We start from the raw sequence: 144,179 nt of genomic DNA on the forward strand, positions 1-144,179 counted from the left end.
GGGAGGTTTCTTGGTTTGACGCAGTGGGAATTGCTGAGATTCAACAACATTTCTGGTTCCTAATGTGAAACGTTAGTGGGATGGGGTTCATGGCGAAGTGCTCTAATATTTATTCATACCTGTGGCGAAGGGACATTCATATTGCATTTTTGCAAGAAACCCACTTAAACAGCGAGGAAGCTGGAAGGCTAAAAAGACGGTGGAGGGGCCAGGTGTTTGCAACCACCTGTTCGGCCTTTGCTCGGGGGGGTGTTTATCTGGGTCCGGCCTGGGGTCCCCTTTGCAGTAAAGCCAACATGGGTAGATGAGGGTGGTCGATATGTCCTAGTGGCTGGGAGATTGGCAGGTCGCAAAGTTACACTTGGCACGGTCTATGCCCCTAATCAAGACCAGGTTGCCATTTTGGATCTCTTCTCTGCGGTACTGGTGAGCAGTGTACAGGGCAGTCTAATTCTTGGGGGATATTTTAACTGTGTTGTGAATGTTGATTTGGATCGGCCGCATCCGCCTCTGCTGGGGTCCCCGCACTGCCCTGGGGCTCCGAGCGTGGATGGCACATTGGGGGCTTGTGGATACGTGGCGGCTGCATCATGATGATCATAAGGAATTGTCTTTCTTTTCCTCACTGCACCATGTGCACAGGCGCCTTGATATAGTTTTATGCTTCCCTGCTTTTAAGAGTACTGTCACACACTCTGAGTATTTGGGCCGTACATTGTCGGATCACAGTCCACTATTGATTACACACCAGTTATTGGGACGATGTCCCCCGGTCCCCAACTGGAGACTTAACCCTTCAAACTCTTCTTGATACTTATTTCCCTATTAATGCTAATACTGCATCCTCCATCGGAGTAGAATGGGAGGTTCTTAAGGTGGTGGGGCGCGGCCACTGCTTGGGGCAGGCAACTAGGGTCTATTGGGTGCTCCAGCGGGAGGTACTCCAGCTGGAAGATGACCTCCGTGGGTTGGATAATCTTCAGGGCACCATAGAGGCACTTCTTCTGGATCTGCGCGAAGCTCACACACGCTATGATGTGGCCATGGGTCACCTATATTAATACAACTATAATGAGTACCTCGATAAGGTGCAGAGGGAGGTGGGGAAGGTGGGCCATCTCCTGGCTAGATTGATCCAGCTCAAGTTGGATGGTTTTCCTATTACCCAACTCGCAGCAGAAGATGGTGTGCTACAGTACTGTCCTGATGAGATTAATGATTCCTTCGCTACGTATTATGAACAACTTTATGCGGCCCCAGCAGCCGTCCCTTGTTCTGTAATGAGGGAGTTTCTGGATCCCCTGCCCCTTCGGGTGCTGGAAGATGAGGATATGGAGGAACTGGGGGACCCGATCACTCTGCCGGAAATTCAGGCTGCTATCCATGGGCTGGCATTGGGCAAGAAGCCGGGTCCGGATGGACTCCCAGTGGAGTTTTATCAGCGCTTCTCTGACACACTTGCACCGCAATTGGTGAAGGTGTATGCTGATGCCTATGAGACTGAGGTGCTGCACCCCTCCGCTCGGAGCGCTCTTGTAATCCCTCTTCCGAAAACCAAGTTGCCAAGGGCCGGGGTCAGGGACTATAGGACTTTATCCATGCTTTTCACAGATTTGAAGATTTGGAGCAAGGTACTAGCTGGTAGATTAGCCCCACATATGCAACAGTTGGTGCACGTGGACCAGAATGGATTTATCCCTGCCCGTAACACCTCCTACAATCTCCATAGGCTCTACTCTATTTGTTCCATGCTGATGCCCCATGCTACCTCCAGGCTGCAGTGCTTTCTGTCGATCTGGAGAAAGCTTTTGATACGGTGGGGTGGAGATATCTGTTCGAGGTGATGAGAAGGAGGGGGCTGGTGGAGGATTTGATTCACTGGATGCGGCTGTTATATGCAGCGCCCACTGCCAGGGTCTGCATGGGCAGGACAATATCCTGGGAGTATGGTGTGTATCGGGGGACTTGGCAGGGGTGCCCCTTCTTCCCCTCCTTTTCGCCTTGGCGATTGAACCCATATCCGAGCAGCTTCGACAGAGGGGTGACGGGATTGGGCTGGACTGATGGACGGACACATTATGTCTCCCTCTATGCCGATGATCTTCTGGTGTATTTGGGGGACGCAGTGGTGGGCACTCTGATGGTAATGCGGCTATTGGATGATTTTGCCAATCTATCGGGGCTGCGGGTTAATAATAAGAAGACATACTTATTCCCAGTCGCTGGTCCCCTCCCTCGGCAAGATGGCTTGATGCCCGATATTGTTTGGGCACAAACCACATTTAAGTATCTGGGCATACAAGTGTTCCACTCACTTGAGGATTTGAAGGAGAGTGATTTGGGAAAGACAGTGTGCTCTCTGCGTGTGTGCGTGGGTTCCCTTTTGGTGTACCCTGCAGGTGCCAGTGATGTCCCGGGTTTACTTCTTCAAGATGGTCATGCTCCCTCGCCTGCTGTACTTCTTTGTCAACCTTCCGGTCCTACTGCCTAGTGGCTGGTTCTATTCCCTGAACGCCCTGCTCTGTGACCTGGTGTGGGTGGATGGTCGTACCCAAGTGTCTTTGGCATCGCTACAGTGTCCCCTTGCTGAGGGGGGGGCTAGGAGTGCCTAATTTTGAGAATTATATGGTGACTGGTCAGTTGCAGTGGCTAGCACAATGGATAGAAGAGGTTAACGTAGAGGGGACCTTTTTATCTCTTCCCGAAGCCTGCCTAGATTAGTGACAGCAAAAGTGCTCAAACCACTGACTCCCACGCCGTACTGCTCCCTATTGGAACGTACTGGCTTTCAGGCCTGGTGGAGATGTGGAAATAGAGGAGGGCAGCATGCTAAATATACCCCTGCGTTGCCTCGGGTGGGCCTGCCACATGGGGACTCCGAATCTGTTTTTACAGCCGAGCAATTGCCCCCCTGGATGGCGGTGGGGCTCAATACTGTGGGAGATTGTTTCTTAGACAAATTGCCTAATCTCTGTTGATGGCCTTGTCGAGGATTGTGGTCTGCCCCCTGCCCAGTTTTTGCAGTATGAAGCCCTGGTCCGCACCTTTGCAGAGTTGTGGGGGGAGGGAAGAGGTGAACCAGACACACACCCGGTGCTCCATGCCTTGTTCAATATTGGAAATGCAAGGCACCAAGTGAAATGGTTCTATGTGGCTCTCCAGGAGGCCTTGGTGAGTCCCTTGACCAGACTACGTGCTAAATGGGATGCAATTGGAGGTAGGTTGTTAACAGAGGCGGAATGGCGACAAGTGTTGCACTACTCTAAGAAGATATCTCGGAACACCTGCCTCACGCGTATGGGTTACATGACCCGCACTGACTCAACGTGGCGTATGGGGGTGAGTTTTGCTCTTGCCCCAGATGTTTGCATCCGGATGCAGACTTTGGTCATATGATCTGGGAGTGTGGAGTTGTGCAGCCTTTCCCGGGAGGCAGTGCTAGGTAAGCTGGCAGCTGTATTAGGCAGGGAACTACTTCTCATGATCCAGACGTGTGTCTTAGGTCTTTTTCCCTGATGGCTGAAGCGCAAGATGGGGAACAGATTTATAGACTTGGCACTGGAGCTAGCAGAACATTGGGCTGCTTTGGGATGGAAAGCTTCCAGGGGACCACAGTTTGCGCATTGACATAGAGATGTTGTGGTGTGGGGTGGAGCGCAAGGCAGAGCGCTCAGTTGGTAAGAAAGTAAAGGCATGAGGAAGCTTCCCTAGGCAGATCAGTGGAGGATAGTGCTGGCAACCTCGGAGAGTCCGGAGGGATGGGTGGTGGGATTGATAGACTCGGGTCCTGAGCCGGCTGTAGGACCACATATCGCCCTTACCATCTCCATTGGTTTGGTGCCCGGATGGTGCACTGAGTCTACAGGTTTAGTGGAAGGAGCGTCTGCTGACCTATTGCACTTTTGGGGGCAGTACCCCTAGCTCCAGCTATTGGACCCTTCCTTGGCAGCCCACTTGCTGGTCCACTGCTGTAACTACTTTCTCTGTTGTGTCCTCACTACTAGCTGCAATCTGAACTATTTACGGTGCTTCCGCCTCTACCTCAGGTCTTTTAGTTGTTTGATGTTTTCTTTTCCTTCTTCTTTCCTTTGCCCCAGTTGGGTATCCTTCACTTGTTTGATGATGTCTTTGTGTTATTTGGGCATTTTGAAATGCTTGTGACTGATCCCATATCTACCATTGTATGGCACTAGTTGCTCTGGATTGTGCACTGAGGAAGTAGACGTTGCTATAATTCGTGGTTTCCCTGCTATTTTCTTTAGAGACTCTCTTGCCTCTGCATGTCTTTTTTTAAAAACATTTTTGTTATGGTACTGTGTATTTTGAAAAATGAAGAATGCCAATAAAATTATTTAAAAAAAAAACAGACATTGATTTCCACCTTTGTCAAAACCTGTCATATCAATAAGATATAGAAAACAAAGGTTAGAGGGGCATTTTAGTTTAGGAATTGTAATAATATCCTACGTTACATTAAAAGAAACCTTTGAAATTCACAAAAAACTGCAGGTTACATTGACATTTATAGCTTGGTGAATATTCAGTAAAAGCATACTATTATAATTACACACACCACTGAAATTCATCAGCTATAGATATTTGAATTAACTATAACTCGTGCCCTAAAGTAACTCTACCATGCACCCTCTCTGGGCACTAATTACCTCACATTTTACATCACTCATTACATGTTCTATGACATCTTTGAGTACATCACTGCAACATCTGAAATGATGTGGTTGATGACACTGTGCATGGCAGGGACAAAATCAAAGATGGGACCCCACAATAAAACCCCCTGCCCATTTAAGCGATAATTGAGATGGACACTCACAATAAAGGTCACTGCCCATGGGCAACAATAGAGGTAGACACCCTCAAGAAGACTAAACACCCTTGAACTGTAACTTAGATGGGCAAACACAATAGGAAACACCGTCTACAGGAAGCAGCTGAGATGGGCATCCAAAATAAGACTCACCGCCCACAAGCAAGGGCTCAGGTGGACACCCGCAGTAGCAATGAGTGGTCAAGCAGTTTGCAAATTGCTGATTTCTGGATTGCATGACATAGCATGAAACATGATTAAGAATGATTTGTGTTAAATAATGCGGATATTGCAGGTGTTATGAATTTGTTTTATATGGAGGGGAACTCCCTCTATTTAAACATCTTCCTGAACAACGCTCAAATTAAAGTAAGTACAGCCATCCCAAGTGCCCTCTATAGTGGTCTCATAGTCAAAGATGGTCAAAACTTTAGCAGTATAAGGGATCTTTATTTCAGCCTTCTGGGCCACAGCCTTTTGGCGCACAGCTTTCCCTGGTGCGACCTGGAATGTTTGAGACAGGCTGTACTGTGTCTGTTGAGAGACAGAGAAGAATACTGAAGTTAGTCGTTTAAACATAGTCGTTGTTTAGTCAAAGCTAACAGTAGGACAGCTGCACTTACATGTCATGCTGATCATTCAAAGAATTCAGACCTAAGAAAATTTCTTTCTTGATTCCAAATCCCTGCAACTTACACAACATTTCAATGTATGTAGTTGTAGTGCAGGTACAACATATAAAAGTAAAAATACATCATCATCTTCAGTGACATGTGGTCCCAAATTCATCATAAAATCAGTATGGACACAGCTCTATGGAAACACAACCATAAATAACAAAAACAATGATATCAAACTCCAAGGTACCCAGCTGGCGACGAGGAACCTCAAGCTGTAATGAAACACTTTGAGGCCAAACCCTTTGGTGCATCCTCCTACCATGGAAGTCCCACCTTTTTGGTAATGGCAGCATCATCTCACCATTTACGTACCATGTAGCCACAAATGACATTCTCCAGGTTATACACATTTTTCTAGCTCGTAGTTCGCACATAGTTTGACACTACAGATGAAGAGGAAAAAAGGTAGAATCGTCCTCCTCTCAACATAGAGATTCTACCGTTATTTTACTTGATATCTTAATGGTTTTAATCAAAAGGATGGTGTGTAAAAATCAAGCACCTTCTCATTGATGTTAGAAGAGCAATCCTAATGAAATTATAAAATACCGCTCACACACTGAAACCTGATTCAGTGTCATGCTTCATCTTTGGGGTCTTCACGTCCCTCTACAGGGCGGGGCGTGCTACAACCTACGTAGACGTGGGAGCACTTTTATTCATGATAGGGATTATGTGTAGTGCATGGGGAGGTAGGGTCGTAGAAAATAGTGAAACAAATAATTAAAAACTTCCCTGGCTAGTGGAAAAAAATAACTTTATTGCCTCCCCTAGCTGGAAATAGTAAAAGTGGGGAGGTGTTGATGGTGTATTGTAATGAGTCACTTTCTACAAGATCGACATGTTTCAGAAGCTATCCCCCTGGCTTACTTCCTCAGTACCAAGAACAAGCTCTACATCATTGTTTTCAATGAAATGATAATTTAATAGTACATATGCATGCTGGTCTCTAGTACTTATCCAATATGCCTAAATCTGGCATTCAAAATAATACCATTGGTATTCTTGTCAAGTCTATCTCGCCGCAACAAGCCACCAGAAGGTAATCCCTGGATGAAAGTGCAGCCTCCAGCATTGTCTAAACACAGGCACCGCTCACCTTTCGTGCCAGCCCATGGGGCAACAACGTGACTGAACTGATAGACGACTGCCAAACATGAACAGCTTTGGATGGCGATGAGGCTCTGACTTCACTCTCCTTTTATATGATCACGTTTCAAGATGGAGGCCAGACTTGAAATACCACTTCCTGCGAGATTTAAGTTAGTTTTGGTTTTGCTGCAGCATTCACTGCGCACACAACAACTTTCCTCTGATGCTGAATATCCCCATACTTAGCTCCTCAATTATGGCAAGCATGCAACAAACACCATTTAAACCTATTATTTCCTGTAATATGACAATTATTAACTTTGATAAATTGTGTAATAATGACAGCAGTTTGCATCCTTCACAATTAGATTTACTCTGTGGTTCCCCAGCAAGTATATTCTTTGTCAACACTGTAGGAAGGTAGAGTATTACTTTGTCGTTAGGCTTCGCCATGAAATACTATCACAAATCCCAAAGATGGTCATTGAATACACACTAATAAATCCTTAGCTCATTCCTGGTAGTGTGACAAAGAGCAGTCAGACTTTAATAGAGTAATATGTGTTAAGCAATTCAGAGTACGAACATGGACGCCAAGTATTTGACCCAACTCCAAAAACAGAAACAAAGCAGATTTTTATCTTAATTTAAACACCAAAATGGAATAGCATACATTTAACTCGAGTTATTGATTTGTGAAGCAATATCAAACCAGTGTAAAATAATACAGTGTAAATTTACTTTTGCAGTCAATAGTAAAAAGGACTAGTGACAATCGGTCACTCGCAGCTCGAGTTGTGTGGAACCCTTGCAGGGTAAAGGTGATGCGGGTCCCAGGACCAAGCCATGACACTCAGTTAAATTTTACTTGGCCCGTGGAGCACGGTTGCAGTGTTTTCCTTGCTGTACCTGGTGAGCAGTGAGAGAGCTGCTTTTACCTCCGAAACAGTGCTGCAGAGGTAAAAGATGCAAAATCCAACAACAAGCTGCTTCACATTAGATGGAGTTCCCTCTTGGGAAGGCAGGGGTGGTCACTGACTGGTGACCAACAAGCCTTGGCAGCGGTAAGTAGAGCAGATAGTAACTTTGACAGCTGGCGTGGTGCAAAGTCAAAATGGAGCAGTTTACACTGTACCTCCAGGCTGCAATGGCAGTCCTGCTGTCAGTAGTTAATCTGGGTCACTCGGGGGAGAAAACCAGTACGGAAAGTCCTGGAGACCCCCTTACCACTTATGCACTGGGTGCAACTGGTTTCATATTCTAGGGACTTATCAGGAGAGGGTCACGTCCTTATCAATTGAGGATTCAAATTTACAGATAACAGTTTTAAGGAGAGAGCACTGGCACTAGTGAGGTTCCGTGATTCTGAACCTGTTCAATAAAGTTCGTCATAGCTAGACGATTTTGGCATCAGCGGACAGCAAATGACGAGTGCGGTATGTATGAGTGTTTTCGTCATAATCGATTTATGGAAACACTACGTATTCAGGGATTTCGTTCGAACCTTCGGGTTCCATTTTTTGTACGGCAGCCATTTTGTGGTTGCCCTCACATAGGCCGATGACTGCGGACGAACGAGTTTTTGGGACACGTACACCTTTAGCTGACTTCTGTGTGACCTGAATGAACTGACTCCCTTGCCCGAAGCTGACCTTGTTGAGCCAGTTCCTTGTTAGGCAGCTGGTCAGATAGAGATCAAAGAGCAGGACATTGCTGAGTTTATGGTACATGCACACACCCTTCTATCTTGCTTCTCATCTGTTTCTGTTCCTTCATTTTTATGGCTTAATTATGGTTTGGGTTGTGGTCCTTTTTTTATGGGTTTGTCCGGCCTGTCCGGGCAAGAATGTTGGATTTTGCTTTGTCATTTCTGGTGGGCTGGACAACCAAAAGTGGGTTTTTCGTTATCCGGTACGTTTGAAATGTCACCGTGTGATTGGTCCATTTGTAAATAATTGATGCTAGTCAGGAATGTGATTTTTGGCATAAAAGACGATGTCTCGCAATACTAAATTGCGCAGTCTCTAGCGAACCACCTGTGTTGTGCTTCGTAGACCTCTGTTCCTGTTTGTAGCCAATAAACTTGGTCTTTGACATCACCGAGAAGTGTCCCATGTCTCTGTTTGCCAAGGCAGGGGAACTCAAAGACATCAGGCGTTTTCCCTGGTGCCGCTGGGTTCTAAAACCCGGTTCTTCACTAGGGGCCTGGGTAGCAGGCTCCAGAGCACTATCAGAGTCATACCCATCGGCATTGGGGCAAAAAGGGCAAGGTATCCCATAAGGGGACCTTTTCTACAAACACATAGAGAATATGCATTGTATCCAGGCTGGTACCCTTAATGTCTGCACCATGAAAGTTATGATGGGGATGGTAGTTAGTAGGGTAGTTTTTCTTATGTTGGTTGGTTAGAATGCGGGAGATGTAGGGTCGGCAGTGGCAGGTGACTGTGAAGGGTAGGTGACTGGCAAAGCCTGTTTTCAGGGATGCTGTACCATAGAAGGCACCATCTCTTCCCTACATGCAGTCCTTCTAAGATACTCCTGGGATCTGGAACAAAGGAGCCCGATTCAAAAAATATTTCTGTGTGACTTCTCTCCAAAAATTAATGTTTAGGTCAAACCCTAGCCAGATGCCAGTCACATCTACTTAGAAACCCAAATGTTTTGAGCATGCTGACTGAAAATACAGCTTTGGCACCGGGAGCCATATATCTAGTCTTATATTATCGAGGGAGGGTACCGCTGTACTTGCGCTTTGTTTACCTTGTTTTCTCTTGACCTACCATTGTTTCATTTTTCTCATACTTCTCCTTTGGAGTCCTTTGAGTTAGCCTGCCTATCTACTTTGTAAATTGAGATCCACCTGAGTGTTACCCATGTTACTCATTCACACCCATGCTCTACAAACCAAGGGAGTTTGCCTTTCTTTCCGAGCCCAAGCCATGACATCATGGGACATTTTAAGTTGTTGATAACTCAAGCCTGAGAGAAACTACTGTGTACTGACAAAAGGACAACATTCATCCACCTCTTATACATACTCATTTTAAAAACGGAATACATCTACTTAGAACCAAGAGCACCGTGTCCTACATGCAGTGGCTGCACTATGTGCTGCTCCCTGCCATCTGAGGGTAGCATGCCCCATAGTAGTGGTGTCTGATAGTGTGTTGATGGGTGCAAGTGTGAATCCGGTGTGTTGATGGGTGCAAGTGTGAATCCAATGCATATGTTTATAGCATGTTGTGGGTGAATGATCAAATTCTATGAGTGAGCACTGCATGTCGTCTTTGCTGGTGTGAGCTACTGAGGTGTCTGAGCTGTACCTTCTACCAATGTTCTTCTGTACACTTCCAGATGCCTCAAAACTATTTGGCATTCTGAAGGAGTTCGATCCTCTTCAGGTTGCTTTTTATGTCGTCTCAGGACTTCTGATCAAGAGGCAGTACATCAAAGTGCATAGTAACTACCCAATATAAATGAATGATGCCTTTTTGGGGGGGGGAGCAATGGTGTGTGCACAGCACAGGTTTCAGCTTTCAGTTTCATGCGTCGGTGCTTAAGGATTCTGAAAATTGGGTTCTTACCCTGAGAACTCCTGAAGCCCCCTGCAGGAAAAGACTGGAAATCGACAGGGGCAGGCAACTGTAGGTAAGTACAAACACGCAATGGTAAACCCGATAAGTCTGGTCTATTTTAGGTGTGTGCAGTTTGTTGTTGTAAACATTAAGGTTATTGGGCAATATTATCAAGAAAGGGTGATACATTATCGCCGCTATTATTGGCAGGAAACTGCCGCTAAAATGGCGATAATGGGCTTGATAATATGCCCTTGTGAATTCCCATAGAAGCCTAGGTCAACACCAGAATCTGGGCTTCTATGGGAATTCACAAGGGCCTATTATCAAGCCCATTATTGCCACTATAGCATCATTTTCCTGCAGATAAAAGTGGTGATAATGTATTGCCCTTTCTTGGTAATATGGCCCATTGTTATTAATTGTGGTAGGCATGGACTATGCTGTTTGTATGGCCTTGTGGACAGGTTACAGGGTTCTTTCAAACATTGATTTTGTTGCAGATTCGTGACATTGTCATTGAGATATGTCATATATCTTACACAGCTCCTATATGATGTTTTACACAACTCTAAAATGGAAGAAAAAAGTTGAACTATTGCTAGGCAGTTGGGCTCACGGTAGGGTGGTCACAAAAGAGGGAGTTACTGCAAATGACAGGGTCATAAGAAAGAGAAATTAACCGAAGGTGACAGGGTGCATAGGTCAACTCTTGTTTTGCTTCTTACCTCGAGGGAAAAGGGTTTTTGTTGAGAACATAAATCAGGACTTCCAGTTCTGTTGTTAGGAATACTGCTGTTAATTTCTATATAAAGTTAGAAAAGAGTTGCTGGTTCCATCTAGCTATTCCAGACAGAGATGGTCTGACCCCAGTCCCTCCTCCACCACTTAGGTCTTGCCATTCCTTTCACAAGGTAAAAAAAGACATATTTTCACATGAAAAGGAGAGTGTGTTGGCCATGCAGAATACCAATGCCTTCATCACTGAAAGTGATTGGAGTTACAACTTTACAAGTAAGACAGCCAAGGTGGCAGTTAAAAAAGAAAAGTGGGAAAGAATGTTAAACAAAGCTTGCTGTTGTTAAATCACAAGGGTAAATATGGAAAATGGTTAGTGTAATTCATGGCCCTTTTCCATAAAGCTGACATGTTGATGAAGTATGTGTTTCACTGATCAGACACTAACAGACTTAGCAGAAGCACACAGTATGGGTCCCTGTGTCTTTCTTTCATACAATGCATTTAAATGTCAATTGACAGAGTTGTGGGCCTTACATTGTGTCAAGCCTGAGGCCTCACAGCCACCACAGGTCCCCCTTACACATGGCTGGAATACAAAAGTGATCACATGCCTATATGGTGCTTATTATGCAAAATGGGTCACAAGATGGATGCTTTGAAAGGATGGTGGGAGTGATACCTGTGAAGGGAGCTAACCCTGAAGGAATGATCTCAGGTACTGATTCACAAAGCTAAACTGTGTAAAAAATAAGGGGGGCCCTTTATATAAATAACAGTGTCAAGGGCATGGAAAATACAACATTGCAAAGAAACAACACCTAGCACACCAATTCAAAAATGTTATCACAATTTCAAGATATAGACCAAAAGAACATGTTCTTTTGGCCTATATCTTTATATAGCAATCAGGTTTTTGAATTGGTTGCCTAGGGGTTGTTTCTATACATTCTAACAAAGTTAAACCTACATGTTTGTGGAGACTCTGCAGTAAGGAAAGAGAACTAACACCTAAAAAGATAGGCCTGTCCCATTCTTTTATGTGCAGAGTTCTCAAGCCTAGACTGTATAAGTTTACTTTTGTGAAACAGGCACCCAGTGCCTGGCCCACACTAACGGGGTATCCAGAAATGACCATTTTAAAGTATCCTAATTTAACTTCCTACATCATACCTAGCTGACCCTTGAGCTGATAGGGTGCATGTACCCAAGAGCGACCACCACCTTCCGCAGATGTATGGAAGGGGACCGGTGGTGGGAACTTTTGGGAAGAAAGGGTTTATGCACAGCCAAAGTGGTGGTGAAGAAGCTTCGAGACCTGGCCTTTGTTCTCAAACAAAGGTGGCTGTGGATTAGAAATCCCCTTTTGGACCACTGATAGAAGACTGGCTTTGGGATCTGGCTAAATGTGTTAATGCGAAAATAGATATGCTTGCAAATCCAGTGGGGGTGAAAGAGGAGGGATACAGGAGGAGGAGGGATACAAACACTGGGATGGTTATTATTTAGAAACCCTTGAAGCAAAATCTGATGAAAGGCTACCTTAAGGACTCATTTCACTACAGGTAACTCATCGGCATCACAGTGCCACAATGATTGATCCATCGTTTTTGGAAAGAAACTATATTGTATTCCTCACACCCTCTAATACCTCTTGTCTGATGTTAATCAATTGTCCCTGGCCATTACATGTTACCCTTATGGTCACAAGCAAACAGCAAGCGACATTATGTCTTCTCCACTTTTTATTCCATGATGACTAACAGCTATGTTCCTAAGATTGTTCTGTTGCATGGACTATGTTAAGATATTTCTAGCTACTATGTTAGTACTTTTTTTCCATGTACCAACAAGGAGTATTCTGATGTGGCAGTTAATCTGTACAATATGTACAAGTGTGCGTGGATAACATCACTGCTGTTTGTTTGTTCCATTGTTGCAAATCGGATATATACATATGAGTCAGTACATACGTATATTTAAAAAAAAGGAAGTGTGCCTCAAGTGTTATATTTGAATCCAGCAGACCTGTCAAACAGGATTTGACACTGTAGTATCAAAAGGATGCCCCGTACCCTCACTTGGCATATTCCGTGGAGCTCAGAGAGCCATCTCTGCCCATTCAGGTTACCGCTCGAGACTAACCTGGGACTTAGGAGTTTTCCACACAGCCTGTGGAGTCTTTGGAGAAGTGTGGCTCAATGGTTAGAGGCGGCAGACCCGGAAGCTGAGATCGGCCCGGGACCAGGGTTCGATTCCCAACGCCGCAGGGTCTTGGGTCAAAATGTCCGCGGGCCTGATAATTCTCGCCTCGGCGCCTACTCTAACCTTGGGCTCCACTCTGCAACTCTGGGCAATAGCTTGCTTAATCTTCACAACGGCCCCTTCAACGCAGGGGATGCCTGGTCTCACCTTGGAGGTGCCCAGAATGGACCATCTCACAGGGACAGCCAGGACGGGTTCCCCAGCGGTATACAGCGCCGGGACGCTCGCGGTGCGGGCAGCTGTGCGCTTTACAAGTATCCAACATTTACATTTACATTTGGAGGTCATGTCACTTTGGGACCTTGTTGGTGCTGTGAGAGTTTCTGCTGCGTGGCTGCAGAGGGGAGAGGAGTGGAGGCCGGGACTGCGAAGACCAGCATTCCATAGAAGATCCACAGCTGGTTCCTCTTCCCGGCCGTGCCGCGGCCCCTCGCAGTGCCGCGCCCCTTCTCACTGCCACAAAACTTCTCGCGGCCCCCGCTTCGCGGGAGCCGCTCGAGACTAACCTGGGACTTAGGAGTTTTCCACACAGCCTGAGGAGTCTTTGAAGGTCGTGCCACTTTGGGACCTTGTTGCTGCTGTGAGAGTTTCTGCTGCTTGGCTGCAGAGGGGAGAGGAGCGGAGGCCGGGACTGCGAGGACCAGCATTCCGTAGAAGATCCACAGCTGGTTCCTCTTCCCGGCCGTGCCGCACCCCCTCGCAGTGCCACGCCCCCTATTACCTTCAAGTGTGACTGGATATCGCGCATCGCGGTACGTGCGCGCGGGACTCAGCCCGGGCAAAGGGCGGGCCGTTGTGTGGCCGTTAGGTGGCTGGAGGAGGCTGGGCTGGGGTCTTTTCTCTTAGCTCTTCCTTCCATTATCCTGCTGCTTGTTGTGCCGTATTTGTACAGCCATCAACGTAAAAGCTCACATTGCATTTATATATTCCCTGTACCTTGCTGTCCCCGCCGCAAGACCTTCACCTGCATGTGGTATATGTGATCGGTTTACTTTTGTCCTGTTAATATCCACATTTTCCTGTCCCGTGTTGTGGCGATGTTAAGTGCGGACTGAAATTGCAACTAGTGTATAAACTTCCAGCGTCTTGTGGGTTTTGGTGGAAACTTATAGTTTTTTGATCCCTTTTAAGGCCATACATATTCTGACTGTAGGAAGGTTCTCAAAATCTTCTTGAGCATGGATTCACCTATCTTGAACACTGTGGGGGGAAATAACAGTAAAGGCACTTTAGATAATTATTTTACAAAACCCACTCCTGACTTAGACAGGGAAAAATTACTGGCCGAACGAAGGGTGGAGCGTCGTCGCTCCATTGAAGGTATTAAAGCTAGACTATATTCATCATCTGCACCCCAGACCCCAACCCCCGGCATAGGTGTGGCCTCAGCTAGTGAGGATCCTCTTGCCACCCAGGACATTCCTGTACTTTTACGAGACACTTCCCCTTCTCCTCACTCAGTAGCTGGTTCAAATAGTACAGCTATTAATATTACATCACCTTCATGTAGCACCAGTTCAGGGCCAGCAGAAGCTTCAATCGCTACCCCTCGCACCGCATAAGTGATTGCGAGAAACAAAACTAGAAATTTGGAGGTGCCCAAAGTTCATGGCCCACCCCCTAATAAAAGACGTAAGAGGGGGGTACACATCAAAAAGCTAGGATTAGCCATTCTGACTTCGGCAAGGGTAAAGAGGCGAATTCAGCTTCTGTTCCCAAATCAAAGGACATCCCATCATCTGAAGTAAATCAAACGGCCCCTCAAGAAATACCACCACCTACAATAACGACTGTCATAACAACTGGCTCTGAACCTACCAGTGGTAGACTGATGGATTCACAGTTGTCTGTCCCTTCCCTTGATATCTTTGAGTATCTACTTAAGATGTACACACTCCCAATCTTAGAAAGATTAGTGGGGATAGAGCACCGACTGGGGCAATTGGAAATGGCAATTTCTAACAATGTGGGACGGCAGAAAGACCCTGCTAATCTAATACCAACCCCTGCCGTTGTAGTTACATCTCTCATCACCACATCTGATAAGGAGTCAAATGTACCCAATAATATAGTGAGCCGAAATTCACAAGGGGCTAAATCGTCCACATCTGCTCCCCGACCTGTCATGCATGTTTCAGGCGCCATCCCGAAGGGGAGAAATAGTTTGGCTGCAAAAAGCGTGCGGGAGGTTAGAGGGAGGCCGTCCCCTAATAGAGCTGAACACCGTAGGGGCCGCAAGGTTGAACTTCCCCCAGAAGCGGTTCCCTACGTGGTGGTGCTCACGGGTGTCCCCACACTTGAGGCTGACAAGAGAGAAGGCCCCCTATAGCTCAAAAATAAAACCATGCATTGGTTGACCCAGAATAGACCGCTTCCTGGTAATATCAATGGGGAGATTGTGCATGTACGTCGACTCCCCTGGTTGGGGAGTCGAGAAAAAGACATCAAGGGTGATCTCATTGTGGTTAATTTTAGAGACTCTGAAGCAGTTAGGTACATCCTTAATTGGATAACAAGGAATATAGGCAAAACAATCGTGCCTTGTGACCTTACTTATTTTTATCCAAGAGCCCTAGTGGCTCCTTTGTCATGTCCTTGGCCACCCGCTGTCGTACTGAGTAATCCATGCACCAAATTTAACAATAAATAATTGTCTTCCATGCCAAATTCTATGGCCCCCAAAAATTTATTTGGGTGGGACACTGTTCCCTATAGGGGTTATGGTAACAATTCTGGGAGGCTGGTTCATACGCTAGAAACAAGGGGGGTGGAACATCTCCTCCCCTTTACCCCTCTAGAAGTCAACAACAGATTCGAAGCCTTTTCAGGCCTCGAAGACTGCAAATGACGGTTGGGTATCTCTACTAACTCATCGCTACCCCCGGGGAGTAATATTATTAAATCGAATCCAAATCATCGTAATCAGATTTGGTTATCAACTAGTGCACATGATGGCCAGGGGAATGTGGGAGGTAATACACTCAGGACCTCTGGGGAAACTGACATGATCTACCCAGATAATTCAACTCCTCATAGTATTTGGGTCCAAGATAATACCTTAGCTGATAGTCCGTATGCCTCTGCACAGATATCTCCTGACCAGCCTGATTTGATTCCAACATCCTGTGTCTTATTTAATCAGGATCCAGCACACTTACTTGGGTCCCCTGTTCCGCAAGTGGCCACTCATCATGCTAAAATTGGGGTACTGGGTTCTAAATCGAAGTCTCTACCTGAAATTTTGAAGGTTCTGTCATGGAATGTTGCGGGTATCGCCAATAAAATGCACTCTGATGATTGGGTTTCCCTAGTAGCTAACAGTGATATTTGTCTCTTTCAAGAGACTTGGGCTAGGGAACCCTTGTCTAGACTAGGATATGCAATCTTTGAAACCAAGGCCAGCTGGGGTGGTAAGGGGAGGCCCTCAGGTGGCTTGGAGGTTTGGGTAGCCAGTCGCATTGGATGCACTGCGGAGAGTGTAGATTCGTTCTCCCAGGACATACAGTGTGTCTTACTGAAGTGGCCCAAAGCCCCTAAGTTAGCAATTGTAAATGTGTACTCTCGCCCAGTTGGTCCAACTATGGAGTCACCCACACTTGAAGATCTCTCGTCCTTCCTGGGTCAGTTACCCGAAGATTACAAGATAGTGATGGGTGTAGACCTTAATTGTCACTTTGAACCACTGGATGGACTGAGGAAGGGCGCACTTACTGCAGAAGATGACTTCTGGGGCGTTCCGGTGTGCCAATCTCCCCACCCCAAATCTTGGTCTCCACTTGCGGTGCAAATAATGTCCCTGACACTCAATTTCTCGCTTAGGGCTTGCAATGGTCGAACAATTTCAGATACCCCCTGTCAATGTACCTTCAATAGGAAGAACCAGGAATCGCGCCTGGACTACATCCTTGTTGATATTAGCTTGTGGTCCAAGACCAAGGACTTTAAAGTAGTCGTACGTACAGATAGCGACCATAATGCACTTTTACTTCACTTGGTGCATTCTGCAGTCGCACCGGGACCACAGCCCGCTGAGACCAGGGAGGACCTATGTAACCTGGTACTCACATCCAACAGGCGCAGGGTAAAATGGGAGAAACTGGTAAACTCGCAAGAAAGCACCAGGAAATTGTATGAGCTAGCACTCCTCACGCTAGAGGACTTGGGCAACCTGATCAATCAACCCAGGCACCAAGATTTTAATAAGAGAGTGGCTTTAATCCATGAAGAATTAGTGGGTGCTTTGGGTGAGGTCCTCTACCCGGAGGTAGTGCAGCGAAAACAAAAGACTCGAACCTCTACCTGGTATAACTCAACCTGTAAAAAGGCCAAGACTGAGCTAATAACTGCATTTAAAGCAGGTGCAGATAGGGCTAGGGTGGCTGAGCTCAGGCGGGAGTACAAGTATATATTGGCACGGACTTGGTCGGAATGGGATTGGGACAGATGGCAGGATCGCTCATGCGCCCTGAAAACGAGGGACTCGAGGAGATTCTGGTCCTTGGTAAATTTCGGTACAGGCGAACCAAAAGTTGCAGTAGAGCCCAACATTGCAGCTTCTGTCTGGGAAGCCCACTTTGGCAAACTGTATGATGATACTTTCAAAGGGACTAATGACGCGACAGTTGCCGCTTTATCCCAATCTGGGGACGGATTGGAATTCAGTCTTGGGGAGGTGGCCAGTGCAATAGAGAGACTGGCGTTGGGTAAAGCTCCGGGTCTCGATAAATTGCCTGGTGACCTTTTTAGGTCCCATTCCGAAATCTGGACCCCGTACCTCCATATTTTTTTTAATTCTATTGCTGGAGGCATGGAGATCCCCTGTACTTGGTTGGGGGCGGAGATAGTACCCATTTTTAAGAAGGGCTGTCCACTTCTCCCAGCCAACTACAGGCGGATCAGTCTTATAGACGTGCCCCAAAAACTTTTCTCCCGCCTCATACTTGACCATCTCCGAGACTGGATGGAGGATAGAGATATTTTAAGCCCCCTCAAGGCTGGCTTTCAGGAAAAACACGTCCACCATGGACAGATCTTCCGCCTCTTACTCCTCTACTGGAAAACTGTGAGGATTGAGAGGGGGAGGCTGTATATGGTGTTCGTGGACCTGATGTCAGCATTCGACCTGGTCCCTCAAAAGAAACTGTGGGAGGTTTTAAATGAGATGGGGATTCCTACACATCTTTTACAGGCGATAATCCGACTCCATGAAGGCAATTTTGCTCAGGTCCGGTGTGGGAGGGGCGGAGCCTTGACAAAAAGATTCCCAGTTTTTAGGGGGGTAAGGCAGGGTTGCGCTTTGGCACCAACCCTGTTTTGCCTCTATGTGAACAACGTTATATTGCATCTTGATAAGGTTAGGGACAATGACGCCCCGGTTTTGGCGGGCAGGAGGGTGCCGGCCATCATTTTTGCTGACGACACCCTCCTGCTTTTCAAATCTCCAATGGGGATACAGCGGATTCTGGATGGATTTGGTCTTTTCTGTAGACAATATGGTCTAGAGATCAATACAGGAAAGACCAAATTCATGATCTTCAACCCCTCACCTAAGACAAGACCAAATCCTTTACTGATCTCTGTAAGTCTGGAGAGAGTAAAAACATTCCAGTACCTGGGGGTAACCTTGCATGAGAACTTATCCTGGGAACCACAAATAGAAAAATCCCGGATAGGGCTGTCTCAACTGTCTGGGGCAATTTTGAAGGTCACAAACACTTCTTCCTTCAAACCTATGGCCCCGGCAGTTGAAATGTACAAAACACAAGCTACGGCAGCTGCTTCATACGGTAGTGAGCTATGGGGGCACAAAGCAGGGAAAGCGATGGCGAGTGTAGAAAATAATTTTATAAGACCCCTCTTGGCCCTTCCTCGTGGCATGCCCTTGTTTCCTCTAAGATTAGATATGGGTCTTCCCCCCATAGGTGAGGACCTTGAATCAAAGCCATTAAGATTCTGGCACAGGCTCTGGACCACCGCTGAGCTTGTACATTACAGGCAAGATCTTATCCCCGTAATGAACCTGAACCATTGCGATAAAATATCGTGGTTGGCCTTTGTAAAGAAAGAACTGTACCGGCTGAGTCTCCATGAACTTTGGGAGGCCCCTGAGATATGTTGCCAAAAAGTTTCCCGGAAAAGACTTGTGGAGATTCATAAGGAGTGTGCTTGCACCCCACAATGGGATTTTAACTGAACGATTCCTGAACTCCAAAAATTCTTACTACTTTGAAAGTTTTATGGACATCATCTTCCCGATATTGGCAAGAAAACTTTTCATCCAATGGAGGCTTGGCACCTTGCCCATTAAATCCTTTACATGTAAATGGGCTAGGGGTGAAGACAAATTATGTCCTGGCTGTAGCATCCATGATGGAGAGGAAATCCATGTTCTGTTCTTCTGCCCAGCCTACAATAGACCTAGGAAACACTGGCTAGTGCCTCTATGTAGGAACTTGGGCGTAAGGAGCTACGTGATCTCATACAGAATTTTGAAAACAAGCACTTCCCCTCATATAGTATTTGCTGTTGCAAAATTTCTAATGGCCATGTGGCATATTAGGAGGAAATTACTAAAAGCTTGTTTACCAAAGGATGGATTTGCCATATAGCTGTATTGCCAATGTACCACATGATAATTAACTGGGAATGATTCTCGCTTTTTTCTACTCCTTCAAAGTACGTTTTATTATAGTGTTTTATTATAATGTTTTAATATAATACGTATCTTTTTGAAATGTATGTTTTATATGTATCTTTTATGGCCTAAATGGTCGAAATAAAGAATTTTTGGATTGTATTGGATTGGTTACCTATTGTTTGCTTCTGGGGATGTTTCACATCTGTACACACCTATCGAAGGCTCATTACTTTCTGAGAGCTGACAGAGGGTTGTATTAATTAGCTTTCAAAGAGTTTGCGCTCGAGCTCGCATGTCACAAAGTGGCGCAAAACCTCACACACATTTTTAGATGGGTGCAAGTAAGTATTTGCGCAATATTTTAAAGTTGGCATGACGCACAAATGGTTTAGCATTAGTCTGCGCCAAAGTGGATTTAAAATGTATGCAGAGTGGGTGTATCAGGGCATTTCCCAAGCAAAAACCTCCAAAACCCTGTAGGCACAGGTATTTACAAGAGTCACACAAAGTGATGCGAAGCAGCAGAAAAAAACAGAGCAAAAAAAATTGCGCGGGTACAAAACAGCCGCAAAAATACCTGGGCCCATTTTCTGGGAGATCTACCAGCAGAAGCACAACACATATCTACAGGCTGCGGCAACCATGGCGATTGTTATTGTCCATCACCATCAGCCAATAGTTGCCTTGGCGAAAAGAAAACACAGATATTACTCATCCACATGGAGATACTGGTTGCTGGATCCTCTTCTGACTCCTGCATTACAGGAATGGGCTCTGGGGCAAAGTTCTCTGCCATTTCTTGTGTTTGGACTTCCACCAAGTTACGTTGCATCTTTTGCTGTGTTTTGCGATTCTTCTTAAAGGACGTGCATGACGCACATGCTTTTTGAGCTGCAACGGAAGACTATTTTTGCGCATGAGCTAGTTTGCGATGTCTCACATTATAAATATGACACAATGCTATTTACTTATATAAGCAGTGCAGCGCTTAGGTGTTCTGGAGCAGCACAAGTCCTACTCGACCTTTGAAAATCCTCCCCTGTAAGTTCAGACTCGTAAAGGGTAATTTTGTAAAAGTTACATTTACTTATTATTTTTTTAAACTCCAACTTCACCATTGAATTGAATTTTTAATAACTATTAAAAATAGCTTTTTAAATATTTTTCTAGTTGTTCCTTTTCTCGAGATACACTATTACTATTTTATTCTGCACTATGATTTTCTACTTAGGATAGCTACTGCGAAAATAGCTTTTGGGTGCTGGTCACTGAAAGGGCATGTTAATATTGTATTTCTATGTGTCATTTAAATACCATATACCCTGCCTTCTGGGCTACAAAGCCTACACCGGGGTAACATATTAACTGTGAAACAGAAGGATTTTACCTATCAAAAATTATTTCTTTGACGGATCACAGTGAAGGCTTTCCGCTGTTACAGCCAAGCTACAGTGGTAGGTCTGAAGCCTTGTTTGCATTGTCACTATAGGGATGGCACCTGCAGTCCCCTTCTTGGCACGTCTGTACATTACTAGGGTCTCAGAGACAAGTTAAATAGACCAGGTAGGAGTATGCCAATTCCTTCATGTTTAGTGCAGGAGTGCAGGCACTTTACCACTGGCCACCAGGGTTAAGGTACACAGAGTTCTGAAGCCTGCACAAATATAGGGTCCAGCAAAAACTTACAAATTCAGGGTGACCAGAAAAGTGGTTTTGATACAAGCACTAATAACATAGCTGGACTTTTTAAAATAACAGAAGACATACTTGGGAAACCCTTACTGTGCAGTAGAGTCTCAATGCACCACAATATTTTGGTTCACCCAGGCATTGTTTACTAAAGGTCTCCTTACCTATATAAAGACAAAGATGATAAAGAAGTCCTTTTTGTTTAAGCGCTTGTCAGATGTGAAGGAATTAAAAATACCCATGAAGCAATTTAGCATTGAGTTGCACAATGGGCTCCCTCTTTTCAAAATGTTGTTTATGAAGGCATGGTTTTTTAATGTTGCAACAGCTCTTCCTGAGCACCGGGTGGGCTTTAGCACTGGTTGATATAATTTACTAAAGCAAGCACTACAGTAGATCTTGACCTGATCTGGCCTTCAAAATGTCTACGGTGGACGTTGCCCAGACCTGGCTGATTCAGGGATACAGGCAGTTGTACTTCAGATCAGATCTACAGCATATCCACGGCAGATGCAGCCAGGTTTGGGCGTATGCAGATAGTTGCCATCCGGATCAGATCAGAGCAATAATCTCGGGAGATTGAACCGAGACCAGGCCAGCGCAGGCCGCTGAAACCTGGATGGACCAATGCAGCAACCACAGCAGACAACTCCAACCATGCATATGTGGGCACCCAAAGCGTAGCAATAGATCAATTGGATCGTGCACAGCTTATGTTGACCTCAAGTTAATTGGTAATTCCGTGCTCCTGGGAATCACTCCCTGCCCGGGAGTGTAACTGTTTAATACCTTGGTAGCAATCCCCCTTCCATGGGGTGTCTCCCTGGGCACAGGTAAAAGTGCTGTAACTACAGCAAAATTCCAATGAACAGTTCTTTTCAAGTTTTTAATGTGTTTGTTTCACACATATATTCCATTATATTAACAGATGACACTTCATGTCCCATATTGCATTTTCTGTGTCAAAAAGTGTTGACAACATTCACTTCTCCCTATGCATTTCGGCATTCCGCCTTCATCAGGGGAATATCTATAATAAGTAAATTAAAAGAATGATATTCGTTTTAATCAATGGGTTTGCCACCTGAAAAATGTATCCACCACCTGATTAATCAAGGTTAGTTAAAAGTAGTGCTGCACACATGATAAACACGCACTACACATGCACATGCACTCAACATAAACACCCGCTTGTGATCTGTCCGGGGAACACTCTGGTCCATCTTTGAGCATCCCCCATGCCACTCTAGACAGAGTCCTGCCTTATGCAAGTCAGTACTGACTCTGCTCCTCTGGGGAACAGTTTATCCCAAAATGTCAGGTGAGACAAGCACCCTACTGAGGAGGCGCAAGTATGCCAAAACCGCCTCGGGCCGGTCCTTTAATTGCAGTTGAGAAGGGATCTGCCCTGGCAGCTCAGCATGTACTGTTCCAATTGGAGCCCAACCAAAGCTGATTTCCGAATGGGTAGGTACTGTCAGAGGTGGCATAGTGGGCAAATACATTATGTACTGGAATGCTGTAATAACCAGTGGCTGAGATCATTTCAAACATTTCATCCGTCACATTTTTGTATTCCTCAGAAAGATGCCCTAAGTGTAACAGGCTTGCCTAGATGTGGGCCCATTGCTCACTGTACCACTGGAACCAACTGCAGGCTTCTGAAGAGTCCAAAATAGACTGAAATTGATCTGAGGTTGCTTTTGTTATGGTTCAGAGAGGACCTGGCCCAGAAAGTATTGTAGCATAATCAGGACAGAATTGAATATGCACTATTTGAGGTGGTGGATAATAAATGATCGACTCGAATGAGTCTAAGTTAATAGCAGTGGTTGAGATTCGTCAAGCATTCCGCCCATCACTTTTTTGTATTCATCAGCTCAAGGTTCTGGGCACACACATGACAGCGGTACTTTCCCCAAGATTGGCCATAGGCCAGACTCCAAGAAACACAGATAAAAAGGTCTGGTCACAATATCAATCTCAAAAACACATATGCTGCCATCACTGTGGTTTATGTGCTGTGCCAGGGAGAGGCATAGAAAACGTCTGTCCACTAAGAGAAATTGCCTCTCGACCTAGTAGAACAGATCCAGGACATTGATTTATCATAGCCAGGCCCTGGTCGCTATGTACATGCTAGATTAATGTGCCACTAGGGCTAAAATATTGACAGTCTTCAAGAGATGACTACCAGTTGATTCTCTTCTCTACTGGCAATTAGATTCTTCTTAAAACAAAATACAGAGCCAGGATGTGTCCTTCCTCCCCTTGGTATATGAATAAGCTCAATAATGCTAAATGTAACTGTGAAATCGGAGATGCAACTACACCAAAGAAGACAAGCTGCTTTATAAAAAATAGCCATGAAAAACTACAGAAAAATAATCAGTGCTATCCATTCAGAATGGTATGCAACAACATGAAGTTGCCTTGTAGTTCAGTTAACAAGGTCTTTGCTACAGTTAATAATCTCTTATTGCCTTTGTGCAAGCAAGCCATCTTAGTGTGGATATCCAACCTACAACTCTGCTGACTTATGCTCTATGTTATCCCATTTTTTCTATCAATATCAACAAAATTGCTTATACTGTAAGGAGCTTGTTATTGACACATATGTTGAAACTACAAGCTCCATGGGTGGTGTTAGAGTTTTCATTATTTACTCCATCTGTTATTCAAGCTCTTATGCAATGGCACAAAATAGTTTACATCTCTGTCAGTGATCAATAATTTGGCCTCTATCACTAGCTCTATTTTACCTCTATATTATGTCTATGGTGTTCTGAATGAGTGGAGGGCAGCTTAAAGGGGCCCTCTTAAAGAAACTGATAGAACCTATGGTCTTTTCCAATTTCCTTGCATCTCTCGTTCCGTCACCCATCAAGATTCAGGCGAAACATCAATATTTCGATATTTTGCTGTCAGTGACTTTTTGATTCTTCTCCATCTAGTTTTCAATCATCATGCAATGGAGTCTGCTCTACGTACTGTGACAGATGACATTAGGAAGCTAGTGGATCAGGACAGCGGTATCATTACATCTTTTTGATACATCTCGAACCATGCAAAATATATGCAGAGCTACAGCTTGGTTTTCCTCTTTTTTCATTCGTGCACTCAAGCTGTCGACTGTCCTCCCTTGTGGTCTGACGTCTGGCATTTGTCATGTGCGTTCATCAAGTGTCCTTACTTAGGATCATTCTTTCTAGAATATATCACTTCTTTGGTCCACCAGATCCATTCTGATGGTTTCACCCTAAAGGCAAATGTGGTTAATTCCAAATAAATCTTACCTCTCAAATGGCAAAATCACATCCTCTCAGACTCACAGTTGTGACTGGGTATCCAATTTAGTCAATTGAGTAAGTAACAATTAGTTAAAGGTGACCTTTAAAAAGTAAGGTTTTGAGTGTGGGAGGATCTACATCATCATGGTCATCTGTTTGTAGCCCACCGACTTAGGAATCACGTCCACCATTTGTGACAATGTTAAGGGTTTTGGGTATCTTTCAACTCTGCACTTTTTTCAACAGAACTACTCAAGTTCATCTCCAAATGTTTTGGTTATATTCGTCTTCTATGTAAAATTCTCTCTATTGTCTACTTTGATTGTCAGATGGCTGTGATCCAGAGATTTGTTATGCCTCAGCTGAACTACGGGAACACCCTTTGTTTGGGACCCTCTTGCTGTTTGTCTTACTTCTTTCTGCAGAGTCATTCCCAAACGTTTTCCTTCAACCTTCTGTTTTCCGAACCCATTTTATTTGGCTAAAGTGCCTGTACTCTCGTGTCTAAAAATTGTAGAATTGGCTTATACCCAATTGGCACACTTCATTAACTTGTATGTCCCTGGTAAAGTGGCACTACGTGTACCGAGGACCTGTAAAATAAATGCTACTAGTGGGCCTGTAGCACGTGTTGTACCACCCACTTAAGTAGTCTTGTACATATGTTTCAGGCCTACTATTGCAGCCTGTTGTGCAGTTTTAATCTATCATTTAGACCTGGCAAAATAGACATGTTTCCAGGCCAAAATCTTCCTTTTTAATACATATATGTCACCCCTAGGGTGGAAACTGAACAGCCCAGAGGGCATGGTGCCATGTACTTTAAAAGTTGGACATGTACGTTTCATAGGCCCTTGTAATGAAAAACTCTTAAATCAGGTTTTCACTACTGCCAGCCCTACCTTTCCAATAGGATACCATTGCAGTTACTGCATTACATTTATTAAGCTGTAACGTTCAATAGGGAGCAGTTAACAGGTTGAGTTTGGTGTCTATAGAATTGTAATAACACGCTCCCTTTAATAGTAAAGTCTGATTTTGAATTAAAGTTCTAAAAATGCCACTTTTAGAAAGTTGCCATTTTCTTGTCCTACCCATTTGGTGTCTGCTGCATATATCCTGGTTCACATCAGTTGGTGTAGATGGTGGTTGGTCTGTGTGTATTGCTCCCAGACAGTGAGACAAAGAAAAGCTAGGTGTTGGTAGGATCTGCCACTTTGACTTAGTGAGTGACAGGAACTGTCACCTACCACACTTAAACATCACAAAGCTCTGCCTCAGCACTCTCACAAAGGGTTGTTCATGAGTCTTTGTGATCCCCGACAAGCTGAGGAAGGGGATGCCTGACAATCCAGTGGGGTGGAAACCTCTTGAAGCTTCCTCTACTAAAGTGGGCACCAGGTATACATATTTGACCTCAGAATCCAACTCTTCAGTACACATCTGGACCTGTGGGCTCTTCCAGGAAGAAGAACTGCTCTGAGGCTGAAAGGACTACAACTCTACTTGACTGCTGCTATGAAGGTCTGTTGCCCTGCTGTTCTGACCTGCTGCCCACTTGCCTGGGTGAGATGGACTAAGCCTGCCATTCTGAACCCAGGTCACAACATGACTCCAATGGCTATTTGGCCGGCCTCCTGATCAGAAAGCTGACAAGTGGTACCCCACCAGTCCTAGACCCTTTGAGGTGGGCTGGAAGTTGCAATGCCACCTCATGCTTAGACCCAGCAGAATCGATGCATCACCTCTGCTGCACTGATTCTCAGCACCAGAAATTTGCATTCACGTCACACCCCACAGCCTCATCGGAAACAACAATGAGTGACTCATCCTTAATGCAGGCCCTAGCATTGCAAGCCTCTTCTGTACGGTAGCCTGGTTCATGGGACAGGATGATGCTGCAAGCCCCGCAACTTCTTTGGAACCAGCTTGTGCAAGACTCATCCTTAATGCAGGACTCCTTCATCAACAGCTTCCTCGATAATGCAGGACCTAGCATTGCAAATTGACAGTTCCTCAGAACCGACGCTACACAACTCATCTGTGACCCAGATCCTGCATTACCTCAGCTGTGCAAACATACTTAATGCAGAATTCCACAACCCTTAGCAACCTGTAATAATGTACTGTGTTCAGCAGGTATAGGTGACTTCCTGTAATCGGTCACGCTCCATCACTGTCAGCTGAATTTATGACTTAGTCCCAAACCTGAATGGACAGATTTCCACAGTTGGTGCTTTCTGCTTTTTGACATTATTTTCATTGAAATATTTAAACCAGCGTATTTCCGGTTCTACTAGTTTTATTGTCATTTTGGTCCTGTTTTATTCATTAAAATTTACTCCATTTTTCTTCATGTGCTGTGTTTTCACTTTATTGAGGTACTGCATAAATACCTGTCTGAGTTATGCCTGACTGATCTGTGCCAAGCTACCAGAGGTTTGAGCACAAGTAAATTTGGATTTTGCTTGTGACTTCACCCTGACAATGATTGAGGGTACTACTTGAGTAGGGTTTCATCACAATCATTCAGTAACCCACTTTCTTACACTTGCTACCTTGCTATTCCACCCCAGAATGTGTAGAATGTAGCAGCACTACTGTTTTTCCCATGCATAATGCAGTGTGCCTACCTCTTTCCTAATGACTGAGCTCCAATGGCTACAAGCAGAAAGATGTATCATCTTTGAAGTACTCTGCTATTCTCATTGGTCCTTTTATAGCAATGGTTGGGAATATATTTGTCATAAATGAATGACCTACATGCCTGCATGGTGCCTCTCAAGAACCATTTTGAGTTTCCAAGATCCCTAATTCCACATTTTGGAGTTCACACCTCCCCCTATCTATGACCTACACTTTAGTATGACTTCCCTTCTACTCTATGGAATCAAACACATTTCTTGGTATTTATAAAGAAACTAACAACTCATCTGTCTCGCATAGCACGTGGAGCCCAGCCAGATAACTCACAACCTGAGCAAGTGTAAGTTTAAATCTGACTCCATTATATTTCTGAATTGATTTACAGTGGAATAACATGAATCTTTTGTTTTAACACATTTATGGATGCACCACAGGAGCTAAAAGGAGCACGGAGGGCCTGGATGGTAGTCAACACCATGGGGTAGTGGGTGGGCTGTAGAAAGCAAATGGGGGAGAGGAAGAGCAATGTAGACCACAGGGCTAAAAGTAAATGGACTGAGGGATATCCAAGTGGAACAGTGGGGAAAAGCATAAAGGCACAAGGACAATGTGACAAAGTAGACAAGGGGAAGTGTATTAAAGAGGAGAGCAGGGGAGCACCACAGGGTGAGAGAAGAGATAGAACAACACATTGTGCGGAGCTGGAAAGAAAGGAAAGTCCAGATTGAGACAGATGATAACACATGCACTCTTGTGGAACATTTAAGAAAAAAGAAAAAGTAGTTACTTAAAAGTGAGAAGTGAAAGGATAAGCATAAATGGGTGAGACTCCAGTTGAGGGACAGTAACAAGATGGACAAGCAAGCCATTGAATATGAAGCCAGCACATGAGATTGAGAGTAAAACAAGGCAATGGTCACCATTAGATCAGCATCTATGTTCTTGGTAAGCTCACAATATGTCTTTCACAATCTGCCACTTGGATTGTCTAGCAGACTTTACTTAAAAACAAACACTTACGAAGACAATGGGTCTGATCTTGACAGGCAGGCTGATGATGTTATGTGACTGGGTTAGGCCCATGTAACGACAGTGCACATTTTCTTACATTGTTATCTTTTCTGCACAATAAAATTATTGCTGTGTCCTTTTGCACATATTTGCATGCGTGACAATTTGCGATTAGTTTCTCTGAAACTGCTTTGCTTATACATCCAACTTTACACAGTATTATCACAATGCCTTTAACAAGTACAAGGCCTTTAAGCAAAATATACAAATGTCTGTCTTCATCCATGGGGCGACAGGGCTATATACATATCCATAGCAACAATATCCATAACAATGCTAATCTGCGTGTCCATCAAATGGATGCCTTTTGATATAAATAAAGAGGCATTTCTGGGGGTTAGCAGAGGAGACGCTTCTGCTGACATTGAAAGGTCCTGCATGTTGTGGCTTCACACAGCAGCTGCCTGACATCTCCTTGAGTGGTGTCCAATTTGTGACCAAGACATGGTCCTACATTCTTTCCCCCCTGGTAATGGGGTTGGATCCTCCCGTGGGGAGATTCTTGGCCCTACACCTACATACACTCTAGACATACAAAGCAAAAGGATTACATTGTAGGAGTACTCCTGATTACTACTGTGTTTTGTATAGCTACATATTTGCATTGTTTTAGCACCATGGTAGAACCATATCTACAATTACTCTTTTGGTGCTTGTAATCACTTTCATCTACTTCTGCCTACTGATTACCGCAGCACATGTATTCTATACAAGAATAATGTTGGTTCAATAAATATATTGAAAACGCCCCAATGTATATTCTCCGTATATTTCCTTGAGAACAAGAGCACATGATGACTGAGCAAAAAAGTTCTGACCTGTTACCATGATCCTTGATGGGTCAGGGTTATCATGTTCAGTGGTTGCCAGAAACCATTTGCTCCCTCTTTGGGTTAGGGTGGCTTATGTTGGCACTATGAGCTAGCTGGTCTCTAGGCCAACATATACTGCAAGGGTGCATGGAATTAGTCTCGGCATCTCACTCAACATTTGTTGTCCACAAATGTACAGTTCCTATGGTTTAGTGGGGACTACACAACATGGAGCTGCAAATGTTGTTTGGGTTCTTATTTTATGGACAAATCCAAGTAGTTCAATGGTACCTTCTGAGAGACTCCAACTCGCCTCCAACCTGGAGACGTCCTTAGTAGTAGGGAAATCCGCCTCAGTTGAGTAAGTATAACTATGTATTGGCTGTAGGTTATTCAAGCTTGTAGGATAAAAACTTTCCTCATTGTGTTAACCTATCTCAATAATTCATTCACTAATTTCCTTTTTCTTCCAACATTTTTAAAACAATGACTGATAAAGAAGCATAAAGGGAATTAAACATTGCAGAGAACTATAGACATACAGTAACTCCCAAATCATTAAACTTTGGTCTCCCGGCTGTGGGTAGAGATGTTACCTTCATGGTTGAGGCACACAAAGCATTGAAGTTAGAGGTATTCCATTCCTGAGTTAAATTCCTACCTGCAAATGCGCACACAGAAATGTTTCATACCTACTTTGAGAATAAAACACCAGAGGAACACACTCCATATGAAGAAATAGAAATTCCTCTCTCTATTATAATTGGTTTAAAGGCCTGCTACCACAGACTACAGAAAAAATAAGACTTGCTCCTAAAAAAGGTGCGCCGTGGCTGGTCTTAGCTGCATACACACCGCATCCTGACAGAGACAAAGAAACTGCAGCAGAAATGTGTACGCTATACAGAGATTTAGTGAAAATATATAAAAATCTCATACAGCTCATTATGCAAGCACTCACAGTTACATCTGCGTGGGCTGCTTAAGCCGCACAACCACAATTGAATACCACGGGTATCAGTCCACAAACTCTGAATGTCGTTATGGGGAGGATTCCCACCAGTCGGGGGCAAATTATGCTCTTGATATCCCAGACAACAGCTTGAGGCAGTTTTCCCCCATGTAGACCCATAAGAAAAACACAGAATTCTGACTATTTGCTTGTCAATGAGGATGACTTTCCCGGTTGAGGACTGTACAATTTGGGGTACAGTTTTCGCTGCTGTGTATATCAGAACTCATCGTACCCCTTCTCTGGCTATTTTACCTGATGTAATTTTTGCAACCTAAGAATGAGTAGGGGCAGGATCTGCACTGCAATTAGGGATGAAACTGATGGGCAATTTTGCAGCAGTATCCTCCCTTATGTTATTAAACATCAAAGGGGAGGCAGCTGCATTAGCTATACGACAGCAATTGAGGGATTTCACTCCTGCACAACAGGAACAGGAATTACCAAAATTGTCAAAGAAACCTATGCTACCTTAGGCAGAGATAATTTGGGAGCCAAACTTTGGAAACCACAATTTAGGAGTAATTCTGAAAAGAAAAACTCTAAGCAAGCACCCGACTCATAAATGAAAAAAGATGGATAATAAACAAACAAAAATAAAGAAAAACAAAAGACTGCTCTTTGGGTCTCCTCTCCAGGCAGCCGCTTAAAAAAGATCCAATCTTAGAAGCGGTGATAAAATTAGGAAGCCTGACAAGTATCAGGATACTGATACACGTTCCTCTCGTTCCATTCAGGAGTCATCCAATACACATTCAGATAGAGGTAGACGGTCAGAGCGCCATTCAGAAGAGCACGTTGAAGCCGAAGTAGGAATCACAACTTCCTTCTGACTACCTCATTAATAAAAAAGAAAAACAAAAGAACAAAAAACCTGAATTTAAAAAGAAGAAGGTAGCTGCAATACAAATTAGGCATGCCCAGGCTACTGAGGGCTCTGCTCCACCCCCTCCAGTACTATCTCTGATGATTGGGACATTGATACAGCACATAACATGCTAGAACATCTAGAACAGCCAACTATGTTTTCTTCTGAAGAATTGTATAATGGTACATCTAATTATGGTGATAGGTTCTGTTATGAAAATGTTGGTCACCACTATATGCATACAGCAAGTTCACACATGCTATTCATAATTACTTCCATTGAAAACACTGTCCAACACCACCAAAAGGCCAAAAATGTGTATAGAAGTTTGCCTATTTCTTTGGTTTTGAAACATTAGACACAGCCTCATACTTTTGCAGGCTTGCACCTACACATGCAGAGAGAAATATGCTAACAAACACCAAGCTGATATACTCTGCTTCTTTTCCTTCCCAGCTGTCCTTACAGGGTTTTGACTTTTGGAAGGACGCAATAGACACAAAATCAGTTTGGGGACAACAGATTGGCACGTTCAGGGAACTGAGGCTATGTTTAGAGCATGCCTAATAGCATATCAAATTATTTTCTTGAACAAAACCGTGCAACATACTTCCTTTTCTGGAATAGCCAAGGTGAAGGAATTGACACACCACTTATTCCCACATTTGCATGTTTTGAGAACTGGCAACATTTCTCGCAATGCAGTGAGGATACGCTGGATGCCATAATAAGCAATGGCTCTTACAATGAATCAAACCCCAATTAGTTGGGATGGCTGGTTTGGCCTTTAGACGCTACAGGGTGCCAGTGCAAATTCGTGGGTAATACCAAAGGGGTTAAAAGTCAATAAGCCTGATCAACGTTATGTACAATCGGAACACTCAGGGGTGGTTACATCATGTAGTATTGGAAAGTGGTGCCTTGATTGGCTAAAAACCTCAACACTATCTCAGGTGAAGTAACACTTGTCCTTTCTGTCTGATGAAATGGATCTCAGGGATTTCATATTAGGCCCTCAGAATCCATGCCAAAAGCACTACTTAAATGCTATATATAATGAGCTATAAAATGTCTCTCAACAGTAAGCTGCTGAAAGACCGCATACATTTGTTAGGATTAATCTAGAAAAGGCTTGAGCAGTGGTTAACAATGGCATGACCACACTATCCTCTGGAAATATATATATTAGGAATCATAGTAATGACTGCAATTGACATGATACAACAAGACATGTCTATTTTACAATACGGACAGCCACAACTTCAAGCAACTGTTTTGTTGTGCTGGACACTTCGGACCTCTTAATCAGGCTATGTGCTGTAGCGTTATAATGACACATCAAATCTGTTTTATGCATATAATCTCTCTGAAAGACAGATATTAATGGCATGAAGAGATGCAAATTATACCTTGTTCGGCATTGAAAAACTAGACCAATTACTTTCACTGTTGCCAAAATGCCTTCCACAGATTGGATAATCCATGGGTACATTACCCTACCAGTAACAACATTCCAATTTCAATATTGTCTAATACATCATCAGGTAAGCAGATATGAAGCGTTGGGAAAATGATTTGTGCATGAATGCTGGGAGCTGTAAGAATGCTTTAAGTTAAGCGGGTCTTTGATTTGCAAGGACATTTCCCTTCACGGGTTTGCAATGCATTGGTTGTGAACTTAACCTGTTTTCGGTAGGCTGCCTAGATTCGTCCGGTTTTGAAGATGCTCTCTACTGGGGGCTATTTAATGCTGAATGGTCAAGGCTGCTGTGGAATGAACCAGGAATTGCTAATCTTGTATGGTTAATTCCATAGTTACTTATTGCACAGAAGTATTGTTTCCACCAGCCCACAAAGTTAGGGAAGCAGCACTGTGGCCTTCGATAAATGTTTCCAACATACTCTTTGATTTTCTCTGCAAGCTAAAAGCCAAGCTTTTTCAAAAGATGTGGTCTTAACATCTGCCAGAGAGATGTTTGATCTCCAGGTTGCGAGGTCCTCGTCTGAGATACAGACACTACTTCATACTAACTTCCCACTGCATTTTGGAGAGCTGGTCCACCATGTATTTAACATGTCTGATACAAAGATAATAGTATACTTTCTTAAAAGGTATTTGCTCTGGATTGGTTAGCACCGTTCAGACAGTTTTCGGAGTTACACTCCATACCAGGAAGAGTTTTTGGAGGTCTTCTGCCTGTCCTGCTATGTGAGCGCGAATTCTGATTTTAATTTTCCTGCTCTGCAATGAACTTCTCAGGTTAAATCGAAAGGGAGACAGCACTGGCTGTGCTGCTATGCGGTGAGGGCATACCTTGGCTTCTAGAACGGACTAAGCATTGGATCGTGTCATTCAGGCCTGTTTGCATTACTGCGTCAAGCTTGTATTACACTGCCTGCTTTGTAGCCATGCATGTGAAGTAGATTTCTGTTTCAACTCACAATTGGTTCTACCATTGGACATTGAGATACTAATTGATCCTTAGAAGGCCCATGGGTTCAGTTGTCCCTAGAGTATTCTTTTGCTGTTGAATGCATTCTTACAACCTCCGTGGGATCCTTTGGCTCCTAGTGAACTGGATACCAATTTTGAAACATTCTTACAGGATGTAACCTTCCCACTGTGGTGATGCGGGAACTGGATGGAACCATCTTTCCTCCATAAACCTGATTTGAGGTGCGACTCTGGGAACATCGTCTGTGGATGTCAGCAACATCAGTGTTGCGTCTACCATGAATTAGATATGTATCTCAGATTACAAATGCAGATTTTACCTGCCTGTGTTGTATCCTTTGTTACTTTTCAAAAAATACGATAAAGAAATGTAAAATAAAAAAAAACAATGTTGTGTCTACCACTTGAAACACATGAACAATTGGCTTTTCCATTTGCTGGAAACTTTTTGCCCTGTTTGTAAACAAAATTAACTGAAAACAATGTTTTTCTGCTTCTATCCAAAGGACAGTGGCTTTCTGAGTGCTTGGGATTTCAAACAGTATCATGAGTTTTAATGCCTTTTATAAGTATTTTAAGGGAACTTGATTTTAGATGATTTTTAAAAGGTTGTAGACTTTTATAGCTTAATCTTTATTTGGCCTGCTGCCTTTTTAGATGTTTATTTTTTAGGTTGGACCTTAGTATGAGGAGTGGTGGTTATATGCCCAGCTTAGGCCCATGTAACAACAGTGCACATTTTCCTACATTGTCCTCTTTTCTGCACAATAACATTATTGCTGTGATCTTTTCCTCATATTTCGTGTCTATCAATGTTAGATTAGATTCTCTGAAACTACTTTGCTTATACATCCGGTTTCTCACCACATTATCATGATGCTTTGAACACTGAATACAAAGCCTTTATGCACAATGTTCAAATGTCATTCTATCTTCATTCACTGGGCCACCGGGCTGTCTACATATCCATAACAATGCTGATCTGTGTGTAAATTGCAAGGATACTTTTTATTATAAATAAAGAACCATTTCTTTGGATTAGCTGTGGAGACACTTCTTCTGACATGGAAGGGACCTGCATGCTGTGCTTTGCAGAGCAGCTGCCTGACATCTCTGTGAGGGGTATCAACCGTTCCTTTTTTGCAGGACGCACATTTCTATTTTTTGCGACTTGCAAAACAGAATGTACCAATGTGTCTCAGACACATTTAGAAATTCCCGATGGGGTCGTTAATGACCCTATTGATATTCTTGAGGCAGGTCGCAATTTGCAACACATTGGTAATGTCCAGCACACGGATGGCGGCCTGCTTGGTTCAGCAGACCACCATGTCTGTGACTGCCTTTTAAATAAAACATTTTTTTTTTAAATGCAGACTGTTTTCCTTAAAGAAAAATGGGATGCTTTTAAAAAAGAAAAAAATAAATTATTCGTTTTTTAAGAGTAGGTAGTAAGCCCTGGGACCACTGCCTGCTCTTATGAAGCATTTTCAATGCAAGTCACAAAGGGGCAGGAGCCCTCGAGGACCCCTTCTCACTTGTGACTGGTTTACCACCTACTTGTAGTAGGTGGTTACTGCAATTGTTTTGCCACTACATTTGCATAACAATCATAAATACCAGTACAACTCACTACTACGAAGGGACGCCCTTGGCACGCCCCTTTCTAATAGTGAGTCGCAACCCATATTTTGGGAGTTGGTAATAGGTTGCCGCCTTGCAACATAGGGTTTGTACATACCACAACCCTTTTTAATAGTCTCAAACGTCCCGATTTTCCGTTTGCGACCGCTAAAAAGGGTCTTACATCTGGCCATTGGTTATTTGATATTTAATATCTCAAGCCTATGCCACAAAAATAAAAATCCAATAAGAAAAGCTGCTGCTACCTAACTGCTATGCAAATACAAGGATATAATGAACGGAGCACTGAAACTTTTCAGACACTCACCCCCAGTCACAGTTCCGGGTTGAATTCTGCATCGTTCTTTAGCTCACTTCGCCATCTCAGTTCAGACCCAGGCATATGCAAATCAGTCTTGACCCTGTTTCTTGTGGAAACAGTCCAGCCCAAACGCCAAGCCAGGTCTTTCCTGGACCGAAAACAAGAATCCTGAGAATAGGTTCGGGGTAACTGCCCTCATCAGCTGTCTAGCTTGAATCCAGTGGCAAAGTGAGGCTATTGCTGTGGCCATGTGCTTGCAATAACACATTTACATCTTACATCGTATTTTAGCTCGGTGTACGTTGAACAGGTCAATAAACCCATTTTAGTTTTAATATGCAACACACATGGAAATATGATTCTTATTGTTGAAAAGGTATGTACTCATAATTTTGAATTCATTTTCCTTGAAGACGTAGTTTAATCACATGTCGTGTAAAGTAAAATAATGGATACAAAATGGAAATGAAAAAAAACATTGGCAAAGTAATGTATGGTGTAATTACCTTTGGCAAATAAGTGCACTTGTTGTTTTAGGCAGATGTAGACATGTGATGAGACAAAATACTATTGCTCAATGTGCATGAGAGCTAACTGGGTATGGCCTTTGATACAGCTTTAATATTAAAGAAAACATTGTTATATCTGTACTACTATTATAAAGAGAGAACAGAAACCTTTTGGCAAGGTAAACTCGGGAACCACAGCGCCAATTCACACACCCAATACATTGTTGTAATCCTCAGGGTGTGTAGATGGACATAGGCTGCATAAAATAAAAAAAAAAACGTAAATTAAAAAATTAAACTTTAAAAACAAAGTATTCCCCTAAAAGTAGCGCCGGCCGCAACCTAGCGATGTCTGCAACGTGCGTGATGACGACAGGCGGGGAGGAGCGGTGACGAGCAGCGAGGAGTGGCGGTGAAGTCCGGAGCTAGGGGAAGAGTGGTGGCTCAGGTAAGGTAAAGGCAAGGCAAAGGCGAGGCAGGAGGCGGGAGGCGGCCGGGAGGCGGGAGGTGGTCTGGGCAATGTTGGGGCGGGTGGGGTAGGCAAAGGCAAAGGCGAGGCAGGAGGCGGGAGGCAGGCTGTAGGCGGGCGGAAGCGGTCTGGGCAATGTCAGGGCGGGGGCCGGGGCGGGAGTGCACCCAAGCCTGAAATGTTGGCCCCAGCCCCCTTCTGCCCTGGGCAACGCTGCCGCAATCCGGAGATGCTGCCCCTAGCCCCCTTCTGCCCCAGGCAACACTGGGGCGGGCTGCTAGTTATACATAAATATAGGGACTTTTTGTCAAGTCTTTTTACCCACTGGCCTGCTCAATTGTCCCTCATATTTTGCTTCTGCCCACCGTAGCATTCAACATGGAGAAATGGGTCAGCCCATTTTATTCATTTACTCCTCTTACTGACAGCATTTTTGCCTGTGTACAATGTGGAGGAATGCTGAAAAAGAAGTCTGTGCCAGGACCTTGTGGTTTAGTCTATTGTTTCAATGAAAAAGTCAGAAGTTACCCTCTTTTAAAGTTTTATTTACTTGTTTATGCATTATTTTATAAGGAACCATCAGCTCACCAGGCAAACCTTACCGAACCCTCGTGTGTCTTATATTCAAGTTCCCAATGAAAGTGGTGATCTTATTATCTGACGTTTATTAGGCCGGAAGGCATTTCTTTCAGACTTTTTTTAACTTTTTATTTAAACATGTTCATTTAAACATTCTGGGGCAAGGGCATTCCTCCAAATGTGCTTTGGCAGACTTCATTTTATCTGAATTAGAATATGTTTTACTACCCCATAAAATGAACAGAATAAAAACAACACAAACATATACTAACATAAACGTCTGAGCAAAAAAAAGAAACCACTCAAAGGAATTACTATGCAGTAAGCGATTGATCACTTAACACTCGTGTCCAGGGGCATTTTCATCAAGGACCACTCCCAGTTTAGGCATCAACTCAGACCAATTGCAATAAGTCTATTTGTATCTTATTTTAAAATCCTTATTGCAGTCCAGTATTTTGTCAATCCCAGATTGGGACATATTGGACAAACCCTTTTCCTTCTTATGTGCGAATACACAGGGGCCTCATTAATGAAAAGTGACGCATCGCTGCGTGAAAACAGCGATGCGTCACTTTTCATTGCACCCTCCTTGCGACATGATGGATGCGTCATATTTGTAATATGACGCATCTTGTCGCAAGGAGTACAGATACGTCAGTATTTCTGACGTATCTGTAAGCGCAAAAGTGACGCATTAATGGAGTGTGTCACAAAAGTGACGCAACTCCAGCAATGCGTCCTTTCACATGGGGCAAGCCCCATGTGAAAGGGCCTGCGTCAGTCTTACGCCTGCTGTGAGGCAGGCGTAAGAAATTGACGCATTTGTGTCCTAGAATTGGCGCAGTGAAATCTCAGAGATTTCACTGTGTCATTTCTACGACCGTTTCTTGCGTCAATACGCCCCCCTTGCATACATTATACCTAGCGCAGGTATAATGTGGCGCAGGGGTTTACAAAGTGACGCATCTGTAGGAGAGTAGGGTCTGCTATCCTATGGTCACCCCAAATTTTTGCTTTTTGCTTCACTGGCTTATGACTTAATGTGGCTGTGGGCCTGCTAATCAGACCCACAGCCTGCTGTTCTCTCTCTAAATTACAGCCAATGCACCCTAGGTGCATTATGAATTGGAACTGGTTCACCTTATTGGCCCCTGTAACAGTGTACCCCAGGTACCCAGGGCATAGGTGTTTCCAAGGCCTACCAGGGGCTGCAGCATGTATTGTGCCACCCCTGGCCTGGCCTCCATATTTGACACAACTGGCTAATCACTCAGCTGGGGTAAGTTGGTGTAATCAACTCTTACTTAGATATAGTATCCCTATATCTAACCTTAAACTGGACACATATATTCCTATCAGCCACTCCTATGGAAGGCCTCTTCAATCCTGGAGGCAGAGTGCTTGGAAATATGTGAGATGGTGCTCTTGCATGAGCTGAGCCTGTCTGCAGCTGTCGGGAACCACTCCCTTAGCTGTTCCGGGATATTGCCATACCATATACTCTTAAGTGCATTATAATCCTTGCGGTTATTTGCTAACTTTGGTTTGGCTTTATCAAAACATGTCGAGTAAGGTGTCATACGATTTGGAATACTATCCCCTCGACAGTTCTGTCGACGGGGATAGCATTCCACCCTTCTAGAGGGACACGACATGTGTGTACCCTTAACCCCGGTTAAAGTTAACCAGAGCCTCAGCATCACAAAATGGATGCTGCCACCACAGACACAAGTCTGACCTCCTGCTGCTGGGAGTCCTTCCAGCGAGGGAGGCTTGGACATAGGGTTTCCTGCCTTGGGAGGTGCGAGCATCACCCCAGACAGGATTTTGTGTATTGGGTAGGACAGGGCTGAATAGATTGAGACATGCCCGGGGCACACAAGGTGTCCCCGTGCATAAGCCAGTCCAAACCGGTCCTGGGACTTTCCAGACCCAGGCCTGGCGAGGAGCTGGACAAAGGAAAGGGGGTGTAACCGCCCCCCTTCCTGGTCCCACCCAGAGGAGGGACCTAGTAGGTGAACCACCCCTCAGATTGGGAATAAGAGTGGGAGCAGTGCCATTGCACAGCAGATAATCCTAACATCCACTTTAAACGAAGAAGACGACCGGACCTCGACATTCTGCTGCACAGAAGACTGAAGAGAATCTCCCTTGTGGCATGGGAGTGGCCACCCTGTGAACACAGGCACCACCCAGCAACTCAACGTCTGCTTTGCCGCCGCCTCCCGCCGGAGCCCGAGCCCAGAGCCTGACAAGACCCAGACTCCCAGACTTCTCACCGCCCGATCCACAGTCCCTGCAAAGAAGGGACCCGTGGAGGCACCAAATGACGTGGGACCGGACCTCTTAAAAGACACCCAAAAAGCTGACTGCGCAACATCAGAGGCATCCTCGATGTTGTGCTTTGGGGACTGAGAACCCCCACCACCGAGCAGCCCTTGCACCGAAGATCAGTCCCCCAGCATCTCCACGATCTGCGTGGGGCCCTTTTGCATTGTGCCACTCAACGCGCCATCCCGGCCACAAGCCACGTGGTCAGCGGCCATCTTGGTGATGAAACCGAAGAACTACACTGCGGGCCTGGTTGCTCTAGACGTGCCCTAGCTCCTGTAAAAAGGAGCACCCGCACTGACCTTGCTGGTCCGAGTGATAAGCCTTTTTTGATTCCTGCATGGCTTGCATTAGCCAAGGCCTGTTTGCGCCGATCAAGTTGCCGACACCGCCAACAGCGAGAAGCCTGCGTGGGACAGCTCGTGACAGACTCCTGGACATCCTTGACCCCTGGTGTTTACATGGCTGCAGAGAGAAGCTACACCTCAATGCCTGTTTGCACCCGACATCGCCTGGTTCCAATCTGGTTCCACGGTAGTCACTGGCTAGTGACTTTGAATATTGTCCCCTCTGCTTTCAGTTCTTCACAACTTCAGATCCACCCTTGGATCCACCAGAACTATTCACATCGAGCCGCCAGCAGCATCTTCAGCTCCAACCACCATCGACCTGCGTGACGAAACCCAACACTACTTAGACCCTATGCACCCGCTTCCTGTGGGTGAGGTAACACAGCAACGTCAGTGTTCCCACACTGGTACACACCTCTAGGGTCTGTGTCTTAAGTTTCAGCTTTCTAGGTCACTCGGAAGGTTCCGCACTAACTAACTTTTTACTTTTTACGCACCATAGACTTAACATTGGTGAGTGCGTGCACTTTAAACACTGCATCCGAGTCCCACGGGCCTTTCCCGACTTAGTCACTGCTAGTCCCGATCAGCTCCAGTGATTCCCAAGGCCCTAGGCCTGTTTCCTTTCCGATTGGTATCTCTTATACCACTTTCTTAGTATATGGTTTAGGTGGCCCCTAGGGATCATCCATATTGTGCAACTTTTGTGTATTTTAAACTGTGTTTTGTTTAACGCTTGTGCTTCTGTGCTCATAAAGAGTTCAGGGGATATTTGTAGTTAATAAATATATATATATATATTGGAAATATATCTGTGTGGTGTCCTTTCATTTGGTATTCAAGGGGATTGTGTATGCTAATACAGCTGGCTTCACATGCCTTTCAGAGTTTAGCCTAGGACTGCTTTGTCCACGTTACCACTAGGATAACTGGTCTATAAGGTTGACTTACAACCAATCATCATAAGGGTTGTTTGGCATGGTACAAAGTGATCACTAGAATTAGTGAGTATTATATACCAGGCCAACTTCTCACACCCTGTATTTAAATGGCCTAGAACAAGCCCTAATAAGCCTAAATGTGGATTCACCCAGAGGAGGCAGAAGAGCAATCCCTGTCCTGCTTTACGCAGTCAATGCGGTCTTGTTGGCACGTACTCCATTGGGACTACAGCGACTGTTAGATAGTTTTGTGGATTTTATGAATAATTTAGATCTGTCTGCTAACCTGACTAAGTCGTATGTTATGGAGACAGGGACCAAACCAAGGAAAAATGTTAATTATAGAATAGGCGAACACAGTTTGGAGATGTTGCAGTCCTTTTAGTATCTGGGCTTTTATTTGATGGGCGTTTAAATTTTAAAGCATTAATTGAGGAGCGCTGTAATAAGCTAGTGTCTAGTACAGTAGCAATTATGAATTATTTGGGCTGCAGACGGTGGTCACTGAAGCAAATGATGAATTTATATAACTCAATCTGCTACTCCAAAGCTGTGTATGTTGCGGTAGTTTGGGGGTTCGTCGATTCTGACAAACTACAGGTTGAGGATAATAAATATTTGAGAAGGCTTCTCAAAGTCCCACAGTGCGTCTCCTCTTATATTGCTCAAGAAGGCTGGGGGGAGCTTTTATAGGGGACAAGGTGCAGATTAGGCCCCTGCTAGCATGGCTAAAGATCTGGGTTAATCCAGAGGCCATGATGACTAGGCATATAATCATGGATTGCCTGGGTAGGGACAGGGGAATGAATATTCCATGGCTGAAGTATATAAAGGTCATTCTTAAATGCATTGGCTGTAAGGATCTCTTCTCAAAGCCGACCGGAATTATAGGCCGGGATCAGGACAGAGTGAAGGAGATGTTTTTTAACTATAAAGCATCATCTAGAGAAGAGAGGGAATGGGGTAAACAGTCAGTCAAAGCTATCAGCTTAGTGAGGACCTGTGAAGGAATGGAACCTTACCTTTCCCTCACACACAATGCACAGGACGGATTTTTAATCACACATTTTAGGCTCAACCTTTTACACCATCTACTGGCCGATCTGGTAGGTTTTACCAGTTCAGTTGAGCCCAAGGGCCCCTGAGGCTGCGATCAACGATCTCCGCAGGATACCCTTCATTTTGTATTACTATGCCCCTTTTATTCATTGCCCAGGCGCTGTTTTTTAGTTAGTCTGCTGAAAAAAACTACATTTAGGCACGCTAAGGTGGCCCTTTTACATTTACAAATGGCCCAAGACCCCTTAACCCAACTCTCTATAACGGGTTTTGTAAGGTTAGCAGTAAAACTAAGAGATACAAGAGGAATCTGTGGAAGTAAACCCCCCCACAAATTATGTGTAACATGTGGGGGTTGGACAGGGGCCTAATGAAATGTTATTGGAATAGCCGATCAGCTCCAGTGATTCCCAAGGCCCTAGGCCTGCTTCCTTTCCGATTGGTATCTCTTATACCACTTTCTTAGTATATGGTTTAGGTGGCCCCTAGGGATCATCCATATTGTGCAACTTTTATGTATTTTAAACTGTGTTTTGTTTAACGCTTGTGCTTCTGTGCTCATAAAGAGTTCAGGGGATATTTGTAGTTAATAAATATATATATATATTTTGGAAATAGATCTGTGTGGTGTCCTTTCATTTGGTATTCAAGGGGATTGTGTATGGTAATACAGCTGGCTTCACATGCCTTTCAGAGTTTAGCCTAGGACTGCTTTGTCCACGTTACCACTAGGATAACTGGTCTATAAGGTTGACTCAAAACCAATCATCATAAGGGTTGTTTAGACTGATACAAGGTGGTTCCAGATTTGGAAACATCATATATCAGGCCAACTTCTCACAGCATCTACTTGGATGCGTCACTTTGTAAATATGGCGCAACAAGGTGCATTTTTTACGTCACTGGTGCGTCAAAAAGTGACGCACCGGCGGCGTAAAAGTGATGCACGGCCTCATAATGAGGCCCCGGGAACGCAAGAATAACATGTTCCAAAGATTCACGCATATTTTATAGGAGTATTTACCTAAAGCCATCGTCCACGGCTGCCAAAGATTTAACAGGAGGTGTTCCTGCCCCACTGTTTGCAAAAGACAAAAAAAAACTGTTAAGCAAAGTCTGCAGTCAGGGTTTCTGATATTAGCAGCGTATCATCTGCAAACAGAAGGGCTGGGAGTTTGCACCCATCGAGTTTAGGGGAATCATTCACTGTATCCATAAGGTTACTGATTGCATAATATATAAGGAGGGTAGTGGTCAAAACAGAACCCCGCTTAGCTCCTCCATCAATGTCAGCATGATCAGTTAGCTCAGTAGTCATCCCCACTAATCATGCCCAACACACTTCGGCATTATTATCTTTGTGGAGTCAGATCAGAATTTCCAACATATTCTGCGGAATGTCTATACCTCTCAAACTGCCCATAGTTTGTTTCTTGGGACCAGGCCAAAGACTGTTCTCAGATCAACTAAAGCCACATACAAATGCTGTGATGCAAGGGTTGGATCCATGGGGGAAATTAAGAAAGAAAATGAAAAATAACACACAAGTTGTCAGAGAAATTTACCATCAATAAAGCAGTGTGTATATATAGATGATAGTCCACCCTTAGTCCTTTCACCTTTAAACAATGTGTTAGGATGTTATGTTGCATGCAAAGTGATTGAGAGTGCCAACAAACCAGCCTGTTGATAAAATATCAATGTTTTGGTATTAGATTTTAGTCAGTAAATATTGATACATTGCGCACCAAATCTGTACTTAAATGCCTACAAGATGCCTCTTCCAGCTACAGAATAAGTATCAATTATGAATCCCATTTTCAGAGTAAAAAACATTTCAGACCACTAAACTAGGGTTAGCATCTACGAAAACACAGTTTAATATTCACAAACACTGACTCAGAGCCCCCACCATCCATAGTTTTCTCATCAGTATTTTCATTGCAAAAGTTGCAATGATATTATCAATAATGTCATACAAGATGTCATGGGCCAGATGTACGACCATTTTACGAGTGCCATGTCGATCACAAATCGATTTGCGAATGCAAAATTCTCTGTACACGATGTACGACAGGCACTCAAAAAATTTCTTTTGCAATACGACTGAATACCAACTCACAAAAATAGTGTGCAGAAATTCTGCATCTCAAATAAGAATGTACAAACCAGTCACAATTTGCAAGCATGCGGAAATTGGCTTGTTTGCACATGTAATTAACCATGAATCAAAAACAGGTAGTAACAGGGCCCAACCTGTATAAACAGCCCCATAATGCATCAGAAATCTTTCTACAATGGCTGCCCTGTACGTGATAACGATGAGGATGAGGATACTGGCTGCTCAGCAGAGGAGGCAGAGACAGGAGAGGATATTCAGAGTAAGGCTAACCTTATTTGAGAAGACAGAGGAAGAGAAATATGAGCAGCACAGGCTGAATAGCACTGTGATTCTAGATCTAATAGACACCTTGACTCTACAACTAGAAAGCAGAACCCAGCACAGCAATGCAGGCCCCACACATGTATAGGTGTTGTGCCCACTCCATCTATTGCCCACTGATAGTTACCAAGATGTCATTGCAGTGGCTGGAGGGGTGTAGCAGAGTGCGCTTTTGCGTTTGTTTTACAGTTTCTAAGATGCCATGCTCCACCACACACACCAACACATCTACCTGCCCAGGGATGATGTAGAACTACAATATAACAAAATGCAATTCTACAGAGTAGCAAGGTTTCCACGGGTCACTGGGTGCATAGATGGTACCCATGGGCCCATGCGTCCCCCATCTCGCATCAAATACATGTTCTGGAACTAAAAAAGCACACATTCCCACAATATTCAAGTTGTCTGAAATGAATAAAACATCATCACAGACATTGTGGCAAAATATCCAAGGAGCACCCATGACTCACATATTTAGGCACAGTGGCATATACCAGAAATTAGAATGAGGTGACTTTGACGAAGGATACCTACTAGGTATTGAAATTTCATGTTCATAGTTAGATATATTGAGAGTGCATATGTCCTGCGACCAAAGATACTCGCACCGTACCTGTCTTCCAACAAGCAAACATGAAAGGCGGTACAACATTTCACATAGGTGCACCAGGTCTGTAATCAAGCGCACATTTGGTCTCCCTAAATTGTACTTCGGGTGCCTTCAAAAGAGCCTTGCAGTATGCACCTGAGACTGGCTGCAAAATAGTGGCAACCTGTGCCATACTCTACAACATTGCCTGCAGAGGTGGCTTGCCCATGGAGGTGTCTGAATCTGACTTGGAGGATGACACTGGCCCACCTGCCCAACAGCCGAGTGAGGAAAGCTCAGCAGCAGAGGGGAGAAGGTGCATGGACCATTTAGCCAGATATTATTTTACGAGGTACCTCCTACCCATTGACACACTACCCTCTGCAAATGACAATATGAATGTGATTTTCAGAATGATATTTTCCATTTACTTTGAGGGCAAGCAACCTGTTCATCTCCATCTGCATAACCAAAAAAATAATATAACTGTCATGTGGTTACTGCTCCACCAAAGAGAAATAAACTCTGCATACTGTATGGCACATAAGTGGTAACAAGTAATTTCTTGCCTCTACATCCAGCATGGGGGGATTTGGCAGGTGGAATTACAGGCAGGCAGGTGCTGCTTCTCTGCTGCATCGGTGTTTCTGCAGCAGAGATACTACTGTGTCTGGACACCTCACTGTCTGCTGACTTTGTTGCTCCTCCACTGGATAACATGTTAGTTTGTATTGCCTCCACTGCAGCTGTTATCTGTTGTACCCCTCGTGCAAAGTAACCACTGTAGTGGCCCATCTCTATCTGCAGACCCATGGTGCGCTTGGTGTGTTGTGTGGTTGCCTGCGTCAGCCTCCCTATTGTCCTGGTCAGAGAGTTGATTCTGCGTGCCTAGCTGTGCTCAATGTGCCTCTAAGGGCATCAAATGTGCCCTAAATGTGGGCCTGGTTCATGGCCATTTGTTGGGCGATGTTTAAAGTTCCCTGACTCAGCTTGGTTTTAATGAGCCTAATCTGTTTTTGCTGCAGGCGCTGAACTTTCAGCATGGCCTGTTCCAAGTCACCAAACACTGCCTGATTGGCTGCTCCAATAAGGGATCGAGTGTGCAGCCACCTTTCTGACTTCTGCATCGTGACTGGTGTATGAGTGGTTGTGTGAGAGTATGTGGGTATGTGAGTGGCTGTATAGGTGTGTAAGATAGTTGGGGAGTGGTTGTGTGAGTTTTTAATTGATTTATGAGTGATTTGTGGGTTTGTGAGTGAGTGGCTACATGGGTGTGATTGACTGTGTGGGTCCGTGAGTCGGTATATGAGTAGCATTGTAGGATGTGATAGAGTATGTGATTGAGTCTGTTAGTGGGGTCTGGATCTGCAGATACCCCATGGATTCACATGGGGGGCCAAGCTGAGCACCATAGTGTATCTGCGGGTCCTTGCACACTAAAAAACTGTTTGTTTTCAATTTCTTCCCTATGAGGGGTTTAACACAGGCCCCTCTATCAGCCCCATGGAGTCAGGATACTTCTACCCCGACTCCTTCTATCAATATTTAACATTTAATTCCCTCCTGGGACTGAGTACCAATTCAAAAAATGATGGGTGCAACTTTCTTGCAGTCTCCGGGGATCCGATTAGGCATAAAGGCTGAGGATGGCCTAGATGAAGGTGTGACTACAGGCCCCCTCCTCCCCCGGCAAGACCATGAAGCACTAGTATGGTGTCTTTAATATACGGATTGACGGGTTACATTATTTTCAATTGTATGTATGTTATGTGATTTCGCATGGCATGCTATTTATTGTGTTTCTATTAGGGACATTAAGGAGTAGCATCAATAGGTACTAGTTTCCTGTAGGTCCTGGCGAAGAGCCAATAGGGGCAGAGCTCGAAACATTTTGACCAATTTGAAGAGATACACTCATTGCAACCTATTTCTTCCTACAGAAACTTCTGATTTTATCCATACTGGCTAGAGGCAGGAATAAAGCAGGGGTCCTACTAGTCAGGTATTTTAAACTTGTTATCACTTACATTCCACTCCCCTCACACACACTATCTTTACCAAAGATGTTATTTCCATGTGCTCCCGAGTATTCACTTAGCCGTAGCATGATTCGATCCGCAGCGTATTGGGATGAAGAGTGACACCAAGGGTCAACCCTGGTTGGTGAGGGTTTTCTAAGAAAAACTATTTCATCTAACGTTTCCATCGCACATTCCATCCAACATTTTCTAAGCTCTTCCCCCTGCTGGGTTTTTCTATTGTTGAGTATATACTATTAAGGAAGGTGTACCCAGTTTTTCATCTTCCTCCCCCCCTTTTTCCTGATAAGGTTGCAACTTTCTTTTCATGTTGAGGCCAGCCAATCAAGACATTGCTTTTGGCACTGGGATACGCAAATCCACCATGTTGGATGTGCATACCTAGATATACATACATGTTTTTAATTAATTACTCCATAATTAGTGAACATGCACCAAATTGTAAAAATAGAACTTTCTGAACCAAGATCCAGCTTTCTGCCACATTTTGTGTTTGACCTGTAGTTGTGTCTAAAATTCTTATGGCAAATTGGATGGGGAAAACTTGTTTTCGGTGTGTGAGTGGTTTTATGGGTGTGTGAGTGGGTGTATAGGTGTGTGAGTGGTTATGCAGGTGTGAGTGGGTTGTGCAGGTGTGTGAGTGGTGTTATGGGTGTGTGAATGCCTGTATGGGTTTGTGATTTTATGTGTGAAGGGTTTTGTGAGTGGGTGTGTGGATCTGTGAGTGGATTTGTGAGTGGTTCTAAGTATATATACCTACCCACATCTACCCTACCGTGAAAACTCTGACAGAAAGGTAAAACCCATCCTTAGTTATTATTTAGAGATTTCAGAGTAGGGTGGATGTGGGTAGGTATATTTATTTAGCTGTGATTTATTTTCACTGTTACCTATGTTTTGCATTATGCTAACATCATTGTGAGATGAATTTTGTTCCTGTCTATCACATTTCCCTGTTGCTGTTTGACAGATAAGGTCAAACCCATCCTTAGTTATTATTTAAACAGCAACAGGGAAATGTGATAGACAAAGATATTTGAAAGGTAAGCAGCAGTGCTCTTATCAAAAAGAAGGTCAGCAGTGGTAAATGTGGAATTAGATGTGGCAGCAGATTCATCCAGCCATCAGGTTAAAGAGAGAGACTGTTAATATTGTACCAACAAGATGACCTATGGAGAAGCATGTGAGCATACATTTGAGGATGATATGACATGTGATTTGGCCAGCTTCATAAATATTTGTCTACAGGTATTTCAGCACAGGGTATGAAGGAGGAGAGCAAGAAACCCAGTGATCTTTGATTGAGCTGGCGAGGAAGATGAAAAGAAAGACGGTCAGTTTTGGAAAAAAGAAAGAGATTGGGTCATCCAATCATTATGATATTGTTTTTGATTACTCAGACATTTACCACCTAGAATGGGTAAAAATGTCCTACTAGGGCACACACATGACTTATTTATTCATCTGAAGAAGATGGCAGGAAGGATTGTGCCAAGGTGAAAAAAAACTGCACATGACATTCCTTAGTGGGTGTAAAGTGTTGCAAAGTACAGCAAAAGATGAGATGAGATGCAGAAACCCTGACCCATGAGCAAGCAAGCTTGCTGAAGGACCAGGAGATCCAGTTAGGTAAGATCATTGGGGCAGGAGAAGAAGGAACAATTGAAGTAGGTGATAGGCCTAAGACAGACCAGAGGTGTTCCTACGAGATGTAGAGATACCTCACAGGGAAAGGGTTAGAATAATAGGTTTAGGGATTGTGGACAGCTATAAATGTATATATGTATTGGTTTGTCGTTTCGTGTGTATGTTAATCTGCATATTAGGACATAAAGAGTTGTGAGTTCCTGTGCTTCAATTGAAGTAGTCTTAATTAAACATAGGGGCAGTTTTCTGTTCCCAGATATGCACTCATATATGTCTTAAAGTGTTGAACAGCAAACAAATTAAAAACAATATTACATTGCTCTATAGAAGCGTAATTTAATGAGAAGCTAAGCTAAGATTACATTTAACAACCAGAGTTGGCATGTCTGAAATTAAATTACTCAGGTTTGTGTGTAATGGCAATCCTCAATCTGCCTATAATTGCATATCTCAGTTCTGTAATGACCTGCCTCAGGTTGTCTGAAATTAAATATATCAGTTCTGAAATAACATTCCTCAGTTCTGAAATGACGTGTGAAAAAATACCTCCGTTTTGTTGACTTTAGTGAAGATCCAGTTGTTAGTGGTACTTGCACTGATGCTGACTTTGACCCCTCCTTCTGCGATGCATGGAACACCACATTGAAAGGACAATTCTGTTTCCACTCCTACGGTTAATCCATGCTCGTGGGAGAATGTGCTCTCAGACGCAACTGTTTTATTAAACCTGGAGGAGACGAGTCAACACTAAGAATGAACAATTTGTTTACAGTAATGCTTACACATTTCAATCAAGGTACACTAATTAACCAGGCATAAACAGCAGTTCACTGATTGACATGAGGAATGGTGCAGAGGAGCATAGTTTATTGAATGTCTTTTTTATGATAGGTCTTGCTCCCAGCAACACTCAATTGATGAGCAGTTGTGGTATCTCCATAGCAAATCTCAATAATCGGAGATCATTCTCACTCTCATGACATCATGTTTTTTCACTTGGTCATGTTAGAATGTTAGAATTAATGATAGAGCATTTCATCTATGGACTCATAGCCCATTAAGGTTCTGGGATTCCCGTTGACTGGAGTCTTGGTTAGCTAAGAACAATACACTTGCTATTGTTTAATATTTAATCATATTGGACGGCGGCCAAGAAGGTTAAACCTAACTCTATAGTTATGTAATGTTACATATATGGGTGATGGCATTGGGTACCTAGTGGATGTAGAACTGGTTACTTTTAAATAGACGGACTCCAGTTCTTGATAAAGAGGATTTATCAGAAGTTCAAGTCAAACAGTGTGAAACCCCTGGTAAACCCCGGAAACTAACTAGCTCTCCTGGGAGTCTGGAATACCCTGCAATGAAATCCATAGAGCTTTTCAACTGGATATAACCACCCCCTTTCTTTCAACAACAATAAAAACATATCTCTCTTATTATAAATAAGGAAAGCAATATAAATGATACAACTTTAATCTTACATTACTAAAACTACACATGCAAAAGTATAATCATTACATTGCTTAGGGCCAGATTACGAGTTTGTCAATCCGATCGCCGAGCTCGTGTTGACGTCGGATCCACCACCACACTGCTGGTGGTTCCAATTACGATGTTGTCGGTTTGCATTGCCAAAACTGCTGAATCTAAACCGACACCAACAGCCTGTTACTCTGACTGCGGATACGGTGGTCAGGGGTAAGCAGCAGCCACAGGGCGGTACAGGGAACTTCACCGCTGTCCAAATTACAAGTAGGCTTTCCAACGAACCAACCGCCATGGTGGTCGGACCAGCTGCGTTGAGTCAACGGAAACAAAAGATTTGGTTTGCATACTCATTCATTTCGACCCTGCAGTCTCTGGCATGGATACCTTCCTCCAGGACTTCCCTTCATATCAGCGTTTTGACCACAAAGACAATAAACCTGTTGGTGCCAAAATCAATGTAAGTCGGTTGTGCTATATGTAACCATAGACTGGACTGTGCTCATTTGGCCACACTCCAGCAATAGGTACATACTACCAGAAGGCATATTTGCACATGTGTCATGCTTTTGTGTACATCCCATATGTTTTATGTGAAGATGTACACACTTGTATCGACAAATTCAGAACTATATACACTGCCGCCAAAGACACCGCTGTGGTACCAGCGGAATCATAGTAATATGGAAGACGGGAGACCGCAGACTCAGTGGTCTCTTGGACAGCCGCCAAGGCTGTATGGCAGTCGGACTGATGAAGTCGTAACCAGGACCTTAATCTTTACATATAGAAATGTAATAATATCAATGTACATTACTTAATCATAAGCAAAACCTAATCATACAGTTTCTTCAGCTTGCACCTGATCTACCTACTAATCCTTCCTTTTCTCACCAGTTTCTGTACAGATTCATCAGGACAACTACTTATAGACACATTCTTGGAGATAGGAGTAACTACTGGTCCTTCAGAATTTTCTTTGCAGACTTGGTATTCCAATCCACTGCACTGAGTCACTTTCCTAGGAATTCCACCTCTAACATCACTTAACAAGATCATAATTCCAGTTACCCGTATCACACTTTTAGAATCCGGCCATTTGTACCTTCCCTTTTTTTACAAGTCCTCCCTACACTACTTTTACCAAATTCCATTCTTTGTTCTTCCTTGGCATCCTCCTCAAGGTACAGTTGTGTCTGTCCACAGATGGATTCTGATACTTCCACTCTCTCACACAAAAACTGTTTCTTCAAAATTCCACGATTCACATTTTCCATCCACGCACGGACCAAAGATGTGTAAGCCACACTTCCGTTGATCAGGAAAAAAAAATCTCCTCTAACTGTACGCAGCATAGTTCAGTAACTCCACAACATGGGGCATTTTAACAAGGGGCCCGATTCACAGAACTAACTTAAGACAAAATCCTAAACTTACTACTTTTAGTATTCACAGAAGTTAGGATTTTGTCTTAAAACAGACTTAAGTTAGGATTCTGTCTTAAGTCTGTCTTAAGTCTGTCTTAAGACAAACTTAAGACAAACTTAAGACAAAATCCTAACTTCTGTGAATGCCAACAGTAGTAAGTTTAGGATTTTGTTAGTTCTGTGAATCGGGGGGCCCAAGGACCTTATCTCTGCTTTTTTGTCTTTAAAAGCCAAAAAAGCGGAGATAATCTTACTGCCCTATTGCAAGCCGGTGGTAACATGCATTAGCACATGTTAGCACCCATTCTGCAGACGCCTCGCTTTGCATCTCTAATCAGATGCAAAGTAGGCAACACTGGGCTTACCCCTGACTGACTACCTTGTAAATTATCGCGAAATGCTCATCGCGTTATTTACAAGGTGGCCCTCAGGATTCTAACAGACTTTAGTTTATGGCTAAATCTGCGAAAATCTTGACTTACCTATTCACAACTTAGGGGATGGATTCTGCTGATACGACCACAGGGTCGTATCAGCAAGGTTAGCGCCGTTTTCCATGGAACATCGCTGGAAGGCAATGTTCCATGGAAAACGCCGTTATTGCAGGAATAATTATAGCTATTGCGCTATGCGTTGTTGATACAGCGCTAGCATGGCAATAATTTCCTGCGATAGCCGGCGATAACAAATCTATTTCTAAGTACAGCCGTTGATAATATGCCCCCATGTTTTTCTTGTCTTGCCACTACCTCCATCTTCTACACATTTTCCAATTGAATGCAGTCACTCAAAACTTAGTTGGAACACTCAACTAACCCGTTTCTAAGGTGTTTAATTCCCTCCTTCTGAAGTACCAATTTAAATTCATCAGGAACAAGTTGTGGACTGCTATGCAAAACCTTTTCTGGAGGCAACCTTCACTCCTGAATACTTCTTCACATAAAAGACATGAACTTGAACGACTTAATCTCTCATTCCTGAATGCGACCTCAGGCCACTTCGAATAGCAATCTATCAACATAGCAGCGCATCTACTCTCCAGTCCCAAATAATCAAACTGACCCCTGATGTTAATTGCAACATTTCCAATGCCCTTTTCGGCAAGCAACAGACACAATGGGAGTCTCTACAACCGTATGAGTTTTATGACTGCTTGTGCAAGGTATACAATTCTGAACACATATTTCTACTTATCTATTCATGCAAGTTCACCTAAAAGAATCCACTGGGATATTTCTCTTTAAGGCAGACATGCCATCATGACCGCCATGCAATAACTTCAACAAACTACTTGTTAGGTTTGTGGGCACCACTAATCTGTCCCCTCTCTGGAGAAATCCACCTTCCAACAGACAATTCTTCCCAGACTGGCAACAACCCATTCAAAACCTTTCTGTCTTCAACATGTAACATGTTTCCACTTGGTAACGTTGTTATCTCAAGTTGCAAAACTCATTTACCATCTATTTGATATTTCCATTCATCTTCACCAATAGCCCCAACACACACGTGCCACCAACCATTCCCCATCATTCTCAAACATGTTGGGGCATATTATCAAGGGGGTTTATCTCCGCTTTTTTGGCTTTAAAAGCCAAGAAAGCGGAGATAAAATGATCTCCCTATTACCTAGCTGTCGTTAACACCAGTTAGCGACAGCTAGTAGGAGATAGCAACCATCTTGGGCCCCACTTTGCATGTCAGTGATATTTATCACTAATCACATGCAAAGGGGGCGTGCCAAGATGTTAGCGATTGAAAACAGTCGCTAACATCGCTATCTCCTATTACCTACTTTTGGAGATATTCGTGCTATATCTCCAAAAGCTAACACCTGCCCTGAGCAGTTCTTAGCCATGTTATCCAATGGGAGGTGGATAATAATGGCTAAGAGCATTAGCTCGGTAATGCAAGAATATCGCTGACTTTTCAGCGATATTCATGCATTTCGGCTGATTTTTATCGCATTTGTGATAAACCTTGGTAATACCAAGGTTTATTTCCGATAAAAATCGCCGCAGCTCAGCGGTAAATTTTTGTCTCTAACCATCGCTATTGCTTGGTAATATGCCCCGTTGTCTCTTAATGTCAAACGCGTCAAATACTCAGCATTATTGCTCTTGATTACTAGCACCTACCTAATGTGAAAAGAGTACTCTTGTAAGCTATACAATCATTGTGCCTTTAGACGGGTTTCCCTCCAGGCACCTCTCGTAGAAATAAAATCTACTAATACCTTATGGTCTATGCACAATTCAAAATGAGCCCGCCACAAATACGTTCTAAAGTTGTGCACCCCACCAACAGACAAGTGCTTCCTTTTCTATGGTAGAATATGTACCTTCCACTCCCCTTAATGTTTATGACGCAAAAGCCAATACTCTCTCTTCTCCATCCCACCTTTGCAATAGAACAGACCCAAATCTGTATGCACTGGCATCAGTACCTACAGTAGTACCACAATGTGGATTGAACAGTTTCACTTTAACCACCTTGACAATAAATCCTTTGTTTTTCTCAAATGCCTGCTGATACTGACTTGATCATTTGTATTTTTTCACGAGCAGCGGCAAAACATGCGCCTCAAGTAATTCTCCCTTTTTTCGAATTAGGATGCAGACATATCTGGTGATCAATTATAAAAAAGCCTTTAAATCTGCACAGTCCACGTACTTCGACGATAAAATCAGGTCATCCACGAACTCCTCCAGGGAGACATTCAATATTGCGAAATCCCTTTTAAAAGTCCCCGACCCAGCGGCCCTCGTGGAGCCATCGATCAGCCGATGTAACGAACTGGCTGAATTTTTTGACACCAAGATCAAAAATATTCTGACCTCTCTCCCATCGCTCCCCCCAGAGACTACTGAACCGCATGAACAGGTTGAAGTCTTACCCCAAGCACAAAAACCTAAATTAGACTGGTTTGTCCCGACAACAGCAGGCAAACTCTTACCTGTCCTACAGTCAATCAAAAGTGGTTCCCCACTGGACCCTGCCCCTCTAAATATTCTAAAATTAGTTTCCCTGACCATTATACCTCAGCTGGTCAACCTGATCAACATTTCACTCTCCCATGGAATGGTCCCACCCAGTTGGAAAAGGGCAATTGTTAAAGCTCTGATTAAAAAGCCGAAGCTGGACCTCCTTGAATTAAATAACTACCGCCCGATTTCCCTCCTGCCTGGTGTTAGCAAAATTGCAGAAAAGATAATCAACCAACAGATCTCTAACTTCTTAGAGACGAATGGCCTACTTAGACCCTCCAAGACAGGCTTTAGGCCAGGCCAAAGTACGGAGACTGCTATGGTGGCGGTGGTCGATGAAGCCAGAAAGATCATGGATGAAGGAGGGTCAATGGCAGTGATCCTCCTGGACCTTAGCGCGGCATTCGACACCGTCAACCACTCCATACTGATCCGTAGGCTCAGGGACCTGGGTATCTCAGGGGTTGCCCTGTCGTGGCTCGACTCCTTTCTGAGCGATCGATCTTTCCAGGTGGCGGACGGGGACTTACTCTCCAATAGCACACCGATACATTGTGGGGTCCCCCAGGGCTCGCCGCTTAGCACGACCCTCTTTAACGTATATATGTCCCCCCTGGAGAAGATCGTCGCTCCATTCAGGATCAAGCTACTCACCTACGCTGATGACACCCAGGTGGTAGTGTCTCTCAACCAGCTTAACCACCCCTCTCCTGATCTCTACACATGTCTCGGAGAGATAACCAATTGGATGGATGGATCCCACCTGAAGTTGAACAGTGGAAAAACTGAGATCATGGTTCTGCGCAATCAATCTAATTTTCGCCCGGAGTCTCTCTGGCCCCCATGCATGGGTCCCCCTCCAATTCCCAAGTGCGCAATCAAAAGCCTGGGGATATGGCTGGACGAAGGGCTTACCTTCTCCACCCAATCCCGGAAAACAGCTGGCATCTGCTATGGCCTCCACGGACCACCAGGAAAATTCTTCCGCTGCTGCCCCCTCAGTCCCAAAAACTCCTGATACAGGGATTAATACTGTCCCATCTGGATTATGGTAATGCCCTGTACCTCGGCGCTCCTAAAAAGGTGATCTCACAACTCCAAGTTGTACAAAACACGGCTGCACGCCTCAAAGGCACGAGCAATAGCTGCTCGGCCAAATCCTCCCTCAAGTCCCTACATTGGTTGCCGATTCAAGAAAGAGTGCATTTCAAGGCCCTCTGCACCACTCACAAAATCCTGCACAAGAAGGCCCCTCCCATATTGAAGGATCTCATCACTCCTCACACAACCAACAGAGCCCTCCGTTCATCCCACCTCCACCTCACCTCCACACCCAGGATCAAGAAAGCTCGCTCAGGTGGCCGTCGTTTCACCTCCAACGCCTCCAAACTGTGGAATTCTCTCCCACTGGCCATTCGGGCCCAATCTGACATCCCTCCCTTCCGTAAACTTCTCAAAACATGGCTGTTTCCTTAATACTCCCCCCCCTTCTTCTTCTTCTTCACTAGCGCTGGGACGCTTACGGGCAGCCATGCGCTCTACAAATCTGTAATAATAACAATAATAATAATAATAATAATAATAATAATAAGCATTCGATAAATCTAGTGTGGTAAAATGCCTTGCATCTGTTACATTCAACAACATTTCATTAACGTTTGAAAAAAACAATAAAAGTAGTCTTCATTGTCCAGATCACTTACACTTGTCCACATCAGGCAAGCTGGTACTGAAGAAAGTATCTTAAAGGAAGTACCTTACTCACAAGACACCTCTGCTCAACCCAGCTGAAATAGTCCCTTTTTTTTTCATAACAAAGATCAGCCTCATTCTAGCTCCAGGTTGTGATAGTCCTCTTTCTGTATTCTTTTCTACACGCCTACATGGAAGGAGCCATGGAACGCCATACTATTGTATTCATGAATTTACTGTAGTACTGCATTTATGTTATAAGCTTTTGTAATATGGGTCTATCCAATCCTGTGGATATCATAAGTCTTCTGTAGTGTTTGTTTTTGTTTTACTACTACATTTTCTGGCAACGAGGGTGGGATTAGCCAGGCACATGCTCTCTGTGGTGCTTTCGGACTGGCAAAACAAGCAGTGTGCATGTACCCTCTGCAAGTCCAACTCTTCAGCAGTGGCAGCAGTATGCGCGTGTCCTCCGCAGGTCTAGCTCTTCAGGAGTGGCAGCAGTGTTCGTGTGCCCTCCGCAGGTCCAGCTCTTCAGTAGTGGCAGCAATGTGCGCGTCCCCTCCGCAGGTCTAGCTCTTCTTCAGTGGCAGCAGTGTGTGCGTGCCCTCCGCAGGTCTTGCTCTCCAGCAGTGACAGCACTGTGTGTGTACCCTCTGCAAATCCAGATCTTCATCAGTTGCAGCAGTGTGTGAGTGTCTTCCGCAGGTCCAGCTCTTCAGCAGTGGCAGCAGTGTGCATGTGCCCTCCGCAGGTCTAGCTCTACAGCAGTGGCAGCAGTGTGCGCGTGCCCTCCGCAGGTCAGCTCTTCAGCAGTGGCAGCAGTGTGCGCATGCCCTTCTCAGGTCCAGCTCTTCAGTTGTGGCAGCAGTGTGTGCGTGCCCTCCGCAGGTACAGATCTTCAGCACTGGCGGCAGTGTGCATGTGAACATTTGGCAGTACCATTTGCTGTCTGATTCATGCGCACATTAGGGGGATATGAATAGGACTTTGTTTTGAATCAATCAATTATAGCATTTGTAAAGAGCACTACTTACCCGTGAGGGTCTCAAGGCGCTGGGGGTGGGGGGGCGGGTAGTGCTTCTTCTGCTCAAAGAGCCAGGTCTTGAGGAGTCTTCTGATTGTGAGCAGGCCTTGGGTAGGTGTATGAGGAGGGGGTTCCAGGTCTTCGGCGGTAAGGTGGGAGAAAGATCTGCTGTCAGAGGTTCCTCTTTGGATGCGAGGGACTGTGGTGAGGGCGAAGTCAGCAGAGCGGAGCTGGTGGGTGGGGGTGTAGTAGCGGAGTAATTTGTTGAGGTTATCCTGTTGTTGACAGGGGGCCAGTGGAGGTCTCTCAGGTGGGGTGTGATGTGGCTGTGGCATGGAATGTCAAGGATCAGGCGTGCAGAGGCGTTCTGGATGCTTTGTATTCATTTCAGGAGTTTGACTGAGGCTCCTGCGTAGAGGGCGTTTTCATGGTCCAACCTGCTGCTGACGAGGGTCTGGGTGACCTTTCTTCTCATGTTGTTGGGGATCCACTTGTAGATCTTGTGGAGCATGCGGAGGGTGTTGAAGCAGGAGGTAGAGACAGAGTTGACCTGCTTAGTCATGGAGAGGGTGGATGACCCCAAGGTTGCGTGCATGGTCGGTGGGGCTGTTCCCAGTGTGGTCCGCCACCAGGAGACATCCCAGGCAGAGGGGTGGATCTGAAGATGAGGACCTCCATCTTGTCCAAGTTCAGCTTCAGTCGGCTGTTCCTCATCCATTCAGCGATGGACTTTATTCCTTCAGGGAGGTTGGTTTTGGCGGTGTGGGGGTCTTTGGTGACGGAGAGGATCAGCTGGGTGTCGTTGGCGTAGGAGATGATGTTGAGGTTGTGCAGTCTGGTATCGCGTGTGAGTGGTGCCTTATAGATGTTAAACAGCGTTTGACTGAGGGATGAGCCCTGGGGTATGCCACAGATGATCTTGGTGGCTTCGGAGCAGAAGGGGGGAGGTGGACACTCTGTGTTCTGCCAGAGAGGAAGGAGGTGGTCCAGTCCAGGACCTTCTCTTGGATCCGGTTGTCGTGGAGCTGTGTGCGTAGAGTGCGGTGGCAGACTGTGTTGAAGCGGCTGACAGGTCCAGGAGGATGAGGGCTGCGGTTTCTATGTAGTCTAGCAGCATTCTAATGCCATCAATGGCAGTTTCGGTGCTGTAGTTGCTGCAGAACCCGGACTGGGACGGGTCCAGGATGCTGTTCTCCTTGAGGTAGCGGGTCAGTTGTTTGTTGTCGGTCTTCTCGATGACCTTTGCCCGGAACGGGAGCAGGTAGATGGGCTGGAAGTTCTTGAGGTCATTAGGGTTCGCCTTGGGTTTCTTGAGTAAGGTGTTAATCTCAGCATGCTTCCAGCTCTCCGGGAAGGTTGCTGTCTCAAAGGAAATGTTGATGACTTTCCAAAGATGGGGTGTGATGGCAGTGATGGCTTTGTTGAATATGTGGTGTGGGCATGGGTCTGATGGAGGTCCGGAGTGGATGGTGTTCATCGTCTTGATGGTGTTGTCATCGTTTATTTTGGTCCAGGAGAGCAGGCGTTTTGTGCGGATGGTGGTCGTGCGGGCGGAGGTCTCAGTGGCTGTCGGGGCAGACAATGCGATGAAGCTGTTGTGGATGTCAGCGATATTGCGATGGAAGAAGGTTGCCAGCGTGTCGCACAGGTCTTGCGAGGGTGGGATGTCATTGGTGTTGGAGCTGGAGTTGGAGAGTTCCTTCGCGATGTTGAAGAGCTCTTTGCTTTTGTGTGCGTTGTTGTCTAGGCGGTCTTTAAAGGAAGCCTTTTTGGTGGATCTCATGAGGTGATGGTGTCTGAGGGTGGTGTTCTTGTCAGCTGCGTGGCTGTCTGGTGTTTTTTCACCGTGCCAGTTCTTCTCCAGCTTTCGGCAGGTTTGCTTGGAGGCTTGGAGGGCTTCAGTGAACCAACTGCATTTCTTGAGGGTGCGATTGTTGGAGGGTTTATTGAACGGGGCAAGGGTGTTGGAGCAGTCTTCGATCCACTGTCTGAGGTTGCGGGCGGCGGTGTCAGGGTTGGTTGGGTCGGTGGGTGGGCTCCAGGCAAGGATGGTGGTTAGCTGGTCTTCGGTGACTTTGCTCCAGCAGCGGCCAGGGATCTGTTAGGTGCGTTGGTGCGTGGGGGTTTTCGGAAGGTGAAGTGGATGCAGCGAAGGTCGGCCCAGTGGAGTTCGCTGGTGTGTTAAAGGAGACATGGGGGCTTGCGGTGAAGATGGGGTCATGCGTGTGGCCGGCGTTCCGGTCTCTGAGCAGGATGTAGTCCGTGGAGGCGAGGGCGTGTGTGCTGATGAGGTCGGCGATGGAGTCGCTGAACTGTGGTCGGGGTCCAGGGGGATCTTTAGACGAGGGTTACTCTGAGGGTGGTGTTGGGGTCAGTGAGGATCTGGAAGTGCAGGTATTCAGCGGTGCTGAGGGTGTCTTCGGTGTTCCTCGAGACTCTTAGCATGTTCCTGTGGATGACGGCGATTCCTTCCCCTGCTCCATTGGTGTGGTCCCTGCGAGTGATCTTGTTGCCTTCTGTGATGGCTATGGTGATGTCGGGTGCCGAGGAGGGGTTCAACCAGGTCTCTGTCAGTAAGGCGATGTCTGAGGAGGTTGAGTCGAGTAGTTCCCAGAGTTCAATGGCCTGTTTGCGGGCACAGAGGGTGTTGAGAAGGATGGATCTGAGGTAGTTGGGTTCTTTCCTGGTCAGTGGGTTGGGGGACCGGATTCTGGTGAAGCTGCTGTTCCGGAGGAGAATGGTCCTTGCATGCGCTTCGGGGTGGCCAGGCAGCAGTAGCGTGAGCGTCCGACGTTGAGTGCGTGGAGGGTACTGGCATCATAGCGGTGTCGGTGTCGTGGCGGTCACGGGGGCATGGCGCGGTCCAGGCGCAGACAGGTGCAGTCGGGCTTGCCTTAGTCACGTCTTTGGCGCACCAGTGGCGCGCCGGCTGTACGTTTCTTCGCCATAAGAAGGGGAGGTGGGAGGGAGGAGCAGCTGGGAGGAGGGAGTGGAAGCGGGGGCGGGGCCGCAGGGTACGCAGCAACGGGAAAACCGGGGGCGAGGGGACAGAAGGAAGACAGAGGTCACAAGGGCACAGAGTACAAGGCAAACAGAAGGCAAAAAAGGGGGCAGAAAGGCACAGAATACCAGTCAAACAGAAGGCAAAAAGGGGCACAAGGGCACAGAGTACAAGGCAAACAGAAGGCAAAAAAGAGGGCAGAAGGGGACAGAATACAAGGCAAAAGGGGGCACAAGAGCACAGGATACAATGAGGAGGGGGGAAAGATGAGGCAATTACAGTAAGCAAAAGCAAGCAACACTGAGGCAAAACAGTACAGTGGAGGGGACAGGGTCACATGGGACGCAGCAGTGGAAAAAACGGGGCAAGAACAGGGCGGGACCAAGGGTCACAGAGTAAAAGGGAGAAAGAGGCAAAAAGGACACAATAATCAACAGAGGGGGAGAGAGACGGAACAGTTAACAAAAAACAGAAGCAATACAGTGCAGAACAAACCAACCTACGGCCTGCCACTGGCCACCAGGGATGAGGCACAGGCGGTGGCCTGTGGGTGGTGGAGGGCCTCGATCTCGCGGAAGTGGCAGCAACAGCGAGTGGGGCATCACAGGCCCCACTGGCGGTGCTGCTGCGGCATGTGGAGCGACCTGCGTAAAGCAGGGTCAAGGATATTGCACTACCTGTCCAGTGATTCCTCTCCATGGCTGCTTTGTTCTTAATGCACAGTGATTCCTCTCAATGGCTGCTTTGTTCTTTATGCACAGTGATTCCTCTCCATGGCTGCTTTGTTCTTTATGAACAGCAATTCTTCTCAATGGCTGCTTTATTTTTTCTGAAGGGAGCTCCTGTTTCTTCACAGCAGTGCCTGTGACTTCCTCTATGGTATTGTTTTATTTGGTCACAGCACCACATACTGCTGAGTGGATATATCTTCTTGTCAAAGTTATTTTGTAGTTTCATGCACAATTAGATGATCAATTACAGTACTTTTTTTTGGGAAGTTTTGTATAGCGCAAACTAGACCAGATAAATCGGGTATCAGAGCGCTTTACATAGCACCAGTTTCGCTACACAAGGACACATTCATTTTATTTTAGGCACAGGATATTAAGTGATTTGCCCAGAATCACAGGATGTTGAGTGTCCTAGCCAAGACTCGAACCAGGTTCCCCAGCTTTGACGTCGACCGCCCTAGCCGCAAGGCTACATCCTCTCCCCAACTATTGTCATTCTTGAAGCAACAGGGGGCACACTCATTAGTGGGAGGACAGGTCTGAAATTTTGGACAATTTCTAGGAGGTTACACTAAGGTTACAAAATTGCTTTGCCAAAACTGTAAATACGGTAATAAGACGCCGCAATTTTTATAGCAACCTCAGAAACTGGGTGGGTCAATAGATGACTTTGTAGCTTTGTTGCATGAACTAGCAGCTAAGTGCACATTTGGTCCCATGACAGAGGAAATGATTAGGGACTAGCTAATCGTTCAGAGGAGGAGAACACTGGATATTAGTTGTGGGAAAAGAGGAGTACCAGACTGAGAAATGAAGATTACAACATAAGCAGAATTCAGAATTAATGACAAAATTGCTGTGTTAATGGTAGATTCAGGTTTTTTGTACCCAATCTTACCAAAGCACATGTTCAATAACCTATGGCCAATGGAAAGGTTAAATGCTTCTGATTTAATCTTGACAGGTTATCAGGGTGCTGATATTGGTGTCATGGGTTACTTCACAGCAGATATAGGGTTCAAAGACTGGATAACTAAAGGGAGAGTATATGTAGCAGCTGATAGTCCACCTATATTGGGGTGGTCTCACCAGTACTACCTGCACATCATTATGAATCCTAGGGCCAGAGGACAAGTATTGGGCAATGAGGAGGGAGAGTTAGATTCTTTACTCAAAGACTTTGAAACAATATTTGAGTATAAAATTGGTGAGATCAAAGACTATCAGCACAAAATAGTTCTGATAAAAAATGCTATTCCAGTGAAGCATTCCAATAAGAAGATGCCATTAGCAGCTCGGGCAGAAGTTAAGTCCATTATTGATCAAATGCTCAAAGACAAGATTATTGAGCCTGTGGAAGCAACTCAATGGGTTTCTCCTGTGGGTATAATCAAGAATGCGATTCTTCTCTTCCGTTCTAAGAGGATCTGCACAGTCTAAACCAAGCTGTAGTTATGGACTGTATTTATTTGCCTTATATTAATGAGCTAATCTTTCAGTTGTCTAGCTCTAATTACTTTTCTAAATTTTGCCTTAGGACCATCTATCATCAGGTAAATCTGCATTGAGACTCAAAGCATTTCCTGGTTAATTACAAAGACGAAATTGCTGAAATTTTTGTGTCCCATTTCAGTAAGATTTATGCAGAAGTCCAGATAGTTAGCCCTCAGGCTCTTGAGGATTATTTTATGACAGTTCAGCTACCTACGATGCATGAGGAGGACTGTATGTTCCTGAGTGAACCGATTACAACCGCAGAATTAAGTGAAATCATTAAATATATGGCGAAGGCAAGTGGTAATGATGGAACCCTTTCGAAGTTTATACAATGTTTTAAGACAAAATGTCCCCATTTTGTGCATCACTGTATAATCAAATTATCGCCGGTGTGGTGATCTCAGAAAGATTTAAGGAGTCAGTTGTGATCTCTATTTCAAAGAAGGATAAGGACCTGGAAGACACAAGCTATTACCGCCCAATAACCTTACTAAATGTAGACTAAATGCTCTTTATGACAATCTGGGCAAATAGGATCTCGGGCTGTGCGCATTTCTTGATACATGCAGACCAAACAGGGTTTCTAATTGGAAGATCAATGGCTGCAAAAACTTTTTATCTGATCCAGGCCATCAACTACTTTTCTACTAGATAGAATAGTGCAGTCATTTTTAATACCCAGAAAAGGCATTCAATCTGGTGGACTGGAAGGCCCTGTTCCCTATTTTGGGGAAATTTGGCTTCCCATGCCACCTAATCAAGATGCTAGAAAGAATGTACAGGGGAGTTATTGCAAAAATAATTATAAACTCCGATGAGGCGGGAGAAGTGGCAATAAGGCAGGGTACTGGGAAGGGTTGCCCTCTTTCCTCCCTCTTATTTTCACTCTTTATCGAGCCACTAGCGACAGAAATTAGTTCCAATGTATTAATTCAAGCTCCTCTAGTAGGAATGGCAAAAATCAAACTGTTTGCTGATGATTTGATCCTTTACCTGAACTCAGAGAAGTCAAATATCCAAAGAGCACTAGGAGAAATCCAGGCATTAACAGAGTTGGGGGTTATAGGGTAAATCAGTCCAAAATGGAGCTTCTCCTATTTAATGCACCAGGCAAAGAGATTTCTGCCTCTCAGACCTATTAGATGTCTGGTCCTGTACGTCATAGTAGACTTCCTTCAACTTTTTCATCTGAATAAGGGTAGAACTCTTGATTAATAAAAAAGTCTGCTAGAAATATGGTCACTTTTAACTTTGTTGATAATTTGATAAAGATGTCAATACTTCCCTTGCTGATATTTTTGTTTTTAAATCTTCCTCTAAAAGGTACCTTTCTCGTAGTTTAATGAAGTAGACAAGGTGATTCAGGAGTTTGTTTGGGCTAAGATAAAACCTCTGATTAAGCTATCCATTTTACAATTGGATGTAGAGCAGAGGGGACTTGCATTACCTCATTTAGCTACTTAGAATAAATACACCAGTGCACATCACATAAAGTCACTTTTATCCCTGTGCAATCAGCACTTTTCTTCAATTCTAATTCTCGCAGAGATACTCCTTTTTAATGCAAGAGAGTCGCGTTGTGTAGAAAATGTGTTTTTATTCCTTTTAAAACAAAGTTCTTCACAGCCTACAGGTATTTCGCCCTTTGCGGGCTTCCTCAAGGCTACTTTATAATGTATTCAGCACTTTAATAGTTAAAGTATAGGCTTGTCACTTTATGTAACTCTTGGTACAAGATTCACCAAGAGTATAGTCCAATCTTTCCGAGCACAGTAGGAACACTTTTATTGAAGCTGGATACGGAGATGAGATGAAGCTCATGGCGCCCGTGATGGAACTTATTATGGCTCCACGACTATAAAATACGAAAATTACTGCTTATATTGTATGTGCTCGGATAGAATGGACTATACTCATGGTGAATCTTGTACCAAGAGTTCCATGAAGTGACAAGCCTATATTTTAACTATTAAAGTGCTGAATTATACATTGGAAAGTAGCCTTGAGGAGGCCCGCAAAGGGCGAAACGTGTGTCGGCTGTGTAGCACTTTGTTTTAAAAGAAATAAAAACCACATTTTCAACACAACGCAACTCTCTTTAATTGAAAAGGAGTATCTCTGCGAGAATATGAATTGGATAAAAGTGCTGTTTGCACAAGGATAAAAGGGACTTTATGTGATGTGCCCTGGTGTATTTGTTCTTTGTTGATGTGACATTGTGCAATGCTGATGGTGGGCAGATGGTCCTTCTCTAATGCTTGAAGTGGATACGTTCTTAACACCAAGGTTGCACTCAATATTCAACATTTGAATTTCATATATAGGTGAATCTTTTTTCTCAAAAGAAGGCGACATGCTTTGATATGCAGATCTGGAATAGCAAATCCATCCTCTTGTGATCTTTATATCAATTAGCTACTTATTACCAAGCTCAATCAATCAATCAATACATTTGGAAAGGACACTACTTACCCGTGAGTGTCTCAAGGCGCTTGAGGGGGAGGGGGGTGCTGCTACTGCTCCAATAGCCTGGTCTTGAGATGCCTCCTGAAGGTTAGTAGGTCCTGGGTCTGCAGTAGGAGGATGGGAAGGGTGTTCCAGGTCTTGGCGGCGATGATCTGTTGCCGGTGGGTGCTCTTCAATGCAGGGAATGGTGGCGAGGGTGGAGCTGTCAGTACAGGGGGTAGAATGTGACTCATCTGTTGAGGTTTGCCGGTCCGGTGCTGTGGAGCGCCTTGTGTACGAGGGTGAGGAGTTTGAAAATGATCTTTTTCTCCTTGAGCAGGTCTCTCAGGTTTGGTGTGATGTGGTTGTAGCGAGGGATGTCAAGGATCAGGTGTGCAGAGGTGTTCTGTATGCGTTATAGTCATTTCAGGAGTTGGCCGAGGCTCTTCCGTAGAGGGCATTTCCGTAGTCCAGCCTGCTGCTGACGAGGGCCTGGGGGACCGTTCTTCTTGTTCTGAGGGGATCCATCTGTCGATCTTGTGGAGCATTCAGAGGGTGTTGAAGCAGGAATACAAGACAGCATTGAGTTGCTTGGTCATGGAGAGTGTTGAGTCGAGGATGAACCACAGGTTGTATGTGTGGTGGGTGGGTGTCAATGCTGCTCCCAGTGCGGCCGGCTACCAGAAGTCGTCTCAGGCTGTGGGGGTGGAGCTGAGGATGAGGACCTCTGTCTTGTCCGAGTTCAGCTTCAGATGGCTGTACTTCAACCACTCAGTGACGGCATTTATTTCTTCGTGGAGGTTGGTTTTGGTGGTGAGGGAGAGGATCAGCTGGGTGTCGTCGCCGTAGGAGATGATGTTGAGGTCATGTAGTCGGGTGACGTGGGTGAACGGTGCTATGTAGATGTTGAACAATGTTGGGCTGAGGGATGATCCTTGGGGTGATCTCGGAGGCTTCGGAACAGAAAGGGGGGAGGCGGATGCTCTGGGTTCTGCCAGGGAGGAAGGAGGTGGTCCATTCCAGAGCCTTGTCTCGGATGCCTGCGTTGTGAAGGCGTGTGCTTAGGGTGTGGTAGCAGACAGTGTCAAAGGTGTCTGACAGGTCCAGAAGGATGAGGGCCGCAGTTTTGCCATATTCCAGCAGGGCCCTGATGTCGTCGGTGGCGGCGATGAGGGCAGTCTCGGTACTGTGGTTGCTACGGAACCCAGACTGGGACAGTTTTCTCCATGACCTTCACTGGGAACGGGAGCAGGTAGATGGGCCGGAAGCTCTTGAGGTGCCTCAGATCCGCCTTGGGTTTCTTCAGTAAGGTGTTGATCTCTGCGTGCTTCCAGCTCACCTGGAAGTTTCCGCTCTCGAAGGAGATGTTAATGGTCTTGCTGAGATGAGGTGCGATGGTGGCGCTTGCTTTGGTGAAGATGTGATGTGGGCATGGGTCAGATGGAGAGCCGGAGTGGATGCTGTTCATGATTTTGATGGAGTCGTCGTTGTTTATGTTGGTTCAAGTGAGCAGGCGAACGATGTGGGTGGTGGCCAAGGAGTCTGGGATGTCGGTGGTTGTCGGGCGGTTAGGTTATTGAAGCTGTTGTGGATGTCTGCGATCTTGCGATGGAAGAAGGTGGCAAGGGAGTCGCACAGGTCTTGCATTGGTGGGTTGTCATTGGTGTTGGAGGTGGGGTTGGAGAGGTACTTCACAATGTTGAAGAGCTCTTTGCTGTTGTGCGCGTTGTTTTCGAGTCGGTCCTTGAAGGATGCACTTTTGATCTGATGAGGTGATGGTGTCTGCAGATGGCGTTCTTGTGGGCAGTGTGGCTGTCTGGTGTCTGTTCGCGGAGCGATTTCTTCTCTAAGCTGCGCTACTTAGCTTAACGACTCAGCTATTGGCCCCTATTTTGAGTTTTTATAATTTTCTACTTGGTCTTATGCTAATAACGAGTGCAATTAAGCTACCAGCATTCCTGCACTCTGCAAAGCTACCAAAAAAGACAAAATATAAGGTTGTGAATACACTCTTAAGCCGTATACAGCGGTTCAATAAAAAACTATAATATTCCAACAGGCCATGCGTAATCCTCTCTTCATGACTATGAGTTATGGGGTCTTAAGCTCCCACAAAAAGGGATCCATCCATATAATATGCTAGGTTTTCGGAAGTTAGGTGACTTTTACAACTGCATTAATTTGATAGTGTGAGATGCTTTTGCAAAACAATTTGAACCTCAGAGCCGTGATCTTTGGTTAAGCTTCTGGCAGAGCATGCTTTCTCTTGACTAACTATAGAGGAATCAATGAAAGCGCCATATTGATTTTAAACGTTATTACATACGGGGTAACCCAAAACAAGTCCTAGGACCTGGGTATTCAATGGTACAGATATGGTGGTCCTAGACAAAAATTTCACACACAATGTTTGATATTATTCCAAACAAATTTTCTCAATTCTTATTCCATGTGCGAGATCAATCCTGTATTGAAGAATTTGGAAACAAAAAGAAAGAAACATACAATAGCCCAAAAACAGGTGTTTAGTAAGCACACTAAAGAGATATTCAATTGTTTTTAAAAAAAATAGAGGAGAGAAGACTCTACTGTTTATTTTCAATAAAATTCCTCCTCAACATTACTATACAAAAATAAGAATATGCCAATATTTCAATTCAAAAAGGGGGGTTACCAGGAAAAAGTAAAGTGCATAGTGTGAGAGGTTTTGTGCTCGTGTGAAAGAAAGAAAGGACCAAGAGGTCAAGGGGATATCGAGTTTCACAATTGTCTTTGAGTCCAAGGCTGAGATAATCCTTGGTTTTGTTCAACAAAAGCCTGCCCTCAATGGTTTATGCAAAGAAAAGTCGATCTTTTTGTCTTTGCGGCGGTCAAATCGCTCGGAGCTTCATATCTTCAGAGGGGGTGAGTGGGTAGGGGCATAGGAGATGCAGGCTCAATGCAGGGGAGATTGTCGACGTTTTGACCCAAGGATACGAAGGGCAGTTTATATCCTCATGGACGGGTCTTCATCAGGACGGGAGGTGAAGGGAAGGGCTAAGTTACATTATAATCATGTAACCCCAGTAGTGTGGGCTGACACCCTTTAAAGGGTCAGTCGCCAACAGACAGAGTCCCACTGATAGCCCACGCAGTTCTACTGAGGAGACAAAGCGTGTATATCCTTCGACCGACTAATCAATCACCATCCGTCGCCCAACACAGCGAGGTACTCGAGAGCACGTCTGGACGGCTTTCAAAAATCGAATTGATCCTTTCACATAATGGCACACCATTAAAGGGTGTCAGCCCACACTACTGGGGTTACATGATTATAATGTAACTTAGCCCTTCCCTTCACCTCCCGTCCTGATGAAGACCCGTCCATGAGGATATAAACTGCCCTTCGTATCCTTGGGTCGAAACGTCGACAATCTCCCCTGCATTGAGCCTGCATCTCCTATGCCCCTACTCACTCACCCCCTCTGAAGATATGAAGCTCCGAGCGATTTGACCGCCGCAAAGACAAAAAGATCGACTTTTCTTTGCATAAACCATTGAGGGCAGGCTTTTGTTGAACAAAACCAAGGATTATCTCAGCCTTGGACTCAATGACAATTGTGAAACTCTATATCCCCTTGACCTCTTGGTCCTTTCTTTCTTTCACACGAGCACAAAACCTCTCACACTATGCACTTTACTTTTTCCTGGTAACCCCCCTTTTTGAATTGAAATATTGGCATATTTTTATTTTTGTATAGTAATGTTGAGGAGGAATTTTATTGAAAATAAACAGTAGAGTCTTCCCTCCTCTATTTTTAAAAACAATTGAATATCTCTTTTGTGTGCTTACTGAACACCTGTTTTTGGGCTATTGTATGTTTCTTTCTTTTTGTTTCCAAATTCTTCAACACAGGATTGATCTCGCACATGGAATAAGAATTGAGAACATTTGTTTGGAATAATATCAAACATTGTGTGTGAAATTTTTGTCTAGGACCACCATATCTGTACATATTGATTTTAAAAGCAGCCTTTGAGGTAAATGTGACTGCTTTTGGCAGTTGGTATAGGTTATTGCGATAGTATACGATTAAGAGCCACATTGAAGCAATGCTCCCACAAACTGCTGGTTCAATATCCAGGAATGGCAACAAGTCTGTGAGCTTGGCCATAGGGCTTTGAGGGTAGCCAATTCCAAAAGAATGCCCTTTATCTCTAGATGGGTGGGTTAGTACACTCCCTCCAGACTACATAAATTGTTTCATACAACCCCGAATGACAGTTTCAGATGTAATTTGCCGGAGGCGGGGGATTGGACACATTCATCTTTCACTTGTCCGAGATTACAATACTTTTGGGAGGAGGTGTTTAGGTTTATTAGTAAATGTCTGTCAATAGACATCCTACCATGCACATTGTTGGCTTTATTTGGCTTTTCTTATGTAGTTGGCCAGCTCTCAATACATAGGCAATTTTTTGTTTTCCTTGCCATAGCGGTAGCCAGATCTTTCATACTGCAGAATTGGAGATACCAGAAAATCCCTACATTGGGTCAGTGGCTACTTAAGCTGGATCGGACCTATACATTTAAGGAGGCCTATGTGAAGAGGTTAGGGGCGTTGCAGAAATTTGGGCTGACAGGGGAGGGTTATGTTGCGACCGAGTAAACAAACGATACTACATAACTTAAGAGATCTTTTGTATAAATTTAACAGCAATGGCTATTAATTCCTGCATGTTTTCGAAACAGTCAAAAGATGGGTAGTTCCCAGGAGAGAGCTTAGGGTATAGAATCAAACTTATTATGAAGTACCCCTTTTCAAAGACATTGTCTGGAATCCCATGGGTCATCAAAGTTAGGGGTTACATGTTATCATTGAGCTGCTATTTAGAATGCTGGTATTGTACACCATGTAAAATGGGTTATGAATTAGTGCTTTTTATTACTGTACATTTTAAATATGAGACTGGATATTATACAAGTTTAATATTTTTTTTGTATTTCTCACTTATCATATTTATCGTGTACAAATGGATTACAAATTTGTCCAATTTATTGTCTATTTTCATATGAGATTGGAGATTTTGTAAATCTGTCTGCTTCATGTACCTTGGTTATCATGTCTGCTATTTTTACGCTCCATAAAAATTTCTAAACAAATAAAAAAAAGAGATTCAAAGCATTTGACGGCCTTTATCATCACTGAGGGGGTGTTTGAGTTAAACAGGTTACCTTTTGGGCTCTCGTCAGCTGCCAGTGTGTTTCAGAGACTAATGACACACTTATTGGCTGGAATAATCAATGTGATTGTTTCCAAGACAATATACTAATCTATGGAGAGAATGTTGTTGAGCACAACAGGTTGATGTACCAGGTATTAAACTGCATAGCTGAGCAATAATGATGCTATGCAAATACAAGTGCAATTTTCTAGTCAAAGAAGTAGAATATCTAGGGTACATAATTATTGTCGATGGCAGAAAGTCTAAAATTAATTTGATCAGCGCAATTGTGAAAGCACAAGTTCCCCTGGCATGGACATGTTGTGATCCTTTATGGGGCTCCTGGAGTATTATTCAAAGTTTGAGGAAGATTTTGCTGGAAAATCAATTCCGTTGAGGATCTTGTTGAAAATAGGAAAAGAAAATTGAATTGGGAAAGGTCCTGCAGATCACTTTTGAGCAACTTAAAATAAACATTGCACAGGTGTAAGTTTGGCTTCAGAACTACCATATCTGTTGATGCGAGTGCAATGGGCATAGGTGCAGTCCTATCTCAAGTACAGGAAAGAAAGGAAAGGACAGTGACTTTCGTATAGCACTTTTTGATTGAGGCAGGAAAAAACGACTTGTTCATTAAGCGCTCTGTGTTAGCAGCAGCCTGGGTAACTAATCATTTCCAGGGGTATACAACTGTTACAACGCATTTTTTACCACGCAATACCATAAAAAAAAATATATATATATATTTTATTTGCGTTGTAATGGTATGCGTAGTTAATGTTTTCGTTGTAATAGTATATTTCTATTTATTGTGCTATATTGCGTTGTAATAGTACTCGTTGTAAAAACATGCGTTGTAATAGTTATTGTGTTGTAAAAAATGCGTTGTAAAAGTGTGCGTTGTAAAAGTATGCGTGGTAACGTCATATATCCATTTCCAGGTGTTCATTTGGGGTGAAAAAGTTGTACTGAGGACTGACCACAAGCCATTGTTATCAGTGCTGGGGCCGAATGGCAGTACCAATGTTCAGGTCGCTTGGTGAGGTTGGCAGTTAGGTTACAGAAGTATGACTGTGACATTGAATACCTGCCTGTTTGGAAGGACAAGGTAGCAGATTGTTTGTCTCGTTTGCCTGCTGCTGATGAATGCACCTTTGATTCATAAGACGTAGTGGCTGATGTAGAGGATGCAACTTAAGTTCTATATGGAAGTATATCCATGAATGAGTGAAGGTTAGCAATGGAAACTAATGAGGTTCTTGAAGCAATGAAAGAAATGCTCAGAGGTGAATTGAGAAGGGAAAGCATGCTAATAGATGCAGTTAAACCTTTTCATAAGGTCTTAGAAGAGCTGTGTCATGCAGGAAATGGCGTGATTATGCAGAAAGAAAAATGTGTGCTACTTATAGTGGTGAGAGCAAGACTAAGGGGCATATCAGCAAGGCCTGGAGATAATTATCGCTCAGTGCGCTTAGCACGAGGATAATTATCGCTGGCTAACGCTGATTTTTATCGCTGAGATAGCGTGCTATCAGCAACACTCATCTCACCAGCAATAAAAATCAAGGCTCAATCTACCAAATGTGCGATTATCACTGGAAATCCAGCGATAATCGCACAACGTTTGGCGAATGCTTGCTGATAGAGCAGTAACCCAAAATGGTGGCTTGGCCCAATGGGAGGGAGGGTAGGCAGGGCCTGGACTAGAGAAAACCAAAAGTGTGCCTATGCCTCCAAGAAATGCAATAATGCAAACACTGAATGATTAGAGATAAACCATAAATTTATTAGTTTATCTTGACAAAACTTTTTGTCATTGAATCAATACATAAGTTACAAAATTCACTTATTTTAGGAGCAGACAAAGAGAGAACCATCAACTTCTTTTCTAGCCATATGGAGATCAATCAAACAGTGTGTGTGTATTTACAGTGAATCAATTATAAAGCAAAACCATTGCACAAAATCGTACAAACATGGACATTAATGAATCAAAAAGAAACTTGTCAAAAAACAGGTAAACGATCACAATTTGAAAATCATAAGTAAAGCAACATATGAGAGCATGGGTGAATCTTTCAAATACAACAACCCCTAGCTCGTAAAATGAATTAGTTTGTGTACATAATCACAGTAAGCCCATTTTGAATATATGACTATCAAAAGCCATTGGTATGAAGACACATGTATGAATTCAAATGTCAAAATGCCTAAAGTCAAATGCCGACGCGTTTCCAATCCTGCCAATGGTTTACAGGATTTTCATCAGGGCGGGGAACGAGTCCATGGGAACTGTTTTACAAAAAGATTAAAAGAGTTTGTTTTAGTAAACTACAAACAATCGCCATTGTGTTCAAATGCAAAATGGACCGCATTGTGGTGCGGCATACCTTGAAGGTAGTGGCCTATGTGGCTTCTATTTTGGGAAGAGCGCTTTGGCTTTTTGAGTCAGACGGGTCTGGGCTGTAACAAGAAAGAAGACTACTGTCACTAATTTTGAAATGGCCCACTGCACGCTGAGGGAAATAACAACGGAGAAAAATAATTTTACCTTGAGTCTTTGCGACATTAAGTCAAGGCAACCGGTAGCAGTATTATTTTTCAATTATTTGCTGTGGGGACAGAAATGAGAATGACGGTATTTAGAAAAATTGTGCCAAACGCGGTAAAAGAACAGGCACTAGAGCGTCACCGCTCCGATGGGAGCACTTACTTTTGGAAGTTGAACACTGGCGGGGAGGTCAGACCGGTGTTGTTAATGGAACGCTGTCCGATCTGAAAAGTAAGCAGGAAAAGAGGCTAGCAACTAGGCGCTGAATCACGCGGTGAAAAGGTGAAAGCTAACATTCAATGGCTGGTGAACGAGGGGTCGATCGCTTACCAAACAACGCCACGGAGGGCTCTACTAGACTGCATCCTTGCTTCTACCGGCACCTACAGGCTTTAGTTGTCCAGGGCGCTGCCGGTACTGGTGGTGATAAAAGCATGTGTATGCTGACAGCCAATGGGATGAGTTAAGAGTGCTACTGACTTGTGGGAAATGGAGTCCAAGTGAGGAGTCAAGCTCGATTAATTTCACTAAGCGTGTTTAGACCCTTGTTCACACTATCGAATCGTAGTATGAGGTATGCCTCCTTACGCAAAAGCATAGTTTCTACATTGGGGTAGCGTTTGGAGTCCAGCCAAACAAGTGGTGTCCATTTGAAGTCGTTTTCAGTGTGCTGGTTATTTACGAAGTGTTCAACCATGGGTGCGGTCATTACTCGTTTTTTTATCCGAGATCGGTGTTGTGTAATGCGTGCATTAATGGCTTGATTTGTCTTGCCAATATAGACCTTGTCACAAGGACAGACCACTGCATAAACGATATTTTTTGTTTTGCAGTTGGTGAATGCATCGTGTGTCCATTTGATGCCATGATTAATGAAGGTGTCCCCTTCAATTGTAGAAGAACATGAAACACAGTTACCGCATTTGCGGTAACTGTGTTTCATGTTCTTCTACAATTGAAGGGCGCTGCCGGTACTGGTGGTGATAAAAGCATGTGTATGCTGACAGCCAATGGGATGAGTTAAGAGTGCTACTGACTTGTGGGAAATGGAGTCCAAGTGAGGAGTCAAGCTCGATTAATTTCACTAAGCGTGTTTAGACCCTTGTTCACACTATCGAATCGTAGTATGAGGTATGCCTCCTTACGCAAAAGCATAGTTTCTACATTGGGGTAGCGTTTGGAGTCCAGCCAAACAAGTGGTGTCCATTTGAAGTCGTTTTCAGTGTGCTGGTTATTTACGAAGTGTTCAACCATGGGTGCGGTCATTACTCGTTTTTTTATCCGAGATCGGTGTTGTGTAATGCGTGCATTAATGGCTTGATTTGTCTTGCCAATATAGACCTTGTCACAAGGACAGACCACTGCATAAACGATATTTTTTGTTTTGCAGTTGGTGAATGCATCGTGTGTCCATTTGATGCCATGATTAATGAAGGTGTCCCCTTCAATTGTAGAAGAACATGAAACACAGTTACCGCATTTGCGGTAACTGTGTTTCATGTTCTTCATGTTCTTCTACAATTGAAGGGGACACCTTCATTAATCATGGCATCAAATGGACACACGATGCATTCACCAACTGCAAAACAAAAAATATCGTTTATGCAGTGGTCTGTCCTTGTGACAAGGTCTATATTGGCAAGACAAATCAAGCCATTAATGCACGCATTACACAACACCGATCTCGGATAAAAAAACGAGTAATGACCGCACCCATGGTTGAACACTTCGTAAATAACCAGCACACTGAAAACGACTTCAAATGGACACCACTTGTTTGGCTGGACTCCAAACGCTACCCCAATGTAGAAACTATGCTTTTGCGTAAGGAGGCATACCTCATACTACGATTCGATAGTGTGAACAAGGGTCTAAACACGCTTAGTGAAATTAATCGAGCTTGACTCCTCACTTGGACTCCATTTCCCACAAGTCAGTAGCACTCTTAACTCATCCCATTGGCTGTCAGCATACACATGCTTTTATCACCACCAGTACCGGCAGCGCCCTGGACAACTAAAGCCTGTAGGTGCCGGTAGAAGCAAGGATGCAGTCTAGTAGAGCCCTCCGTGGCGTTGTTTGGTAAGCGATCGACCCCTCGTTCACCAGCCATTGAATGTTAGCTTTCACCTTTTCACCGCGTGATTCAGCGCCTAGTTGCTAGCCTCTTTTCCTGCTTACTTTTCAGATCGGACAGCGTTCCATTAACAACACCGGTCTGACCTCCCCGCCAGTGTTCAACTTCCAAAAGTAAGTGCTCCCATCGGAGCGGTGACGCTCTAGTGCCTGTTCTTTTACCGCGTTTGGCACAATTTTTCTAAATACCGTCATTCTCATTTCTGTCCCCACAGCAAATAATTGAAAAATAATACTGCTACCGGTTGCCTTGACTTAATGTCGCAAAGACTCAAGGTAAAATTATTTTTCTCCGTTGTTATTTCCCTCAGCGTGCAGTGGGCCATTTCAAAATTAGTGACAGTAGTCTTCTTTCTTGTTACAGCCCAGACCCGTCTGACTCAAAAAGCCAAAGCGCTCTTCCCAAAATAGAAGCCACATAGGCCACTACCTTCAAGGTATGCCGCACCACAATGCGGTCCATTTTGCATTTGAACACAATGGCGATTGTTTGTAGTTTACTAAAACAAACTCTTTTAATCTTTTTGTAAAACAGTTCCCATGGACTCGTTCCCCGCCCTGATGAAAATCCTGTAAACCATTGGCAGGATTGGAAACGCGTCGGCATTTGACTTTAGGCATTTTGACATTTGAATTCATACATGTGTCTTCATACCAATGGCTTTTGATAGTCATATATTCAAAATGGGCTTACTGTGATTATGTACACAAACTAATTCATTTTACGAGCTAGGGGTTGTTGTATTTGCAAGATTCACCCATGCTCTCATATGTTGCTTTACTTATGATTTTCAAATTGTGATCGTTTACCTGTTTTTTGACAAGTTTCTTTTTGATTCATTAATGTCCATGTTTGTACGATTTTGTGCAATGGTTTTGCTTTATAATTGATTCACTGTAAATACACACACACTGTTTGATTGATCTCCATATGGCTAGAAAAGAAGTTGATGGTTCTCTCTTTGTCTGCTCCTAAAATAAGTGAATTTTGTAACTTATGTATTGATTCAATGACAAAAAGTTTTGTCAAGATAAACTAATAAATTTATGGTTTATCTCTAATCATTCAGTGTTTGCATTATTGCATTTCTTGGAGGCATAGGCACACTTTTGGTTTTCTCTAGTCCAGGCCCTGCCTACCCTCCCTCCCATTGGGCCAAGCCACCATTTTGGGTTAATGTTCTGAGCGGACTCCTGTCCGAGTGGTTTGGGAGCGACGTTTGAATACGTCTTTTCCAGAAATATACATCACCATTTAGGGTGTCGCAAGGGTACTCCTTGCTTAGCATGGCAGACAAAGACACACTATCCTTCTCGGAAAGCCACATTCAAAATCTTATTGAATCTTCGCCGTTTTCATCCATTTCCCTCAGCACCTCAGCTAAACAACAAAATGAGGCGGATAAGCTAATACGGCTTCAGAAAAAACATATTAGAACTGAACTTCACGGTTACTTTCTATTGAAACACCTTAAAGCGGGCACTATCCCTTGGGGCCTCCAGGTCAAGAACATTCCCGTTATCTTCACGGAGGATGCTGAGTATAAAAAGGGTTTTAGTCAGATAAACACCAAATGCAGTAGAGACTTAATGGTGCATACCATTGAGACAGCACAGAGGATCTGCAGTCAAGAAGAGAAGGAGATTGAGGAGTTAATCAAAACCATTAATGACACCCAAACTACAAGTGATGCGAAGATACTGTTGGACAAAATAGAAAAAGAGATCGCATCATTTAAAGATTACTCGCTCAACATTAAAACAACACAATTCGAAAAGGATTCTAAATCTTTCAGACTTGAACAAGTATATCCATTTCTCAGGGAAGATTTTTACGCCTCTGGCGAGTCTAGAGCAGCTTTAAATACATTTCAAGGGAGATCTAGAAATAAATTTCTTACATTCTCTGATACTACTTCCTCCGACTCTTCTTCTGACTCTAGACAACCCAATTCTAAAACACGGGGCGCGGGCAGGGGATCAACTCCTTTTTTAGCCAGGGGCGGCCAAACGCGGCCGCGCTTCAAACAACCATGGCAAATGCGCACCCGCAACAAGAACTACAACAACTAGACTCATCTACCATAGTGAATCTCTCTGACAAACTACTGACTAAGAATGAAGAAATGCTTCTTGGCTTGGGCCTTAAATTTGTCCCAACTAAGAGGACTGATTTTACAAAATTAAAACTTGAGGCACTTGATTTTTGTCGCAAATTGAGGCTGAAAGCCCATTTCGCTGGTACTGAAATGACGTCCTCTCAGGAAACCACTGGACTTAGGGTTAAATCCAGGTTTACCCCAATGACAAACATTCCTAAACAAATCATTGCTTTTGAACAAGCAGTTTTGTCCTCCCTTACTAAACTTGAGAAAAAAAGCAGCTTTGTCAAAAATAATCTCGGCAAAGACACCCAAAAGGCAATTACTGACCTGAAATTAGACACATCAATCATCATAAAACAGGCGGACAAGGGGGGTGCGGTGGTCTTATGGCCCCGACCCATGTATCTCACCGAAGGACAACAACATGTAAATAATAAGGATTGGTACAGACCATCTAAAGAGGATCCTGTCCTTATGATTCAGGGCAAAATAGCACAAATCACTCAAAGAGCCTTAGCTGAAGGCTATCTAGGACCAAAAGAGCATGAATATCTAAACAAAAAATCACCTAGAACGCCTATTCTCTACTTCCTACCTAAGATCCACAAGAATGACCAGGTACCCCCGGGCAGACCCATTGTGTCCGGATGCGATTCAGTGCTCGAACCGATATCCAAATACATTGATGTTTTCTTAAAACCATGTATAGAACAAGTCAAATCGCATCTGAGAGACACGACTGATTTCATTAACCATATTGAAGGACACCCATTTGATGAGACAACTGAATTGATGGTGACACTGGATGTCGCTTCTCTTTACACACAAATACCTCAGGATGAGGCTTTAGAGGTTATTGAACTATACCTAGAAAAACGCGAGAGACCCCACCGGGTTCCAACCGCATTTATTGTGGAATTGGCTGAATTGACTCTTCGGAGTAACTATTTTAGATTTGAGAGTGATTTCTATATACAAATCAAAGGGACAGCTATGGGCTGTCCTTATGCGCCGGAGCTGGCGGTGCTCTACATGTCCCAATACGAGGAACGATTTATCTATAAGGACAACCCCTTTTCACACCACATGATTCACTGGTTGAGATACATAGACGATGTCTGGCTCCTGTGGCGGGGGAGCCAGACCGAACTTGATCAATTCCATGCTTGGTTGAATTCACGACACCAAGACATTAAGTTTACAATGAACTCGAGTTCCAAAGAGATGACTTTCCTGGACGTCCTAGTAGGTACCAGCACATCTGGACTGACGGCATCTTTGCACAAAAAACCAACCGACAGGAATACAATCCTGCATTACAATAGCTCACACCCACAAAGCCTTAAGGATAATTTACCTTATGGGCAACTGCTGCGCATAAGACGCAACTGTACCAGTTTACAGGATTTTGAATCTCACGCAACAAGATTCTGTAATGAGATGGCTGTCAGAGGATACCCCAAGAAATTACTAAAGCATGCCAAAAATAGGGCGAAGTTTACCCCGAGGGAGACACTCCTTCAGGTAAAAGAAAAAAAGCAAACAGATCAATTGGTTTGTGTGACTACCTTTGGTCAACACACGAACCAATTCAAAAACATCATTCGAAACAATTGGCACTTGCTGGAAACAATGGAGCACCCTCTGCCCAAACCAATCTATGCAATGAGAAAGAACCCAAGTATTGGTCAGCATCTCATCAAGGCAGACACCCATATCCCTCCGCCCAAAAGTGACCTCATAACACAGTGGAACCTCAGACCAATTACTGGGCACCACAAATGCGGTAACTGTGTTTCATGTTCTTCTACAATTGAAGGGGACACCTTCATTAATCATGGCATCAAATGGACACACGATGCATTCACCAACTGCAAAACAAAAAATATCGTTTATGCAGTGGTCTGTCCTTGTGACAAGGTCTATATTGGCAAGACAAATCAAGCCATTAATGCACGCATTACACAACACCGATCTCGGATAAAAAAACGAGTAATGACCGCACCCATGGTTGAACACTTCGTAAATAACCAGCACACTGAAAACGACTTCAAATGGACACCACTTGTTTGGCTGGACTCCAAACGCTACCCCAATGTAGAAACTATGCTTTTGCGTAAGGAGGCATACCTCATACTACGATTCGATAGTGTGAACAAGGGTCTAAACACGCTTAGTGAAATTAATCGAGCTTGACTCCTCACTTGGACTCCATTTCCCACAAGTCAGTAGCACTCTTAACTCATCCCATTGGCTGTCAGCATACACATGCTTTTATCACCACCAGTACCGGCAGCGCCCTGGACAACTAAAGCCTGTAGGTGCCGGTAGAAGCAAGGATGCAGTCTAGTAGAGCCCTCCGTGGCGTTGTTTGGTAAGCGATCGACCCCTCGTTCACCAGCCATTGAATGTTAGCTTTCACCTTTTCACCGCGTGATTCAGCGCCTAGTTGCTAGCCTCTTTTCCTGCTTACTTTTCAGATCGGACAGCGTTCCATTAACAACACCGGTCTGACCTCCCCGCCAGTGTTCAACTTCCAAAAGTAAGTGCTCCCATCGGAGCGGTGACGCTCTAGTGCCTGTTCTTTTACCGCGTTTGGCACAATTTTTCTAAATACCGTCATTCTCATTTCTGTCCCCACAGCAAATAATTGAAAAATAATACTGCTACCGGTTGCCTTGACTTAATGTCGCAAAGACTCAAGGTAAAATTATTTTTCTCCGTTGTTATTTCCCTCAGCGTGCAGTGGGCCATTTCAAAATTAGTGACAGTAGTCTTCTTTCTTGTTACAGCCCAGACCCGTCTGACTCAAAAAGCCAAAGCGCTCTTCCCAAAATAGAAGCCACATAGGCCACTACCTTCAAGGTATGCCGCACCACAATGCGGTCCATTTTGCATTTGAACACAATGGCGATTGTTTGTAGTTTACTAAAACAAACTCTTTTAATCTTTTTGTAAAACAGTTCCCATGGACTCGTTCCCCGCCCTGATGAAAATCCTGTAAACCATTGGCAGGATTGGAAACGCGTCGGCATTTGACTTTAGGCATTTTGACATTTGAATTCATACATGTGTCTTCATACCAATGGCTTTTGATAGTCATATATTCAAAATGGGCTTACTGTGATTATGTACACAAACTAATTCATTTTACGAGCTAGGGGTTGTTGTATTTGAAAGATTCACCCATGCTCTCATATGTTGCTTTACTTATGATTTTCAAATTGTGATCGTTTACCTGTTTTTTGACAAGTTTCTTTTTGATTCATTAATGTCCATGTTTGTACGATTTTGTGCAATGGTTTTGCTTTATAATTGATTCACTGTAAATACACACACACTGTTTGATTGATCTCCATATGGCTAGAAAAGAAGTTGATGGTTCTCTCTTTGTCTGCTCCTAAAATAAGTGAATTTTGTAACTTATGTATTGATTCAATGACAAAAAGTTTTGTCAAGATAAACTAATAAATTTATGGTTTATCTCTAATCATTCAGTGTTTGCATTATTGCATTTCTTGGAGGCATAGGCACACTTTTGGTTTTCTCTTGCTGATAGAGCAGAGCAGACTTAGCCATGATATCTACCTTCTATAGGATATCATGGCTAAGTCAGATGAAAAGCAGACGTAAGGAAAGTAGCGATAACTGAGGTTAGCGCTACTTTTCTTATCGCTCTGCAGGTTAGCGTGAGGCTTGATAATAGGAGAAATGTTGCTTAGCGACATTTCTCCTGATATTGTGGGGAGGAACGCCACTTTGCATCTCATTGGAGATGCAAAGCTGGGCATTAAGGGAAAGGGCGCTGAGGCACGGATTCATGAGCTAGCATGACCTTGCCAATAAATGCGATACAATTATCAGCACTTTCTGGACAAAAACGGCTGCTAAAGTGGCGATAATTGTCTTGCTGATATGCCCCTTCTAGAGTAAGCTGATGAAGGACCTTTTGGGCAAACCTTTACTATTAGGAGACTGAAATATCAAGTTTGGGGGCCAAAAATGGACACCCAAATGAAGGCATGGAAGGAGAAGTGTGAATCCTGCCCTCCTATTGTCTGTTCATCCTCCCCTCCGCACACCTGCCCCATCTTCTTCATTATCGTCCCAGGTCTTACCCACTGCCTGAGGTGGCAATGTTGCGTGAGCTGTCCACAACACAAAACTCAATCAGAAACAGCAGATGACTTGAGCTGCACAGAGTTAGTGGCCCCGGATGCACTGCGTCTGGCACAGGCACACTGCCACGGGATGGTGACTTGTGGTGCAGTGAGATACGGCCACAAGAGCTGAGCCGGTCCTCGTAGATGTCAAAGGTGAATGTAGCGGAGGTTTGACGGGTTCAGTGGATGGTGTCGTCCAGGGCATGGTGCAAACTGCAGAAGCTAACTGGAAGCGGCAAATAGAGGAGAGGAATGCTACAGCCTCGTTCTTGCCACATAGTCAGTATCACCGACATGATGAAGAAGACAAGCACCAGTTTATAGACCTAGTTGCCACCAGAGTTCAACCAGAAAGTGTCCATGGATGTCGTGGACCAGACTTAGTGGCACCAGAGCTGAAAGGGGATGCAGTCTGCGATGAGGCTTGTCCATTGAGAGGAATTCTGCCATGAATTATTCAAGGCGCAGACACAGATGTTTGACCCACTTGACCACAGTATAGGCCGGAGGCAGCGGTCAGCAAGGGCCAACAGCCACGTATCATTGGGATGCTGTGCAAAGAGTTGCTGGCAACAGATCGAAGGGAGTATAATGATTTGAAGGCTGCCATTAATATGTGACCTCAGACATCATGAAATCAAGAATCAGATCCACATGTGTGTCCTACTTGTCCGCATTCGAGGCTGGAGCTATCGGACAGCACAGGGCCACAGGCACATGGCGTTGATGACCCCCAGGCCATCGACTTAGAAGCCATACAATAGTACGTCAGACGGGGTCCATGACTTGAGCTGCACAGAGTCTGGCACCAGATGCAGTGCGCCAGGCACAAGCAAACCACCACTGGATGTTTAGTTACAGGGCACTGAGATGGGAGCGCCAGAGCAGAGCAGGTCCGCGTCGATTGCCAAAGTGAATGTCGCAGAGTGTATCGGGGGACGGAACCAAGCAGACACAGGCAATATGGAGGAGGGGAATGCTACAGACACATTTTTAACACTAAGTCAGTATCGGCTACATGATGATGATAATGATGATGACAACACCCGGGCCATAGACTCATAGACCACCACAGTTCAACCTGAGAGTTTTCATGAATCAAGGGGCACAGAGTCAGTGGCACCAGAGCTGAAAGGGGATGCAGTCTAAAATGAGGCCTGTACAATGACATGGAATCAGGAATTAATAAATCATGTCTCAGTTCCACATGTGTGACCTACTGGACAACAGTGTAGGCCGTAAGGCAGCGACAGGGCCGGACTGGCCATAGCGGGCACCGGGCAATCCCCCGGTGCGCCGCACGGGTGGGGGCCAGTTTTGGGCCCCTGGGGGCCATTTTTGTTGCGGGCTGTTTTTGCAGCATAGCTGCAAAATCGGCCCTCTACCAAAATCGGCCAAAAACCGGCCCGGCACAGAGCTCGGCGGCACCTTCAACCCCCCCGAGTGGTGATGGGGGGGGGACCAAGCACTTTGACAGGGCTGGTTGTGGTTCCCAGTCCGGCCCTGGACAGCAATCAGCAAGGGCCCACAGACAGGTGTCGTTGGAATGCTATGCACAGAGTTGCTGCCATCAGATCGAAGGGAGTATAAGGATATCAAATATGACATGTACTCTGCCATTGTGTGATCAAGACTCAGTTCCACATGTGTGACTTACTTTTCCGCAGTTGAGGCCGAAGACACTGGTCCGGGCATGCAAACTGCTCTTCAGCCAGCTCCTCCTGGGAGTCTAACACACAATGTGGAAATGGCATGTGGTGATGATTTGTGGCTCAAGGTGGTCCGAGCACCAGAGGTGTGCAAATGTGCCGCCTGCGAAAATGTTGTGTCCTGCTAGCCAGGGCTGGATTGATTTGGTGTGTGGCCTGCTGGACCGCAGTGTAGACTGGAGTACGTCAACAAAACAGGAATAATCGGGGCCTGTGTCGCGGGCCTCGGGCTTGGAGCTTGCGCTGGCACGTGGTGAGTTCTCCTTGACACAAGCCGGTGTCAGGAAGCATGCAGGGAGGCATGGGTTCGCAGGGGCGTGCAAGGCAGTTCTGGTGACCAGCGGCCTGGGGTGCAGCAGTGCACATGATCGTAAGCACCAGAGTTCACAGCGTCTTCCTTGTGGCTGGGTGAGAGGCACCGCCCTGGCAGACACGTTGGCAATTCTGGAAGAGAACCACACCTAGAGCAATGTTTTTTTTATTCACACCCCTATCCTGGCTTGGCGGACGCCCGGCCAGCCCATTCCACTCAGGCTTACAGCGGGGGACGTAACAAGCTACTCTTCCACGATCGACCCCAGTGGCTGAGATCACATGGATGCGGCCACTGTCCAGTACACTCCAAACACCATCATAGTATGTCGCCTTTGAAATGTCCGTGGTCTGCATGCTCAGGTCTGTCCGGCACAACCACGCAACACTTGGCATTGTGCATATTCCCATTCATGGGCGACTTTCCCCCTTGGCAAACGCCTGGTTCCCACATTCTGATATTTTGTGGCTGAGGTGCCATGCCGTTGCTGGCTTATTTACATGGCTAGCCCTGGTTGCCACAGTAAGTTGTGTTGTTATGTCTGGTATGTGAGAATGTTCGTTGTCATGTTGTATGTGATTTTGTAGGTTGTGTATTCCAATGGATGTGAGTTGTTTGTTGGTATAGTTGAGGTGTGTTGTGTGTTCACTTGTTACTTACTGATGAGCAGTAGATATCCATAGGTGCCAGCCTTAGAGCGCTGGTTGGTGATGGACTGCCGGGAGATGTGGGAATCACGCACACAGCCTGGGTAGTTGCCGACGACATTGGTGAGGAGTCCCCAGTGGTCCTCTATTGCCTGCACATTGATGAAATGCGTGGGTTTTCTGTTGTGGTAATTGTGTGCAGTGTCGTCAGGGGGCACAAATAGGACATGTGTGCTGACGATTGCCCCCAAAATGTACAAGAATCCATGTCAGTTGATAAACAGTCAGATCAAGTTATGGTGTGTGGTCCTTGCTTGGTCTCCAGCTGTTCGTGCGCATTGTGGGGGACATATGGGTTCTGGGGTACCAAGCTGAAGCTGGCATCCAAGACAGATGTGAAGGACTTGGATGGGGCTGGCTGTGAGGCTCCTCTGACTCTGGTGGTTGTTGTTTGGGAGGAACCAGGGCCCAATAGGCTCAGCACAGCCAGCAGCTGTTTCTGAGGTGGAATGTTGGTTGTCCGCTGTGTTGGTACCATCAGCATGTGGGTAATGGTGTTCAGGATGTGGAGGATGGTTGTCCTATTGTGCATGTAGTGGCCAATGGCATTGTCTGGTGTTAGGTCTATGAGGCTGGTGCCTTTCCTGAAAGTCTGCAGGCTTTGTCTGCACTGCCTCTGTGGAGGTCCGGGGGGGGGGGGGGGGGGACGGGGCAGTCCTGGGAGTGGTGGCGGTGGGTGTTGTGCCCTGTTGGGGCTCCAAGCTGCATGGTCAGTGGCACGATGGCATCTGTAGTTCTTCAGGTGTGGCTGTGTGCTGGCCTCCCTTTGATGGTGCAAGTTATCTACCGACTTTGCACCAGGTTAGAGCAGGTGTTAGTTTCCTGCTGTTACCCCACCTTATTGCCTGTTTTGTGATCTTATTGCAAATCTCGCTGGTCGTTGTGAATGTTGTGTAGTGGCGTTGTTGCTGCTTTTTGCTCAGGAACGCCTACGCTGCATCGCATCAGCGTTAGTTACTGGGGACATACATAGCAATGTTTTTTGCATCTGCTATTGCAGGTAAACTGGCGAAATGGGCTGTTGACACCAGCTTGTGAATGGTGCAATATATTTATCGCAACTTTGGCTGCAATAACGTGCTGTTAACTCTGCAATGGCTCCTTGAGAATATGCCCCTTTGTTTGCCTTTATTGGCCCATTTCTTAGCTGTCCGGAGCATCAGAGATACGCAACGGTAATGGTAGATGTTAAGTCTCAGAGGTTAGAGTTGGTATTTATGAAATCAATCAACACAAAAGCCACTATCTGTGTGATGGGTTAAGATTCTGAAGGGAAGGGATACCCTCTAAATGAATCACTGAAAATGGCACACAGTTGACATCCTTGGTAATGCTAAATTTTTTGGATAACCTTGGTATTAAATGCACATATACCTCACTCTACAACCACCCAGAGCAATGGCCAGTCGAGGAACGTATTTGTTTGGTTAAATGCTCTATGGAGATGGCTAATAGAGTTGGTATTGACATGTGAAAGTAATCAAAGATATGTTGTGGGAATATCGCACTACTGTGAATTCTGGTACTGGAAAAACACTTTTTGAGTTGATTAGGGGCAGACAGCCAGGAGCTAAGTTATTTCCACTGTGGATGTTTGAGAGTGATTGCAATTTGATGGGAAAAACAGAACTTCTTCTAAAGTTCAGAGTCTGAGTAAAATCAATGATTGGGTGAAGGTAAAACCTGGGGTATACTGCATTTAAAGTAAAGGAAGTTGGAGGCAGTTGGGTTCAACTGGAAAACACACAGACACGGAATCTCAGGAGGGTGGCTTTGTTTCAGAAGGATGGGCAAGGTATTGTCCCATTGTCTAAGAAGGAGGAGGAAGGTTATGGCTGGTCCATGATGGATGACGATAAGTTTGTTAGACCCCAATCGAGTTGCGTAAGGAGGTTAATGAATGCGAAAGTTAGTGGTGGAGAAGAGGTATTTGTCAGAGCAGGTCCCCTGCCTGCTGGGGTGATTACGTTTTTAGCTAGGTAGCTTCCTTTGTTGTTTAATTTGTTCTGTGTGTCTTGGTTGGGACAATACCTCTTTCCAGTTCTGTTTAGAGTTCTAGAGATATGTGTATATTGTATTTGTGTGCATGTTGTACTATGTTATATTGTTAAAACGAAGGGGATACGTTGCATTATTGGTTTACTGTAGTGCTGCTTTTATGTTATAAGCTTTTGTAATATGAGTCCATGGAATCCTGTGGATGTCACAGGCCTTGGGTGTTGTCATTACAGGATTCCATGTCAGTTGAAAACAGTCAGATCAAGTTGTCTGGCATTTTAGACACAGGTTGTTTCTGCCATTAAAATTGGATGAAGACTGAATGGTGTCACTTTGTATTATTACTACACATACTCAAGAACCAACTGTTGTCTTTGCCGATGACCACCATCTTACCCAACAACAGCCGTCTTAATTTCAGAACCTGTACTGTGTGTAATTACCAGCTTCCATACTGGACGCTAGTTAAACTCGCATGATTGTACACTTGATTAAAGTTAACAGACACATGAGACAGCGAAAGACAGCTGGCATGCAAAGCCATTTGCTTGATCCGTGTCAGCAGATATGTGATACAGAATAAGACAGGCACATTTGTGGTCACTGTTGCATGCGACAACAGAAGGACCCCAATATAATTGTAGAACAGATTGCACAAGGGCGAACACTTGCCGCTTCCCAAAAATCACTGTGACCCTCACACAGCAAAAGATGGACCATGACCTATGCAATCCATATACCATTCCTTCGCTCAGTCCTGGTGTCAATTTTCCACACTACCGGTGCCTTAGGCGGCAACCTTTTCCCGCGACCCGGGCAGCTTTTAGGCACTAACCAGGGTCCGCTCCACTGTCAGTTGTCAATATGACATCCCATCCCTGTGGAGAAGTGTGGCTCAAAGATTAGAGCGTCGGACCCTGATGCAGAGGTCTAGTCCTGGACCAGGGTTCAATTCCCCGCCTCGGAGGGTCTTGGGCTCAAAATTCCACGGACCTGATAATTCTCGCCTCAGTGCCTATTCCAATCATGGAGTCCCACTCAGCAAATCTGGGCAATAGCTTGCTTAATCTCCACAATGTCCCCCACAATGCAAAGGATGCCTGGCCTCCACCTTGGGGGTGCCCAGGCGTGGACCCCTCACAGGGAAAGCCAGGATGGGTTCCACAACTTTATTCGTACAAGCGCCTTGAGACCCTTGCGGGTGAGTAGTGTGCTATACAAGTAACAATTTACATCCTTGTCACCACTTTTAAAAAATTGGACTCTAGCTCTTGACACTGGCCAACTGATCAGCTCCCTCAGGATTCTAGAATACCTGGCAATGAATTCCATAGAACTTTATTGCCATGTGCTCTTTACAAGACTGACTTTACAAGACTGCTGTCAAACTACAAATTTGATAGAATCAGGCACTCACGCTAATCAATCAATGAATCAGGTGTTTGTTAAGCGCAACTACTCACCCATAAGGGTCTCAAGGCGCTGGGGGTGGGGTTGCAGTTTCCAATCCATCAAGGAGGGGGTCTGTCGAAGAGCCAGGTTTTGAGGTTTCTTGCAAAGATGGGGAGCAATGTTGTCTGTCTGAGGTGGAGCAGAAAGTTGTTCTGGTCGCGAGGAAAGGAAATGGAGCAGCCTCCTGATCTGGTCTTTCTGGTGTGGGGGACCACGGTGTAGGAGAGCTGGGCTGATTGTAGGGTCCTTCGGGGTATGTGGATTTTGAGTCGGCTGTTCAGGTATGCTGGACCGGTGTCGGGTAGGACCTTGTGAGCGTGGGTTAGCACCTTGAAGGTGACTCTAGCATTGATGGGGAGCCAGTGGAGTCTGTGCAGGTGCTGGGAGATGTGGCACTGTCTTGACAGGTTGAGGACCAGTCTTGAGTCGACGTTTTGAATGTTCTGTAGCTTGCGGGTGAGGTTTTTGTTTATTCCAGCATAGAGTGCGTTGCTGTAGTCGAGTCTGCTGGTGACCAGGGCGTGAGTGATTCATTTGAAGGTCTTACGTAGGAGACGGAGGGTGTCGAAGCAGGAGGACAAGACAGAGTTGATCTGGCAGTCCATTTTGAGCTCTGAGTCCAGAATGATTCACAGGTTGCGTGTGTGGTCCGTGGGGGTGGGCGGGCTTCCAAGGGTGGGGAGGCACGAGGTGTCATTCCAGGCTTCAGGGTTTGGGCCCATGATGAGTACTTCCGTTTTTTTGGTGTTTAGTTGTAGGCAGATGTTTTTCATCCATTTGGCGATTACTTCCATGCTTTCTCAAAAGTTGTGTCTGGCGGTGTTGGGTTCGTTGGATAGGGAGAGGATGCGTTGGGTGTCGTCTCCTTATGACACAATGTTGAGTCTGTAGGTTCTGATGATGGGGGTGAGCGGAGCCATGTAGACGTTGAAGAGCGTAGGGCTGGGGGAGGACCCCAGGGGGACTCCGCAGGTGGTAGGTGTAGGGTCCAAGAGGAAAGGGGGGAGTCTGACCCACTGCCTTCTGCCAGAGAGGAAGGAGCGGATCCAGTTGAGGGTCTTGCCTTGGATCCCTGTGTCGTGGAGTGTGCGTATTAGGGTGCAGTGAGAGACTGTATAAAACGGGCAGAGAGGTCAAGGAGGATGCGGATATCGTCTGTTGCGGAGAGGAGGGCGATCTCCATACTATGTTTTTTTCTGAAGCTGGATTGGGAGGGGTCAAGGATGTTGTGCTCTTTGATAAATGTGGCGAGTGGCTGTTGATGGCTTTCTCGATGACTTTTGCTGGGAACAGGAGCAGGGAGTTGGTTCTGTAGTTTTTGAGGTCAGTGGGGTCCGCCGAGGATTTCTTCAGGAGGGGTTGATCGGTGTGTTTCCAGTCATCGAGGAACAAGGCGGTTGCCAGGGAGTGGTTGATGGTGTGACAGAGCATGGGTGCGTTGGTGTCAGCGGCTCTGTTGAAAATGTGGTGGGGGCCGGGGTCCGTGGAGGCCCTGGAGTGGATTGGCTTCATTGTCTACAGTGTGTTTTCGGTGGTGAGGCTGTCCAGCTGTCAATCGTTGGCTTCAGGGTGTCGGGGTGGTTGGTGGGGATTCAGTGTGTTGGTTGTCTTCGTCAAAGTTGTCGTAGTTGCTCCTGATTTTGTTTCGGAAAAAGGTGCTGAGTTTGTCGCAGAGGTCTTTTGAGGGAGGGATGTCGGTGGCCTGGCTGGTGGGTTGGGCAAACTCTTGATGATGTTGAAGAGTTCCTTGCTGTTGTGTGCATGAGTGGAGATTCTATCTTAAATCTCTTTTTCCCTTCTTTCTCTGATGAGTTGTTGGTGGGCATTGGTGGTGACTCTGAAGTTGTTGGGGGCGTCTGTGGATTTGGTGTTCCTCCAGGCCTTTTCGAGGAGGCAGCAAGTGAGTCTGGACTCTTGAAGTTCGGTGGTAAATCATTAAGCTTTCTTGGTGTGGGTGTTGTTGTTTTTCTTTACGGGGGCTACCGTGTTAGCATTGTCGGAGATCCATTTGTGCAGGGTGCGGGCTGCAATGTTGGGGTTGTCGTTTTCTGTGATGGTTGGGGTGGAGCTGCTGAATGAAGAGGTGAGCTGGTCGTCGGTGATTCTGGTCTAGTTTCTTCTTGGGAGCAAGATGGTGGGTGTTCTGAAGGTGAAGTGGATGCATCAATGGTCAGTCCATGGGAGTTTGGTGGTGTGGCTGAAGATGATGGAGTTTCCTGTTGGGAAGAGGGGGTTGAGAGTGTGTCCTGATGATCCTCGATTGCCTGTGAGGGGATCGGGGAGCCTGGGGAATGCCTCGCCACTTCCAGTAAAGCCAAGTCTCCGCACATCGAGCAGTGACACTCGCAGCAGCAACCACTACGGGGCCATGAAGACGTAGCCTCGGACGGGGATCGGCAAGCGTGGCAGCCACCATGAGAGCCTTGTGGCCGGCGCTGAGGCGCATTTGGTGCCGAGGAGCATGGGGCTCCCTCCATGGAGCCCGGGCCCCGAGATCCCGCCAGAGCCAGACGTTAACACCGCCTGAGGGCCACCTTCTGCTACTTCCACTTCCAGCCGTCTTGCCCTCAGCACAGGGATGCCAAATAACCATGAGGTGATATGAGGACGCTTCATCTTACAGCCACTCCTCTGCTTTTGCCTTTCCATATTACCAGGTACAGGTGTGCAGTTTTGGGGAGGATCTTGACACTACAGCGTAAGGCCCCCCTGCTTCTCTTTGCGGTCTTAACCTGGGGGTGTGCACCGTCCTGGACTGCGTCTCAGGCACCCAGGTGGACTTCCACAGACATTTGGAGTGCAGCCTGAGGGGAGTACCCATGCGACCCACAGACTGTGCCTTCGAAGATGCTCAGCGACTCTGCTGCCCAGTGGCCCCTGAGCATTTGCCCATCTAATTGACTCATTTTTGTTTCGGTGGACATCTAATACCTTTCCCTCCCTGCTCCTGTGGCTGCCCCCTCTGCTCTGCTCCTTTATTCATGGACTTCTTTGCTTGCTTTTCTTTTGACCTGGATGTCATTTTGCTGCTGCTCTCGGCCGCTTCTTTCTCCTGACCCTAGCACACCATCTTGTTTGTTCCCTCGGCCTTCACCCTTCTCCCTCGTTTCCCCCTTGATGATCCTCAAATGTTTCTGATTTGCCTTTGTCCATAACCCAGTATCCCTCCCACCCTCCCTACCCCCGCCCAATTCTATTATTTGTATATATATATGTATATAGAGAGAACTCTAATCACTAGTATATGCTTGTTAGACCTAGTACCATTGGTGTGGGTCTCCCTTCCATTTTTTGCTGTTGCTTCATGTGTTTTGCTGGTGTTAGAAGCTTTGGGCACTGTGCCACTGCTATTCAGTGCCACAGTGCAAGTGTTCCCTATTGTAAATTGATGTATGGATTAGTGATTCCATGTTTGGCTACTTTGGCTTACTTGTCAGACCTTAGTCTAGTGCACTCAGTGTGCCAGGGTGTGTAATCTCAATACTGCTGGCGGGACTGCAGCACTGGTTGTGCCACCCACAGAAGCAGCCTTGTAAAATGTGTCTAAGGTCTGCCATTGCAGAGCCTGCGTGCAGTCTGGTACTATCATGCTGACTGGGCAAGTGCACCCACTTCCCAGTCCCTAAACATTCCCTTTTCTTCATATCAGTCACCCGTATGGTAGGCCCAAGGGCAGGGTGCATCATAAATATATGGTAGGACAAGCCCTGATGTGTGTGGCATGTCCTAATAGTGAATTACAGCCATTTTCGTTTTTCCCTATTGCAAGGCTACCTGCTCTCTATAGGCCAGAATGAGCTGTTAGAATTGTTATATTTTATAATCCTAACAGGCTCAGAGAACATGGTAGAAATTCGAGTTTAGTATACCTGAACTCAGAATAATAAAATACAAGTTTATTTTATTATTCTGTGTTTGCAAATACCACTTTTAGAAATTAGGTATTTGCTTGTCTAACCATTCAAACCTGCCCCTTCTTGTTTGTGTATTCCTATGTCTAGTTTTTGTGAGTGACAGAGCTGTAGTAATTACTTTTATTTGATTTCATTAAAAAATCTTAAAAGCATGGAAAAACACATATTACATAATATTTATCTAAGATAAAAGTCTATAAATGCAAACAAGTAAAAAACATTATCCTTTCATAAACTTTGGTCGCAACGACAATTAAAACAAAGATAATATAATCTATACAAATTGTAAGAAGTGGATTGCAGTTCAATATGAAAAGAGCGATATTTGATGTCAGTGCAGAAAGGGAGTGACCAGACAGTCATATACCTTTGCCATGTGGACTATTATGTTTTTTTGTCCAATTCCTTGGCTGCTATTTTCCAAAAGGTAATGGCTCGACATGACAACTGAATTGACAGTCCACCAAGGCATTGTATCACTGCAGCTCTGCACGACCTAAATTGGTGTTCCCTAAAAATCTCACGGAGGACTATTTTTCGAGGTTCTAATAGCAAAGGACAGATGCATAAAAGGTGTAATAATGGCTCTTCTCCTTGTTCACACAGGTGACATTCATTAGTGGGCAATGTAGACTTCCATTTCGGGGTTAGACCCCAGCTGCAGCAGCGTCAAATAGTGCTTTTTGTAATGCGAGAAGTGTTCAGACAAGTACGGTTGGGGTTTCAGAAACTGATATGATTGAATCACTGCCCATGCATGATTTTTCCTAGCAAAGGCGGATTTGACAATAAATAGCGAAGTTCATTTTATTGCGCTATTTACCATATTTTTTAACCCGGAATAGGATGTTGATGTATGCCATGCCTCTTCAAGATGTAGATCGGCTAGTGATTCTTTTAGGACTGAAACAATAGAGTTTTTTTGCCTCGCTTGCTTTTTGATTTCTTCCCAACAACAGTGGGCTAAAGTGTTGTCATCCGCTTGCCTCATCCGCCAGTAATATTTTGCCATCGCCCCTTGTCTGCCAGGTTTCTGATTTTTCAGCCCGTATTCCAGTTGAACTTGTGCCTGAAAGATGTGCAGAGGAATTAAAAAACAGGCGCTTCAAAAAACTTGATTGGGCTAGATTTAATGCGGCTGCATCTTTTGTATTCATAATTTCCGACCCATATGATATTGACGGTAAAAAATTTACTGCAATTATCTTGAGCAACTGACCTGTTGGACAACCTTTTAGCTCCTTCTGTAAAATTTTGAAAGCATAAAGGAGTTGTTTTGCTTTAGTATGTGAGTGACAGGGCTGGGTAATTCCAGGAGACAGGCTGAGTCACCCAGTGGTGAATAGAGAGATCTGCATCCAGATGGGAGGGAGGAGTTCACCTGAACCTTGAATAGGTCTGTGCCTGCCTTCCACAATGCTGGCTCCACCCCCTGAGGAGCAGCTGATGTCTCTGCCCTGCACACTGAAAGAATGTGAAGGAGTCCTGTAAACAAAGTGCTCCAGGACTGTATTTGCCTTCCACAATGCTGGCTCCACCTCCTGTGGGGCGTCTGATTTGCATGCCCTGCACTGTGAAAAGGAAAAGAGAAGTCTGGTAAACAGAGTGTTTCAGAACTGGTTTGGACTGGGTAAAGGCCCCTCTCCCCTCAGAGAACAAAGGATTTCTGGGTATAAATATTGGGACCCTGATCCAATTAAATTAGATCACTTTGTACTACAAGAAGAAACCTTTACTGGGGAGAGGAACCTGAAGAAACTGAGGAGAGAATATTCCCAAGCGGAAGTCATGTCTCTTTCTCGCTCTCGCACCCACGCTCTTTCTGTTACTCCTTGCTCTCTTTATCTCCATTCCTCCCCTGTAGTTCCCCAGTAGTTCTCTCTCATTCTCGCGCGCTCCCTCACTCTTCCCGTAAAATCCCTCTCGCTAACCTACTTTCCCTTTCAATGCTGAATAGTGAAAAATATAGGCAGTCGCCAGGTGTTTTAACTTATTATGTTTCACTTTCTACGTGCGCACCACTCATGTGTTATTCATTTTTCTCCTCCTACCCCTCTCTCTACGTCTCTTTCTCACTCATGCACCCACGCTCTTTCTGTTACTATTTGCTCTCCCTCCAACTCCACCCTCCAACTCCAACTCCACCCTCCAATGCCAACCTCCAACTCCAAATCCACCCTCCACCTCCACCCTCTAACTCCACCCTCCAACTCTAACTCCACCCTCCAACTCCACCATCCAACTCCACCCTCCAACTCCAACTCCACCCTCCAACTCCACCCTCTAACTCCAACTCCACCCTCCAACGCCAACTCCACCCTCCAAATCCACCCTCCAACTCCAACTCCATCCTCCAACTCCACCCTTCAACTCTACCCTCCAACTCCACCCTCCATCACCCAGGAACACCACCACATCACTCAGGAACACCACCACATCACTCAGGGACACCACCACATCAATCAGGGGCACCACCACATCACTCAGGGGCACCACCACATCACTCGGGGACACCACCACATCACTCAGGGCCACAAACACATCATTCAGGGACACCACCGCATCACTCTGGTACACCACCACATCACTCTGGGACACCACCACATCACTATAAACCACCACCACATCACTCAGCCCAACCACATCATCACTCAGCACCACAACAGCACTGTCCTTGCTTGCTACCAATAAGCATTGCCATAGTCAATAGGACACGCATTAGGAAATTGTAAGCTATTGGCTTTGTGAATAACAATGCTATTAATTTATATCTTTTCAAAGCCAACACATATTAAAAAAAATAATAATTTCCAATACCAATAGCTCACACTTTCCTAATGTGAGACCTATTGCATTGCAAATGCTTGTTTGCTCTTTCTAAGCGTATTGCATTCTGCAACACACATAGTAAGACCAAATCGCCATTGTTGATTGTTTAGGTGCAGGAAGATGTCCCTTGCGGCACATAAACAATCGCCGCTGCTGCGCAGGCTCCCTTGCGTCAGGGTGCCTGAGCTGGCACTAGGCTGCATTTTTAGTGCCAGTGCTAGGGGAAACACAGCGGTGCGCCGTATGCTTGTGATTCTGGGCAAATCCCTGCCTTTTAAAAATATCAGAGCGCGGAGTTGCCAAATTTGGCATAACACCGCGCCCCAACATTGTTTTGTAAATATGCTGCAAAGTCTCTCTAAATCTTCACCCTGATGTATAGCTCTGGAAGTGAAAGCAGTATAGTTTATTTCAAGAAGTTTAAACCTATACGTTTTTGTTTTGTTGACTTCAATATTTCAATATTGTTATGGACAGAGCTTACACTGCATGGTTCTACATGTGGGAGTTGGGTGTTTCACTGAAGACGAAGGGCTTTGTTTTAAGTAGGGTGGAGATGGAAAACCTGGCAAAAAATAGGTCCATTTTTAACACAACCACGCATTGTTTTTTTTTTAATTTCTGGAAATATAAAATACGACCCTGTGGCAAGTATTGCTTTTATCACTTACTGCTAAGTCCTCGAAGGACCTATTGTCACCAGTTGTTTGGTACACCTGTAAAATCCAGATGTGTTTCACAGCAGGCTGCCATTAATTGTGCCCAGGGGTGCTTGGTGAGAGGGAGGATACTGCATTCTTAGTATGAAACAATGATGCTTACGGGTCAAGAATGCATGGAGTCAAGGGTTTTTAACACTGCTATTGCCATCGGTTCATTTTGAAGACTTCCTGCCGGAAGGGTGATTGAAGCAATGGCCTGTGTAGCAAGTGTGTAACAGGTGGATAAGGAGAATGTTAGATCACGTGACGTCATACTTACGAAAACACGGAATTTAAGGGCGAGGTGCTGTTCCTGTTGTCATAGACCTGCTGGGCCACCACCTCCGGCACCTGGGAGATAATCTGTCCGGCATCAGGCTGGAAGTCAAATGTCACAATCTTCTTTATAGTTCTGTCTCTTGCGAAGGCCATGATTTTATAGAAGTAGCCATGTCCCAGCTTTTCAGCTCTGTGCAGCCAATTGTCGTCCTCTGAAGTAGGAGGCGAGGCTGTGATTATCTCCCCTTCCGCTGTGGAGGCACACCAGAGCCTGCCGTCGGGGCTGAACGACATCCAGCGGCTCAGCCCCCTCCACCCGCTGCCTTTGCCGATGGTCTGGCTTGCTTTAAGCCATTCTTCATCTGGACTCGTGGGAGGACTATTCTTCACAAATTTGTCATCGGTCACCGCATGCAGCATCCCCTCGGGGTCAAAGAAGAGCGCGTGGAATGTATCCCACCCTCTGGAGCCAATTTTGGTAGCTTTTGTGAACAACCAGGCCACATTCTCATTGGTTGGGGGAGGACCCTTGTAAAATTCACCGTCATGAGTGACGCCATAAAGCGTGCCATTGGGGTGGAAGAAGAGATGCTTGAACCTTTCCCAGTCGGTTTTCCCCAAGCGCTTTGCATTGGCCTCAAACCAGTTCTTGGATGAACTTGTAGGCATGTCACCCATATATATCTCAGAGCCTTTCACGACATATAGTTTGCCTTCTGGACTGAAGACTGCATGGCTTGGGTCGCTCAGATTCCCCATTTTAAGAGCTCTGGTGTTGTAATCGTCGAGGTAAGCGGCTGGAGGCAGACACGCCCTGCAGGTGCCGTCAGTGTCCACACTGAACAAAATCAAATCTGAAAAAGAGTCGAAAAATAGTGTTAGTTGCACCTGATATTTGTTCTCAAAAAGATACCAAGGTGCCACAATATACTATTTACAATGTTGTGTCATAGACGTCAGTTGGAGATCACCAGGGGTAGCAGCTGCAGCTACTGCCCATGGCTTACCCTTTGGTACTTCTGAAACTGCTCTGGCAACCATAGCGATACAAAAGGGGATGATGGACGGAGCGTTTGAGCGAATCATAGGCTACAGCGCTCCCTTGTGTCTTTCAAGCAGTGCAGTACTCTATGAGAAGCACATTTAATCACACAAAGAACTGCAATACTGGAAAAGGCATCATACGACGCACCGATCTACATGCAATATTAAGACCGTTATTATTATGGGTCAGGTTGTGGATCACCCCTGAGTTAACTGAATACAAAAATGGATTGGTTGAAGTTTTGAAACTAGACACGAGTAATAAGATTCTTTGGTTTAAACATGTTAAAATCTGGTTAACAAAATTGGGTTTATCCCATTTTTGGAGCCAGGCAGAATCCTTGACTGTGTCCTCAAAGAAAATAGTCAAACTTTCTTTTTGGGCCCTTGTGAGCCATGATGCTGTATATGATGCTGTATATGTTGGAGCACATGGCCCCATAACTGAAAATGTTTTAATGCTAACAAATGTAGCCCAGTTTGAAATGTTTCTTGATGAGATCCAGCCACCATTGGCGAAAACCCTGTATTTAAAGTATAGGTACGGTACATTAAGAACCCGGGAAACCGAGTCAAAATGGGGGAAAACTAGTAATGACAAATGTACCTTATGCACAAACAATGTAAGAGAAGACATTTTTCACATTCTGTTTTTCTGTTCAAGCTATGTAGAAACAAGAAGGAAATGGATAGTGCCATTGTGCCGTAATATCGGAACTAATTCGCATAAGGAAGCTGGAAGAATATTAATTACGGAAACTAGTCAAGCAATAGTGTTTGGCATCAGTAGATTTCTCTTGGCAGTAAAATTTATTAGACAAAAACTCTCTCTGCCATTTTAAGTGTCTGGCTGTTATAACTCAATTTAATGTTTTTTTAACCTTGTACAAATTTTAAATAATCTTTTAACTATATTTATTGATGTGTGTTTCAAGCCCATACTCATGATTTAGCTGAGAAGAGTTATGGTTAGTATTTGGTCATGCACTAGCACTTTTTCTGACTGCATATTTTTGTACATTGTCGATAATAATGTGGTCATGTATATTATGTATTTTGTATATCTTTTATGGTGCAATTGCAACGAAATAAAGATTATTGAATTGATTGAATTGGAAAAGGCATCTATATCGGTTGTTATTTCTCCCTGACATATTAGAGAATCAACACCTGGCCCAGAGGATTGTCACCTTAGATGTTGTATATATGTCAATTTTTCAAAGAACTTGACGATATCACAGTTCTTGGAAAGATACGGTCTGGCAACAACAGTGTTAAACTACAGACATGACAATGATTTTGCAAAAACAGGGAAACATGGCGATGTCCAGTGTCCGAGACGGAGAAGATGGCTGCATCCATGATTGTTGTATTTATTTCTTAACATGAATTGTGCATGCGTTTTTTGACATGACATGTATTGTGAATCACTGCACACACGTGTTGCCCACATGCTTGTTGCCAGCCATGCTTCTTTCTTTTTTAAATGTACACTTGCATCTTCTGAGGGGCATTCCACGTTCTGCCTTTCGGTACACTGAACAGTCATGGGCATATGTACAAGGACTTCACACTTTTTCTTTTTTTCGCCTTATTTGCAAAGAGCCGCTAACTGCAGTTAGCAACACCTTTCCGATTGAAACATGAATTTTTAAGGTCTCCACTTCTTTTTGCGGGAGTTAACCAAAATAAGATGTAAGGTGGGCGTTCCTGTGAAAACTGCCGCTAACCCCACCTCGTGATGTTTACAAGGTATTCCTTGTATGGTGCAAAACCCGAATAACTGCTGCTAACTCCAGTGAGAGGCAATTTTCTAGGATCAGTAAATAGCTGGTCTTAAAAATGGTGCAAACACTTGGGGCCTCATTTCAGAAGGATGCTGGGGCCGGATGTATCAAGATATCGTTTTGCGATTTCCAAATAGCGATTTTTTGCGAATCGCTATTTAGAAATCGCAAAACGTTATGTATGTACAAAATCGCTATTTTTTAGCGATTCCTTATCATTCTTTATTTGCGAAATCGCAATTTGCGAAATCGCAAATAAAGAATGATTTCAAATGCATTCCTATGGGCCAGGAGGCCCATAGGAATGATGGTGCAATAATTCTCAAATTGCAAATTCGCAATTTGCGAATCGCAATTTGAGAATTATTACAAGGGTGCAGGGGTGTCTCAAAGACACCCTGCTGCACCAATCTACATGTGTGTGCATGTGGCACACATACATGCCCTATGGGCATGTATTTGTGTCACATACCACCCTCACGAATGCCAAATAGAGAATTACCACCGCATATCTCCTGAGGCGAAAGCCAGGAGAAGGGATTGTAAAATTGGCAAACTGCTTTTAAAATTGATTGCTTACTGAGTTTTTAAAAAAAGCCTCCTTGATGCTCCTTTGCACACCCACGCCCAGCGGACTCTAGCGCTGACGTGGATTGTCATTCAGGCTTGCCGCCATTCGCTCGGCACCTCGAGGCCACGCCCACCTCCCTAGGCCACGCCCCCTACGCTGTGTACTTCAGGCGCGCTGATCACTAGCGCGACCAGAAGATTGCATATCTCCTGAGGCGGAAGCCGGGAGAAGGGATTGTAAAATTGGCAAACTGCTTTAAAATTGATTGCTTACTGTGTTTTTAAAAAAAGCCTCCTTGATGCTCCTTTGCACACCCACGCCCAGCGGACTCTAGCGCTGACGTGGATTGTCATTCAGGCTTGCCGCCATTCGCTCGGCACCTCAAGGCCACGCCCACCTCCCTAGGCCACGCCCCCCTACACTTCAATCATGTGCACTTCCCGGCCGCGCAGCGGACGAGGCAGCGGGTGCGCCGTTTGCGCGCTGAAGGCAAGCCCGTCTGCGCCTGTCCGCGCCAGCTCTGTGCCTAGGGCCTGCCATGCTGCCAGTTCTCCGGCCGCCCAGATACTAACCTGGTCCAAATCACAGCTTATGGACATAGGTAAGACATCCTGTTCGTCCCCCTCGCCCTGCTGCTTTCCCCTACCCAGCCCCTTTTCACACAAATGCCCTAACTGCTCTTTCTCGCTCCACCTCACCTGGACCTGCCCACGCAAACCCGTTGACTCCAATCCCCTCCCTACCAAAACCTATTCAATGGGACTAGTGACCTGCCGCTCATTACCCGGCCACGCCAATGAAATCTGGCTGCTACTGTCCTCTACACCCTGGGACATAGTTTTTCTAACTGAGACCTGGATTAAAGACTCCTCCAACCCTGACATCGCTCTAGCTATTCCACCGGATTACAGATTTACTGGATTTAGCCGCGAAGACTCCAAACCAGGAGGAGGAATAGGGGTAATTTTTAGGAATCACCTAAAAATTACCACCAGGAAAATCACTAACGCCAAACCTATAGAAGCTTTATACTTCTCTATCGTAGATTCCACCACTGCCATCTCCTCAGGGATGTTGGCCTACGTTCCCCCTAACTCTTCCCAACCTGCCATCAAAGAGTTAATGGCAATTACAGCAGATCTCTCCCTCAAACACCCTGACTTCATTGTTCTGGGAGATTTCAACCATCATGTAGACGTTAGCAGCTGCAATCGCGCTGCCCAACTCCTGGAATCAATGCAAAATCTTAATCTATCACAAAGGGTAACAGGCCCTACTTATGTCGCTGGGCACACTCTCGACCTCATATTCTCAAATCATGAGAAACTTATAACCTTCCCCCCCTTACCCTTGGCATGGTCTGACCACTACTTAGTACCTTTTGAGATTTCTCTATCCCAAATTATTAAACAAGAATCCGCCATAAGAACTCAAGGCAGAAAATGGCACAAACTCTCTCTAACTGCCTTAGAGCAAACATACGCAACGATTCGCAACCGGCCTCTGGATGACCTGGACGCCGCAGTATGTACACTAAACAATGACCTCACTTCTGCAATAGAAAAAATAGCCCCTCTGCGTCCTCTCACCTCCCACAGACTAAAACCCTCTGCTCCATGGTTCACACAAGAACTCAGGGCACATAGAAGCATGTGCAAGAAGCTTGATTGACTCTGGAGACAGAACTATGACCCAGTAGCCAAGGCGCTTTACAGACAAGGCCTTAAAGAGTTTTGTAAACTTAAACACCATTCCATGAGCACTTACTTCTCTGACACCATTGCCAAAAAAAAGAATTCCACCAAGACCCTCTTCAATATAGTCAAAGACTTCACTCAGCCTAATGCTCTTGCTGCCTCAATCCCCATGTCGCAAACATTGTGCGACAATCTTTCAAATTTTTTTGAAGAGAAAATTATCAACATTGCAGCTACTATCCATCAAAATGGTACGGTCAACACTGAAGATCCTGACACGAATCATAATCTTGCCTTTACAGCATTCCAACCTCTTACTAAGGAACAAGTCACGAAATTATTTCTGGATTGCAAATCAGGCTCACCTCTAGACCCTGCCCCAGCCTTAATCCTGAATGATATTGCTCCTTTAATTATCGACTCCCTACTCGAAATCTGGAACTCCTCCCTTTCCACCAGTGTTGTCCCTGCAGCCTGGAAACATGCATTACTTATCCCTATCCAAAAAAAAGTAGGTATGGACCCTCTTTGTCTGAGTAATTACCGTCCGATTTCACTTCTGCCCAAACCCGTCAAAGTACTAGAGAAGGCAGTTCAACTACAACTATCAGACTATCTGGAATCTAATTCCTTGCTTCATGACACCCAGTCTGGTTTCAGACCGGACTTTAGTACCGAGTCTGCACTACTTGAAGTCTCTGAGTCAATTAGAGAATGCACGGACAGGGGAGAGGAGGCCATGTTGTTCCTCCTCGACCTGTCCGCTGCATTCGACACCATCTTGCACGACATACTAATGACTCGCTTACAAGAGACAGGGATTGGCGGACCCCCCCTCCTGTGGGTAAAATCATTTTTAAAAAACAGAACCCAACAAGTGATGCTGGGATCGTTTCTCTCTGCCAAAAAACCACTGACTTGGGGAGTCCCACAGGGCTCCGCCCTAAGCCCTCTCCTCTTCAATGTGTACCTTAAACCATTAGCAAAGATTGTCGAATCGTGTGGAGTCAAGGTGACTTTCTACGCCGACGACACCCAACTGGTGTTCTCCTTTAAAGACCACGCTGAAAAATCATTTGACAACTTCCGCCACTGCATGTTAAAGATCGCCTCATGGATGTCTGAGAACAATTTAAAGCTCAACACTGATAAGACTGAAGTCTTATTTTTTAATCAAAAATCACCTTTACCCCCTAATATCAGGTGGCTTGCCGAACTAAACCCTCCCCCAGTGCCGGTTCCAGCGGCCCAAAACCTAGGATTTCAATTCGACACTTCTCTCTCCTGTAAAACGCAAATCAGCAAAGTTACCTCTGCCTGCTTTGGGAAGCTACGTATGTTAAAAAAAATCATTCCCTTCCTACCACTTGACTCCGAAAAACAGTAGTCCATGCCTTGATAACCTCCCATCTAGACTACGCGAATAGCCTGTATGTAGGGGCTCCATCCTATCTCATCAACCAGCTACAGAGAGTCCAGAATGCAGCGGCCAGGTTAATCAACAATATCCCTTTTCGTCACTCCATCTCACACCACCTTGTCAAACTCCACTGGCTCCAAATAAAAATGCGGATCCAATTCAAAGCCCTGACCTTGGCTTTCAGAGCCCTTAATGACCGTGGCCCTGCATACCTCCGGCGCAGACTGAGGTTCTCTCAGTCACAGCGTAACCTCAGATCCAATCATCTACGCTTAATCATAACCCCCCGGTTTCGTCTTACACGTACGGGTGGAAGGGCTTTTGCCGTTGTCACTTCTAAACTCTGGAACCAGCTACCTACAGAGTTAAGATTCACCACTTCAGAACCCCTTTTCCGAAAAAAATTAAAGACCTGGTTCTTCTCCCAGATCTCAATTCCCCCCTTTCCTACTTTCCCCCCCTTTCCTTTCGGAGATGAGATAAGGTCTTCAGCGCCGGGACACCTCCGTCGGAGGTAGCTGTGCGCTCTACAAAATACTAAATAAATAAACTACAAGTTAGTGGTAAATTGCGATTCCTTAACACAAATTCGCACTTCAAAAATGTATTATACATATCATATAAGGAATCGCAAAATTTGCGATTCCCTAAATGCTACGGCAAAATAAGGAATCGCAAATTATTGCCATTCCTTAAATTGCGATTGTATGTATCATTGGAAATAATGCAAAAAGGCCGTTTGCGATTCGCAAAGGCCGAAATTCTGCGAATTTTGGCCTTTGCGATTCAAAAACGGCTTCATACATATGGAATGCACACCATTAATAAGATGTTGCCTCACTGCAACAAAACAGGCCTGCCACACTTTTCACTACGTCCTTCTTGAGATACCATGAATGCGCTGTTTTCACTGTACGGCACTCCATGTCGCAAATAATAACAGAAACGTCTGAAATCCTGACGTATCTGTCAGTGATGAAGTCATGCATTGCTACAGTTGTGTCACATTCATGATGCAACTCCATCAATGCATGGGGCCAACCTATCCCTGTGGCACTGTGTCACCCTTACGCCTGCCATGAGGCACTCGTAAGGTACTGACGCAGTGTCGTCCTACCATTGTTTCAGTGAAATCAGATGGATTTCACTGCGCCACTCCCATGAGGCTTTGTTGTGTGGGATGTGTGTGATTAAACTCAGATCAATTGACTGGGGGTGAGTGCTTGTATTGTCAACGCCCCCTCCATCATTTCCTTTGTTTTTTCTTTGTTCGCCATAAGTTGGCGGGTCATGCTCAGATGTGAGTCCCTTTCACACTTTGCCACTGGATTCAAGCAAGCCGGGCTGAAGAAGGCTGAAATGCCAGAAACCGGTCCTCGGTAGTTTGTTTCCGGTCCAGGAAAGGCATGGCTTGGCAGTTCGGGCTGGACTGTTCCCATGAGGCACAGGGTCAGACTGATTTACATATGGCCATGTCTGAACTGGGGTGGCAGAGTGGGCTAAAGAACGGTGATGGATTAAACCCAGATCAGTTGACTGGGGGTGAGTGCTTGTATTGTCAATGCTCTGTCCATAATTTCCTTTGGTTTTTCTTTGTTGTGTGGGAACACCTACCTTTCATACATCATACCTGATGCAGGTATAATGTGGCACAGGACTTCACAAGGTCACACATATGCCTAGATGCGTCACTTTGCAAATAGGGCACAACATGGTGCAAGAATTACACTGCAAGTACGTCAACAAAATGACGCACCGGCGGGGTGAAACTGCCAGAAGGGGCTCTAAAATAATACTCCCTATCTTTTTCCCCTACGTTGGTGCAAAATGGCTGACATGAGCCAACGCAGGCACCCTTGCGCCATGGTGCAAGGGTGACTGTTTTGCAGAGTTGATTGGTGTTCCATCTCTTCTTGAGACATGTGCAGGTGGGGCTGGACTAGTGGAGGGCTGAAGTGAACCAGTTGGCCTTCTTGGAGTGTTGTTTGCCTGGTCTGTTCATGAGGAGTGCCAGGGTGTTGGCACAGTTGGAGATCCATCGGTGGAGGTTGCACGCTGCATTGTTAGCGTCTGTAAGCATTTGCAAAGTGGTGGTCCTGAGGAATTTGATGGGAAGTTCTTTAGTCGTCTTGATCCAGATACGACGAGGGGCGACAAGGATGGCGATGGTGTGCAGTGCGCGTGGTGATGGCTTGATGTAAACAATGATGGTCGGTAAAGGAGAGTCCGGTGGTGTGGCTGTAGTTGAAGTTTCCGCTGGTCGAGAATGCAGGCTCAAGCATGTGGCAGGCTATGTGGGTTGGTGCGGTGACTAGCTACTTGAGTCTGATGTTAGTGAGGTTCCCAGGAAGGGGGTGGTGTTCTGGTCACTGTGGTTGTCCAGGTGAACCTTGAGGTCTCCGAGTAGGAAGTAGTCAATGGATAGGGGAACTTGGGGTGCGATGAGGTCTGAAATGTCATAGGTGAATAGGGGTTCAAGTCCCTGGGGGCCTGTAGATGAGGGTGCAACAGAGAGTGGTGTTAGGGTTGGTGCTAATCTGGAAATGGAGGAGTTCCATGGTTACTGTCGGGTCATTAGTGTGCGTGGTCAGTTTACTGTGCATTTTTTAGACAATGTCAATGTCTCCTCCTGGCCTCTTGAGGTGGTCCGTGTGGGTGAATCTGTAGCCATCGTGGATGGTGATGGCGATGTCCGGTCCAGAGCAGAGGTTAGTTCAGGTTTCCGTGAAGAAGGCGATGTCTGAAAAGGTGGCATTGAGGAGGTCCCAGATTTCTGTTGCATATTTTTGGAGGGACCGCATTGTTGAGGAGGATGCATTTGAGCTAGTCGGCTGCCCTGTCAGTCGGATGGGCAGCAGGATGCGCTGGTGTGATGACGTGACAGAAAGTGTGTTTGCAGTTTTGACAGGCACAGGGTACAAGAGACTTCCACAGTGTTGCTAGATGGCAGGCGGTGTGACATCCAAGGTTGATGGCGATGAGGGTGCTGGCATTTTAGCGGTGGTGTGTCTGAGAGGATGGGTGCTTGGTGCAGTCCATGGGCGGACGGACACAGACGGGAATGCCTTTGGAGCACCAGTGGTCCCCCGCTGCGCATGGACGCACAGCGGCCACCATTTAGTGGTGCTGCGTGGGGGACTGGACAGCTCGGAGGCAGAATACATGGGAAAGAACACTGGAGGAGGTGGGGACACGGGGTGTGGACGTTGTAAATATATTTGTTAATTATTCCTACCTTGATGCTGGGTCCCGCATCTTCTGTGCTCCTGCTCTCCTGAGTCTGCTTCCAGGTTCAGGAAGCAGCCAGCCAAGCTCCCTCCCCTAAGCCAGTCTAAACACTGCAATGCATCACTGTAATTGTTCTTGAGCGCCGTGACAAGGCGTTCAGTCAGGGGCTGGAGGGGAGAGGAGGTACTCCATGCAGGCTGTAATGCAGCCTGCATTGCAAACAGGGAAGTGTGCATGACTGCTTTGGGTGGCCTGAAAGGGCCGACCAAACAGTCATTGTGCACTTTAGTGGGCATACCACTCAGTACCTGCCCTGCTCTGTGAGTAGAGCAGTCCCACCCATGCTCCTGCCCACAAAGGAAACATTGCATGAGTAGCTCAGAACATTATCATCATGTTATGTTTCCTCTTCTTGCACTGCTTGAAATCAGTGGGGCGACACTCTTCTGCCATAGCAGATGAGCCACTACTGGGGGTGCATCATCCACAGGTGCTAGGCCTGGGCCCAACTCTACCTCCGATATGCATCCCACCTTCTCCTCACCTAGACATTGACACTGTTGCGCAATCCGCTGCACTCTCCAAATCTGTGATTCAGCCAGCAGGAGCCTCATCCAGGCGGGATTTCACAAGCCTGGGTACAGCAATTGCTGCCAAGTCCACTGGAGAACCTCCTGATGTAGGTGATACAACAGTTCCCCCTTAGGCGTGAAGTTTCAGCGCTCCATCGCAAACTTACAGTACAGCTTAGGGAACTCACCCTCCACAGCCTCTGGCCAGTGATACATCCTCCAGAGAGGCGCGACCCACCATTGGTAATCTCTTCCGTGCACCACTGTGTAGTGGTGGTGCATGGTATGCAATACAGACCTCCCTATGTTGGTGCTCAGGAGTGCCTCTACCATTCACAGCTCCAAGGGTGGCCAGGTGGTCTTCTTACACAAGTCGGCAATGTTTCTCCATGTGACCTGGCAGACTTCACCACCAGGTAAGGGCGATCGCCGATGCCTCAATGTCTACCGCCACGGCCCAGCAACTTCACAGCACTTCCGAAACCCACTCCGGGTCTCAGACGCTGGCCCATCGAGGGCCCCGGGAACTGTCTGCTCTTTCAAGGTTTTGAATGCCATTGTGTTGCAAGGAGTGCATAATGATAAGTGATGCATCACTGGTATTTCCCTGAAGTGCGCTCTTTTCATGATTGTAGCCCTGAATTTTCCTCTTCAACTGGGACTCTGGCTGGTCATCCTGGCTGTGGGGGGGTTGGGGGGTTGTTGATCTGTGGTGCACTTGGCCCTGGCAGGTCCATTCTGCATTGCATTGTTTTTTCCCTATTTCTCATTGGAGGTGGACTTAAAGGCTATTCTTGCCAGTAGAGGCACTAGTGATGTTTTGCCGCTAATGGGCCTTTCGTCAGTTTTCGCCCGCTAAAGCCAGAATTTGTATCACCTTCATGCTCTTGTTAGCTGCATTTTTCTCCGTGGCTACCTGAAATTATTGGTGTCTAGCGACTTATTGTAAATACATCGCCAACAGGGCGATAATTTTTAGTGATAGGCCGTGTTGGGAAACCACTGCTAACCAGCTTTAGTGATAGTTAGTGGCAGTTCTTGTACAAAAAACCCTCAGTTTCTTACAACAGTCTGTTACTGGATTGCAGTGTGGAAGATGTCGGAAGATGGGCATCTTGTAACGGATTAAAGAAGAGTAAACATGAAGGATATTTGAAGAAGCTCCAGAGTGCTGTCTTCATGGTGTCTCCTTACAACAATGATCTATTATGGAGGCGGGGTCTAGCTAAGATGGAAACAGACCCAAAGGACTTTAGGTCTATAGAGTAAATGCGGGAATAGATTATTTTGTTTAAACACTTCAGCTCTTACACATTTACCTGTATAAATGTACACGCAGTTTCATTTTTGGGACAGTACAGAGCTCCTTTGAAGTTAGATTCATGAAAGCTTTGAAACATGATCTCTAAACACGTGGCTCTTCCCTGGAGCAGAAAAGTGAGTTTATTAACCATCAATTAATTCAGGGGAAACTAATGAAGTGACAGTGACATTCTATTGGATGACCCTTCAGCACTGAATGGGTGAAAGTGACAAGTATGTGTGGCTTTATCTGCACTGATTATAAATACTAAAAGCTGTCCTACCACACATATGCAGTCCATGGTTAGTGATGGTAGACAAGATGGTGTTGCGTGATTTGTCCCTGGCAGATGGAGGAGAGCCCTCAGGAAAAATTTGATAACTCGCAGAGTGGATGGCGTCTGAACCCCAGGCAATAGGTTGTACACAACCAGAGAGCAGATTTGTGGCATTGCAACAAGAGTGAAGTGGCAAAACTACAGAAAGCAAACCAAACTCACCTGAGCACAAGTGCCTCCTGATATACTTTGACTGCTGCCTTATCATAACCAAGGAGGGGCTGTGCTGCTGTCAATCCAACCGAGCCGTTCTACACTTTCTTAGTTGGTGTCTTTCAATGTGGCTCGCATGGTGTGTAGGGTCTGGGACCTCCCCCTGGGATGAGTTCTGAGCTGGGATGCCTGTGTGTTAAATCAGCTGTGCTGCTGGTGCATGTTCATTGGTAACAGCGTTAAGAAAGCTGCAGAGGCACTTTAATGGTCTTTATCAACAGCTGCAGTGGGCAAGCTTGATTCTACAGGATTGAGGCAGTCTGGGTCATTAAATCTTCTACAGCCTTCAACTGGGAATCTCAAGGAATGTGCAAGAGTGAGGTCTCAGTGATGATTGGGGGGACAAAGATATTACACTAAAAATAAAAACGCTACCTTTTGCAGATAAACCTTCATTATTCTACATGTTAAGAATGCAAGTGCCGAAGAGTACATTTCTCCAAAACCAATGACTGAATTTTTGATTCATAATGCTAGTTGAACAAGCAATATGTCCAAATAGAACATGATGGACCCTTGGACTCTCCAGGCCAATCAAGTTGATTTAGACTTGCAAAGTAGTGCAACAGGCACAGCACTCCATATGTTCTGTCCAGTCTGTTTACTACTTCTGTGGTGGATACTTGAAGTCGGAGTCCCAGCAACAATGCAGCTGAGGGGGGTGCTAGGGTGACTAAGGCACTACCTGGGTTATTGAAGGATAAATCGAGCCTGGGTTCCATGGCTTAACTAATGCCTTATAACACACTAGAACCAGTTCTCCCCAAGTCACACCAAGGAGGCATGAATTCAGGCATCGATAAGCCTGCTCCTCAGTTACGGGATTATGAATGCCATGAGGCGGTGGAGGTATTTTATTTCTCTTTCAGAAAAAGTTAGTACCTCAACCTTTTCCGCATCAGAGTCTGAATCAGAGAGAGACTATAAATGCTCGCTTTCAATCTCGAAAAAAATGGGACAGACCTCTGAGCAGGCCCAGATCAGAAGTAACAGATCGGACAAATTGGGGAAACTGTCAAGAACATCGCCTACAAAACTAAAAGGGGCATGCCTACAAGAAGATCATCACTTGCTTCCAAGCCAGGTGTTCAGTAAAGGAGAACTTGATCAGAGTTGGTCAAAAGAAGAGCTGCTGTAGGATCCTGAGGGCATTGAATTTACCCCTACAAATGAAAAAGATGGCAGACTTCACAATAGGATCCTTGTCATACAGACCCTTCCGATCCTACTGTTTCTATTGCTAGTACTTCTACCTTACCTACGACAATGGCCATAACTTCTGTAGCCAATTAAATAAACATGGAAGGGAAGAGGCCATCTCTTTCCACTATGTATGAGCTCAATCAGCTCCACTGGAAGAACAAAAAGAAAGATATTGTATCCCTGAAAGCTGACCATTTGAAGACATGTGGTTCTGAAACAACCTCTCTAGAAATAGGGATCTAATTCAAACCAGTCTGAAAGATATTGCGTCCCTGTATAGTGACTTGGTGAAGAGGGTCTAAACTACAAAATACCCAAGTCAAGAAGCACAAACTTAGGGTTGGAAAAGCTCTCCTCAAAACTGGAGGATATGGAAGCAGCTCCGACAGGAACAATCTACAGGTTTGGGCATCTCAGAGGGTAATGAGGGGGATTATGCAATGACATATATTGTCCACTTATTCAAACAAGCATTTCCTAGTTTAAAGACTGGGATTTGGACTGCCTTAACCAAATTATTATTATTATTATTATTACATTTCTTATATAGCGCCAGAATCGACCCCCGAAGGGGTATCTCCACGCTTGCCTTGGGAACCCGTCCTGGTTTTTCCCTGTGAGATAGCCCCTACAGGGCATCCCCAAGGTGAAAGCCAGGCATCCCGCCGCGGGGGGCCGTTGTGGAGATTAAGCAAGCTTAATGCCTAGAGTTGCAGAGTGTGAACCCATGATTAGGTCAGGCACCGAAGCGAGAATTATCAAGTCCGTGGACATTTGAGCTCAACACCCTGCCGCGTCGGGAATCGAACCCTGGTCCTGGGTCTGACCTCTGCTTGGGGGTCTGCCTGCTCTAACCAGTGAGCCACACTTCTCCACAGGGTTTACCGCTTTCCATTCTGGAAATCAAAAAAAGAAGACCTATTTAATATCCATGAGCAATCCTTATATATGTGGGTACCTCTTTTCTAAGACAGGTCATTTTGATCAGTGCTTGTGTTGTGGAGTTTTGACATAAGCCAAGAGACAATGGATCAATGTTGGTAATTGCAGGAACATCTACAACATTGTGGCCACATTCTCACTGCTAGAACCCCCCAATTAAACAAAATCAACATTAAGAGCCAGATCTACTTTTGCAAAGATGCATATAGAGTGCTAGAATTGCACTAACACAGGTAAACAAGAGATACTTCTAGGGACATGGATCCAGTGCATTTAATATCTTTTAAGAAACTGATTAGCATTATATATATATCTGTGACACGTGATCAAGGGCTTACGGGCTTGAAACGCGTTGTGTTGGGTCACTGAATAAAATACTGCCCACTTGAAAAACTCCGGAGGTCTGCGTCTCTTTCCTTGCCTGACTGCCGCTGGGAGAACTCAGGAAGTGGTTTGAGGGTTTCCAGATATATATATATATATATATATATATATATATATATATATATATATATATATATATATATATATATATATATATATATATATATATATATATATGCGGCGGTCTGTAACGGGCCGCTGCGTGAAGGTGACTCGAACTAATTTTTATCATCACTGCCCCCGCCGTGATTCATCGGAGCAGAATGCCTGCCATTGCCAAATTGTGTTTGGGGCATCACTGGATGTTAGAGAACGCAGTTCACTGTAACTGCAGCCTCAGTGGGAGATATCAAAACTCCGTCCTGGATCAGTGTGGGAGAGACGGAGGTGGAAGCCGAGGAGGTTGGGCCAATCAGACAAGTTATTTTGGACTTTTAAATCACGAACCCCTACGTCTTGTCATTCATAGTGAAGCGGGCACTGAAGAAAGCCGCAAGGCTGAAACGCGTCTGCCCTAGCGTTTCGCTATTTCAGCAACAGAGCCTCCTTTTAATAAAAATGAACTCAGAATCACCGAGAATGTGTCGGACCTGTTCCTTTTGGGATGGGTTTGGTGTGGATATATATATATATATATATATATATATATATATATATATATATATATATATATATTCACTGAAAAAAACATAGGTTTCAGGCCTTATATTGTTAGGAACTAGCATTTAAAAAACCTTGCAAATTCACTGAAAACACCATAGGTTTCAGGCCTTATATAGTTATGAATTAGCACATAAAAGACCTTTGAAATTCACTGAAAAAACCATAGGTGTCAGGCCTTATATAGTTAGGAATTATCATTTAAAAAACCATTGAAATTGCTCCTATATAGTTAGTTGTACTAACTATATTTCACGCACCCGCAATCCACTGCTGATGACGTCACATATTACATCATTCATGACATGGTCAGTGACATCACTGATGACATCACTGATGACATCTCTCTTTTTTTTTTTAATATTTTTATTTTATTTTCACCTGGTATAAGACTGCAAAACATTCGACATAGTTTCCATTCATCAAGTAAATACAAAATAAAACATGAATTAATCAGTTATTTCGCTTTGTCAATTAAAGTGACTAAACATAGGATCATAAAAAAACAAAAAAAAACACAGGTAGACATATAATGATCTTGGGTGTATCAGTTCATTTCTAGGTTCCCCCAAATTTTCTCAAATTTCTTTAGCGATCGGACACCCCTAAGTTCTGCCAGCGTACATTCCATAATTTTGATTTCATTAACCAGGTACCACCATTCCAAAGCATTGGGTGGGTTGGGGTTGATCCAGGCCCTGGCTAAAGTTAATTTGGCTCAGGAAAATAAGATTTATAGCAGTATATTATGTGGTTGACTTGTCAAATGTGGGCCTAGTATTACCATGGGTGCTGTTATTGGTAAGCTAAGAATATTTTTTGTGGTTAAGATTTTTCCCACTTCTTCCCAGAATTTCCCTAATTTCGGACATGAGAACAGCATATGAACAAGCTCTGCCTCATACTCATCACATTTCGGGCATTTAGTTTTTTCTCTTATGATGTTGTTAGAGGACCATTTAGAAAATTTTTCTGGGGTATAATATAGCATGTATATAGTTCTATATTGTTGTAATCGTAAACTGGATGATCTTACATGATCATGAATGTTAGTGTAAGATTTACTTATTTGTTTTCCAGTTAAATTAGTTCCGAGCTTTAAATTCCATTTATTTGCTAGTGTATCGTTATCGTCAGATTTTGAACCTATAAAGAATTTATATGCCGAGCTGATTATTGATTTCTCTTTTTTAGAATTTAAGAGGTCCCAAATACCCCAGCTCGACAGAGTGTTAATTCTATTCTTCCGCACTAAAAAGTCATATATTTGCATATATTTATATCTGTGTGTATCGGACAGTCCAAATACTTGCTTTAAAGTAAGAAAATCCAGTATGCCTTGAGAATTATATAAGTCGCCCAGAACCATAATACCTTTCAGTTGCCACCTATGAGATACCCCGTCACTAAATATGCTAGGCAGCCCGGGATTGTCCCATAGAATTAATTGTGAGTGGAATATAGTGGTTTTACAGTGAATAAGTATATCCTTCCATATTCTCACTATGTCTTGTGCGGTCTTAAATTTAACCCTTTTGTAGAAGTTAGGATCTGTAATGCGAAGAAGAAATTGTTTAGCATCTCCCTTTAGTGATAAATGATGATAGAAAAGTAGGTCCTCTGCATTTAGTAGTGATCGAATACGTCTTATAAAAGAGGCCCAGAAGTATAGTTTCATGTCAGGAAAGTTAAGACCACCAGATCCTATTTGATTTTTCAGCATTTTTAACGATCTCCTAGCCTTCTTATACCCCCAAATGAAGTTGCAGAAGATCCTATCTAATTGTTTGAAAAAAAGCCTATTCTGTGCCAAAGGAATTGATCTAAATAGATATAAGTATTTAGGTATTATTTTCATTTTTATCAGATTTATTCTACCAATTAAATTTAATGGAAGTCTGTGCCATTTTTTTAAATTCGTAGTGGTAGTTTTCATGAAAGTTTTATAATTGATGGTATTGAGTTCTTTGATATTTGAAGTAATTTTAATTCCGAGATATGTCGCGGTCTTACATATTTCAGGCACTGGTTGAGGGGGAACAAAGTTAGCTATTATTTGAGTTTTATGAACATTTAATTTATAACCTGATACATTGCCAAATTTGAATGCTTCAAGTTTGATGGCTCTTAGAGAATCAGTTGTTTCGGTCGAGTATATAGCAATGTCATCCGCATACGCAGTAATTTTTAAGCTTTGACTGCTAGTCTTAAAAGGTATTATTCCTGTCTGAGTATCTAAAGCTTTTAAAAACGGTTCTAAAGGGCAAACAATAAAGGTGATAGGGGACACCCTTGACGTGTACCCCTCTTGATTGGAAAACAATGTGACGTGAGACCGCCATAGCTAGTATATGCTATTGGATTGTCATAAAGTGCCCGAATCCCATAAATTTTCCACCAAACCCCATTGATCCCATTACATGCCATAAATAGTCCCACCCCACCCGATCAAACTCCTTTTTGGCGTCAAGCATTATCATAGCCAGGGGGGTAGCCTCTATTTCTGCTATATCGAACGCAGTTATTGCCGTATTTACATGGGCTGATGTATCTCTCCCTGTTATAAACCCGTGTTGCTGCGTGTTTACAATTTTAGGCATTAGTGGTGCTAATCTTCTAGCCAGACATTTTGCGAAGATCTTTGCATCAACGTTGATCAGGGAGATTGGCCTATATGAGCCCATCTCCTCTTTAGGTTTACCCTTTTTATGAAAAAAAATGATTTTGGCTTTATTCCAAGAGCGGGGAGCTGACCCGGTTCTGCCAAAATATGTGATTACTTCTAACAGAAAGGGTGTTAGCTCGTCCAAGCATGATTTGTAAATTTCCAGAGGGATGGTGTCCTCTCCAGCAGATTTTCCTAATGGCAATGATTTTATAGCCTCCTTTAGTTCTTCACTAGTTATTTCTAAGGTCAGTTCCTCTGTCTCGTTTCTTGTTATCTTATTCGTTAAATTTTCTTTTAAATAGTTTTCTATTGTGTAGTCGTTGGGTATATTCTCTGGTGTATACAAAATTTCATAATATTTAGCAAATTGTTGAATTATATCATCTGGCTGATTGTATCTCTTGTTGTCAACCCCCATAATTTGGGAGATCATAGACTCCGCTCTATCCTCTGCTACTTTAAATGCTAAAATGTTTTCAATTTTGTCACCGCCTTCATATTGTGAAAATTTATATTTATGAATCTGTGCACTTCTTTTCTTTAAAAGAATTTCTTTGGTTTTACATTTTAACTGGCTTTTAACTGATGACATCTCAAATGACATCACTGATGACATCACTGATGACATCATCGAGTGACTGTATGTTTCTGTAAAGTTTAAATATGTTTTACATATTGAAGAATGAGTGGATGTATGTATAAGTGTCTGGATGAAGGAATTAGTAGGTGCGTGACTGACTGTATGAGTGAGTGATTAATATTGTCTTACTGAATGCATGGGTTAGTGACTAAACTCTCTGAATGTGTGCATCGGTATGTCTGTTGTTGTGTAAGCTGCTGCATGTGTTGATCAGTAGCTATATGAGTGGCTATATGGGTTATTGATTGGTTGCCCAAGTATTTGTATGGGAGACTGAGTGTGTGTGTGAGTGGCTGGGAGGTGTGTGACTCTGTGCATAGATGTGTGAGCAGTTGATTCACTAGGTGTATGGGTTCAAAAGTGCATGTGAAAACAGGTGTATGGGTGGTTGACTGTGTGCATGCGTGTGTTTGTGAGTGAATGGATATCTCAGTGCTACATGTCCAAGTAAGTACATATGTAAAACACAGTGCATGTGAGAGTTGGCATATATAAATGACTATACATGAGAGCCAGTGATTGTCCGAGTGGCTGTATGGATCATTGTGCACTTGTATCAGTGCTTGTATAAGAGAGTAAGTATGTGTTAGTATATGTTTGAATAAGTAAGGTGTTGTGTGTATAACTGTATAGTTGAGGAAATGGAAGTGTGATTGATTCTTTGCATGACTGACTAGGTGTGTGAGTAACTCCATGGATGAGTGGCAGTGTGTGAGTGTCTGTATAGGGGTATGAGTACCTATGTTAGTGTTGTATTGATGAGTGACTGTATGTATGAGTGATTCTATGGGTGAATGAGTGGATGTGTGTGTACACTTAGGAATCAGTGAGTGTGTATGTAGTAACTGGTATTGGTGTGTCAATGGTTTCAAGAATGGTAGTCTGGATTTAACACTGGGTGTATCAAAGGTTATATTAGAGTGTAAGAAGGTGCATCATATTATCACATGAATTATGTCATCAGTGATGTCATCAGTGATGTCACTGACCATGTCATGATGTAATATGTGGCATCATCAGCAGTGGATTGCGGGTGCGCAAAATATAGTTAGTACAACTAACTATATAGGAGCAATTTCAATGTTTTTTATAAAATGCTAATTCCTAACTATATAAGGCCTGAAACCTATGTTTTTTTCAGTGAATTTGCAAGGTTTTTTAAATGCTATTCCTTAACTATATAAGGCCTGAAACCTATGTTTTTTTCAGTGAATTTGCATTTTTTTTTTAAATGCCAATTCTATTAGCGGATATCGTTTAAATATGGTAATATCCTTGTGGGACCACCTGAGCAGCCCTAGGGGGTCAGGGTGTTTCTACCCTGCCCCCTTTTTGCATTCTACACATTTGTTTTTCAGCTTCTTTTGTGCCTCGGTCTACCTAGCACAAGATGAATGCCAACACTTCCTGGTTAGAAGTGTTGACAGCCAATGAGCATGCTGCTTTCCTGTGAAAGGCATGCTGATTGGCTGTCACTGTCTGTCAACACTCCAAACCAGGAAGTGTTGCCAGCCATCTTGTGCCTCGGTAGAGTGGTACTATACCTGGCAGATATTGGCAGCCATCGGCAACCCCAGTACACGGCCTATCCCTGCTGACGAAGGGTGATACCCCGAAACACGTGTCCAGGGATAGCGAAGACAGCAAAGATAGCAGAAGATCGAAAGATGATGCATCGTGAACACTTTACCACATTGACCAGAGTCCTTAGGGGCGACACCGCCGGTGTGTGAGTAGTGTGCGACCCCACCCCCATTTGTAACTTTAAAGCTCCCGTGAGCAGTGGGCTGACGAGCCTGGGATCCCGCACCTACGTGCCTGAGTGGTACTATACCTGGCAGATATTGGCAGCCATCGGCAACCCCAGTACACGGCCTATCCCTGCTGACGAGGGGTGATACCCCAAAACACGTGTCCAGGGATGGCGAAGACAGCGAAGATAGCAGAAGATCGAAAGATGATGCATCGCAAACACTTTACTACATTGACCAGAGTCCCTAGGGGCGACACCGCCGGTGTGTGAGTAGTGTGCGACCCCATCCCCATTTGTAACTTTAAAGCTCCCGTGAGCAGTGGGCTGACGAGCCTGGGATCCCGCACCTACGTGCCTGAGTGGTACTATACCTGGCAGATATTGGCAGCCATCGGCAACCCCAGTACACGGCCTATCCCTGCTGACGAGGGGTGATACCCCAAAGCACGTGTCCAGGGATGGCGAAGACAGCGAAGATAGCAGAAGATCGAAAGATGATGCATCGCAAACACTTTACTACATTGACCAGAGTCCTTAGGGGCGACACCGCCGGTGTGTGAGTAGTGTGCGACCTCACCCCCATTTGTAACTTTAAAGCTCCCGTGACCAGTGGGCTGACGAGCCTGGGATCCCGCACCTACGCGCCTGAGTGGTACTATACCTGGCAGATATTGGCAACCCCAGTACACGGCCTATCCCTGCTGACGAGGGGTGATACCCCGAAACACGTGTCCAGGGATGGCGAAGACAGCGAAGATAGCAGACAATCGAAAGATGATGCATCGCGAACACTTTACTACATTGACCAGAGTCCTTGGGGGCGACACCGCCGGTGTGTGAGTAGTGTGCGACCCCACCCCCATTTGTAACTTTAAAGCTCCCGTGAGAAGTGGGCTGACAAGCCTGGGATCCCGCACCTACGCGCCTGAGTGGTACTATACCTGGCAGATATTGGCAGCCGTCGGCAACACCAGTACACGGCCTATCCCTGCTAATGAGGGGTGATACCTCTAAACACGTGTCCAGGGATGGCGAAGACAGCGAAGATAGCAGAAGATTGAAAGATGATGCATCGCGAACACTTTACTACATTGACCAGAGTCCATAGGGGCGACACTGCCGGTGTGTGAGTAGTGTGCAACCCCACCTCCATTAGTAACTTTAAAGCTCCCGTGAGCAGTGGGCTGACGAGCCTTGGATCCCGCACCTACGCGCTTGATTAGTACTATACATGGCAGATATTGGCAGCCTTCAACAACCCCAGTACACGGCCTATCCCTGCTGACGAGGGGTGATACCCCGAAACACGTGTCCAGGGATGGCGAAGACAGCGAAGATAGCAGAAGATCGAAAGATGATGCATCGCGAACAGTTTACTAAATTGACCAGAGTCCTGAGGGGCAACACCGCCGGTGTGTGAGTAGTATGCGACACCACCCCCATTATTCCCAAGTGGACTCTGGTATTTAAAAAGAAAAAAATGGATTTGCCCTAAAAGATGACTTTATTTTGGGCTCCCCTTTGGCTTCGTTTTCAGCCGAGAGGTACCGACGGAGAGAGCGGGGCCTCATTCTCCGAGCCGTTGCCGGGTGAGGTGAGGTTTGACTCCCACACATTGCTGGGAATGTATCCTCCATCGAGACATTTGCACAAGGGGATACGGTAGGATGGTCCAGTTGACCACACCATTAGTTTGACAGTCCTTGAGGACTCTGGGTCTGTCTTTTTCACTTTATAGAAAAACATTAGAGTGTTTGTTTGCAGTAGCAACAGCTTATTTATATGGCCCTGAAGAATGCCGGTGCACTTTCACTAGTTGGCAGAAACATGTTGGCCGATTTAACAACATAGCTAAGCAAACAGTGATTTTTTCACACTGTTCTACACTTCTTTTTAATCTGACGTCCTGGTGAATATCAATAAAGAATTTTTTTTGCCTCGAACGTCATTTTAAACATCACTTATTCACCTTTTTGTTTGCACTGCACTTTACCAGCACCACTCAGTGGCATGGACACTTCCACTGTATGAACCAGAATTGTGTGTTGTCTGGCCAAATTCATCTGGGTTTGGACACACCACCCTGGTTCAAGACGTCCTACATGACGAGGCTCCGCCAAGTGGGTGGTCTGATAGGATATCTATCATACATTTAGTATCGCGTGACCACTTGGTCTGGTCCAGTGCAATTCAACAGTTGGTTTCTCAGTAAGGACCTTATAGGCTCAGCCTTTTGTCTCACAGACCCTCTAACTCTTCTTGTTTGTTAGTAGTGTGCAACCCCACCTCCATTTGTAACTTTAAAGCTCCCGTGAGCAGTGGGCTGACGAGCCTTGGATCCCGCACCTACGCGCCTGATTAGTACTATACATGGCAGATATTGGCAGCCTTCAACAACCCCAGTACACGGCCTATCCCTGCTGACGAGGGGTGATACCCCAAAGCACGTGTCCAGGGATGGCGAAGACAGCGAAGATAGCAGAAGATCGAAAGATGATGCATCGCAAACACTTTACTACATTGACCAGAGTCCTTAGGGGCGACACCGCCGGTGTGTGAGTAGTGTGCGACCTCACCCCCATTTGTAACTTTAAAGCTCCCGTGACCAGTGGGCTGACGAGCCTGGGATCCCGCACCTACGCGCCTGAGTGGTACTATACCTGGCAGATATTGGCAACCCCAGTACACGGCCTATCCCTGCTGACGAGGGGTGATACCCCGAAACACGTGTCCAGAGATGGCGAAGACAGCGAAGATAGCAGACAATCGAAAGATGATGCATCGCGAACACTTTACTACATTGACCAGAGTCCTTGGGGGCGACACCGCCGGTGTGTGAGTAGTGTGCGACCCCACCCCCATTTGTAACTTTTATAGCTCCCGTGAGCAGTGGGCTGACGAGCCTGGGATCCCGCACCTACGCGCCTAAGTGGTACTATACCTGGCAGATATTGGCAGCCGTCGGCAACCCCAGTACACGGCCTATCCCTGCTAATGAGGGGTGATACCTCTAAACACGTGTCCAGGGATGGCGAAGACAGCGAAGATAGCAGAAGATTGAAAGATGATGCATCGCAAACACTTTACTACATTGACCAGAGTCCATAGGGGCGACACTGCCGGTGTGTGAGTAGTGTGCAACCCCACCTCCATTAGTAACTTTAAAGCTCCCGTGAGCAGTGGGCTGACGAGCCTTGGATCCCGCACCTACGCGCTTGATTAGTACTATACATGGCAGATATTGGCAGCCTTCAACAACCCCAGTACACGGCCTATCCCTGCTGACGAGGGGTGATACCCCGAAACACGTGTCCAGGGATGGCGAAGACAGCGAAGATAGCAGAAGATCGAAAGATGATGCATCGCGAACAGTTTACTAAATTGACCAGAGTCCTGAGGGGCAACACCGCCGGTGTGTGAGTAGTATGCGACACCACCCCCATTAGTCCCAAGTGGACTCTGGTATTTAAAAAGAAAAAAATGGATTTGCCCTAAAAGATGACTTTATTTTGGGCTCCCCTTTGGCTTCGTTTTCAGCCGAGAGGTACCGACGGAGAGAGCGGGGCCTCATTCTCCGAGCCGTTGCCGGGTGAGGTGAGGTTTGACTCCCACACATTGCTGGGAATGTATCCTCCATCGAGACATTTGCACAAGGGGATACGGTAGGATGGTCCAGTTGACCACACCATTAGTTTGACAGTCCTTGAGGACTCTGGGTCTGTCTTTTTCACTTTATAGAAAAACATTAGAGTGTTTGTTTGCAGTAGCAACAGCTTATTTATATGGCCCTGAAGAATGCCGGTGCACTTTCACTAGTTGGCAGAAACATGTTGGCCGATTTAACAACATAGCTAAGCAAACAGTGATTTTTTCACACTGTTCTACACTTCTTTTTAATCTGACGTCCTGGTGAATATCAATAAAGAATTTTTTTTGCCTCGAACGTCATTTTAAACATCACTTATTCACCTTTTTGTTTGCACTGCACTTTACCAGCACCACTCAGTGGCATGGACACTTCCACTGTATGAACCAGAATTGTGTGTTGTCTGGCCAAATTCATCTGGGTTTGGACACACCACCCTGGTTCAAGACGTCCTACATGACGAGTCTCCGCCAAGTGGGTGGTCTGATAGGATATCTATCATACATTTAGTATCGCGTGACCACTTGGTCTGGTCCAGTGCAATTCAACAGTTGGTTTCTCAGTAAGGACCTTATAGGCTCAGCCTTTTGTCTCACAGACCCTCTAACTCTTCTTGTTTGTTAGTAGTGTGCAACCCCACCTCCATTTGTAACTTTAAAGCTCCCGTGAGCAGTGGGCTGACGAGCCTTGGATCCCGCACCTACGCGCCTGATTAGTACTATACATGGCAGATATTGGCAGCCTTCAACAACCCCAGTACACGGCCTATCCCTGCTGACGAGGGGTGATACCCCAAAGCACGTGTCCAGGGATGGCGAAGACAGCGAAGATAGCAGAAGATCGAAAGATGATGCATCGCAAACACTTTACTACATTGACCAGAGTCCTTAGGGGCGACACCGCCGGTGTGTGAGTAGTGTGCGACCTCACCCCCATTTGTAACTTTAAAGCTCCCGTGACCAGTGGGCTGACGAGCCTGGGATCCCGCACCTACGCGCCTGAGTGGTACTATACCTGGCAGATATTGGCAACCCCAGTACACGGCCTATCCCTGCTGACGAGGGGTGATACCCCGAAACACGTGTCCAGAGATGGCGAAGACAGCGAAGATAGCAGACAATCGAAAGATGATGCATCGCGAACACTTTACTACATTGACCAGAGTCCTTGGGGGCGACACCGCCGGTGTGTGAGTAGTGTGCGACCCCACCCCCATTTGTAACTTTTATAGCTCCCGTGAGCAGTGGGCTGACGAGCCTGGGATCCCGCACCTACGCGCCTAAGTGGTACTATACCTGGCAGATATTGGCAGCCGTCGGCAACCCCAGTACACGGCCTATCCCTGCTAATGAGGGGTGATACCTCTAAACACGTGTCCAGGGATGGCGAAGACAGCGAAGATAGCAGAAGATTGAAAGATGATGCATCGCAAACACTTTACTACATTGACCAGAGTCCATAGGGGCGACACTGCCGGTGTGTGAGTAGTGTGCAACCCCACCTCCATTTGTAACTTTAACGCTCCTGTGAGCAGTGGGCTGACGAGCCTTGGATCCCGCACCTACGCGCCTGATTAGTACTATACATGGCAGATATTGGCAGCCTTCAACAACCCCAGTACACGGCCTATCCCTGCTGACGAGGGGTGATACCCCGAAACACGTGTCCAGGGATGGCGAAGACAGCGAAGATAGCAGAAGATCGAAAGATGATGCATCGCGAACAGTTTACTACATTGACCAGAGTCCTGAGGGGCAACACCGCCGGTGTGTGAGTAGTATGCAACACCACCCCCATTAGTCCCAAGTGGACTCTGGTATTTAAAAAGAAAAAAATGGATTTGCCCTAAAAGATGACTTTATTTTGGGCTCCCCTTTGGCTTCGTTTTCAGCCGAGAGGTACCGACGGAGAGAGCGGGGCCTCATTCTCCGAGCCGTTGCCGGGTGAGGTGAGGTTTGACTCCCACACATTGCTGGGAATGTATCCTCCATCGAGACATTTGCACAAGGGGATACGGTAGGATGGTCCAGTTGACCACACCATTAGTTTGACAGTCCTTGAGGACTCTGGGTCTGTCTTTTTCACTTGATAGAAAAACATTAGAGTGTTTGTTTGCAGTAGCAACAGCTTATTTATATGGCCATGAAGAATGCCGGTGCACTTTCACCAGTTGGCAGAAACATGTTGGCCGATTTAACAACATAGCTAAGCAAACAGTGATTTTTTCACACTGTTCTACACTTCTTTTTAAGCTGACGTCCTGGTGAATATCAATAAAGAATTTTTTTTGCCTCGAACGTCATTTTAAACATCACTTATTCACCTTTTTGTTTGCACTGCACTTTACCAGCACCACTCAGTGGCATGGACACTTCCACTGTATGAACCAGAATTGTGTGTTGTCTGGCCAAATTCATCTGGGCTTGGACACACCACCCTGGTTCTAGACGTCCTACATGACGAGGCTCCGCCAAGTGGGTGGTCTGATAGGATATCTATCATACATTTAGTATCGCGTGACCACTTGGTCTGGTCCAGTGCAATTCAACAGTTGGTTTAGTTGTTAGTAGTGTGCAGCCCCACCTCCATTTGTAACTTTAAAGCTCCCGTGAGCAGTGGGCTGACGAGCCTTGGATCCCGCACCTACGCGCCTGATTAGTACTATACATGGCAGATATTGGCAGCCTTCAACAACCCCAGTACTCGGCCTATCCCTGCTGACGAGGGGTGATACCCCGAAACACGTGTCCAGGGATGGCGAAGACAGCGAAGATAGCAGAAGATCGAAAGATGATGCATCGCGAACAGTTTACTACATTGACCAGAGTCCTGAGGGGCAACACCGCCGGTGTGTGAGTAGTGTGCGACACCACCCCCATTAGTCCCAAGTGGACTCTGGTATTTAAAAAGAAAAAAATGGATTTGCCCTAAAAGATGACTTTATTTTGGGCTGAGAACAAAATGATGTACAATAGTTGGAGAGCTCTGAGTTTATGTTTGACTGCTTCATAGGGGTTCCATTCTGCTTGGACCTTACGAGTGCATTCTGGAATAGTCAGTATTTTAGAGTTTAGTCAGGGTGCATTCTAGCCTCAAGTAGGACACAGACAGTCCTTGAAGATAAAGCAACCCTCAATCATATGTCTGCATTGCACCACCTGAGGCGGTCTGGGGCGAGCGCATAGTGCGCAGGTTCTATTGCAAATCAGGGGCAAAGTTTGTCTTGTGGAATCCAGGATTTAAGCCATTCTTCAAGGAATGTGGTGAATTGAGCACCTTCTGCATCTTCTGGAAAACCAAAAAAAAAATGCAGGTTGTTGCACCTAGAGCGAGTTTCACCATCCTCTATGAAAACGGGTCCCTCTGCTTTTGTGAGGCTGCATGTAGCGATAGAGCGATCCTGACAAAGAAGCGCCACATCCACCCACGCCTGTGCTGAACATGCGATGATCCTTCGCCCCCGTCCCCACTATGACGGAGGTGAGTTGTGAAATAATGCACCATGTTGCAGTATGGACATCAAACATTTGGGCTGCAGTTGTTAAGTATGGAGGCGGTTGTGATTGTTCAGAGACCACACCCTAACCAGTAAAGGAAAAAGAGAATCAACACTCCCCTGGTGATAAAGTCCATGTAAGGATGCTCTACAAGATACCATGGGGCAATAAGTATATCAAGACAAATAATTAGGTATAGTCACTGTGCCATCAGCGAATCTCAACGGAAGAAGAGGGGTATCAGGGATCCAATGACTACTGGGAAGACCCAGCAGGAGCCTGGCAGCCGGGTTTTGCACTATCTGAAATTTCTTTAAAAGATAGCCCAGGATGCCAGTGTACAATGCATTAGCATATTCCAGGCAGGAAAGAATCAAAGTGCGAACAACAGTTTCCTTTGCCGAGAGAAGAGGAAGAAATTTCCTCAATGTTTTCAGGATGCCGAAGCAGGTCCCAACCAGCTTCTTGACCAGGAATGAGAAAGACAGGTTCGCCTCAAATCACACCCCCAGCATAGTCTCCCTTTGAACTGGGCAAGGGTGAGTCTGGGGGCCATAGTTTCTCACTAAAGTCTGCCGGGATTTTGCCATACAGAAGTATCTCCATGTTCTCTTTATTACATTTAAGCTGCGCTTGAGCGAGCCAGTGAAATTTAGAGGGTAAACAGTATTGAGCCGAGGAGACCGAGTCATCGTCCCTTCTCCAAGAAAATAAAAGCTGAGTGTCATCAGCATAGGCCTCACCTTAGCCCCCAAAGTCTCCACTAAATAAACCAGCTGGGTGACATAGATGTTAAAGAGAAGGGGGTTGAGGGATGATGCCTGCAGGACACCCGTGGTCAAAGGCTGAGAAGCAGAGGCATAGGGTGGAAGCCAGATCTGCTGCGATCGGCCCTCTAGGAAAGAACTGATCCAGCCCAAGGCGGAACAAGATATGCAAATCTCCGAGAGACGATCAAGAAGCAAGGAGTGGGGCACTGTATTGAATGCCGCCTAAAGGTCCAGCATAAACAAAGTCACCCTCCCACCGGCATCCACACCCTCATGTATCGTCTCTGACACCTCCAACAAGGCTGAATCCATGCTATACGAAGCACGGAATCCAGTTGTGCCGGATGGAGCAGACCCATGTCCTCGACAAACTCAGTAAGTTGACTTGTGACCACCTTTTCACACCTTAGCCAAACTAGGCAGGAGTGAAATGGGGAGATAATTTCGATGAGCCGGGGGATCCAAGGTAGGCGTTTTTAAGAGGGGGAGGATTTTAGCTTGCTTCCAGATAGCCAGAACAAGAGCATCCCGCAGAGAGGTATTGACAATCATGTTGACTTCAGGATTGATAATGTCAGCAGCTGAAGCCAAGAGTCTAGCTGCACAGGGGTCAGCAGATGAAACCAATTTTGAACCTTTCAGAATTTTTAGAGTGCTGTCCAGATCAACTGGTAAAAAGGATGGCAAGGTATGGGAAGGGACAAATGACGATGAGCAGAAGGGAAAGCCATAGGTGTATTAACACAAGAGGAAAGAGCAGTATGAATGGTGCTAATCTTATCCACAAAAAAACTTGGCAAGAGTATTGCACCAGAGCTCAGAGGCTGGGGCAGAGCTTGCCTGAGCAGTCGGGGACGTAAAACTCTGCACAATGGTAAAAATGTCTTTAGCGTTGTTATTAGCCTGGTCGATACATGATGTAAAGTATCGGGCTTTAGCTAAGGCTACGGCGGTATAATAGCTTTTTTGTTTAATTCTGAGTGTGTGTTTAGCTAAGGAGAAATAACTGCTGGACCGCTACACCCTCTCCAATATCTTACACTCATGTTTCAAAGCTTTGAGCTCAGGTGAAAACCAGGGTTTAGAAGGGGACTCTCTGGCAAGCTTGGACAGGCACAAGGAAGATACCGCGGCCACCGAATCGGAGATCCATTTGGTAAATCCAGACACACTCCCAACCAGATCTTGTTGAAGGGAGGGCCGGGTGGCTGTCGAAGTGCCATTGAACTGCATAGGGTCAATTTTGCCAAATATTGGAGGGTGATGGCATCGAGCCGGCAGAGAAAGATGGGTGACCTCCCATGAAAAACAGATAAGAACATGATCGGGCCAGGAGACAGGAAGGGGCTCGGCCACCTGGATAGGGAAATTGGAGCAGATACGATCCAAAATGTGGCCCCCTTTGTTGTTTAGGGTGACTGACCCATTGAGAAATTTGAGCCAGTCGGAGAGAATCTTTAAAATCGATAGAGTCTCTTGCCTCACTTTAATATAGGTGAAGATTTACGTCTCCTAAAACCAAGTAGTGTGCATAACGAAGTGCCCGCTCAACTATGGCATCCCCAGAAGCTTTAGGAAAGGCACTAGCAGGGCCAGAAGGACGGGAAAAGAGGGAACCTCCTAATGTAAAGTGAGTAGAAAGGTGGATACTAAAGCCTCACATGTGCACCAAGGGCTGGAAACCTCGCTTTAAAGAACCCATTTATCCTTTTACAGGATGGCTAAACCAACCCCACCTGCCGACTGGATGGTCGACACGACAGAGCTTATAGCCTGCAGGGGTAGCCAGAGTGACAACTGGATTAGAGAACGCATCCAACCAAGTCTCAGTGATGCACAATAGGTCCAATGAATTATCAGATACCAGGTCATAAACATCAACATGATGCTTCCTGAGTGATCTGGCATTGATAAGGGCAGCCCTAATGTGAGGGGCCTCAACAGAACTACTAGGCAGATTGCTAGATGGCATGTCTAGTATTGGTGCAAAACCAAAAACTACACAAACAGATTCTAAATGATTAGGCATAACGCAGTTGCCAGGTGGGAGGCAGGGAGGTGACCGAAATGCTTTTAAGGATTCACCAGAATATTGGAGCTTGTCACCAGCTGTCAGTTCAAATCGGGCAGCATCACTGGCCCTGATCGCTGTCTTGGTGCTGACGGGTGCAGACAAGCTTGCCTTAGGCTCGCCCCCTGCGCGTCCACTGCGCGTCCGGTAGTGGCCATTAAGTAGGCTGGTGTCAGGACTCAGTGCAGCCACTAGAATGCTGACCGAAAAAGGCTAGTGGCCCAAACAAGATGGCCACTCGTATCAGGCAGTCCCAGCTAAAAGTACAAAGTGCAGGATGAGAAGGAGTATAACACACTCCACGTTAGTAAAAAAGAGAGCTGTAATAGCAGCCCCCAGAAATTTTAATTCTTTAGTTCCCCTGAGTACTAACAGCATGATTCTCCGTATTTCATTTAATCAGTGCAAACAAGACACAGAAAATTAAAAGAAATTAAAACAGTATAAAAACAAGGGTAAAAAACACCTTTCAAGGGGTTGCACTCCCGAACACTGCCCGCTAAGTAGGCTGGTGTCAGGACGCCGTGCATCCACTAGAACGCTGACCGAAAAAGGCGTGTGGCCCAAACAAGATGGCCACTTGGATCAGGCAGTCCCAGCCAAAAGTGCAAAGTGCACGAGGAGAAGGAGTATAACCCACTCCACGTTAGTAAAAAATAGCGCAGTAATAGCAGCGCCCAGAAATAAAAAATTCTTTAGTTCCCCTGAATACTAACAGCCTCGATTTTCAGTATTCAGTTTAATCAGTGCAAACAACACACAGACAATTAAAATAAATTAAAACAGTATAAAAACGAGGAAAAAACACAGTTCAAGGCCCGCAGAAGAATCCAGCACCCCCAACCAGTCACAATGTACACTACCATACAGTCTGCATGCAAACTAGCACAATATATGTCAACACAAAGGCAACATGCACCTCCCCTTCACATCACAGAGGGGCACACAACACCTGCAGCAGAGCACGCAATACAACACACCAGTGATGCCGGAGAGGACCACCTCACCGTCGACACCAATGCCCCACACCAGCACATGAATATCCCATACAACCCCCCACCAGGACTCGGACAGCCAAGCTACTCAGAGGAGAACACCGAGCCTGCAACAGACCACACAGCAGGAAGCTCCCGCAAGCACAGTTGACTCACAACGCTTTACCCTCCCACACATGGCATCCCAATGCAGGGTTGGTCCACAGTACAAACCCCACTTTTAACATACCGGTCTAGGAGCAGAATAAAACATTGAGGCCCACTAGCACGGTATTTTTAACACTCACACACACATCCACTCCACTTACTCTCACCACACATAGTCCTTCACTTCGTAGCTCGAGAGTCGCAGCACGCCCCTTTTCGTAGAGAACTGGGATGACCCCGATGATGAAGCATGTCACCGTGAGGAAACTCCGGTGAGTGAGGGGATAACAAGAAAGAAAAATTCTTTTCTTTCTGAACGGCTACACCTACACACTGCTGGTAGATAGCCCACACACAAGACAGGTCCCTGAACCCAGACACTGGCTTCATTTTTTGTAACTGTACCTAGGAGGACGACCTGGTCTTGAGTAAACCTCCTTTTCCCTCTACTCTGTTACCATCCCAATGCAGGGTGTCAGCCCACCAAAGGATGTGACCCAACAGGTGTTAGTGGGGGCCAAACCCATGGAATGCGAACCAGGGCACATATATAGGTATCTTTCACCCTCACGGCCCTCCAACACCTCACTAAGGAGACCCACCCTGCCGTGAATACACATGCAGATGTGTATTCACAGTACAGAACCACACCCAGGGGTGCTCAATATGCAGTCACACACCCATGTTGGCTCTGTGTACGACGGCCCTGGCCACTCCCCTTATGAATTGAGTGGGTGACGACGAAGCTACATGTCCAAGCTTCAACCTCCTACCTGCTTTGACACGTCTGCCTCCGATGTACACAGCACAATGTAATGTCGTGGGACCCAGGGCCCACATGCTTACTACAAGACCACAGGGACACACACAGATATCATTTGAACTGGCTATGGGCACATGCGCACATTCTCTTTTTTTGCAGGGCCACATGTGCAGTGATGCCTGTGCTGGAGGTGTGTGGGGTGCGTGTAAGCCATTCCGCACAGAATGTCTGGTGCTGGCAACCACTTGAACATTGAACACCAGCATTGATTATTCGTATTATTGGTTTTCACAGCATATTGGTACATAGTCTCAGCAACCAGGTACCGTGATACTAAACTTTATGTTTCTAATGTGTTGGTTTTATTCGTTTTATTAGTTTTGTAGACGGGGTTGTGTTGCGCCATTGGGGAATTATTACCTCGAGTGAAAGCTGTCTTGATTTTTCACTTTTATGATGTGAGTTGAGTGCACAGGTGCACATTATGTTTCATGACTACTTTTAATGTTTTGTGAACACATGGGTCGGGAGGTTAAGGTATGTACTTTTTCCTTTAACACACTGTCACCCCTCTCTGGCTATGACAATTTGGCAGCAGTAATCAATGATGTTGTTTAGAATGTTTTCGAAAAATTAATATATTTGTTTGTTTTTGAATTTCAGTGGCCCCCGAAGAAGGGACACTAGTGCCGAAATGCATCGGGCTCATGTCTAATGTTGTGGTGTGGAATATCAAATACAAATGTACAAATATGATGTATTCGTGAAAAAACTATTTTGATTGCTTGATCTTATGTCAACAAGTATGTTCAAGGATTTACTGTGACAATAACTAACTTAAGTTGAATTGTATATTTGGTTTCTATTTCTTTGTCTACTCTGTTATACTTTTTTGATGACGAAGTTGAAACAATGTTAAGAAAGATTATCATACAGACATTCTCTCAGTAGTGCACACGGGTTTTCAGGGGAGAGTTATCTTGATTTTTTTCCTATTAATTACCAATGTGGATTTGGCAATCCACATACACTGTGTAGCGCACTTATAACAATTTCAGTTAGAGTAGTGACATAATACATATTGAGTAAGCATTGGATTCTAATCCCAAAAGAAGGTGTGCACTGTCTTTCTCCTTTTCTACATTGTGAGGTGCAATGCCATTTATTGGTCATGTTGACGGCTTTCCCAGGTTACCATTGTAAGTTGTTCTATCATGTCTGGTGGGTGTGCATGTTGTTGTGCATGTTGGTTGTGAGTTTGTGAGGTGTGCATTAACAGAGTTGTGGATTGCATGGTTGTGGAGTTGAGTTGAGTGTGGTGTTAATTGGGAACTTGCCAAGCAGCTGTACATTTCCCTTGGTGCCATCCTGGGAAGGCTGGTTGCTGATGGACTGTCGGAGGGTGAAGGGATCATGCACACTGGCTGTGTATTTGGAGGCGACATTGGTGAAGGTACCACAGTGTTGTGATGTTGCCTGCACATTGATGTGTGATATGTACTTCCGGTGGCATTGATATTGTGCTTTGTCACTAGGGGGAAAAGGTGGGCTATGTGTACTGTGGATTGCCCCCTAGACATGCATGCATCCGGCTCTGGCGTATGGTCCTTGCTCGATCTTTAGCTGTTTCTGCACATTGTGTTGTACGTATGGCGCCTGGTGTGCCAGGGTGATGGTGATGTCCAGGACAGGTGTGGGCGATTTGGATGGGGCTGGCTGTGAGACTCTGCCGACTCTGGCAGGCGTTGTTTGGGGTATGCCAGGGGTCAACATGTGCAGCACAGCCATCAGCTTGGTGGGGGGTGGAATGTTGGTTGTCCGCTGTGTTGGTGCGTGGGCCTGTTGAGCGATGATGGCCAGGATGCCTAGGACGGTTGTCCCTTTCAGCCTGTAGTGGACAGTGACAATGTCAGGTGTTGGACCTGTGAGGCAGGTGCGTTTCCTGGGGGGGCCACTGTCTTTATCTACACAGTGTTTGTGGTGGTCTGGGGGGTGGTGTGCTGGGTGGGTGTTGTGGCCCTCTTTGGTGTTTGACCTGCATGATGTGTATCTCCATGGCATCTGTAGCCCTTCCGCTGATGCCCTGGGCTGTGCTCCCTATTGTGGTGCAGGCTGCCATCCGACGTTACACCAGGTCAGAGCAGGTGTAAATTTCCTGCCAAAACGTGCCTTATTGCTTGTTTAGTGTTCTTATTGCCGATCTGTCTGGTCTTTGTGAATGTTGAGGTGTGGTGTTGTCGCAGGTTTTTGCACAGGAACGCCTACTCTGCATCTCATGAGCGTTGGTTGGGGGGGCCTCTGTGGCAATTTTTTTGCGGCTGCTATTGCAGGAAAACTGGTGCTGTGGTCTGTTTGCACCTGCTTGTGAATGGTGGGGTACAATTATCACGACTTTAGCTGCGATAAAGTGCAGTTAGTTCAGCACTGACTCCTTATGAATAGGCCCCAGAGTGCATACACTAGGAGAGAGCAGAAATGCACCACATCTTAGTTAATAGGGCACATTTGCGTTGTTTTGTTAGTAAATGTGCCCCCTCATCTCTGTGAGAGTGTGACATGACAGTATTTATGCGTCCAGCAATATAAGGGGAGAAAAGGAATTTTACTGAAATGTTCACTCCATTTAGCATCAGCAGCAGGTTGAAGGCAATATCTTCTCCTTAGGGAGTCTCTGTGTGAGCTGAGGATGCTCTCCAACTCCTATCTTGCTAAGCCTTTCATTTATTTAATGGATTCATAAAGAGATCTTCTCGAATGACACTTTATTAATATTATTTGAAAACAGAGAATCATAGATGCCGTGTACTAAAGTTCACAATAGCCTTCTTAGAACAGTAGCTTTTCTCCTTGAAGTGATGCACAGAGAGCTTTGTGGGTTGCGAAGAAGTTCATTATGTACAATTCAACTTTGCTGTGGCTGTTCGCCCATAGATGCCACTTTTTCACTATGTATATGTCTGACATTTCTGTTTCCAGTGTGCATGTTTTGGGCATTTGCAAGCCTCGGGTGTAACACTTCCACATACATAAAAAAAGGCACAGTGCAATCAACCTCTTCCAGTGCCATGCAATTATGAGTTGATTCCAACAGAATGGGGAATAACTGTGCAGAGCAGGTTTTATTGGGTGAAATTCTGCAGTGTTTGCTGTTCCATGGCAACGTTAACATTTAGGGAGCTCTTGGGGGGGCAAGGTGCATGGGGAAAGTAAGAGAAGAGAGGAGAGTACATTGATTGCAGGGGGACCATTATTTGTTCCCATAGTACTTTGGGAGGAGATTGGGTGGGGGCCAGTGAACGGGCTAGTATTCATTGTAGCTCATTCCAATGGTCACTACACATGCATATTTTCTACTTGGTAAAATGGTCATTGTTTTCCCCTCACCTGATAAATCCAGGTGTGGAAACAATGTCCCACTCCTCACTGAACGGAATTCCACAGAGGAATTACTTCCCAATCAACTTGTGTTTTGGGGCTTTTAAATGCTGTAACGCAAGATAACGGGCCCCCTGCAGAATATGATGTGGGACCCTGAGTCTTTTATATTTTACAGAGACAGGGTTGGTGGAATTCTGTGAGCTACAGGGGCTTCTGTTAAGTCCCTGAGGCATTTGAGTAACAGTTTATCATGAGCACCTTAAAAAGTGGCGCAATTCATACATTTCTAGTCCTGCTTTACTCTTTGAAATTGTGAACAATTGTTTCTTCAATGCTATCATCAATAGTAAAACTAAAAGTACTAGAATTCATGGGAAAATCAGGGTTGGATGGAGTAATCACACCTAGCATGGACTGACCGAGACAAATAAGAAGGTTTATGCTACTTTCTTCATTGTATGGGGTACCCTGAGATAGCTTGGTGCAATAGGAACGTATGGTCTTCTCAGAGGAGACATAAACTCCCCCCCGCCCACTGCATTGAGGGTGCAAAGAGTCATACAGAGCTGTCAGAAAATCACTACACATTGAACCTCTCAATATTTGCACACAACAGTAATGTTATTTTATAATATATTAGAGCTTTGTATAGTCCATTATTGCATAAATTATGTTAAAAAGAATGATCATCATAATTATAAACATTTTAGTAGAGAAAAATGAAATAGTGGTAAAAGCCACATACACCCCAAATATTGTCATTCCCACATCCTGGAAATATTTCTCCCCAGCAACTAGTCACTCGGCATCCCCACTCCAGTTGCTAGAATCTTTTATAACTTTTCAATGTAATATGGCCTATAGACAAAGGAAGGCATCCTCAAGCTAGAATCTTGCATTGATATACAGAATGGAAAAACAATGTTTTTCTTTATGAAAGCACACAGTAGCTGCTTGTTGGTCTTGGCCCTTTCTGCAGTCACTCCAAACATTTTTACGCCTCCCCTCCTGTTTTCTGAATTTTGTTTTTGTTGGCATTAGGAATCTGGGCACTGCTAAAGAGTACTAAAGTGCGTGTGCTCACCTCCTTAAAAACATGGCAAAATTGTCCTACACTCAATTGCCATGGTTCAATTACTTGTAAGTGCCTAGTAAAGTGTTAAGCCACGTACCTTGGGCCTGTAAGTGAAATGCTGCTAGTAGGCCTGCAGAACATATTGTGCCACCCACATAAGTAGGTATTTAAAACATGTCTCAGATCTACCATTGCAGCCTATGTGCAGCTTTTATCAGCCAATTCAAACAGGCAAAGTAAACCTTTTTTCAAGCCTAAACCTTCCTTTTTCATAAATATAAGTCAACTCTAATATAGCCCATAGGGTGGGATGCATTGTAGGTAGGCCATGTGTTTTTAAGTTTTCCATTTCCTAGTAGTGAAAAACTCACACATCCGTTTTTCACCACTGTGAGATCTACCTATCCGATAGGATAATAATTGGGTTACCTTAATTAATTGAATAAGCTCTAACATTTGGTTGGGAACAGGTAGAAATGTCATAATCTTTAAAGAATTGTCATTTAAAATTCCCTTTAATAGGAAATTCAGATATTAAGTCACAATTCTTAAAATGCTAATCGAAGAACATTGTCACTTTCTTGCCTAACCAATTGGTGCCTCTGTCCTGGGTTGCATGACAGTGAATAGTTGGCAGTTGGCCTTTGTGAATTACTCCCAGACAGTGAGACAAAGGAGGAGTATCGTTTGGCAGCATGGCCAATCCTGCTAGATGGGTACGGCGGAGCTGTTCCCTGTCTCACTTTTATTTCAAGGAGCAGCCTCTAACCTACAAACAAAGGTATTTGGCACTAGCCTTTTGTCACCCTAAACCACTTGGAGCCTGGGCAGGGGTAGAAAGGGAATTTCCAGAACCAGATGGGGAAATAGCCAAAATTGTCCGCACTTCATAGGATGGCATCCTCATAACAACACTTCAGTGCACTCCTGGACCTGTGTAGCATCTCCCAGAAGGACTGCCTTGTACTTCAGAGGACTTCTTTGCTTCTTGAGGCCTGCCTTGCTGCTTAATTGCAGAGCTACCAGAGTGCCTCCAAGTGCTTCATGCCTGACTTTTTGTGTGAGCTACAGGGACAAAACAAGCTCTAGAGACCTTGAACTCTGCACCTGGCCTCTACTTGGAGTGTGTCCCGACCGTAAAGTGGTGAATAACCAGTCCTTGGACTTTGTACAAAAAGTGGTTCTCCAGCCAAATCGTTAAACGTGGGACTTAGAAAAATTGCCATTAAAAAATGGCATAAGAAGCAATAGTAGGCTGGGATCTACCTGCTTGTGGATCTGCTGGAGCTGCATCACTGACTTGCCTGACTTGGCTGCAGCTCTCACGAAGATAGCAGAAGATCGAAAGATGATGCATCGCGAACAGTTTACTACATTGACCAGAGTCCTGAGGGGCAACACCGCCGGTGTGTGAGTAGTATGCAACACCACCCCCATTAGTCCCAAGTGGACTCTGGTATTTAAAAAGAAAAAAATGGATTTGCCCTAAAAGATGACTTTATTTTGGGCTCCCCTTTGGCTTCGTTTTCAGCCGAGAGGTACCGACGGAGAGAGCGGGGCCTCATTCTCCGAGCCGTTGCCGGGTGAGGTGAGGTTTGACTCCCACACATTGCTGGGAATGTATCCTCCATCGAGACATTTGCACAAGGGGATACGGTAGGATGGTCCAGTTGACCACACCATTAGTTTGACAGTCCTTGAGGACTCTGGGTCTGTCTTTTTCACTTGATAGAAAAACATTAGAGTGTTTGTTTGCAGTAGCAACAGCTTATTTATATGGCCATGAAGAATGCCGGTGCACTTTCACCAGTTGGCAGAAACATGTTGGCCGATTTAACAACATAGCTAAGCAAACAGTGATTTTTTCACACTGTTCTACACTTCTTTTTAAGCTGACGTCCTGGTGAATATCAATAAAGAATTTTTTTTGCCTCGAACGTCATTTTAAACATCACTTATTCACCTTTTTGTTTGCACTGCACTTTACCAGCACCACTCAGTGGCATGGACACTTCCACTGTATGAACCAGAATTGTGTGTTGTCTGGCCAAATTCATCTGGGCTTGGACACACCACCCTGGTTCTAGACGTCCTACATGACGAGGCTCCGCCAAGTGGGTGGTCTGATAGGATATCTATCATACATTTAGTATCGCGTGACCACTTGGTCTGGTCCAGTGCAATTCAACAGTTGGTTTAGTTGTTAGTAGTGTGCAACCCCACCTCCATTTGTAACTTTAAAGCTCCCGTGAGCAGTGGGCTGACGAGCCTTGGATCCCGCACCTACGCGCCTGATTAGTACTATACATGGCAGATATTGGCAGCCTTCAACAACCCCAGTACTCGGCCTATCCCTGCTGACGAGGGGTGATACCCCGAAACACGTGTCCAGGGATGGCGAAGACAGCGAAGATAGCAGAAGATCGAAAGATGATGCATCGCGAACAGTTTACTACATTGACCAGAGTCCTGAGGGGCAACACCGCCGGTGTGTGAGTAGTGTGCGACACCACCCCCATTAGTCCCAAGTGGACTCTGGTATTTAAAAAGAAAAAAATGGATTTGCCCTAAAAGATGACTTTATTTTGGGCTGAGAACAAAATGATGTACAATAGTTGGAGAGCTCTGAGTTTATGTTTGACTGCTTCATAGGGGTTCCATTCTGCTTGGACCTTACGAGTGCATTCTGGAATAGTCAGTATTTTAGAGTTTAGTCAGGGTGCATTCTAGCCTCAAGTAGGACACAGACAGTCCTTGAAGATAAAGCAACCCTCAATCATATGTCTGCATTGCACCACCTGAGGCGGTCTGGGGCGAGCGCATAGTGCGCAGGTTCTATTGCAAATCAGGGGCAAAGTTTGTCTTGTGGAATCCAGGATTTAAGCCATTCTTCAAGGAATGTGGTGAATTGAGCACCTTCTGCATCTTCTGGAAAACCAAAAAAAAAATGCAGGTTGTTGCACCTAGAGCGAGTTTCACCATCCTCTATGAAAACGGGTCCCTCTGCTTTTGTGAGGCTGCATGTAGCGATAGAGCGATCCTGACAAAGAAGCGCCACATCCACCCACGCCTGTGCTGAACATGCGATGATCCTTCGCCCCCGTCCCCACTATGACGGAGGTGAGTTGTGAAATAATGCACCATGTTGCAGTATGGACATCAAACATTTGGGCTGCAGTTGTTAAGTATGGAGGCGGTTGTGATTGTTCAGAGACCACACCCTAACCAGTAAAGGAAAAAGAGAATCAACACTCCCCTGGTGATAAAGTCCATGTAAGGATGCTCTACAAGATACCATGGGGCAATAAGTATATCAAGACAAATAATTAGGTATAGTCACTGTGCCATCAGCGAATCTCAACGGAAGAAGAGGGGTATCAGGGATCCAATGACTACTGGGAAGACCCAGCAGGAGCCTGGCAGCCGGGTTTTGCACTATCTGAAATTTCTTTAAAAGATAGCCCAGGATGCCAGTGTACAATGCATTAGCATATTCCAGGCAGGAAAGAATCAAAGTGCGAACAACAGTTTCCTTTGCCGAGAGAAGAGGAAGAAATGTCCTCAATGTTTTCAGGATGCCGAAGCAGGTCCCAACCAGCTTCTTGACCAGGAATGAGAAAGACAGGTTCGCCTCAAATCACACCCCCAGCATAGTCTCCCTTTGAACTGGGCAAGGGTGAGTCTGGGGGCCATAGTTTCTCACTAAAGTCTGCCGGGATTTTGCCATACAGAAGTATCTCCATGTTCTCTTTATTACATTTAAGCTGCGCTTGAGCGAGCCAGTGAAATTTAGAGGGTAAACAGTATTGAGCCGAGGAGACCGAGTCATCGTCCCTTCTCCAAGAAAATAAAAGCTGAGTGTCATCAGCATAGGCCTCACCTTAGCCCCCAAAGTCTCCACTAAATAAACCAGCTGGGTGACATAGATGTTAAAGAGAAGGGGGTTGAGGGATGATGCCTGCAGGACACCCGTGGTCAAAGGCTGAGAAGCAGAGGCATAGGGTGGAAGCCAGATCTGCTGCGATCGGCCCTCTAGGAAAGAACTGATCCAGCCCAAGGCGGAACAAGATATGCAAATCTCCGAGAGACGATCAAGAAGCAAGGAGTGGGGCACTGTATTGAATGCCGCCTAAAGGTCCAGCATAAACAAAGTCACCCTCCCACCGGCATCCACACCCTCATGTATCGTCTCTGACACCTCCAACAAGGCTGAATCCATGCTATACGAAGCACGGAATCCAGTTGTGCCGGATGGAGCAGACCCATGTCCTCGACAAACTCAGTAAGTTGACTTGTGACCACCTTTTCACACCTTAGCCAAACTAGGCAGGAGTGAAATGGGGAGATAATTTCGATGAGCCGGGGGATCCAAGGTAGGCGTTTTTAAGAGGGGGAGGATTTTAGCTTGCTTCCAGATAGCCAGAACAAGAGCATCCCGCAGAGAGGTATTGACAATCATGTTGACTTCAGGATTGATAATGTCAGCAGCTGAAGCCAAGAGTCTAGCTGCACAGGGGTCAGCAGATGAAACCAATTTTGAACCTTTCAGAATTTTTAGAGTGCTGTCCAGATCAACTGGTAAAAGGGATGGCAAGGTATGGGAAGGGACAAATGACGATGAGCAGAAGGGAAAGCCATAGGTGTATTAACACAAGAGGAAAGAGCAGTATGAATGGTGCTAATCTTATCCACAAAAAAACTTGGCAAGAGTATTGCACCAGAGCTCAGAGGCTGGGGCAGAGCTTGCCTGAGCAGTCGGGGACGTAAAACTCTGCACAATGGTAAAAATGTCTTTAGCGTTGTTATTAGCCTGGTCGATACATGATGTAAAGTATCGGGCTTTAGCTAAGGCTACGGCGGTATAATAGCTTTTTTGTTTAATTCTGAGTGTGTGTTTAGCTAAGGAGAAATAACTGCTGGACCGCTACACCCTCTCCAATATCTTACACTCATGTTTCAAAGCTTTGAGCTCAGGTGAAAACCAGGGTTTAGAAGGGGACTCTCTGGCAAGCTTGGACAGGCACAAGGAAGATACCGCGGCCACCGAATCGGAGATCCATTTGGTAAATCCAGACACACTCCCAACCAGATCTTGTTGAAGGGAGGGCCGGGTGGCTGTCGAAGTGCCATTGAACTGCATAGGGTCAATTTTGCCAAATATTGGAGGGTGATGGCATCGAGCCGGCAGAGAAAGATGGGTGACCTCCCATGAAAAACAGATAAGAACATGATCGGGCCAGGAGACAGGAAGGGGCTCGGCCACCTGGATAGGGAAATTGGAGCAGATACGATCCAAAATGTGGCCCCCTTTGTTGTTTAGGGTGACTGACCCATTGAGAAATTTGAGCCAGTCGGAGAGAATCTTTAAAATCGATAGAGTCTCTTGCCTCACTTTAATATAGGTGAAGATTTACGTCTCCTAAAACCAAGTAGTGTGCATAACGAAGTGCCCGCTCAACTATGGCATCCCCAGAAGCTTTAGGAAAGGCACTAGCAGGGCCAGAAGGACGGGAAAAGAGGGAACCTCCTAATGTAAAGTGAGTAGAAAGGTGGATACTAAAGCCTCACATGTGCACCAAGGGCTGGAAACCTCGCTTTAAAGAACCCATTTATCCTTTTACAGGATGGCTAAACCAACCCCACCTGCCGACTGGATGGTCGACACGACAGAGCTTATAGCCTGCAGGGGTAGCCAGAGTGACAACTGGATTAGAGAACGCATCCAACCAAGTCTCAGTGATGCACAATAGGTCCAATGAATTATCAGATACCAGGTCATAAACATCAACATGATGCTTCCTGAGTGATCTGGCATTGATAAGGGCAGCCCTAATGTGAGGGGCCTCAACAGAACTACTAGGCAGATTGCTAGATGGCATGTCTAGTATTGGTGCAAAACCAAAAACTACACAAACAGATTCTAAATGATTAGGCATAACGCAGTTGCCAGGTGGGAGGCAGGGAGGTGACCGAAATGCTTTTAAGGATTCACCAGAATATTGGAGCTTGTCACCAGCTGTCAGTTCAAATCGGGCAGCATCACTGGCCCTGATCGCTGTCTTGGTGCTGACGGGTGCAGACAAGCTTGCCTTAGGCTCGCCCCCTGCGCGTCCACTGCGCGTCCGGTAGTGGCCATTAAGTAGGCTGGTGTCAGGACTCAGTGCAGCCACTAGAATGCTGACCGAAAAAGGCTAGTGGCCCAAACAAGATGGCCACTCGTATCAGGCAGTCCCAGCTAAAAGTACAAAGTGCAGGATGAGAAGGAGTATAACACACTCCACGTTAGTAAAAAAGAGAGCTGTAATAGCAGCCCCCAGAAATTTTAATTCTTTAGTTCCCCTGAGTACTAACAGCATGATTCTCCGTATTTCATTTAATCAGTGCAAACAAGACACAGAAAATTAAAAGAAATTAAAACAGTATAAAAACAAGGGTAAAAAACACCTTTCAAGGGGTTGCACTCCCGAACACTGCCCGCTAAGTAGGCTGGTGTCAGGACGCCGTGCATCCACTAGAACGCTGACCGAAAAAGGCGTGTGGCCCAAACAAGATGGCCACTTGGATCAGGCAGTCCCAGCCAAAAGTGCAAAGTGCACGAGGAGAAGGAGTATAACCCACTCCACGTTAGTAAAAAATAGCGCAGTAATAGCAGCGCCCAGAAATAAAAAATTCTTTAGTTCCCCTGAATACTAACAGCCTCGATTTTCAGTATTCAGTTTAATCAGTGCAAACAACACACAGACAATTAAAATAAATTAAAACAGTATAAAAACGAGGAAAAAACACAGTTCAAGGCCCGCAGAAGAATCCAGCACCCCCAACCAGTCACAATGTACACTACCATACAGTCTGCATGCAAACTAGCACAATATATGTCAACACAAAGGCAACATGCACCTCCCCTTCACATCACAGAGGGGCACACAACACCTGCAGCAGAGCACGCAATACAACACACCAGTGATGCCGGAGAGGACCACCTCACCGTCGACACCAATGCCCCACACCAGCACATGAATATCCCATACAACCCCCCACCAGGACTCGGACAGCCAAGCTACTCAGAGGAGAACACCGAGCCTGCAACAGACCACACAGCAGGAAGCTCCCGCAAGCACAGTTGACTCACAACGCTTTACCCTCCCACACATGGCATCCCAATGCAGGGTTGGTCCACAGTACAAACCCCACTTTTAACATACCGGTCTAGGAGCAGAATAAAACATTGAGGCCCACTAGCACGGTATTTTTAACACTCACACACACATCCACTCCACTTACTCTCACCACACATAGTCCTTCACTTCGTAGCTCGAGAGTCGCAGCACGCCCCTTTTCGTAGAGAACTGGGATGACCCCGATGATGAAGCATGTCACCGTGAGGAAACTCCGGTGAGTGAGGGGATAACAAGAAAGAAAAATTCTTTTCTTTCTGAACGGCTACACCTACACACTGCTGGTAGATAGCCCACACACAAGACAGGTCCCTGAACCCAGACACTGGCTTCATTTTTTGTAACTGTACCTAGGAGGACGACCTGGTCTTGAGTAAACCTCCTTTTCCCTCTACTCTGTTACCATCCCAATGCAGGGTGTCAGCCCACCAAAGGATGTGACCCAACAGGTGTTAGTGGGGGCCAAACCCATGGAATGCGAACCAGGGCACATATATAGGTATCTTTCACCCTCACGGCCCTCCAACACCTCACTAAGGAGACCCACCCTGCCGTGAATACACATGCAGATGTGTATTCACAGTACAGAACCACACCCAGGGGTGCTCAATATGCAGTCACACACCCATGTTGGCTCTGTGTACGACGGCCCTGGCCACTCCCCTTATGAATTGAGTGGGTGACGACGAAGCTACATGTCCAAGCTTCAACCTCCTACCTGCTTTGACACGTCTGCCTCCGATGTACACAGCACAATGTAATGTCGTGGGGCCCAGGGCCCACATGCTTACTACAAGACCACAGGGACACACACAGATATCATTTGAACTGGCTATGGGCACATGCGCACATTCTCTTTTTTTGCAGGGCCACATGTGCAGTGATGCCTGTGCTGGAGGTGTGTGGGGTGCGTGTAAGCCATTCCGCACAGAATGTCTGGTGCTGGCAACCACTTGAACATTGAACACCAGCATTGATTATTCGTATTATTGGTTTTCACAGCATATTGGTACATAGTCTCAGCAACCAGGTACCGTGATACTAAACTTTATGTTTCTAATGTGTTGGTTTTATTCGTTTTATTAGTTTTGTAGACGGGGTTGTGTTGCGCCATTGGGGAATTATTACCTCGAGTGAAAGCTGTCTTGATTTTTCACTTTTATGATGTGAGTTGAGTGCACAGGTGCACATTATGTTTCATGACTACTTTTAATGTTTTGTGAACACATGGGTCGGGAGGTTAAGGTATGTACTTTTTCCTTTAACACACTGTCACCCCTCTCTGGCTATGACAATTTGGCAGCAGTAATCAATGATGTTGTTTAGAATGTTTTCGAAAAATTAATATATTTGTTTGTTTTTGAATTTCAGTGGCCCCCGAAGAAGGGACACTAGTGCCGAAATGCATCGGGCTCATGTCTAATGTTGTGGTGTGGAATATCAAATACAAATGTACAAATATGATGTATTCGTGAAAAAACTATTTTGATTGCTTGATCTTATGTCAACAAGTATGTTCAAGGATTTACTGTGACAATAACTAACTTAAGTTGAATTGTATATTTGGTTTCTATTTCTTTGTCTACTCTGTTATACTTTTTTGATGACGAAGTTGAAACAATGTTAAGAAAGATTATCATACAGACATTCTCTCAGTAGTGCACACGGGTTTTCAGGGGAGAGTTATCTTGATTTTTTTCCTATTAATTACCAATGTGGATTTGGCAATCCACATACACTGTGTAGCGCACTTATAACAATTTCAGTTAGAGTAGTGACATAATACATATTGAGTAAGCATCGGATTCTAATCCCAAAAGAAGGTGTGCACTGTCTTTCTCCTTTTCTACATTGTGAGGTGCAATGCCATTTATTGGTCATGTTGACGGCTTTCCCAGGTTACCATTGTAAGTTGTTCTATCATGTCTGGTGGGTGTGCATGTTGTTGTGCATGTTGGTTGTGAGTTTGTGAGGTGTGCATTAACAGAGTTGTGGATTGCATGGTTGTGGAGTTGAGTTGAGTGTGGTGTTAATTGGGAACTTGCCAAGCAGCTGTACATTTCCCTTGGTGCCATCCTGGGAAGGCTGGTTGCTGATGGACTGTCGGAGGGTGAAGGGATCATGCACACTGGCTGTGTATTTGGAGGCGACATTGGTGAAGGTACCACAGTGTTGTGATGTTGCCTGCACATTGATGTGTGATATGTACTTCCGGTGGCATTGATATTGTGCTTTGTCACTAGGGGGAAAAGGTGGGCTATGTGTACTGTGGATTGCCCCCTAGACATGCATGCATCCGGCTCTGGCGTATGGTCCTTGCTCGATCTTTAGCTGTTTCTGCACATTGTGTTGTACGTATGGCGCCTGGTGTGCCAGGGTGATGGTGATGTCCAGGACAGGTGTGGGCGATTTGGATGGGGCTGGCTGTGAGACTCTGCCGACTCTGGCAGGCGTTGTTTGGGGTATGCCAGGGGTCAACATGTGCAGCACAGCCATCAGCTTGGTGGGGGGTGGAATGTTGGTTGTCCGCTGTGTTGGTGCGTGGGCCTGTTGAGCGATGATGGCCAGGATGCCTAGGACGGTTGTCCCTTTCAGCCTGTAGTGGACAGTGACAATGTCAGGTGTTGGACCTGTGAGGCAGGTGCGTTTCCTGGGGGGGCCACTGTCTTTATCTACACAGTGTTTGTGGTGGTCTGGGGGGTGGTGTGCTGGGTGGGTGTTGTGGCCCTCTTTGGTGTTTGACCTGCATGATGTGTATCTCCATGGCATCTGTAGCCCTTCCGCTGATGCCCTGGGCTGTGCTCCCTATTGTGGTGCAGGCTGCCATCCGACGTTACACCAGGTCAGAGCAGGTGTAAATTTCCTGCCAAAACGTGCCTTATTGCTTGTTTAGTGTTCTTATTGCCGATCTGTCTGGTCTTTGTGAATGTTGAGGTGTGGTGTTGTCGCAGGTTTTTGCACAGGAACGCCTACTCTGCATCTCATGAGCGTTGGTTGGGGGGGCCTCTGTGGCAATTTTTTTGCGGCTGCTATTGCAGGAAAACTGGTGCTGTGGTCTGTTTGCACCTGCTTGTGAATGGTGGGGTACAATTATCACGACTTTAGCTGCGATAAAGTGCAGTTAGTTCAGCACTGACTCCTTATGAATAGGCCCCAGAGTGCATACACTAGGAGAGAGCAGAAATGCACCACATCTTAGTTAATAGGGCACATTTGCGTTGTTTTGTTAGTAAATATGCCCCCTCATCTCTGTGAGAGTGTGACATGACAGTATTTATGCGTCCAGCAATATAAGGGGAGAAAAGGAATTTTACTGAAATGTTCACTCCATTTAGCATCAGCAGCAGGTTGAAGGCAATATCTTCTCCTTAGGGAGTCTCTGTGTGAGCTGAGGATGCTCTCCAACTCCTATCTTGCTAAGCCTTTCATTTATTTAATGGATTCATAAAGAGATCTTCTCGAATGACACTTTATTAATATTATTTGAAAACAGAGAATCATAGATGCCGTGTACTAAAGTTCACAATAGCCTTCTTAGAACAGTAGCTTTTCTCCTTGAAGTGATGCACAGAGAGCTTTGTGGGTTGCGAAGAAGTTCATTATGTACAATTCAACTTTGCTGTGGCTGTTCGCCCATAGATGCCACTTTTTCACTATGTATATGTCTGACATTTCTGTTTCCAGTGTGCATGTTTTGGGCATTTGCAAGCCTCGGGTGTAACACTTCCACATACATAAAAAAAAGGCACAGTGCAATCAACCTCTTCCAGTGCCATGCAATTATGAGTTGATTCCAACAGAATGGGGAATAACTGTGCAGAGCAGGTTTTATTGGGTGAAATTCTGCAGTGTTTGCTGTTCCATGGCAACGTTAACATTTAGGGAGCTCTTGGGGGGGCAAGGTGCATGGGGAAAGTAAGAGAAGAGAGGAGAGTACATTGATTGCAGGGGGACCATTATTTGTTCCCATAGTACTTTGGGAGGAGATTGGGTGGGGGCCAGTGAACGGGCTAGTATTCATTGTAGCTCATTCCAATGGTCACTACACATGCATATTTTCTACTTGGTAAAATGGTCATTGTTTTCCCCTCACCTGATAAATCCAGGTGTGGAAACAATGTCCCACTCCTCACTGAACGGAATTCCACAGAGGAATTACTTCCCAATCAACTTGTGTTTTGGGGCTTTTAAATGCTGTAACGCAAGATAACGGGCCCCCTGCAGAATATGATGTGGGACCCTGAGTCTTTTATATTTTACAGAGACAGGGTTGGTGGAATTCTGTGAGCTACAGGGGCTTCTGTTAAGTCCCTGAGGCATTTGAGTAACAGTTTATCATGAGCACCTTAAAAAGTGGCGCCATTCATACATTTCTAGTCCAGCTCTACTCTTTGAAATTGTGAACAATTGTTTCTTCAATGCTATCATCAATAGTAAAACTAAAAGTACTAGAATTCATGGGAAAATCAGGGTTGGATGGAGTAATCACACCTAGCATGGACTGACCGAGACAAATAAGAAGGTTTATGCTACTTTCTTCATTGTATGGGGTACCCTGAGATAGCTTGGTGCAATAGGAACGTATGGTCTTCTCAGAGGAGACATAAACTCCCCCCCGCCCACTGCATTGAGGGTGCAAAGAGTCATACAGAGCTGTCAGAAAATCACTACACATTGAACCTCTCAATATTTGCACACAACAGTAATGTTATTTTATAATATATTAGAGCTTTGTATAGTCCATTATTGCATAAATTATGTTAAAAAGAATGATCATCATAATTATAAACATTTTAGTAGAGAAAAATGAAATAGTGGTAAAAGCCACATACACCCCAAATATTGTCATTCCCACATCCTGGAAATATTTCTCCCCAGCAACTAGTCACTCGGCATCCCCACTCCAGTTGCTAGAATCTTTTATAACTTTTCAATGTAATATGGCCTATAGACAAAGGAAGGCATCCTCAAGCTAGAATCTTGCATTGATATACAGAATGGAAAAACAATGTTTTTCTTTATGAAAGCACACAGTAGCTGCTTGTTGGTCTTGGCCCTTTCTGCAGTCACTCCAAACATTTTTACGCCTCCCCTCCTGTTTTCTGAATTTTGTTTTTGTTGGCATTAGGAATCTGGGCACTGCTAAAGAGTACTAAAGTGCGTGTGCTCACCTCCTTAAAAACATGGCAAAATTGTCCTACACTCAATTGCCATGGTTCAATTACTTGTAAGTGCCTAGTAAAGTGTTAAGCCACGTACCTTGGGCCTGTAAGTGAAATGCTGCTAGTAGGCCTGCAGAACATATTGTGCCACCC

General features: G+C 45.1%; 1 protein-coding gene across 1 annotated transcript; it reads right to left on the reverse strand.

The window, feature by feature from the left end:
• Nucleotides 1-4,661: 4,661 nt before the first annotated feature.
• Nucleotides 4,662-113,546, reverse strand: LOC147726076 (uncharacterized). Its single transcript, XM_086963410.1, has 5 exons — nt 113,067-113,546; nt 104,680-104,839; nt 94,927-95,779; nt 49,115-49,295; nt 4,662-5,362 (listed from the first exon to the last, which is right to left on the reverse strand). Exons 1-5 carry the CDS (start codon nt 113,544-113,546, stop codon nt 5,165-5,167), a joined length of 1,872 nt encoding a protein of 623 aa, XP_086819536.1. The 3' UTR covers nt 4,662-5,164.
• Nucleotides 113,547-144,179: the final 30,633 nt, after the last annotated feature.

Source organism: Lissotriton vulgaris, chromosome 3_1, assembly GCF_964263255.1.
Source record: "Lissotriton vulgaris chromosome 3_1, aLisVul1.2, whole genome shotgun sequence".
NCBI classification, from domain to species: domain Eukaryota; kingdom Metazoa; phylum Chordata; class Amphibia; order Caudata; family Salamandridae; genus Lissotriton; species Lissotriton vulgaris.

Coding starts and splice junctions, on each gene's coding strand:
- LOC147726076 (XM_086963410.1), bottom strand. CDS start 113,546: ATGTCATCAGTTAAAAGCCAGTTAAAATGTAAAACCAAAGAAATTCTT. Junction 104,840..113,066: donor TAACACCCTTTCTGTTAGAA/GTAATCACATAT, acceptor TCTCCCCTCCAG/CCCCTGACTGAACGCCTTGT. Junction 5,363..49,114: donor CTAAAGTCAACAAAACGGAG/GTATTTTTTCAC, acceptor GTCTCTCAACAG/ACACAGTACAGCCTGTCTCA.